Source organism: Tripterygium wilfordii, chromosome 20, assembly GCF_013401445.1.
Source record: "Tripterygium wilfordii isolate XIE 37 chromosome 20, ASM1340144v1, whole genome shotgun sequence".
NCBI lineage: Eukaryota > Viridiplantae > Streptophyta > Magnoliopsida > Celastrales > Celastraceae > Tripterygium > Tripterygium wilfordii.
The window spans coordinates 2,716,468-2,822,534 of NC_052251.1; the positions used below are offsets into that span (position 1 = coordinate 2,716,468).

The 106,067-nt window shown below is 36.8% G+C and overlaps 8 protein-coding genes, 1 long non-coding RNA gene, 1 other non-coding gene and 3 pseudogenes across 11 annotated transcripts; 5 read left to right on the forward strand and 8 right to left on the reverse strand.

Moving 5' to 3' along the window:
• Positions 1-15,476: 15,476 nt before the first annotated feature.
• Positions 15,477-16,859, forward strand: LOC119986834 (stemmadenine O-acetyltransferase-like). The gene has a single exon (XM_038831529.1). It carries the CDS (start codon positions 15,477-15,479, stop codon positions 16,857-16,859), a length of 1,383 nt encoding a protein of 460 aa, XP_038687457.1.
• A 10,837-nt stretch (positions 16,860-27,696) lies between these two features.
• On the forward strand, positions 27,697-27,803 carry LOC119987578. The gene has a single exon (XR_005465472.1). It is a non-coding gene; the product is annotated as a small nucleolar RNA R71 (small nucleolar RNA).
• Positions 27,804-43,182: 15,379 nt separating this feature from the next.
• LOC119987140 (protein DETOXIFICATION 49-like) lies at positions 43,183-45,029 on the forward strand. Its single transcript, XM_038831933.1, has one exon. The coding sequence runs from the start codon at positions 43,264-43,266 to the stop codon at positions 44,797-44,799; it is 1,536 nt and encodes a 511-aa protein (XP_038687861.1). The 5' UTR covers positions 43,183-43,263; the 3' UTR covers positions 44,800-45,029.
• A 3,120-nt stretch (positions 45,030-48,149) lies between these two features.
• LOC119987144 (ribosomal RNA processing protein 36 homolog) lies at positions 48,150-53,661 on the forward strand. Its single transcript, XM_038831937.1, has 10 exons — positions 48,150-48,446; positions 49,488-49,597; positions 49,696-49,826; positions 49,940-50,006; positions 50,396-50,448; positions 51,171-51,225; positions 51,320-51,424; positions 51,599-51,716; positions 53,194-53,240; positions 53,349-53,661. Exons 2-10 carry the CDS (start codon positions 49,499-49,501, stop codon positions 53,448-53,450), a joined length of 777 nt encoding a protein of 258 aa, XP_038687865.1. The 5' UTR covers positions 48,150-48,446; positions 49,488-49,498; the 3' UTR covers positions 53,451-53,661.
• A 6,331-nt stretch (positions 53,662-59,992) lies between these two features.
• On the reverse strand, positions 59,993-63,121 carry LOC119987142 ((S)-N-methylcoclaurine 3'-hydroxylase isozyme 1-like). Its single transcript, XM_038831935.1, has 2 exons — positions 61,304-63,121; positions 59,993-61,230 (listed from the first exon to the last, which is right to left on the reverse strand). The coding sequence occupies exons 1-2, from the start codon at positions 62,192-62,194 to the stop codon at positions 60,619-60,621; spliced, it is 1,503 nt and encodes a 500-aa protein (XP_038687863.1). The 5' UTR covers positions 62,195-63,121; the 3' UTR covers positions 59,993-60,618.
• On the forward strand, positions 60,932-71,636 carry LOC119987148. The gene is made up of 6 exons (XR_005465381.1): positions 60,932-61,068; positions 63,120-63,648; positions 63,787-63,903; positions 68,917-69,071; positions 69,210-69,326; positions 70,948-71,636. It is a non-coding gene; the product is annotated as an uncharacterized LOC119987148 (long non-coding RNA).
• Positions 63,410-65,044, reverse strand: LOC119987147 (annotated as a pseudogene).
• Positions 63,920-67,689, reverse strand: LOC119987141 (probable (S)-N-methylcoclaurine 3'-hydroxylase isozyme 2). The gene is made up of 2 exons (XM_038831934.1): positions 66,774-67,689; positions 63,920-66,699 (listed from the first exon to the last, which is right to left on the reverse strand). The coding sequence occupies exons 1-2, from the start codon at positions 67,665-67,667 to the stop codon at positions 66,088-66,090; spliced, it is 1,506 nt and encodes a 501-aa protein (XP_038687862.1). The 5' UTR covers positions 67,668-67,689; the 3' UTR covers positions 63,920-66,087.
• On the reverse strand, positions 68,824-70,948 carry LOC119987145 (annotated as a pseudogene).
• A 3,261-nt stretch (positions 71,637-74,897) lies between the features above and the next one.
• LOC119987143 (probable (S)-N-methylcoclaurine 3'-hydroxylase isozyme 2) lies at positions 74,898-76,974 on the reverse strand. Its single transcript, XM_038831936.1, has 2 exons — positions 75,800-76,974; positions 74,898-75,698 (listed from the first exon to the last, which is right to left on the reverse strand). The coding sequence occupies exons 1-2, from the start codon at positions 76,682-76,684 to the stop codon at positions 75,087-75,089; spliced, it is 1,497 nt and encodes a 498-aa protein (XP_038687864.1). The 5' UTR covers positions 76,685-76,974; the 3' UTR covers positions 74,898-75,086.
• A 4,987-nt stretch (positions 76,975-81,961) lies between these two features.
• LOC119986835 lies at positions 81,962-85,687 on the reverse strand. The gene is made up of 5 exons (XM_038831530.1): positions 85,465-85,687; positions 83,362-85,384; positions 82,976-83,290; positions 82,791-82,890; positions 81,962-82,702 (listed from the first exon to the last, which is right to left on the reverse strand). Exons 1-5 carry the CDS (start codon positions 85,685-85,687, stop codon positions 81,962-81,964), a joined length of 3,402 nt encoding a protein of 1,133 aa, XP_038687458.1.
• Positions 85,688-89,079: 3,392 nt separating this feature from the next.
• LOC119987227 lies at positions 89,080-92,596 on the reverse strand (annotated as a pseudogene).
• Positions 92,597-93,026: 430 nt separating this feature from the next.
• On the reverse strand, positions 93,027-99,425 carry LOC119987228 (plant UBX domain-containing protein 8-like). Of its 2 annotated transcripts, XM_038832082.1 has the most exons (11): positions 99,166-99,425; positions 96,971-97,032; positions 96,142-96,694; positions 95,963-96,043; positions 95,767-95,882; positions 95,423-95,630; positions 95,116-95,313; positions 94,871-95,035; positions 93,755-93,898; positions 93,625-93,681; positions 93,027-93,441 (listed from the first exon to the last, which is right to left on the reverse strand). In XM_038832082.1, the coding sequence occupies exons 1-11, from the start codon at positions 99,247-99,249 to the stop codon at positions 93,307-93,309; spliced, it is 1,803 nt and encodes a 600-aa protein (XP_038688010.1). In that variant the 5' UTR covers positions 99,250-99,425; the 3' UTR covers positions 93,027-93,306. The 2 variants fall into 2 exon arrangements, with proteins under 2 accessions (XP_038688010.1, XP_038688011.1); XM_038832083.1 differs by lacking the exon at positions 96,971-97,032.
• Positions 99,426-106,067: the final 6,642 nt, after the last annotated feature.

Consider the following 106,067-nt stretch of genomic DNA (forward strand, 5'->3'; position numbering starts at 1 on the left):
AGGAAGTAAAGAGGCGTGCAGGAGTGAAGGATTAAGAAGCAACAGCTGATGAAGTTAAATGAGGTAAGTGAAGAGTTTGAATTTTAAATGGATTTTATTTGATAGTAACTGATATTTGAGAAGGATTTTAAGAAGGGCCAAAAAATCAGCTTTAAATCCAACTTTGAACAGTTGAATTCAAGCTGCAGGGGCAATTGTTGGCACCAAAAATATGTTGGGCCTAATGAGCTTAGAACATGTGAAAGGCCCATGGTGCAATCTATTATGATTTGGAATGGTGAAGCCTATAAGCCCATATTGGAGAGGAAGAGAAGCCCAATTGTTGGAAAAATGGCCCAAGAAGAAGTGTGCTGGAAGTGGTCCACGTAAAATGGAAGAAGTTGTGGCAGTTAGAACAAGGAGGTCCACGTGACAGCTTATGAGAGAAGTGAGGGAAGTTGTTGTAAGAAGGTGGTATTAACTTCCAACTGACAGAAAATGGCACAAATGAGGGGATAACTGCAGTAGAATCATGGTTTATGGGGTTAGAATTTCATGCAAGACAGGAAGTATAAAAGCTAGTAGACAGACAGATCGAAAGACACACACAATCAGTTAAACAGACAATAAAAACTCAAGCCCAAAGACACTTTCAAACTTCCGAGCATCCTAGCATTCCAATTACTTTCAAATCCTTGTCAATTTCAAGCAAATATCATGTCGTTCATTCCAAATTCTCTTGTATTTATTTCTTGTCAAGTTTCAATGCCAACCATCGTTGTGTAAATTATTCTTGGTGTCTATCTATTTTTCTTCATTTCAATCTCAACAAACCACTTCAGTGGAGTTGGGGAACCTAGAACTATTGAGGTCCCAAGATAGTTCGTTCAATTGTCTAGATAGAAGTCTTATTTACATTTGGTGCATTACATTCAAATTAGTGTAGGAAACTATAAGCCTTGGCACACCTGCAAATCATCACCACCTTGGGCCACTTTGTGGTGACAACAATAATGCACTGTATATAAATTTATTTTATCTACACTTTATATGATTTATCTACACTCCATACAATTTATCTATGGAACTTCTTCACATACCAAAGTTCTTACATCAAACTGATAAAATTAGTGGTTATTACTTTGGAACAACATGTCAACACCACCAAAATATCACAATGTCAAAATCATAACACAGGAGTAAATATTCATTTTGATCACCGAAAGATATGACTATTTTTAAATCGGTCACCTAATTTTTAAAATTTTCAACTTTGTCACTCACTGTTCTTTTTTTTCTCACGGCGGGTCACTCAATCATTGAAAAGTGACGCGTGACAGCCTGTGTATCAAGTAGCATCGACAGAGCTCCATGTGACAATTTGTACCCAGTTAGTAGCTTTTTTTATTTTTAAAAAAAATAAAATTCTCTCTCTCTCAAATTCAATTATTTAAGATACGTCCCTCCTCCGCGTTAAAAGTCAAGTCTTCATTCGGCTGATTTAGAATCAACACCATTTATTTTGGTCACGACATTCCTATTTCCACTATTATTTTTACTTTTCTCACCCCCTTGTCAGACGTGACAGCCTTTCATGTTTGTTGTGTTGTCTTTTCAAGTCTAGTGTATGCATTACTTTTAGGTTGGGTTATGTTATTCACACTTGTAAATAGGAACGTCGTTTTAGGTTTCTAGTGTGTCATGTCTACTATGCTATCCTTTCATGTCTAGTGTATGCATTGGCACTTTAATTCTCAAATATTTTTAATAATATAAATTAAATGTTGATATTATTGAAACTATTTAAATTTTCTTAATTGCTTTAAAATTTCTTCTTTTTCAGGGCAACAACAGTACTATGCAAATGGATCATCATATTTTCTTTGAATACTTTTGTAATTCCGGGTGGATTTTCTAATTCAAAATATTTATCCCCAATTAACTCGATTATCCCAAAACAATTAGCTTGAAATGTAATATTTGTGACAGAGAAACATTTACACCTCATGAAAAATCATATAATATGATTAGATTCTTCTAAAATTATTACCAAAAAATAAAATAATTAAATAATTTGACACAGGTCAACTCGATAACTCATTTTTCAAACGTCTATAGCTAGATAAACAAAATTTCTTTCAATTTTCCCTTTAATTAAGCTTATTGTTCCCTTTAATTAAACTTACTTACAGGAAGGTTTGCACCAGATGTGTGTGTAGAGCAATTTCTAAAAAATTTTGTTGTCAAAAGGAAAACTAACATTGTGGTTTATTAATACTGGTGAGATAGATATGTGTTTCAAGGAAATTTATGAGGTGATTAATGAGACGAGCGCGCAACTCCAGATTGATTCAAATTTGTATGATGAGGGAGTTTGTTGAATGTGGGTGGGTGACGGATGAAATACTCGTTTTTGGCAAAAAAATCTCATCGAGAGAGGCGTCACATAGACTCGCATAATATTAATATGGAGTAGGAAAGACAGAGACAATAATAATGTCAAAAGTACAATGAAGTAATAGTAATTTGATAAGTCTCTAAAATGGACTCTCATTACAATTTGACACGTACGTATGAAAATAATGCATGCTTCTTTGATGTTTTTAAAAAGTGAGAAATGAATGACAAATAATTTGATTGAGGGAGTTTATAAAGTAAAAAAAGGAGTGTGAATAGCATAACCCATTCACTATTAAGTAATAACTACTCACACACCAACAAGAACTTAACGTGGGCCCCCACTTCTTATCTATTATAATTCCTAGCTCTCTGATCAATCCAAAGATATTCAATGTGGGTCCCTCCCAAGGCCAATGTGGGCGCGTGTGTATGGGTGAGTGGAATTTTTGACCAGCCCGTGTGATGTTATTGTTCTTGGAAAGCCAATAAGAAGAAAAGAGAGAGGGTGTGTGTGATGGGTGGTCCAGATTCCTTGATACAGTGATATGATAATGATCCTGATAGGTAAGTAAGTATGTTCGCAGTAATAAAAATAAAAATTAATTTAAATTGACATAAAATAAAAATAAAAATGAAATGAAAATAAAAATAAAAATTTATTTGTATATTGAAACATTTTTATGCTTGTGGTAATAAAAATAAAATAAAAATCTTAATTAAATGAAATTACATATATATGTATATATGTGTATATACCCTAAAATGGAATCCATCAAAACATTCATATGTCACATGAAATGATTTAACATGATGTGGGGGTGTAAGAAGCAACAGACCAAGGCAGTATCGGCACAGATATCAACAAAATTTTGGGTGTATTTACTAAATATTAGGGTGCCAATTAAAAATACACCTTAAATATAATCTCATATGAAACAAAAGGTAATGATAAAAATTTAATATAATTTTTAAATTTGATATTTATAATCTCATATGAAATAAAATGTAATGATAAAAAATTTATTATAATTTTTAAATTTGATATTATATTTATTAACCCCCTCTATTATTTCTCTAAATGTTCCTTGCAAAAGCTTATCTGTAATTGGGACAAATTGGTCCACATTCATTACAATGATGGAGTTTTATCTGAATAGGGAACTATTTTTATGTTATCTCTCGTCATACATTGTGTGTGCTTATAAGTTGGGTTTAGTGCATATAGGTCACTGAAAGATACCCTGTTGACAATTAGGTCATCCAAAAAAAAATTAAATTAGATAACTCGATGTTATAATTTTAAGCAATTAGGTCATGAGGCTTCAATTCCGGTCAATTGTTCATCGAAACTTACTGACATATCCGATTTTGTCCTATGTGGACCAAAATGACGTGTAATTTTGTGATGACGTGGCTAAAAAACTCATTTTCAAAAAAAAAATTAATGAAGAAGACGCAGGTTAAGAAAAGATCCAGAGGACTGCTTTGTCATCGTCATAATGCTCAAGGAAGCTCCTTTGCTTGAGCATCAAAAGACCCAAAAGGGCAAAAGAAAAGTTGCAGAAAGCAGAAACTACCCTTACCTTCTCTACAAAAGAACCAGAGGACAAGGTTAAGAAGGCTTTGCTTTCTCTACACAAGAACCAGAGGACGATGCACACCACAGAAAGATCTCTACCTTTCCATCCACGACCATTAGTTTTTGAATCTTGCGATTTAACTCATCAAGAATCGTCCGAGTTGATCGGGCACTAACTTGGATTTGTTGTTGTGCTAGGTTCTGGAGCAACAGGAGGGAGGAATGGCCGAGGATGGTGCCGCAGTGATGCGGGAATCCCACATCGGAAGTGAAGGGGTTCAATGTCTAGTTTATAAGTTGGGCAAACCTAACATTAGTCAACCGGTTTTCTAATGGATAGTTAGGCTCAATCTTGTGAGCTGGGCTTGGGCCTGGGGATTTGCCCCCTGTCCATGTGGGCTTGTATGTTCTGTTAGTGGTGTACCCACCTTCCTTTGGGCGTGTGTGGGCCTCGCTGCATCAGTGTGGTATCGAAGCCCGGGTTCGGGAGTGTGCCTGTGTCTGTGTGACGGGCTGGCGTTGGTCTATGTGGCCCGCCAGTGGGTCAGGCTAGACGTGCACCTTCTAAGTGGGAGGGAATGATGCGGGAATCCCACATCAGAAGTGAAGGGGTTCAATGTTTGGTTTATAAGTTGGACAAACCTAACATTAGTCAACCGATTTTCTAATGGATAGTTAGGTCCAATCTTGTGAGCTGGGCTTCGGCCTGGGGATTTGCCCCCTGTCCATGTAGGCTTGTGTGTTCTGTTAGTGGTGTACCCACCTTCCCTTGGGCGTGTGCGGGCCTTGCTGCATCACACGCAGAGATCGACGATATCAAATGTGTTTGGATCGAGAACGTTCGAACGGTACAGACCAAATCTGACTCTCCTAGAATCGATTCAATGTTTGGTTTATAAGTTGGACAAACCTAACATTAGTCAACCGATTTTCTAATGGATAGTTAGGTCCAATCTTGTGAGCTGGGCTTGGGCCTGGGGATTTGCCCCCTGTCCATGTAGGCTTGTGTGTTCTGTTAGTGGTGTACCCACCTTCCCTTGGGCGTGTGCGGGCCTTGCTGCATCACACGCAGAGATCGACGATATCAAATGTGTTTGGATCGAGAACGTTCGAACGGTACAGACCAAATCTGACTCTCCTAGAATCGAAGGCTAGGAACGATGAGGAGAATTCCTTCGCTAGGTTGCCGAAGCAGGCGAGTGCTGCCTTGTTGAATTCGTATGCAAGAAAAGGATTTTCTTGAAATTGAGTTCTTTTATCCACATCATTTTGGTCAACATAGGATAAAATTGAACTGTCAACAAGTTCTGGTGACTAATTGGCAGGAATGGAAGCCTCATGACCTAATTGTTTAAAATTGAAAGGTTGAGTGACTTAATTTGAAATTTTTTCTTTGGGTGATCTAATTGCAAACGGGGTATCTTTCAGTGACTTATATGCACTAAACCCCATATAAGTTATAACTACACACCAAATTGCATAGATTAGGATGAGGTCGTATGTGGACTATATGTGTGTATGTATAAACTATGTATGTAGACTACATATATGTATAGGACAAACATTCATAACTGGGGGACTCAGATAGTCAGACCTTTTGCATTAAATGGAACAACAATTCCTCTTATGGTTTTTGGTCTTTTGAAAATTTTTTACACAAACATTGAATGACCAAAGAATAAACAATATTTTTATACTCTTTTTATCATATATGGATTCCAAATACAACCAAAGTAGAACATAAATACCGTGTGTGTACTACATAAATAAATGCTTTTTTAAGGCTGTCATGGTGAAAGAAAAAACAGGGAAAAAAAAGTTTTAAAAAAATGTTAAATGTGACAGTTGTGGGCCCAATAGATTGGGTTGCGATTAGACACCCATCGTTTCAATAAAATTGACAATCTGATAAAAGGGGTGAGAAGTAAAAAGTAGGGGTGTGAAAAGTAACGTCATAATCTTTTTCTAGAAATCTGATTTTAAAATGTCCCTACCTTTGAATTGACATCAATTATGTTCTTGAACGTCCTTTTCAAGGATAGCCCCCACTGCAATTTCATAATAGGACAGAATTGTTTAAAAATTTTTGAAAAATTATATTTATATTTTAATCGGTTTTATATTTTTCATTCAAAATAAAAATCAAATTTAACATGAAAGTGTATGAAAATTCTGAAGTATTGAATATAAATGAAAAAAATTGTATATATTTTTTCATGTTAAATTTGATTTTTCTATTAGACAAAAAATTTATCGTTAGATTGATAAACCTGATTAAAATATAAATATAGTTTTTAAAAATTAAAAAAAATTGAGTCCTCATAATGATTTTACAGCGGCCTGGCACTCCCTTTTCAATATGCAAGTATTTTTCTAGAGATTTGATTCTAAAATGATCGCTATCCATGATTTAACATTAATTATTATAATACCTTTTCTAGAGATTTGATTGATTGTATAAATATTTTTTATTTGGCTAAATCAGGTTTAACTAAGACACAATCAACGTGATTGAAGGTGTTTGAAATTTGATGCCGACCAGTTAAAGCTGAACAGTTTATTCGTTGGGTGCCACCTGATAGCTCTTGGACTAAACTTAACACGGATGGAGCATTGTGTTCTAGTGAAGGCTGGACCACAGTTGGTGGTGTTACTAGAGATTTTGCTGGGAAGTGGCTAAGTGGGTTCTCAGTTAATATCGGGAGTTGTTCGGTTCTGCATGCGAGGCTATGAGGAGTTCTAGTTGGCCTGCAAAAAGCGTGGGAGCTTGGGTTCCATAAGGTCATGTTGAAGGTGGATTCTCAAGTAGTGATTAATCTTTTAAATAAAGAGATTGTCACTATAAATGCTCACTCTCATTTGCTTATGCGTATTAAACGTCTTATTTGTCAAGATTGGGTCATTCATGTGAGCACGTTTATCGTGAGGCTAATTTCTGTGAGGATAGTATAGGCAACCTTGGGTTCGACTTGGTCCAGGGAGTTCATTCATTTTCTTATCCTCCTACTGTAACTATTCTCTTTTTACAAGATGATATTTTAAGGGTATTCCACCCCAGATTTTGCCCAATTTAAAAAAAAAGAAGAAGAAGTTGTTTTTATTTCATTTATAAATTTTCAGGATATTTCGTCTTGGAGGTTTTTTTGTATGATGCCCATACCAATCTTCTTCAATGCGGTTATATCCTTCACATGAATGAAAATTAATGCAAAGTGTTGGTTTGTGACTAGCTTGTTTTCTGAAATTAAGTTCTAAGTTAAAATATGTTACATATAGCACATTTTTCAGGAAAATTATTCTTCAACTTCACTTCTCCTATATGACAAACTTCACGCTTTGTACCATCAAGAAACGTGACAAAAGAATTGTGTATTTTATGTGATGTACGAAAGTACTCAACCATGCACACAATATGAACAGAAGCACCTGTATCAAGTATCCAATTTAAATTCAAGAAATTGTAACCTCCCAATTCAGAAACAGAAGCTGTATGATTTGATGTGTTTACAGCTCTAATGTTTGCTCTCAGATAGGCTAGGAGTTGTTGGCATTGATCACCAGGTAGCAGCATTGACGGCCCTTGGTGGTTTTGCATAGTCGACTCCTCTTGCCTTTGCCTTTGCCTTTGCCTTTGCCTTTGCCTTTTAGCTGGATTTTTAGAATCTGTAGGATACCCTACTAATTTAAAGCATTTGTCCACACTGACTTTGTTTTCTAGCAATATTTGCAAAATAACTTCCCCTTTTCTGTGTTACTCCGTTTTTCCATTCTTGAAGTCTTTTCCATCATTTTATGGATTTCTTCCAGATGTCTGTGCAGCAACCTGCATAGCCATTGAATCCTGTTGATTTGTATCCTTTTGAGTTACGATGTGTTTCTTATAAACTGTTAGTGTTCTTACAACTTGACCAATTTGAGCAAGTGATTTGTGACATGTTCATAGAAGTCATCCAAACCCATAAGGAATTGTGGCCCGCGCGCCTCCTCATGTCACTATGTGTGTAAGGGGCTGTTTGGCTTCAACTCTATTGACCAGAAAAGTCAACTCACGTGCCTAGTCGGAGAGTGGGATTCACCCGCCACTTTCCTCCAACTTTCATACCAGAAAAAACAGTTTTCGAGTCAACTTCCGGACCCCGTATCTCATTCGATTCTTGTCCAAAAATTATGTATCACATACTGTTCGAAATCTTGCATTACATACTATCTAAATACGTAATCATCACAACAGCATTAATACTAGAAAAAAAAATTACAGAAAATAGAACAACAGGGTATAACATGATTTGAAGAATTTTCCAGAAATTTTCAAAAGTTTCAAACCCGAATTATTCAATCCTAACTCATTTCATACTATTTAGAACACATGTAGAGACCATAATACATAATTAACCCGCTCCCATACCAATGATGGGCGGCAACACATTATCATGAAAAACGAATTTTCATGAGCAAGATCATAGTATTTGGTCTAAATCATACTATAAAAACATACCTTCTTGATTTTCACGAGTTGAATGTGATTCTTGAGAGTGAGAGAGCAAAATCCAAAGAGAACCTTTCGCTAATCCAATTGTGTACGTCAAGACATATATACTGGTGAGGCCTCAACTACAAGGACAACCAGGGGCGGATCTATGCTTAGCCTGCCCACCCTCACATTTTAAAAAAAAATACCATATATACTACTAAATAACCAAATTTCAAATTATATCCACTTATTTAAATTTTTCTAATAGTTTTACAATATGTATGGTTAATTACTAATTAATAATTATTGATTGATATGCACTCGTACTCATACAAGTGAACAAATATTGATTGCTACACACTCATACATGATGATAGATGATTTCAACTCAATGAAAAATTATTTAGCGTAGCTTAAATGATTATTTATTCCGGTCACTTTTTAGGATGTAGATTTTGATGTCTAATTTAAGTACTATATAGATATTTACTTAATTTAAAGATTATATAGATATTTACTTATTCTCGATCACTTTTCATTAAATGCCCTAAAAAATACAACACATGAGTTGTGGACAGATTTGAGAAATAAAGTACTCTTTCGCTAATCCAACTAGAGATTTTAAACTGACAAGATTTATTTTATCAAGCAAGGAGCCCAACTGTAACAGAATATTATGCAAGAATGAAAACTCTTTGGATGAGTTATGCCAATATAAGGTGCTTCCCACATGAAAGCGTGGGAAGTGCACCTGTGGAGTTAATAGGCAAAATTATTTTGACTGCACTTCTAATAAAATTTATAGCTCCTGTTTTATATCAAACTAGACACAAAGCTCTAGCTAGCAAGAGTTATGCCAAAATATCATTTACTTGTAAAATATGAAATAGATATTCCTTCTTTATAAGTTCTTAATGTCTTCAATTTTGTAAGAGATTCTTTTCTCACATCCAAATTCAACCAATGTTTCGACAGCTGAGACTTTGATTATTGAGAACACAATAGGAATGGTTGTATTGATTTATTTTAATTTTTAACAAGCATGTTGCTCTGCTTTCCGATAATTTAAAAAGTCAATTAAATAGGTCTGTTTACTTTAACAGAAGCTGCCATGAAAGTGATATTATAAATAAAACAGGACGATTATCTTAATGCCCACACCTATTGTCTCCCTTTCTTTCTGTCTCTCACGCCTACCGAGTCCCCCACACCACACCCACTGCATTTTCTCCTATTCTTAGGCAGACAGGCAGGCAGGAAATTAGGGGAATAAAATATGCATGCATGTTGCAGCGCATCCATGTGAATTTCAACATCCATTATACAACAACCATTTTCCTTTATAAATGACAAGTGAACATGGATTCATTCATTCGAGCTAGACTGGCCTGCAAAGAAATATTAGTGCTTGAAAACTTTTGTTTGCTAAATAAAATATGGTGGCATTTAAAGTTCACGCCACTTCACCAGAAATCATCAAACCATCTTCTCCAACACCTTATCCCCTTATATCTTTCAAACTCAGTGGTCTCGACCTGATAGTAGACGGCACAGCATATACTTTTACCCCTCCTCAGGAGACGATCACCAAATGTCCATGCCTCCCACCGCCTTGGATCACGATTTCTGACTGGTCTCTTTTTCCTTGCGCCCTCGTCCCCAAAAAGGGTTAGTGAAGACTTCGTCAGATTCGGCGTCATTTGCCTCCTGCAGATTCTGTGGTGGGTTTGTTGGTGGAGATGCAGCGCGACCTCTAGCCGTTGCGGAAACAACTCAAACTTTCTCATAAATCGACCTTTCAACTACGCGAAGCTTTGATCCAGTTCTGCATCCTCCCTTGCATACATCTTCGCCAAAGTCGCGTGCTTTCTGACAACTTTTCTCCTTGGCGGCATGACTAGGAACGCGCAAAGCTCCGATACCAACTGATGCAGCGTGGTGTGGTGGAAAAAACATCTACTTAGACCTATTGATTCGACACACAAATACCTGAAACAAATCTACTTAAATCTATTGATTCGACACACGAATACCAGATTTAATGCTTCAATACTTTATTAATTCTGGCGAATACCAAAGAATTAGAAAAGACCCTAGTCTCTTAATTTTTATTCAACTCAAATAGTAAACTAAATGAAACCCTAGTCAAACCCTAAACACTTCTAACAGGAACACAAATACTTAAAATGATACTAGACTCCTTAAAAATAATACTAATTGATTTACAAACAATTGATTTCCTAAAATACCAAAATAAAATATTTACCGCCCCAAGCCTTGTGAGCCAAGGTCACATAGCTAGCCTTGCCAAGTCCAGTGGATCTAGGGTTTCCCCAGTTACATTTTAAAGGCCTTTTTTCTCGCTTTTTTTTACGGTCTTTCTTTCTCTTTTCCAGTCCACCCACAATGGACATGGCCCACTATCTATTAACCCAACTCCACAAAGGAATGTGATCTGGAGTAGACCCGCCTACCATTTTACATATGGCCCACTTACCGCCCCAAGCCTTGTGAGCCAAGGTCACATAGCTAGCCTTGCCAAGTCTAGTGGATCTAAGGTTTCCCCAGTTATTTTTTAACGGCATTTTTTCTCTCTTTTTTTTTATGGTCTTTTTTCTCTTTTCCAACCCACCCACAAATGGACATGGCCCACTATCAATTAACCCAACTCCACAAAGGAATGTGATCTGGAGTAGACCCGCCTACGATAGTGCCAGCCCACGAATCTACATGCAAGCAAGTGGCTCTTAATGAAAGCACCAATGATAAATACCCGCCACATGGGATATATGAGGGCCCAAGTCTAGCATCACAAGTTTTGACCTAACTCTTTATGGAAAACTCAAGTTGATAATAGGAGGTTTGTCCTCTCTTATAAACTAGACTCCAAATCCATCATCTTCTGATGTGAGATTCTCATCATATCATTTGGACACCAACATGGCCCGGACTCTTGTCGGACATGTGCATGTGTCAGGGCGTTCTCTTATTTTTTAAATTTTTTTAAATGGACAAGACTCAGACATTTGTGGACACATTTTTAGGTTAAAAAAAGAAAACAAATAATTGCAGAGATGGAGAAATGAAAGAATTAGAGGTAGGAGAAGAAATTGGGAGAAGGAAGAGGAAGAATAATTTTCATAGATGATTCAAAAAAATGAACATATTATTATGAAACCAATTCGACTTGATGTACCCATGAGATGTCCACGTGAAACAACAACGGTCACACACACAAAGAAACGGGGCTCGCGCTGTCGATTTATAGCATGAAGGTAGAGGTGAAGCTCGCGGAGGAACTTCAACACTTGCAAAGATGAAGCTTATCAGCTTTGGTTTCGGATGTGTTAATAGGGACGTAGTTTTCTATTAAGTAAACCAACGAACAAATCTCTCGTCCGGGTCGATCTCCGGCACGGTTTTTATAACACTGCTCACGGACGTACGTGCATGCACACCAACGCTACCCTTTTATATCATATATAACCAGACCTTGTCCATGAGAGATAGATCTTGTCGCTGGAAGTCCCACACATGGAATAGGCAATTTTTCCCAAGGATACAAGATTGCCTTGATCCATAGATCTCAAAGCGAATCCGGTAATGTCTATATTGATTAGTTCTATCTAGTTTAATATTTACGCAATCTTTCCTCTGCCTTCCGTTTACTTTAGTAGAAGAAGCTGCGGAGAAAGTGATATTAAAGAAGAAGAAGATGATCCACTGATTGTCCATTAAATATGCACGGGGCAGTTTTTTTTTTCTTTTTAAAAAAGAAAAGGGCTTAGCCCGGAATTTTATTAATCAAGGAAGAGAAAAAGTCTCTCTTCGATGGTTTACAAGAAACGAGGGGGGCATGAACCTGACCTCAACAACAAGAAGAAAAAAACACAACAAAAGCACAACCAACCACATAACAACAAGCAGAAAACCCACAAGACGCCTATTTTCTAATACGAAAAGCTGGGATCTCCAACCTATCCATTTGGAGCAGACCTTTAATAGTAGGAAGGAGACTACATTAACTGTCATAGGCTATAGAAACTTTACTATTGGAAGCTTTGGAAGCTAGGAAATCTGCAGCACCATTGAGCTCCTTGTATACATGTTTGAAGTTGATGTCCAGTGACATACAATTTTTGGCTATAGCTCTCTTCAAGCAGATCAGATTCCAAGGGCAACTCATACTCAGAAAGAATGTCAATAACAATTAATGAATCAGATTCAACAAGCAGGTTTAAGAGCCCTAAGGAAGCAGCAAGATTAATACCTTCATATATAGCCATCATCTCAGCAAAGGTAATGGAATTAGAGCCATAAAAATTAGAGAAAGCAGCCACAAAAATGTCAGAGCTACTTCTAATAACACTTCCACCCCCTGAATCTCCAGGATTATTCAAGGCACTGCCATCACAATTAATTATAGTAACATCGTGAGGAGGAGGGTTCCATAGGAATACGGAAGAGCTGACTAACATTTGAATATGTGAGTTCCATATTCGAAGTCTTGGCTTTGCACTGGAAATGCACTCTGATTTGATGGATAATTTCCTCAATAATTTGCCCACCAATAAGCTGAGTTTGTTCAAACCTGCATTTATTGTGAGCATACCACAAATTCCAACAAATAAAAGCAGGAATCATGCATGCCAAAGCCCCAATGACTGACGTCTTGTTTTTTGTGCTGCCACTAAGTTGTAAGTCTCAATAAAAGAGCATTGCTACAAAAATTGAGACCAAAAAAATTACAGAAGAAGGACCATACTTGACAAGCATGCATGGGCCGGGCAGCTCATCCATGTGAATTTCAACGTCTTTTTCCTACGTCAATGAAGATTTTAAACTTGTTTATATGTAATATAATTTCACCAAATTATTTTATCCTCGTTTGTCATAAAGTTTAGCAGACATCACGTGACATTGCTTCTTCTTCTTTTTTAAGTGTTAAGTGACAGTTTTTTTTTGGGAAGTCACATGACAGCTTGTTTTGGAAAGTATTACCTGATATTGCAAAAAACACTTTTTTTTTGGCAAGTATTACGAGTGAGAGCAAAAACACTTGGGAAGAGAAATTGGGAGATTTCTGTCATAAAAAAAACAACATTATATATATATATATATTGAAATTCTCCTATGAATTATAAAATGAGGTTCTAACTTTTAGGATTCAAAATATTTTTAAAAAAAATTTTGATAAAATATATTTGTATTTTGATCAATCTTATGAACCCAACGATATTTTTTAGTTGAAACAAAAATAAAATTTAACATAAAAAATGCATGATAATTCTGAATTATTAGATATAAAACAAAAAATATTTCATACACTTTTGATTTTTGTTTGGAATTTAAAATATATCATTGGGTTCATAAAACCTATTAAAATATAAATATATTTTTTTAAATTTTTAAAAAATATTTTGAACCCTAAAAATTAGAACCTCATTTTTTAAGACGTCATTTTAGAACCTTATTGAAGAATTCATCATATTAGATATTTAAAGATTCCCATGCATGATATTGGTCAAAAGAGGAAAATACCGCTGCTTTGTTTGAACAATTAAAGAAGTCAGATTTAGTTAATTTGGTGATGAACCTAGCTCCTTAATAATCAGACCGTTTCCATTTCTGTTAAATGATCTGTTAACTGTTAAGTGGGATAGGTTTGTTATATTAATTTTCTGGAATATTATGGAAATGATCAAGAGAATTCCTCCTTGTATTGATCACCATCTCCTTTGTGTTTTCTCTTTAAATTTCTTCGTCTGTCTTCCTTGTGCTAAGGTTGAGGTTCGAACGAGGCTAATTTATGGGATCTTTCCTCGATCTGCCTTCCTTTTAGTATTTTAACAGAAGCTGCGTGGACTCGTCGGAAGTGATATTATATAATAAAGAAGAAGATTATCTTAATGCCCATAATTATTGCATGTAGCAGCTCATCCATGTGAATATCGAGATCTTCTTCGTGCATCAATGAAGATTTTAATATATATATAAAGTCCATAATTATTGCCTCTCTCACACCCAGCGAGGCACACACCCCACACTGCATTTAAAAGCTCTGATTCCAAAGGCAGTCATGAAATTGTGGGGAATAAAATATGCATGTGGCAGCTCATCCACGTGAATTTCAACATCTTCTTACATGAATGAAGATTTTAAACTTATTTATATAATAATTTTTGAATTGGGTGTATCTATTCGATTCACATAACTATTATATAATACACAAACTTCGAGTCTCGATTTGATTTCTAACACGTTTGAATTCCCAAAAATATATTTGAAACAATTCTATATATAAGTCTTAAAGTTTTATTTCGAACGCCAGAACTAAAACTAATAAGTTATGGCTATATTTTTTTCTAATGCAAAAATAACATTCCTTTTTTCAGGAAAATCTGCATGACAATATTCTTCTCTTACCTCACCTTCCAATTCAAGATAGGCTTTCACCTCCATCAAACCCCTCTCTGAAGCTAAATTTAACTTAAAACTAAATTTAATGATAAAAATAAACAAAATTTACCAAAAAATAAAACAATATATTAACAATTCTCATACTTTTGTGTACTTTTTATTCTATTTTTTAAAATTGAATGTAATAGACTTTTTCTCACTGTATAAAATAGCTTCAAGTTGTTAAATCACAAATTGGTTCTATATACATTATTTTTTCTGGTTTTATTTGTGATTTGTATCATAAAAGAGAAATATATATATATATATATTTTGTGGGGCCCAACCAATGCGTCCCACGCCTAAATTAGACTTCTTTGACAAAAACAAGGACGCCGCGTCCAAATCTGAGCACCACGTTATATAATATATATTCTTTTTTTTTTTCTCTCTTCGTTGTATATAGTAAAAATAAAAAAAGGCCCACTAGCTGTGCTTGCACAGTTACACATAGGTTAGATGATACTACCAGTACGACCCTTAGCTTCCAAGTCGACTATAAATTAGAAGTGAAGTTGGATTCATTCATTCATTCAAGCCAGACTAGCCTGCAAAGAAATATTAAAACTTTTGTTTTCTAAAGAAACTATGGTGTCATTTGAAGTTTACGCCACTTCACCAGAAATCATCAAACCATCTTCGCCAACACCCGACCACCTTAGATCCTTCAAACTCAGTGCTCTCGAACAGCTAGTAGACGGCAATGTATATTCTCCAGTATGGAACTTTTACCCCTCCTCCAAAGATGATCGCCATATGTCAATGTCCATGGAGGCCCGCTTGGTTACCCTCAAAAATTCGTTATCAAAAACCCTAACTCGCTTTTACCCTCTGGCGGGGAGGATCAGTAGTGATTCTACCACCGTTGATTGTAATGATGAAGGAGCTCTATTTAGACAAGCCAAAGTAAGTTGTGATATGGATGATTTTCTTCAACAAGTCTCTTGGGAATTTGAGTTATTAGACAAGTTGCTTCCGTGCCAAATTACTAGTCCAGAGAGTGCGGAAAAGGTGGCGCAAGTAGCCATCCAAGCCAACATATTCGCATGCGGTGGTATGGCTTTAGGGGTGTGTCTCACGTACAAACTCGTGGATGGAACCATTGGTGGTGCTTTCATCAGAGCATGGGCGGAGATTGCTCGTACAAATGAATTTCATCAAGAACAAGTGTATGGTATTTCTTCATTGTTTCCGCCAAATGAATTTTCGTCGGCTCGTTTAGCGGACTTGCTAGCAGTAGAGTCACCAGGAGATGGTGAAGCCAAAAGAAATATTAGCATAAAAAGGTTTGTCTTTGATGCAAGTTCCATATCCTCTCTCAAGTACAAGGCAAGGAGTAAAAATATCCCTTACCCAACACGTATCGAAGCAATCTGTGCACTCTTCTGGAAATGCCTGGCTAGTACTGCTTCCACATCTGTGTTTATCAACTATGTTAATCTACGGTCAAGGTTAGATCCTCCATTACCCACTCTCACTCTGGGAAATATTTATTGGCTAGCGGTTGCGATAGATGATCAAATTACAAATGAGAATGGCAAAAGGGGAGAGAATAAGAAGGAACTACCTTACTTTGTCCCTCTTCTGAGAAAATCCTTCAAGAGAATTGATTCCGACTATTTGAAGAATTTCCAAGGTGAACAAGGGTTCGAGCGAATTTGTAAATTCCACGAAGACGCAAAAGAATTGTATTCCAAGTCAGGAATCGCAATTGAGACTTCTGCTTTAAATATGATGGGGTGGTATGACGCAGATTTTGGGTGGGGAGCGCCTTCGTGGGTGACAACCGCACCAATATGTATAAATGAAATGCTTCTCATTGGAACCAAATCTGGCGACGGCATTGAAGCATTGGTGATGTTGGATGACAATCAAGTGGCAATATTAGAACATGATCCTGAATTCCTTGCACACACTAGGCCAGGTCAGGCAGTTGAACCTCTTGAGAGGCAATTAATTTCTAATTTGTGAAACAAATGGAGAAGCTCTCTGTCTGTTGTATTTCTATTCAGCTTATTTTGAAGTTGTGTTTGTGTTTGTGCCGGATATGCATTTTGAATTTCAGTTTGTAAGAGTTTGCCTGTGGAACTATGAAGGCAGTTGATGTTTTCAACGAGAATTTAATTGCAATTTAAATTTCCGTTTGTAACAGCTTGCCTATTTATGTCGGTGAATGTTTTCAATGAGAATTTAATTGCAATTTATAAGTTCAAAGAAAAACCTCTTTTCTGGTGCATAAATCAGAAATTATTTCGTCTGTCACACCGCCCATATACTGTATGTTTTATTTTCTTAAACTCGTTGGGGCTGCAATTCCAAATAGATGGAATTAGCTGTAATTTCTCCTCAAAATCATGTTAAATCAACGTATCTTTTCATAAAAAATGACATATGATTGATAAGAACATGTTGTATTAACAACATATGGTGCATCAAAAAAAACAACATATAGATTATAGAAATATGTTTTACTAACAATTATTAAGGTTATCCTTACATAAAACCATAAAATTTAAACAATTCGTGGACAATCTGGGATATTGTCGTTACACACATGTGAATTACATTATTTGAATTCGTCTACTATTTTTTTTAATAAAAATGACAATTGACTAAAAATTTAATCGATCCTGGACAGCAGCCAAACATGGCTCTTTCCCTATTTTAGGGAACAATTTTAAGAAACGAGTCAATAATATGTCTACTTCAGATTACTTAAACGTTCTCTATTTTAAATAATTTGAATGGTGATTCCTTAAATCTAGGTAACCATTATTCACATTTCTAAAAATAAAAAGAATTATTTTTTCTCTCTTATCAACTCTCTCTGTCACGTGACTCATGTCAGCTCTGTTTCCTCTCTCTCATATTTCCTTCTCAACCAATATTTGTGAACATCGAGCTCCGACCCCGGAGATGCACTTGTGCTACTCGTCTGCACGGGAATACGTTAGCTCTTGCCCCTCCGCCGGCGCCTTAATTTGGATCACGCCTTTGAATTTGAGCATCGAATGAGACGACCACGAGGCTGGTAGCTCAAATCTTCGACACTTGGCGACAAGAGTGAACATATAAGAGTGTCTTCGGTGGATAAATTGGAGAAGCACTGCCGTGATCTGTGCTTTGTCGCTGGTCTGTACATCACGGCTTCACAGCTGTTGTTCATAGATATCTAAATTAGCATTCATTTGAGAAAATGATGAATTTATTTTAAAATAGCATTAATCTGTAATCTATTAATTGTAATCCATTAATTTTTCAAAAAAAAAAATGTAATCTATTAATTGTAAATAGCATTAATCTATTATTTTAAATAGCATTAATTTATGTTAATAAAATAATAAAGGTAAGAGAAATGAGTATGATAGTTAATCTAATGCAGTGTTGATTGGATAGAAAATCTATAAAATAGGAAACAGTGGCATTTTGTACATATTTTAGAGAATTTGTTAAGGAAAACTGTCGCGGATGCTCAAATATTATGAATACTCAAAATATTCATTAACACATTTTAAACCATAAATGTAAAATGGTTCTGGGTGGAATTGCTGCCCCCATAGGCCCTTACCCGCCTTAAGCCACCTGATCAATGAATAATTTCTATTTCTATTTCTATTAAAATTGATCATAAAGAATGATCAATGTATTGAATTAGGATCATGTTCGGAAGCTATTTTCAAGACAAGGGGAGGAGGACGGCAACGAGTCTCCTGCCTTTTCTCATCCTCCCTTGGCATAAATCTATCATTCTCTTGTATGATTTGTTATTTTCTTTCTGTTTTTATGTTGAATAAAGAATGTTTCAGAGTTACTTCACCACATCGTCTCTTATTTAGATGAAATATGTGTTAAACAAGTCAACGTAATATTCTCTTATTATATGACTGATTTCCATTGATTTCCAATATGTATAAGTTTCCTTATCAAAAGGTAATTGATACCCGTAAATCACTGATTGGTGATTAATTGTAACTTATATATTGCCTCCTTGAGAGAGAATAAACACACTTTCAATCAAACCTTTAACATGGTATCGAAGCCTTCCTTTGACCCTTGCCGTCCACTTCGTCTCCTTCATTCTTCTTAACCCAAACCACAACAGTCTGTAGTGTCTCAAGACAAGAGACATGACAGATGATAGTGGAGTACTTCCACTAACCATTCCAACTACCACGATGAGTGGTTCTAGTGAAACAATGAATAGTTCAAACGGGCCTCTCGAATCCACCAACATGACTGCGTTCGGCTTCAAATTAGGTGATACAAACTTCAAAATTTGGTCGAGGATGATGGAGGTACATGCAGCAAGCCAAAATAAGCTTGGGTATCTCACTAGTCATACAAAACCGGTTGATGAGAATGACCCTGGTTATTTGCGATGGCGAACAGAGGATGCCCTTGTACATGGATGGTTATTGAGGACCATGGAACAACACATACTTGGGTTGTTTATTGAACTTCCAACAGCAAAAGAGATATGGGATAGCGTCTCTCAGACGTTCTATGATGGTGAGGATGAATCTCAATACTATGAACTACGTTGTAAAGCAACAAGGACACGGTAAGCGGGCCGCCAGGTAAATCTCTATTTTGCAGAATTAAAGGGAATCTGGCAGGAAATTGATAAGAGACGTCCCAACAAGATGGTGTGTGCCGCCAACATAAAAACCCGAAAAGAAGAGATTCAACAAGAACGAGTATATGATTTCCTTGCAGGACTAGATGATGGCTTTGACTTAATCCGGAGTGATCTTCTCCGGATGAAGCCAATCCCGAAGATCGAGGAGTGCTTCAATACAGTCCGACGCGAAGCACAAAGACAGATAACTATGCTCGGAGGTAAAGAAAGTAATTCATCCGTGGCCATGGTTACCAAGTCTTTTCCTAAAGACACCTCTCGGACTTTACGTGACTCAGAAGAAGCCGAGAAGGACAAGCTTAAATGTAGTCACTGCCATGGAACTCGACATACTAAAGAAACCTGCTTTGAAATTCATGGGTACCCAGATTTTGAAATTCATGGGTACCCAGATTGGTTCCTCGAACGAAGAAAGCAAAATCGAGGGAAGGGCAACAAGCGAACAAATCCAGCAAAAAATAGCTCAGGAGTGGCAGCCATAGCAACCGGCCACTCAAATTCAACAGCTGCCGAGATAGATGGTCTCAATTCTGAATTATCTCTTCTCAGCATGATTTCCGAAGGAGATGACAACCGTTACTCTTTCTCTACACAATTGCTTACTTGTACCCGCATTATCCAGTAATTTGTTATCCGTAGGACAAGTAACTACTCAGTTAAATTGTGTTGTACTGATGTTTCCTACGTTTTGCTTACTCCGAGATATTCGGACTCAGGAGATCATTGGGCGTGGTACTAAACGGAGGCGGTTGTATTACGTGGAGGATATTACTTCAGGGCGTACTTATCAAGTCCAAGGTAGTGATAATGTCGGTGTCAAAACCATCCAGCTCTGGCATAGAAGTTTGGGTCATGCATCCTTTGGATATTTACGTAAATTATTACCTAAGTTATTTCAGAATATTTCAGAGTCTTCTTTAGATTGTAATGTCTGCAAGTTGGCCAAGAGTCATCGTACTCATTATCCTATCAGTTTTAATAAACGAGTTATTCCTTTTGAATTAATTCACTCTGATGTGTGGGGACCGTCACCGGTGACTACTTTGTCTGGAATTCGTTGGTTTATCACCTTTGTGGATGACTGCACTAGGTTGACTTGGATCCATACGATGAAAAATAAGAGTGATGTCAGTGGCATATTCAAAGCTTTCTATTGCGTGGTTCAAAGCCAATATTCACTCCCCATCAAGGTACTTCGTTCCGATAATGGTGGTGAGTATATAAATTGTGACCTTGTTAATTTTTTCCAGGACAAAGGCATACTTCATGAGACTACATGCCCTCAAACCCCACAGCAAAACAGGATTGCTGAACGGAAAAATCGACATATCCTTGAAACCACACGAGCACTGTTGATTGGTGCAAGTGTTCCCCAAACATATTGGAATTATGCCGTCACCTACGCAGTCTACCTGATGAATCGGATGCCTTCAAAAGTTCTAGATTTTCGAACTCTTTTGGCAACATTGGCTGATCATGTCTCTATTTGCTCTTCTTTAACTTTAGAACCTCGAGTTTTCGGTTGCGTTGCTTACGTGCACTTACCCAAGAATCAACGAAGTAAACTAGATCCGCGTGCAGTGCGGTGCGTATTTCTTGGATTTAGTCCCCAACAGAGAGGGTACCGATGCTATCATCCTTCCTCTCGTCACATGTATGTCTCAATGGATGTTACGTTCTCCGAGGATTCATTATTTTTTCCTCCTATCCGAACCAACCATGATCCTCAAGGGGAGCCTCAATGTAATGATGAGGGTTATGGTCAGTTCGGTACAGTGTTAGAAGAACCTACAACTGATATTGAAGCTGTGACTATGCATGAAGCAGTGCATGAAGCTGAGACTGTAACACCAGGGACTCTGCATGCAGTGTCGTGTACAGCAGATGAAGAAAAAAAATTCCCTCCTCCAGTATCACCTCCAAGATCTGCTGGTCCTACCAATATCCCGGAGGTAAGTATCTCTGACCCTGAAACTTGTTGCAATTGTGGTCCTGTAGAAAGTACAAGTACATATGTGTTACCCCCTAGAAAAAATCGTGGGAAACCACCTGAGAGGTATTCTCCGGAGGAGAAAGGAAAGTATTCCATTACAAACTATGTATCTACTCACCGGTTACCACCATCGTATTGTGCTTTAGTTCACCAGATTGATGCAATAAAAATTCCTACAAGAGTGGAAGAAGCTTTACAAGACCCACGGTGGACTGCAGCAATGAGAGTAGAGATGGAGACCTTAATGAAGAATGGAACTTGGAGTGTAGTTTCTCTTCCTTCGAGTAAGAAAACTGTAGGTTGCAAATGGGTGTTCACAGTTAAACACAAAGCAAATGGGTCAGTTGATCGGTTCAAAGCCAGACTGGTAGCTAAGGGCTACACACAGACTTTCAGAGTCGATTATCAAGAAACTTTTACTCCTGTTGCAAAAATGAATACCATTCGAGTCTTATTGTCTTTGGCTGCTAATTTTGATTGGCCTCTTAAACAGTTTGATGTAAAAAAATGCCTTCCTACATGGAGACCTACAAGAAGAAGTGTACATAGATTTTCCACCAGGATTCGGTGTTCCTGATTCAAAAGGAAAAGCTTGCAGGCTCCATAAGGCGTTATATGGCCTCAAACAATCACCCAGAGCGTGGTTTGGGAGGTTTACACAAGCTATGAAGAAATATGGCTATCGACAAGGAAACTCAGACCATACACTATTCATCAAACATAATGGTAAGAAAGTAACCTTGCTTATTGTTGGGTCTAAATTAACCTTACTAGCAAGTGTACTAGTCGGCGACTACAGCACAATGATAAGCAAGGGTCGAATCCACAGGGACGGTGTTATATCTAATCCAAATTTATACTTGTATTTACGTATGGACAATGCAAACAAAAGTAAAGTTCAACTCAAGATTGTTTGGTTGGATAATTAAACTAAAACAAGCAAATAGTAAAGTATTTTTGGTATTTTCTTTGAATAAGGATGTAACTAATGCAAATGAGATAAACACCAAGGCTTTGGAATCCCCCTTGGGAAATAACTTGCGATGACACAAATTCACACACACATTTGCTAATTCGGGCATAATGAATCCGTACCTAAGTCGGTTTTAGCGCACCTAAGCCAAATCTCCCTAAAATCGATTACTAGCTATCTTATTGGTCTAGGTCGGATATTCCTAAATACATTCTAGCCATCTTATTGGTCTAAACATGCATAGGAATTCATGGATTTCTATGGAGATTAGGATTCATACAAATTGTCACCTAATTAAAGGGAGACACATTCATAATCAAGTGTTTCAAGAAGCATAATCTACTTGACATATTATTGTCTAAGCAAATTCTCCAAACAATTTCATCCAAAAACCTAAAGTGTTGGCCAAACACCACAAGCATGAAGAAATTGCAATCAAACATAGAAACACAAGATTTATACCCAAATCAACTCATATGTATGTAAATCAAGTCATAAACAAAGTCATCAAACCCAAGGCTTCATCCTAGCCTTGGCACTAGAGGTTTAGTTACACATAATGAGAGAAAAACACAAAAGGAGAGATGAGAAAATCATGAATAAACCCAATTAGTTGAGTAGATCCAAGTTGAGCTGAAGAATCTCTCCTCCTAGCTCCAAGAGTCGCCTCCCCCTCTGCTTTCGCTCCCCAGAAATTCTATTCTAGGTCTCCAAACTCCCGCAGCTCGGACAAATCGCGACTTAAAACATCCCAGAAAATTGCTTTTTGCGCCTAGGCGCGTTGTTTTCACGCCTAGGCGCACCACGCTAGGCACACGCCTAGGCGCAATCCTAGGCGTGCACAACTTCAAATTTAAGTCCAACTCTCTGGACTGGGCGTGTAGGAGTGATCCTGGGCGTGCACAAATTGTGCGCCTAGGCGTGGCACGCCTAGGCGCACGCCTAGGCGCGTTACCCCTAGGCACATGATTAAAATGACCATAACTTCTCCATATGACCTCAGATTTGCATGATTTTAGATTCTACGGAAAGCTTGAGATGTCTAGTTTCCAATGCCTTTTGTTGCGCTCGATTCCAATAACGTGACAGAAAGTTATGACTATTTGAACACACGAAGGTCGGTGGACATTTTCTTCAATTCAGCCCTTTTTCCGTCGCTTTTCATCCAAACCGCAATCAACCTATCAAAATACAAATCAACACATAAATACACTCATTATTTATCAAAAGAAAGCTTAAGAGGGGGATATTTCTACCAAAAACAATAGGTATTATCATACCTATCAAACACCCCACACTTAAACCTTACTTGTCCTCAAGTAAAACTAAACAAAGTACATCTACCAACTAACATCCTAACTCACTAACGCAGGAATCGCGATTGCATTTAGCATATGCAACAAGCCGTTAAACCCCTAGGTGTCCCTAGTGGAGGAGTTTTGTCTCCTGAGGGCTTACAAGAACGACACCCACAAACGTTTCAAGATAACTCAAATCAAACATATGTGAGGGAAATTGCTAGAATCGAAACAATATACATCAATGCCATGCAATCAAAAAGATGTGGAGACCCCACACTTCATCCAAACATATACTCAGTGAAGATTATCCGTCTACTCAATCACTTCATCTAAATTAAGTGCATGCAAAGAAGAAATGTATAAATATTTGGCTTCCAAAAGTTCATAGGCGCCAAACATAGTCACATTCCAAGAATTCCAAGAACAGTCAAGTAGTAATACCAAGGCACTTTTATTTATGTACATACTTCTCTTCTTCTTCTTCTTCTCTTTTTTTTTATTTTTTATTTTTTTTTATTTTTTTATTTTTTTATTTTCATCTTACTAGGCCCGTGCAATGCTCACTCCTTTAAGCTTTCTAGTCAACCCATGTAACAAGTTCTCAACCAATGACTCCCAACCAGTTGGTTTAGGGCATTATGTGATAAAGCACACCTCGGATCAATCACTCGAGTTGAAAAGGCTTCGAAGTTAAGCTAGCCTAGTATGTTCATCAAGATTGTCTTACCTTTTTACGCGAAACTCGAGTTGGTTAGACAAGAGCCCCGGTTACTCAGCAAGATCACAAGAGCGGAACATGCTTTTATTCATCATCAATTTTTTTTTTTTTTTTTTTAACATGCATGTAATTAACTAGTGCCAAGAATATCACTAACACGGTGTTCTAGATCATCTTAAAGAAAGTCCACATTCAACATCTATTCACCCAAGTCATACCCCACAAGCATACATTCTTGTGCAAGTGAATTCAAGTGATTATCCAATAGAGTAGACGTCAAGCATATAGAAGGATAAGATGGGTTCCACAAACCAAGATCAGCTGCATTTCAATATAGCACTCAATTCAACAGAAAATTCCCATAAATATGCAAGATTCAAGCACTGAATTTTTTTTATTTTTTTAAATTCAGCTACAACAAAAATCATGTGAAATTTGGCACAAGATAATCCATATGCAGTCCACCACCCCACACTTTAAAGAATGCATTGTCCTCAATGCAAAACATAACAATGTAATAATGCACTAAAAAGAGGACAAGTTGAAACAATACAACCTGGGGGTTGGAGTCATGCATCGAGTGGATTGGGGTACTGGCCTAGCCACAATTCTTCAATGTCTTCATGAACCCTTTCTTGCATATGACCTTTTTTTTTTTTCTTTTTTTTTTTTTTTTTTTTTTTTTTTTTTGTTGTTGTAAACACACACGCCTAGGCGTGTATAAGGTGCGCCTAGGCGTGCACAATACGCGCCTAGGCGTGGTCTGGCTGTAAACATAATGCCCAGAAATTTAAACTTTCCTACAACCAGATTCCAACACATTCAAACTAACATCCACACAAGATTTTGTCAATAAAAATGGAATAATGAAGAACAAAAGGATACACAAAAGGATATACTTCATTGGGTTGCCTCCCAAGTAGCGCTAAGTTTAATGTCTTCAGCCAGACGTAGTTGTACCTACAAAATCAACCATGTATGCATCAACACTTAATAATTTAAGCAAACTCTCACCCCAAACTTTAAGAACATGCATGGTCATCAATGCAAATAAATAAAGGGAGGGAGAAAGCTTAAACACAACACTTGTTTTAGATAAGGAGAGAGACAACCTGATTTGGAGAAATCACCACAAGCCTCAACACCTTCACAACAATTCTTGGGAAACAAATCAAGGAGGATGGTGCACAGGATACTTTCCATTCAGAATCCCCGAAACATTTGGCCCACAGAATTGAAATTGACGAGCCACAAATTTCCACCCTTTTTCTATCTTAGAATTCGTTATCGTGAAAGTACCATGGATAGACAATTTCAATGTCTCAAAAGGAGCACACACTTTACCTCTCAACATTGTTTTGGATCGTGCCTTTTTCAACTTCCTTGCTCTTGTCCGCATGCCTTTCAAAGTTGGAGATAGCTTGCTAGTAACAAGGGAAGTAGCCATGAGCTCGTTGGATATTGGTGATGATGGGGTCTTTTTGCCTTCATTGCTATCACCATCCACATATTCAACAACCTCATCACTTGAAGCCGTTTTTGTCAATAAATTCACTCTCTCATGGCCTACCATATCAACATGAAGGCATTCTCTAATGACATCCGGACTCTTCATAGCCTTAAAAATTTTGAACTCAATGGTCTTGTCAAAGACTGTCATTGTGAGCATGCCCTTTTCCACATCTATAATGGTCTTTGTGGTAGCCATAAAACCACGGCCTAGAATGAGTGGTACATCTCTTGTCGGATTAGGTTCACCCTCCATATCAAGCACCAGAAAATCCACCGGAATAACAAAATCACCCACCTTTACTAAAACATCTTCAACTAACCCAAAAGGATGCACTAAAGAGCGATCAGCTAGTTGGAGAGTGACTGAAGTTGGTTTCAACTCACCTATCTTCAAAGTAGTGTAAACAGAATAAGGCATGATATTTACACTTGCACCAAGATCCATCAAGGCCTTTTCAATTTCTTTCTCTCCAATAATACAAGGAATGGTAAAGCTACCCGGATCTTTTAATTTGGGCGGGAGCTTCTTTTGTAAAATAGCACTCGTTTCTTCGGAGAGAAATACTTCTTCATGATCACCTATCTTCCTTTTGTTAGTGCACAACTCCTTCAAAAATTTTGCATATGCGGGAATAGACTTAATTGCTTCAATGAGTGGAATATTAATCTCCACTTTCTTCAAAACTTCAAAAATATCCCGATTATACTTGCTTTTCTTAGCTGGGGCAAAATGAGATGGAAAAGGCACTTTTGGAACATACTCTTCTACTTCCGGCTTTTCCTTCTCAACATGAGGTATTTTGGAAACACTTGGCTCCACCGCTATAGGTTCATCATGATTCTCACCTTCAAGCTTTTTATACTCAATCATGTTATCCACTTTTTCCCACTTCGCAAAACAGTAATAGCATTAGCATCTTCATACTGCTTAGGATTTACCTCAGGTTGACTCGGCAGCTTTCCTGGCTGTCTTTCACTCAAGGCATGAGCAAGTTGTCCTACTTGCATTTCAAGCTTTGCGATAGATTGAGTATTACTGGAAACAGTTTGTTGCAACTGAGTCATTGACTTGCTCATCTCTGCTTGTGAATGTTGCATTGAGACCTGTGATTGAGCAAGTTGGGAAATAAGGTCCTCCATAGTAGACTTCCTTGCATCTTGAGAAGGTGGCTCGTGTCGTGGAGCTTGCCAAGGTCTAGGCCCTTGATTGAAATTCTGGGGTGAAGCATAGGAGAAATTGGGGTGATTCTTCCATCCTGGGTTATATGTGTGAGAAAACGGATCATTCTGCTGCCTATGAAAAGGTTGAATAGCATTAACTTCAGCTTCAGGAAATGTCCCACTTCTAGAACATACATGAGTAGGATGATCGGTGCCTCCACAAATGCCGCAAGGATCCAAATTTCTGCTCAGCAAAGTCACTACCGCATCCAATTTCCTAGCCACAGATGCCATCTCTGTATTTGAACCACTAGCCTCATAAACCATGTGTCTAGGAGCATCAAGATCACGATTATCCCATTGTGAGGAATTTGCCACCACAGTCTCAATAATTTCATTGGCTTCAGTTGGTTCCTTAGCCATAATATTTCCTCCAGCAGCTGCATCTAACCTATGGCGGCATTCATCAGCCAGATGTTGGTAAAAGTATGATATAATCTGCCATGGCAAGAATTGATGATGTGGGCAACCAATCAATAAAGTTTTATATCGCTCCCAAGCCTTAAAAAGTGGTTCTCCCTTGTTCTGCCTGAAATGGAAAATCTGATCCCTAAGCCTCTGTGTCCTTGACTGAGTATAGAACTTCTGAATAAACTTAGCAGAAAGTTGTTCCCAAGAGGTGATAGAATTTGGTGGCAGAGTCTTGAACCAGATCTTAGCACTTTCCTTAAGAGAAAAAGGAAATAGCTTCAACCGTATGAACTCTTCAGATATGCCTTGAATTTTTTGAGTGCCACAAATCTCCAGAAAATTATCAATGTGATCACTAGCATCTTGATTTTCCGCTCCTGAGAATGATGGGAGCATGTTAATCACATGACATTTAAGCTCATAAGATAGATTTGGCGGAATGGTTGGTAATATGATGCAAGATTGTCTAGTAGAGAATTGTGGCATAGAGTAGTCCATGATGGTAACAGGAGCATTTGCATTGTTGCCAACTTCTTCACGATTTTCAGCCATGCTTGCTTGTTCAGAATGTTCTCCCAAAATTTTGTCACTAGACGAACTAGAGCTGGATGTAGGAGAGATAGACCGAGTAGAAGATTGCTCCTCAAGAAGGTCCTTGTCTCTCTTGTTCCTTCGTGTACGTTCCAAGTCTAGATCAACAGGAAGAATTTCAGTATCTTGAGAACGCCTTCCTTGCATGAACTACAAACAAGAAAAAAATAGTATAAGGATCACTAATTGTCAAGTAAGTAAAAACTAAACTAAGTATGTAAGTATCTATGTATATAAACAAGAATGGATCAAATATAAGCAACCGTCCCCGGCAACGGCGCCATAAACTTGTTGGGTCTAAATTAACCTTACTAGCAAGTGTACTAGTCGGCGACTACAGCACAATGATAAGCAAGGGTCGAATCCACAGGGACGGTGTTATATCTAATCCAAATTTATACTTGTATTTACGTATGGACAATGCAAACAAAAGTAAAGTTCAACTCAAGATTGTTTGGTTGGATAATTAAACTAAAACAAGCAAATAGTAAAGTATTTTTGGTATTTTCTTTGAATAAGGATGTAACTAATGCAAATGAGATAAACACCAAGGCTTTGGAATCCCCCTTGGGAAATAACTTGCGATGACACAAATTCACACACACATTTGCTAATTCGGGCATAACGAATCCGTACCTAAGTCGGTTTTAGCGCACCTAAGCCAAATCTCCCTAAAATCGATTACTAGCCATCTTATTGGTCTAGGTCGGATATTCCTAAATACATTCTAGCCATCTTATTGGTCTAAACATGCATAGGAATTCATGGATTTCTATGGAGATTAGGATTCATACAAATTGTCACCTAATTAAAGGGAGACACATTCATAATCAAGTGTTTCAAGAAGCATAATCTACTTGACATATTATTGTCTAAGCAAATTCTCCAAACAATTTCATCCAAAAACCTAAAGTGTTGGCCAAACACCACAAGCATGAAGAAATTGCAATCAAACATAGAAACACAAGATTTATACCCAAATCAACTCATATGTATGTAAATCAAGTCATAAACAAAGTCATCAAACCCAAGGCTTCATCCTAGCCTTGGCACTAGAGGTTTAGTTACACATAATGAGAGAAAAACACAAAAGGAGAGATGAGAAAATCATGAATAAACCCAATTAGTTGAGTAGATCCAAGTTGAGCTGAAGAATCTCTCCTCCTAGCTCCAAGAGTCGCCTCCCCCTCTGCTTTCGCTCCCCAGAAATTCTATTCTAGGTCTCCAAACTCCCGCAGCTCGGACAAATCGCGACTTAAAACATCCCAGAAAATTGCTTTTTGCGCCTAGGCGCGTTGTTTTCACGCCTAGGCGCACCACGCTAGGCACACGCCTAGGCGCACGCCTAGGCGCAATCCTAGGCGTGCACAACTTCAAATTTAAGTCCAACTCTCTGGACTGGGCGTGTAGGAGTGATCCTGGGCGTGCACAAATTGTGCGCCTAGGCTTGCCACGCCTAGGCGCGTTACCCCTAGGCACATGATTAAAATGACCATAACTTCTCCATATGACCTCAGATTTGCATGATTTTAGATTCTACGGAAAGCTTGAGATGTCTAGTTTCCAATGCCTTTTGTTGCGCTAAATTCCAATAACGTGACAGAAAGTTATGACTATTTGAACACACGAAGGTCGGTGGACATTTTCTTCAATTCAGCCCTTTTTCCGTCGCTTTTCATCCAAACCGCAATCAACCTATCAAAATACAAATCAACACATAAATACACTCATTATTTATCAAAAGAAAGCTTAAGAGGGGGATATTTCTACCAAAAACAATAGGTATTATCATACCTATCACTTATCATAGATGTTGATGATATGATTGTCACAGGAGATGATGTACAAGAAATTGAGAGATTGCAAAAGCACCTTTCATCAGAGTTTGAGATGAAAGACCTAGGAGGACTTAAGTACTTCTTGGGTATTGAAGTTGCACGCTCTCCAAAGGGAATTTGTCTATCACAACGAAAGTATGTTTTGGACCTTCTGTCCGAAACTGGTATGCTTGCATGCAAGCCGGCTGATACTCCAATTGTGCAAAATATCATCTGGGTATTTACGAGGATCAAATTCCTACAAACAAAGAAAGATATCAGAAGTTGGTAGGAAAGTTGATCTATTTATCATTGACGAGACCCGATATTGCATATGCGGTAAGTGTTGTCAGTCAATTCATGCATGCACCAAGCGAAGATCACATGGAAGCAATTACTCGTATTTTGAGTTATTTGAAGGGAAGCCCGGGCAAAGGATTATGTTTCCGAAAACATGGTCATATGAAAGTAGAAGGGTACACTGATGCAGATTGGAGTTTCCGAAAGCATGGTCATGTGAAAGTAGAAGGGTACACGGATGCAGACTGGGCTGGTAACATTGTTAATCGGCGGTCTACGTCTGGTTACTTTACATTCGTGGTAGGCAACCTGGTGACATGGAGAAGCAAGAAACAGAATGTAGTGGCTCGATCCTCTGCAGAAGCCGAGTATAGGGGGATGGCGCAAGGGATTTGTGAACTTTTGTGGATTAGGATTTTGCTCACTGAAATTGGATTCAAGCCAAAAGAACCAATGCACCTATATTGTGACAATCAAGCAGCGAGGGAGATAGCAGATAATCCAGTACAACATGACCGTACTAAACATGTTGAGGTAGATCGGCACTTCATCAAGGAGAAGCTAGAAGATAAGTTGGTGGAGGTTCCATTCGTAAAATCAGATCAACAATTAGCAGATGTTTTAACTCACGCCGTATCTACAAGGGTTTTTCATGACTCGTTGGACAAGTTGGGCTTAGTAGATATCTACGCACCAACTTGAGAGGGGGTGTTAAACAAGTCAACGTAATATTCTCTTATTATATGATTGATTTCCATTGATTTCCAATATGTATAAGTTTCCTTATCAAAGGGTAATTGATACCCGTGAATCACTGATTGGTGATTAATTGTAACTTATATATTGCCTCCTTGAGAGAGAATAAACACACTTTCAATCAAACCTTTAACAATATGAATCTTCTCATCCATTTGTCGTGGATTCTTCACCACATCGGTTCTTCTAGTGTGTTTCAAAGACACATATATGATTTATAGTGTGTGGCCTCCTTGATTTGGTGGAGATCAATCTTTTTTTGATGAAGGGGAGGTCAACCTAGATCCAATCCGTGTGTGTTGTGTCTGAGTAGGATTCTTAAATCTTAGTTTGTAAATGACAAGTGCATCCTCACTCTCATTTGATTCAATTATGTCTTCAGGGAAGTAACCTTGAAGTTTGTTAATCTCAATGAATCGGATTTTATCTACTTGTTTGATTATTTTAGACAACTCTATTGGATTGCTTTATCTATTATTTAATGTGTAAATGTGGATAAGATTTTTTTGAGAAGTGTGTAATTCGTGTAGATATAGGTTCTATTTTGTGTAAATGTTTTTCATATATAGTGAATTGTTTCAAGGTTAGTCGCTTTATAAACTATATGTTTTCCCCCTCTTGGTTTACTTGTAAAAATTGTAGAGTTGCTTTACTTTTATCATTCCGTAAATTTTGTCTAACTGTTGATTAACGAACTAGTGTGTGTAACTTTACTTTCATGGAATGAATTGTTAAGACTTATACACCTTTTCAAAAAAAAAAGTATTGAATTAGGAAAACCAATTACTATACGAAAATAATAAGTCATTGTACTGATGGAATTATAATTCTAATTGATCGAAATTATTTATTTTTGTTTTAACCAATTGATTAATTCAAAAAAAAGAAGGGAGCTCTGTTTTTTTCAATGTCACAACCAGGGGCGAAGCTACCCTTACCCAAGGGGGGTAGCTGACCCCCCTCAAATTTTTTTAATACCCCTAGTTATATACTAATTTACATAAAAGACACCCTTGAATATTCAATTTTGACCCCCTAGTTATAAAAAATCATTCTCATGGTTGAAACAAGAAAACATGTGACAATTATTTTGTATTTTCGAATGTATAATTAATAGATAATGTAGTATGAGTGGGAAGGAGAATGTAGTATGTCACACAATGGTAATTTTGTTGGCCATACTTTTCACCAATGTTTTAAAGACCGGATTTCGGATCGTGCCGGTAGGCCACCGAAAACCGGTTTAACCAGTTCAACAGGTTTGATCGACAGGTTTTATTTGATTAATTAAAATTTTTAATAATTAATAAAAAATTATAAAAAATCTGTAAAAATACTAAAAATAATATAAATTAAAATTCATCCAAATAAAGTAATAACCACAATAATAACACTCTGAATCTCAAATTAAACATAATATTACCAAATGTAATTTTCAATTAACAAATATTCTTATAAGAAAGTACAACATAACTGTATAAATTATAAAATTTCAAGTCCAACACAACCATTTAAATCTCTATTAGGTTAAACTTTTATTCTTTTTAAAAAACAATTTACTTCTTTTTTTTCTTTTCTTTTTTATCAAAAAGTTCTCAATTTTGAATTTTTTCAAATCGTACAACCAGATTTATACCGAAAACCGGCCGATTGAACCGGGATTTGATAAAATCGGTATTTTATCAATATTTTATTAAATTGTATCGGTGACCTCTCAGGTTTTCGATTCAACCAATATTTTAAAACACTGCTTTTCACATTTTTGACACAAAATATTCAACATTAAATGTGCACCATTCGAATTTAGGGATTGTGGGTCCCAACAAATGAACAAGAAGGCCCAATATAGAGGAATGACAACCTCTCTTCTTTACAAGTTGGCCCAACAAAATTGAGCAATTACAATGGTACCATTTTATATGAGTGATGTATTCATATAATCACTCTTGAACAAGTTACTCAATTATGTACAAATGGTTTGCTCATATACACAAATCATCAAACGGTAACAAAAAAAAAAGTAAATAAGAAAACTAATTTTGATGTCAAAGACACATATACTTTCCAATTTTCTTCCTTGATATTTTGTAAGGTTTGATTTGTCTCCAACGGTACTCTCCCTTAGTTGAGATTTGTCTCCAATGATACTTGATTTTCTTCCTTGATAGTTTGCCTATGGTAATCTCCCTCCCTTAATTGAAATCTGTCTCCAACGTTACTATGAGATTTTCTTACTTGATAGTTGCCCTTTGTAACCCTTTAGCTATTGTCTTACATAGAATAAGGTTTCTCTCCTATGGTCCGAGAGATATTTTCTGTTGTACACACTCTGATTCCTCAATCATGCTTTGATGTTGGGGTTGATTTGTGTGACTATTATCACCCTTACTCAAGCTAGTGAGTGGAATGAAATGGACTCCCAGCTTGACCTTAAATTTTGAAAACGTCAGCTTCGAAAGTGTTTTAGTGAAGATATCTGCTATTTGAAGAGTAGAGGGAATATGACGTGTAATGAGAGCGCCAACAACCACTTTTCACGAACAAAGTGAATCAATTTCAATATGTTTTGTACGAGAATGGAATACAAAATTGATTGTCATATGTAGAGCACCAAGATTATTGCTAAACAACTGAGGTGGGCGGTGTAGGAGTAAGTCAATATCTCAAAGTAAATATGTAATCCAAGTAAGCTCAGCTGCAGTAGAGGCTAGTACGCAATAATCGGCTTTGGCGCTAGAGCGGGAGATGGTTGACTGTTTCTTGGAAGACCATGAGATATAGTTTGCACCAAGGTATACACAACAACCGGAGGTACTTCATCGAATGAGAGAAAAACCTGCCCAATCTGCATCATAGAATGCATTTAGAGTTAGCTTACTTTGAGGTATAAATTGAATACATTGATCAATGCGGCATTTTAGGTAATGAAGTATCCTTTTAGGAAGTGATTGTGCATCCACCTAAGCGGATCAAGAAGACCGAGTAAATGTCGTAGACATTGTAGATGCTCAATGATTTTTTATTGCTATTAAGTTAGGGGCTCTGATATCTTTGGTCTCTAATATTCGACCTTTCATTTTTAATATAGAGTATGGGTTATTATGTCCCTTATTATTTGTTTTCTCGCTAAATTTTGTCATCAACTTTAGGAATTATCAGTATCATGTTGTATTTGATTGGACTCTCGTAGAGTTCGTTTATTGTGTTCCTAGTTTTTCATCCTGTCATGGCATGTAAGGGTTCTTTGTTTATTTGTTCTTCATTTATGTGATGTAAATTTCTTGCGTGTCAAGTGCTCGCTTATTTGTACGTTGAATCGCTTCGTGGTCCTATTCATGGATTCATAGTTCTATGATCGTGATTAAACTCCTTTCGATATGTAGTTAGGCATACACTACTTCGAATATTGGGTTGGTGAAAAAATTTTAAAATAAAACTTAATTTGTTTAAAATTTATTTTAAGTTTGCAAAATTTATTTTGCACCCCTTTAAATAAAATAAATATTTTTAAGGGTTTTAAATCAAAGAAAAGTGTTTGATTTAATTGGAACTCTTGGTAGAACCTTGCATAATAATTCTAGAATATAAAAAAAATGTCTAAACTAGTTTTGAATCGTCTTCGGTGCATATGAAATTTATAAAAAAATTTATGCATCATGATATATGGTTGACTGTTGTAATTGAGGAGTTGGATAGGTTGTTATGTTGGATAGGTTGCTGTGATAGCTTTGATGTTATTGTCTGACTTTTGCGGTGATTGTGCTTACTACACACCACCGTAAGACGTGATCACTATATGAGATTTTATCGCCTTACTATTACTCGCATGATGATACAACGTATTTAAACGCCATGGCCTCAGATAGTGGTTCCAGACTGCTGTGCACACTGGTTGTGTTTTGTGCGACTGCTTATACATATATATGCATAGTTGATTGTGATTATGGCATGATCATATGCATTATCTTCTGCCCAAATTTATTGTGGTTCTATTGATAGTTTGCTCTTTTATTCATGTATATTTAATCGACTCTATATCTTACCAATTTGTTTCGGTATTTGTTTAACGTTGTTTGTTTTTCCGATTGATATTTATTCACTCGGATATCTGTCACATAGGTATATATAGGTATATGTATTTAGTGTCGGTTGGTTAGTGGTTTGCTAGAATTTACTATTTGGACTTCTGCATCTTTATTTTCATGAAGATGCATTTAATTCTGTCTTTTTTAAGTTCGGATTTATTTGGGTTTGAAACAAATACTCGTCCCGTAGAACAAAACAAAGCTAAAATCATATTATTATTTTTCTCTTTCTTGTAAGAAGTTCATGTCTCATTACTAGGACATAATTACTCTACTCTCTCTGTATTTGTATAATTTCCTCTCTCTACTCTCTCGTCACTAGAACAAAAACTAGCTTATTATTGTCTCATCGTATGTCCCCGTGCATACATAAACAGTTTTTGACAGACGACGGTGAAGACAAAGTCCAATCCAATACATTTTGGCCGGGACCATACCACATTTTCCAATTATATTAAGACAATTTTAGGGTCTAACCCTAAAACAAAATCTAGCATGAGGAGGAAAATGATAGATTTTTATGGTGTGATTATCTCGTGACTCAATTATGAATGGTTGCTGAAAAAAAAAATTGTCACCTAACTGAAAATACATATATTATTAGTTTAGAAATTGAGCCAATGACGGTGTTGGCCTGACGGTAAAGTACATGCTAGTTATGCTATCTCACGTGGGTTTAATCATCTCCGGATCACATGAGCTCACACATAAATTTTTCATAAACTTGCCTGACATGCGTAGTTTGTGGGTTAGCATGCAGCGCAAAAGAGTTTAGCCAGTGCGTTGCGCACCCAAAAGTTATCCGCATTTTAAGTCCATACGTTGTGCACCCAAAAGTTGTCGGTATAGGAGAATTTTCATATATATACAGAATGAATGCTATTTTAACAAGTTGAAATAAGGTCGAGTTTTGTTGGCATATAAATGCTGGACCTCGTGAAGTTACAAGAATCTAAATCAAATCAAATGTACCCTACTTCAGAAAATGAATCCTAAAAAGGTGTAAGAATCAACAAAGACAGCCAAAAACCCTGCCGGTCGTTACACGTCTATATATATATATATATATATATATGCCTTCATCACGGGAACAAATTTTCATTAGACTTTTAACTTTTTTGTTAATACCACAAATTAAACCCATAAGATTCAGTTGCACGTGTACTTTTCTTCATGTTTCTAGATACAATAATTGATAACAATTACTCATGATCTTTGTGAATCGATATATGTTGACATGCATGATCTTTGTGAAAAGGTTCATTGAATTGCCATTAACCCAATCAAATCAAATTGTAGGTTTTGAATGAGTTGGGAGTTCATGGTTGAGTCAAGCAAGAAATGGCATTGGTGATACATACTTTTCCATCTAGAATTTTCTCTGGCCCTATATCTATATATATATGACGTATATAAGACCCAATACCGAACAAGTTGTGTTACTTTGGGATTTTGAATCCATTTTTATTGGTTTGCTTTTCAACTCTTGGATATGTAGGGTTTTGGAAAAATATTGCACAAAATGTGGACGTATTTGGCTCTTTGTCATGCATGATTCGTGTTTGGCATCAAAGGAACATCCATATTCATGCACGTATAGATCAATTATTTGTTTTTAGTGCAATTTGAGTCAAATTTGAAATTGGACCATATCGATTGTACGAGAAAAGTATAAATTCTAACATGTGCTCGTGATCGTCATGTTCGCAGTGTACGTACTAATCGTACTTCTGTTGATAGTTGGAAAGTCCTAGGTTACACTATTATCATGTGATGATTTTGGGTGACAGGGTACTGTTGTAATGTTTCTGCAGTGGATCCCGCTATAATTAAGATTTGTGGTATCAAAAGTTTTTATTTTTTTTAAATCATAAATATTTTTTTGATTGTTTTACGAGTTCAATCATTTTTTTTCCAAACAAAAATTAAATTGAACGTAAAAAAATATAAAATTTTTAGATCGTTAAATATAAACCCGAAACATTCTTTGTCTTATTTAATTATTTGTTTTGAGAAAGAAATATGATTAGACTTATAAACCCAATTTAAACACATCGTTGTTTTCAAAAAAAAAAACTTTTGTTTTCTAGACATTGCAGCAGTGTCTGCTGTAATTTTTTTTATAGCAGACCCCGGCATCCGAGAATTTTCGGTGTGAAACTAAAAGATTCATGCATATGTATATCCATAGCTAAAAGACAATAAAGGATAATAATTAATGCCTAGAATTCACATTTCTTTCTTTGTTCATATTAAATCTAATTCATTCATGCCCTTGACTTTTACGGTTACTTCATTGATTTGCAGGTGTATGTAGCTAGTCTTGTTTCTGGATGTGTCGGTGCCTGGTTGTCAGAAACTAAGAATAAATTAATTGTATCCATTTTGGGAGTTTCTAACAAGTGGCCATTTGGGCCATAAAAAACAAATTAGGGCATGTATAGCAAAAGATGAGACAAGACAGGTAATATAATTTTTGGTCACTGAAAAATATGATTCAGTTTAATTTGATCATTGCATTTTCAAACGTTCCAACTTGGAAATTCGAAGTTGAAAAACATTCCAATATAAACATACGTGTAGATTTCTCACTGCTTGAGTAGATTTCATAATTTGATTTTTATGCCATATCGACGAGTTTACTGTTCAAATAATGAAAAATCTATCCATATGTGTAATTAAAATAGTTTTCAACTTTTGATTCCCAGTTAGAACATTTTTGAAAATTCAGTCGGAAAGTTCAATTGGATCATATTTTTCCATCACCAAAAGTCACATTATCCCAGAAAATATACATAGTGCACCGTTTCCACCCAAAACCCTATTCGTCATGATGCATTTAATGGGATTTGACTAAAAAAAATAGAGTTTGACAATACAAACCGTGTAAACAATGTCCATGACGACCGACATGCATCATAAAAAGAACCTTGGAACATATCCAATGAATAAGGCCGACGCAAATACTAATCCCTAGAAGAAAAGAAAGCTAAAATCATACTAGTATTTTTCTCTTGACATGCAAAAGGTTCATGTCTCATTACTAGGGCATAGTTACTCTCTACTCACTCTATATATGTGTAATTTATGTGGCATATATGGGATATGTGAGTCCTCTCTCTAGTGCACTAGAACAAAAACTAGCTTATTATTGCATTATAGTGTGTCCGAGTCCATATGCACAGTTTTTGGACAGATGACGGTGAAGACAAAGTCGAATCCAATACATTTTTGCCGGGACCATACTACATTTTCCAAATATATTAAGACAAATTTAGGGTCTAATCCTAAAACAATAGCTAGACAATTTTAGGGTCTAACCCTAAGATAGGGTAGCATTTATTGAAGATAAGTTACGATAAAATTGTTTAAAATTGTATGGACATGTCCAACGTAGATATAGCGGTGCGTCATTGAGGAGGAATGAGAGAGTAGGAGGCAGTGAGATAGACCTAAAAAGACATGGCTTGAAGTAATAAGAAATAATATGAATTTAATAGATGTGGATGAATGTATAATTCATTATAGAAATGAATGGAGAAAACAAATACATGTGGTGGATTTCCAATGACGTTCTCATAGACTTGTTTAACCAACCCTAAACTTTTGGGATAAAGGCTCGAATGATGATGATGATGATGAGAGATAAAGTTCTTCAAACTTTGTATGAGCCGGAATTAAAGTGTGATCATAGCCTGACTCATGCAATATAAGTTGTTAGAGTGTCCTTAAATGAGTATCTTTGTGGCCACGTGTTAGATTTTGACCCAAATTACTCTGTTGTCAGTTGTGAAATTTATGGGTGCGTGAGCTTGACTGTCCAAGTTTAGGCTTATATCAGATATACGTCCAAAGGTTTCAGAAACCTTGTATGTTGTTGCTATTGGTAAAAAAAAAAAAAGTATCAAAACTACTGAGTTTATACTTTTCTATGTAGAATTTTCTCGGCCACTATACCACCGTAACACCCAATAGTACACAAGAAGTTGTGTTGCTATCGAATTTTGAGTCGATGTGAAAAACCCAATTAATTTGATTTTCGTTTTAAGTCTTGGATATGTATGCAGGGATTTGAAAAATTTTGCACTCGCTCTTGTCACGCCATGATTTGTGTTTGCCTTAATTGCTTTTAGTGCAATTTTAGTCAAATTTCAAATTTGACCATATTGAGTGGTCACTAGAAAAGTAGAAATTAATATATGTTCACACGATGAGTAAGTACTAATTGTATGCAGTTGGAACGCCCGAGGTTATAACATTCTCATGTTAGAATTTTGAGTTCCCATTTACATTTTTGGAATAAGACATCTCTTTGTAGTATGAAACTGGTAGATATATGTATTTCCATAGGAAGTACTAATCGTGAACATGTTGCCCCACATCGCTTGATTAAGTCCAAGTAATAGTGGTTTATAAGTAAAGACTCACACCTTCTCACACAACCAAGAACTTTTCTTTGGGTCTAAGTATCATTAAGTGAGACAACCCATAACGAACAAAGTCGTGTGAGCCCGATGCATCCACTGGAACCGAATATCCCAAAGCGGACAATATTGATTGGTAGTGAGTGGGGTGAGATTTATGACATGATAACAGAGCAGTTTCTTGGTCCAATTAAACAGGCCTCTATCTGTACACTTGTTGGGTCTGACATAACCCAGTCTATAAGTGCAAGGGAGTGTTGTCGTTCCACATCGCTTGGATAAGTCAAAGTGATGTGATTTATATGTAAAGACCCACACCTTCTCACACAACCAATGTCATTTTATTGGGCCTAAGTAGCATTAAATGAAATGGTCCAAGAATAAAAAGCCGTGTGGGCCCAATGTGTCTACAAAAATCGAATAATCCAAAGTGGACAATATTGATTCGGAAAATGACATATTATTGCTCACTTTATGAAAGTTGGACGCTTAGGTCAAAAAAAAACACTTAGCCATCTAAGTACATTTTTTTTCATGTAAGTACCTATTTAAAAATTAATAATTACATAATCTCACATCTGTCCTTCTTCTTCACTAGGCATGGATCTAAAAATACCTAGATCTAAGACACTTACTCTCCATCTCCACCATTGCCACGTTTGCCTCCATCTGCATCTCCACCATTGTCACTGTCCACCTCCATCTCCACCATTGCCGCCGCCACCTTCGCTCTCCACCACCATTGTACCTCTACAATCATCTTTTTCATTTTCTTATTCTTATTCTTATTCATTTTATTTTTATTAGTGTTAGTGTTCATCTTCATCTTGTTAGATCTGAGATGTATCTGAGTTCAGATCTGAGATCATGCAGATCTAAGATCGTATGCTACTTGTTTCAATATTACTACAAATCTGAGATCGTATGTTATTGTTTGAAACAAAACATTACGTGAGCAAAAGTCCAAAAGTCTTCTTAGGATAATGCTTTAGACTTTGAAAAAATGATCCCAAAAACCCCTCATTTAATGTGGAGTGTTGAATGTGAAGTGGATCTTACATGTGTATTTTTAATTAATGGTTACTTTAATACCACATAGATTTGGGAGTCTTTTGGGGTTAGAAAATGAGGGGATTTAGCATAGAATTTTCCCATATTGGTTTGTGATGATTGGGGTGGGATTTATGACAGAACAAGTAGAGATGTGCGAAGGTTAGTGCATACAGCACAAATATGTGCAGAGTGCATGGATTGGGGTTAATACAATTTTTGATCATTGAAAGATTTTGGATTTTTCATCTTGGTTACTGAATGTTCAAATGTTTCAACATGGTCACCAAAAATTGTAATATGTTTCAATATGATCATTATTCTAGTGTTTAACTGTTTCAACATGGTCACCAAAAGTGACTATAGAATGAAACATATTATTATTTTTAATGATCATGTTGAAACATTTGAACATTCAATCATCAAAATAAAAAATCTAAAATCTTTTTGTAACCAAAAATTATATTAGCCTGCATGGATTGCATGCTAAGGCGAAGACAAAAGTTAGGTCAACTCATGGTTCCGGGACCATACAAACCACGGCGTTTCTTTCGGTGCGTTTTCATGCCACATTTATCCAAATATTAGGAAAAATTTAGGGTCTAACTACACCCATACCTACATCCCACATTTTAAATTTTAATGTAAATCCATTAATGCGTGCTTTTGCCGGTGTTTGTTTACTTTAATTCGATTAGTTGCGGCGGCATGAGAAGAGACATGCAATAAAATTTTTCTGGTGTACTCTACATGCGTTTAGATTGTCCTTAAATCAATATATTTGACATCACCTAACAAGTTAACTTATTGAGTTGTTTTATATTCTGTATTATAGCGTGACTCATGCAATATACACTACTAGAATGTATTTAAATGAATAGATTTGTGGTCGTTGAGTAAGTTAGGTAACTTATTGAGTTTAAAGACAATTAAATATGGTATGAGAACTAGGGCTTGCTTAGATTGAAAACTGAAGAGTGGAGTAGAGCTAATGGAGGGAAAGTTACGTGAGGGAAGTTATGGGAAGGGAACTACTTTGACTCGCCCTTACTTTGATAGCACGTAGAGTGAATGGGAGTTAATGAGAGGCGAGAGATGTGAGTTAAGGGGATGATTTAGGAAATACTAACAATTTTTCCTCTTATCTCACAAACCCCCCAATTTGAGGGGTAACAAAATGTTACGTTGGAGAGTTAAGGGCTTGCTTGGATTAAAATTTTAGAGAGTTAAGTGAAGAGGGTTAAGGCGGAGGAGTAACTTCACCTTATTTGGATTGAAGAAGAGAGAGTTAAGTGGAGTGAAATAGAGGGGATGTTCCCCCCTCACTTAACTCTCTAACTCAACATTTTATGACCCCTCAATTTGAGGATTTGTGAGATAAGAGAAAATTTTGTTTATTATTTGCTAAATCATCTATCACTCAACTCACATCTCTAATTTTACTTTCAATCCAAGCAAGGGTGAGTGAAAATAGTCCCCCTCTCATAACTCTCACTCCTTAACTCTACTTAACTCTTTATTTTTCAATCCAAACAATGCCTAAGTGAGTAGAAACTTCCGCCTTCTTCACCTCACTTAACTGTCTCTCCTAAAATCCAAGTAAAATGAAAGTTACTCCTCCCTTTTCCCTTTTTAATCCTTTTCATTTAACTCCGCAAAACATCAATCAAAACAAGCTCTAACTCTGCACTCACTCCCAATACTTGTTGTGTCATGCGAGTTTTGTGCATATAGCTAGATGAGAAAGTGTGGTGAAGATCATGTGTATATATAGATAACCTAATTGATAGTACGATATTGCATACGCATGTCTACATTTCTACATTTTAGTACATTTCTAGAAATGATGCCTAAAATGGTAGTGGTCTAACAAATTAATTGTAGGATCAATAGTACAATACATAAGTCAAGCCATCATATGATCATATCCACAAATGGGTCCAACACTACAACCGTCCATACTCAGTCTATTTTGTCTCCGTTTACAAGCACACATATTGTATATCGTCGCCCAGGAAAAAAAATAAATACTAATTAATTTTATTAATAAATAATTAACCCCCAAAAAAAGCCATAATTAAAATTCATAAATCATGGAAAACAAGAAATTTAAGTTTGAATTAAGGTTTGCAATAAATATCGACTCTTTATATGAAACCGTTACTCTTTATAGCTATTTCTCTCTCCAAAAGTGATAAGGATATAAGTCATCCAACTGATTGACATGTCACTCTCTAATTCAATTATCAGGCTTTATACGCTACTAAACTTATATTAATTAAGAGACGAGATGAATAACTTAATCTTATTTATCGGGATCCCTGACATTTTTGTCCTCTCTCTATTCATTGTATGAATGTACGACTTTCTCTTGCAGACAACAACAGTAACAACATTGTCAGTCAAATAGGACGCCTGTGGAGAATTGGCTTTAAAGAATTCATATCTTTAGAAAACTAAATTCCATTTATATCCCAACAATTTATAACTCCTAGAAGGACCACCCACAATCTCAGAGTCTTTAAAATCTCATTCTCTCTACATTCCTTCAAACTCCTCTGTTTTTTGTAGTAGTTTTCTCACCATGTGCAAGTCTTCATCTGATGATGATCTTCAAAACCCATTAACCAATCCATGGATCTACAAAAACCCAGATTCAATTCATCAACAAAGTTCAGAAAGAACCCAACTTTCGCTTGTGATCAAAGAAGCAAAACGCATTGCCAATATTGCTCTGCCTATGATACTTACAGGTCTATTGTTGTACTCTCGCTCAATGATTTCAATGCTCTTTCTTGGCCGTCTTGGGGATCTCGCGTTGGCCGGTGGATCGCTGGCTATTGGATTCGGTAACATCACCGGATACTCCATCCTCTCCGGCCTTGCTATGGGGATGGAACCAATTTGCGGTCAAGCTTTTGGTGCTAAAAGATTCAAACTTTTAGGCCTCACGATGCAAAGAACAGTGCTTTTGCTTCTCTTGACTTCAATCCCTATTGCATGTTTATGGCTCAACATGAAAAAGATTCTCATTCTTTGTAACCAAGAAGTTTATATAGCAACAGAGGCTCAATCTTATCTCCTCTATTCGTTACCGGATCTTCTCGCGCTGTCGATTTTGCATCCTCTGCGGATATATCTCAGGACACAATCAATTACTCTGCCTCTAACATATTGTGCTACATTAGCAATCTTCCTTCACATTCCGATTAATTACTTTCTAGTTTCTTGGCTCAATCTTGGCGCCAGAGGAGTTGCATTGAGCGCGGTTTGGACTAATTTCAATCTAGTCGGATCATTGATTGTATACATTACAATCTCTGGAGTTTACAAGAAAACCTGGTGTGGATTCTCCAAGGAATGCTTCAAAGGGTGGAAATGTTTGCTGAATCTAGCGATTCCGAGCTGCATTTCGGTTTGCCTCGAGTGGTGGTGGTATGAAATCATGATTCTGTTATGTGGGTTGTTGTTGAATCCGCAAGCCACGGTCGCTTCAATGGGAGTATTGATTCAGACAACATCACTGATATACATTTTTCCTTCTTCGTTGAGTTTTGGCGTGTCAACTAGGGTTGGAAATGAATTAGGTGCTAACAATCCCAACAAGGCAAAACTTGCTGCAATCGTTGGTCTCTCCACAAGCTTCATATTGGGATTCACAGCATTGTTGTTTGCAGTCATGGTTAGAAAAACTTGGGCTTGTATGTTCACAAAAGACGCAGAGATTATCAAGTTAACAACCATGGTTTTACCAATCATTGGACTATGTGAGCTTGGGAATTGTCCACAAACAACAGGTTGTGGAGTCTTGAGAGGTACTGCCAGGCCTAAAATGGGAGCAAACATTAATTTGGGTTGTTTTTACTTGGTTGGTATGCCAGTTGCGATTTGGTTAAGTTTCTTTTGTGGGTTTGATTTTAGAGGACTCTGGCTCGGCCTCTTAGCCGCCCAGGGCTCGTGTGTGCTAACCATGCTGTTAATCCTGGCTCGAACCGATTGGGAATGGCAAGCTGTGAGAGCTAAAGATCTCACAAGAAGCATTGACATTGTTGATGATGATGATTTTGAAGTTACATTGAAGGATGATGAAGCAAAGCAAGATACTTGTTCCCCTGTTTGAACCGTCAGCGCAAGGGTTTATTGTTTCTAACCATTCAAATTAACACCAACATAACTGAAAATTGATAGCCTTACTAATTAATGTAATTGAACTAAGTGAAAGATAGAGAGTTAATGGATATTTTTTTTTTGTTTTGTTATTTTGAAAACAGAAGTCCCGTCGTCCCATCCCAATTCCTGAGATGTATAGACAACATTTAATGTGTATGTGGAGTCCATCACATGCACTTTAATTTTGGTCCATACACCTCAACAATTGAAACCCTAATTTGTTGTTTTGAAACATGTTTAAAACCCATAAATTATACTCTCATTTAAAATGAGGGTCATAAATTCAGGGTAATACACAACCCAACGTAATCGATACATTCATGCTCGAGATAAGTCACAAGTGTATTACTTAGGTGAGATTCCAACTTAAAAAACTTACAAATTAATATAGTCAAAGATAGTAAATTGGAGATTTTGTTTTGTTGATTGTTTTGATTTAATTGGAAAGATACATACTGTGATTGAATGAAAGGGGTTGTTATGTTTTTCTTTTGTCTGCACCGTCTTGTTTTGGGAAATGTGCAATGTATCCACCTGGGAAAAGAATTTAGAAGATTTTCTTGTGTATTTATTTTCGGCCTGAGTTTCACGAGCGGAAAACGAGTGGACCAGAGGTGGGCTTACGAGATTGGCCCTTTATGTAATCTTTCAAATTCAACGAAAAATTAAAGTCTCAACTCTCATCTCTCAAATAGGAGAGAAGATAAGCACAAGTGATAGAGATCCAGTAAACGAGATTATAGTAATCTCAATAGTAAATGTGTCACTTCACTCTCTGATTTAATCATAAAATTTTATGGACCTCTACAGAAATGATTGGGATCCATAACATTTTTGGAAGGTAAATAGCATTTAATGGTAAATGACAACTATTGAGTTGTTGTGAATTTGGATATGGATGCAACTCTCGGGTGCATGGAAGTAAGCAAATAATAGAAGATCTAGACAAAAATAGTTGCTGCCTGTTTGGTGCAACAAAACTGCTTTCAATTCCGCTAATGGCACCGCTTTCGGTTCGCTAATGACACCAATGTGCTGTTTCGCTGCACCAAACGGTGCAGCGGTTGCAGTGGAACCACTGCACATTTTGCAGCGGTTCCGTTGCAATATGAGAAGCTCCGCGTAGGAGTTTCTCTAGGAGGATTCGCCTAGTATTTTAAAACTTTTTAATTGTGGGGCTCATGTAATGATTGTATTTTTAAATTTTATAAATAATTAATGTGGGCCCCACAATTTTAATAATATATATACAGTTTTCTACTTAATATTATAATATTATATATTTTTCGACTTAGTAAAATTAATTTCAGTTTTGACATAAAAAAATTTCTAATATACTTAATTTTCTTTTAATAATAAATTATATTTATTAAATTAAATTTAATAATAAAATTATAAATTATTGTTGCAAAAAAATTTTTAATACAAATTTTATTTATTAGATTAAGTATTAAAATCATAAAATCTAATATTATAATACTTTAATTCAATCGTTTTTCTGCTAGCGTCAGTTTTTACTTCACCAAACACCTCACAACATATTTGACAGCTTTAAGTTCACCAAACACCTACCAAGCGGACCCTTGGTGTTCCTTTTGAGATTTCTTGAGGCTAACCATTCAAGCGTAGGTGTACCGGTTATGAAGATAACGAAGAATTGTATCTCCTTGAAAAGAGCGATATACCAATGTTTGATTCTTAGTCCACTACGGTCAAGTTTTTTATTGTAATTTTTATTATTATTTTATGCACTCCTTCAAAATAACAATTTAAAACAATTTTTTTTTTTTTGGATAATTCTAAGGCATTGTGATTTGTGAATATATATTTAAGGATGTGGATGAGTGAAATGACCAATGTACCCACTTTTTTGAGTCTCTCATATTTCAAATCAATGATAAAAATATATATGCGCATTTGAAATGTGCAATTTAGATGTTTATATGAGAATTCAGACTTTTGAGGTCTCAAACATGGTCTCCTTCTCTGAATTGAATTAAATAAACCAATTAAAATGAACCATATTGGGCGGGAGTCAATTTCGCAGCCTCATGACCCACACCCTCTACGTATACCTTTCTATCTTAATATTATGTATCAACGTTGATCAGTTCCTTAATCCAGACCAGCTGGCAGCTGCCATGCAATTGTCTTATATATTGACCACCTCAATAATAATGAATAATATCAGTATAAAGAAACGTGAATGGTGTGGGATGACTAATTATAATTATAAGAAGAAGAATATATGGTTCTCTATAGACGCAGCTAGGATTGTTGAAGCTAAGAACCTCGAAGCCATAATTGATATGCTTCTGAATTCTAATGCACTGTTTGTTGGATGCACATGATTCAAATGAATTCTGAGCTCTACATGTCCGTGTGATTCACATGAAATTATATGCGTATAATTCATTAATTGAGATAATTCGGATACCAGTTGCTGAAATCCCTATCATAACTGATTAGTTTAAGTTATAAAAAGTAATTGATATGCTTCTGAATTCAAATACTGAGATGGACGCACATAATTTCATATGAATCATATGGGACATGTGAGACCCACGATTTTACATGACTCATTAGTTTAGAATCTTAGATGGTGATATTGTGCTTTCAAGTTCATAGGTTCAAGTTTGCGATTCCGATTTTACACTCCTCTGATTCCGATCCGATCTTACGTTTTCACTACCATGAATATACATGACTACAAACATAAAGAAAAAGTCAAAAATCCTGAAAGTAGAGGGCATACTGGCAAAAATTCAGTATTTGTTATCGAATAGTCTTGATATATATATATATATATATATCCATAATCTACAATTTCAGTTGGAACATAAAGTAAGATAAAAAGCATATCGTGAAAGATAATCAAAATTCATAAGCCAAGAGTATAACTGTATAAGCATAGAGTGAGACTGATAATATTTATGGTTGGAATACACGGGTGCTTCATCCATGGATTTTGAACAATCAGTTTAACACAAAAAAAGATCAGCCATAAACCAATGTGTGAACTTATAATCGTCCACGGGCTGAAAAAAAATCCTAAAGCAAAAAACCTTTGACTTCGAGAAGTAAGCCAGCGACATTTTCTCTTCTAAAAGGCCAATGTTACAAAAATCGGTCTAGTCGAGGCTTGCCGGCTGCCTCTTTGATTAGAGGGTAATCGGGTCACTTAATCAGTGACCCGATTAAATACCGATTAGTCAGGGCTAGTCGGCCTAGTCTCTTTTTTTGGGCATGGGCCTTTTTTTACTTTTGGCCCAGTTTCTCGTCCAAGTCATAACAGCCCAAAAACTCCCTCTTCTAGTCTTCTACGCGACGCGACTTCACCTTTCAATTGCAGATAGCTTGAAACCCTACAATTTGCATATGTATGTTTGCTTGTTGCTGCAACCGATTGCTTTGGGGAGTACAAAACGACTGAGGCGCTGGTGATTTCGACTCGGTTCTTTGCTATTCTCTGCTATTCGCTTGTTCTATTCTTTGCTGTAGCTTGTTCTAGTCTCTGCTGGAGCTATTCTGTATTCTCTTCATTGGTTCTAGAGGTGTTCCTGTTCGTCGCTTGTTCTAGTCTTCTGGTCGACTCAGGTTCTATATTCTATCTGCTACTCTTGTACCCTCTCGTGTTCTGTACTCTATCTGCTAGTCTCTGCTGTTGTGTTCTTCGATTCAAGCTGTTGTGTTCTGTACCCTCTCTGCTGTTCTGTACCCTCTATGCTGTTGTGTTCTGTATTGAAAGGAGGAATGCCCACAGTCAGTTCAAATAAGATGACACCGACAGACCACCAATCTGCCGTTGTGCCTGAGGAAGATAGAATATAATAGTTAATTTCTAGACATCTGTACGTGAGCAACTGTTGTAACATGTCATGGTATTGAAAATTATGCTTATTTTTACATAGTATGTAAAATCTTACAAACATGTGCCCCCATTACAGAGTACAGACATGCTCTGTCTTCAACTATATTTTTTTTATCAATTAATGGCTTTATGCCTTTATGTTTCACACTGGAGTGTTTAATTTTAATTTGTGTTTGACTCTGTTAGTATTAAATTTGGTTTGGTATTGCATATGATGATTGCTTAATTTACTTTGAATTTTTTTTTGTGATGAATTATTTGTTCTGGTTGATAATTTGCCATTAATCTGTATGTGTTCAAGGTTTTATTTTCATTTATATTGTGTTTTTACACATATATATATGATATGTATTGCATATATATATATATATTAATTAAAAAAACTCAAGACGATTAATCCGATTAATCCCCGATTAATTCAATTAATCCCTAGTCCCCGCGAACCACCTAGCAGCCGACTAGCGATTTTTGCAACCATGCTAAAGGCTATACGCCTTCAAGCCCAATCGGAGCTGTTTCTTGCTTGCAAAAACATTTAGTTGGACACTTGGACCGCTAGTTTTAGGGGCAAAATAAGTTTCAATTGCACACTTTGCTTTAATCTTGCGATTTTTTTTTCTCTTCTATTGTTTCTGGTTTCTTTCACTTCTTGAGGTTATTGGTTGTTCGGTCAATTTTTTTGAAGATATTAAAGATGCTTGTATAAGTTTATTGATTTTCGCTTGTTTTTTGTGTGTGTGTGTTTTTTTTTTTTCCTCATTCCCAAGTATAAGTCCCAATGAGGATAACCAATGATGCAATTGCAAGTTCAAGCAAAACCCAGTTGGAGAAAGGCCAAGAAAAAGAACATGAATTTTCGTCATCTTCAGAAGAAGAGGTAACATATAGGATTTTTTTCAACAAACCTGAAATTTAGAATATTTAAGTCAATTCAGTTTGTATGTTTATTTCTTTGTTGTGTTCTTTGCAATTAAGGAGGATGAGATAGAGCGTGAGCTGGCTGATGTCACCTTTGAAGAGCTCCAAAAAGCACGCTCGAATGGGTCACATACTATTTTCCGTAAACCTGAGCAGGATAAGAAGGCTGGAAGGGCAAATAAAAATAGGTAATAGTGTTTTGGTGAATGGCTGTTGTATTTTAATGATGAAATTTAGATGCTATTTCTTTGTGTTGCATTATAATAATTTATGGGAGTTGGTGAATGTTGAATGTGTTTAGGCCAATGGAGGTTAGCTGCAAAAAGCCTGTGAGTCGATTTAAGGAGGTTGTTCAGGCTCCTAAAAGGGTAAGGTTATCTTTTACTCGGCAGTTTTGCATGATAAAATAATCTTGAAGGTTGGATAGTAATAGAGAACTAAAATTGATTCCTTTTTGATTTAGTTATTTTTGGAATGGAGGAGTATATTGGCTCAAATAAACAGTTGCAGATGTATTGTTCTTGGTGATTTAGCTCTGTTCTTAGATTCCCAGTTTATGTTTGATTATTCTCATCCACAGAGGAGTAAATTGTACACCGCTTGCTGTTGTTTTGTCTATGCTAGAAGATCATGTTGTATTTGAGAGAGAATCGTGATGATTTTTTTTCCTTACGTAACACTGGATTAGTTCTATAATTCTATTTTATATATCAGAACATGGACAATTTGTTGATTCGAGATTGATGCTTTTGCCCAGGTTGTGCGTGATCCTCGTTTTGAATCACTGTGCGGTGCACTTGATGAAGAGGGGTACATCTCTTCCTGACTTTCTCTTTTCTTGTTTTAAAGAAGCAATAAGATTTTATTTGTCCATGTGGTTTGTGTTCAACATTGGCATTACTACAATTTGGTTTTACTTGAGGAAGTTAGTTGGTAAAATGCCCGTAGTTACCTTAGTTTCATCAAAGCATTGGCATTCACCTAAAATGGGTTGCTGATGAACCAATGCATAAAGATTGTACAACCATTTGTCCTAATAACATGAATAAGTGTTTGCAAACCCTTAAAAAAGATTATTTTCTCTCTCTCTTTCCACATGATCCAGAAGATGATCGAGGGATTAGAGGGTATGGTGGTCTTATTCCTTTTTAGGCTTCTGCCACAATCCCGAGCTCTTAACTCAGCTCCCACACATTTGGCGTAATTCCAAATGGTTAGTGTAGTTCAATGTTCACTTAAACTCAAACGCTTTATCTTTTAAAATTTTCAGATTCAAAAGTTTATGGAGAAAGTGAATAGTTGCTAAGTTTTTTGTGCTTACCCAATGTGTTAATGTTATTTTTAATCACCTTATTTGGTCATTTTCATCCAGCACAAAATTTATGAAGCAAGATACTGAAGTAGATTTTATATTCTCTCTCCCCTATACTCCTATAAATGGTTATTTTCAATTCACTCTCTAATATTAGTTTCAAGGATTATTTTCCATTAAAAAGATTAATTCAAAGGATAGTTATTCTTGGATTTTGTAGGTTTAGGAAGAGATACAGTTTTCTGTATGAGGAAAACCTTCCTGCTGAGAAAGAGGTAGTATTCTTCAATTCTTTAATATGGAAATGTGTAATCAATTTCTTGTGACAGTACATTGATTTTTTTTTTCCGGTTAATTTATGTATAACAGGAACTAGAGAAGCAAGTAAAGAAGTTGGAAAAAAAGGAAAAGAAACTAAAGAAAACGCCTGACTTAGAACTCAAGGAAGAGTTGAAGAACCACATATCTTTGATTGTAAGTGATTTGCCTTGTAGGTGATTTACTCTAAACTTTCTTAAGCACTACATGCATAGGTGTATCTTATCGTGTTCTTGTAATTTTTGTTGTTCCTGTTGATGCTCTAATAAAGTTTTTCACCACTTAGAAAAGAAAAGATATGTGAACAATGATCCTTTTATATCTTTCCAGGACAAACAGCTGAAATCTGAGCCAACCAAAACTAGGGATGCAGCAATACTGGCTAAGCATAAGAAGGAGGAAAGAGAAGCGGCAAAGAAAGGGAAACAACCCTTTTATCTTAAGAAATGTAATGTGACTAATCTCTCTCTCTATAAGCAAATTGTTGTGACTATTACTATTTCTTATGCTACATATGATAATTTCCCACAGAGCATGCTGCATGCACATAGCAATTATTCTGTCTGCATCTTAACACATTGAGACAATATTGCATTAACTGCTTGGAACCATGAACTAAAAACCCAGAATGTGGATTTTCAACCACTTTTACTAGTTCTTGACAACATGTGGGAGCTATATTCATTGAATAGTAAAATGATACAAGATTCAATAAAAAAATTTTAAAAATAATACTAAGAATACTGTATCGAGTCACTTTAGCCGTATTGTTTCCATGGTTATTGTAGCAGCGTGAGTTTAAGTTTCTGATGTTTTTGGTTATTTCATTTGTGGTTAGACTAAATCTAGTCAAGGACCATCAATCAGTGGTGTTAAGAGTCCTTTTCATTCATACATACGGGGCATTGTAGATAACATGGCTAAAATTTAGTTACTGAAAATGTCAGTCTTGTACATTTCAAAGTCAAACAGATGTAGTGTTTGCTTGAGCTAGCTCAGAAAAAGAAAGTTTCTCTTTGTTATGCCTATAAGAATTCTAGGTTTTGACTGAACATTGAGGTTTCTCGAAGTCGAGGGCTTTGGTGAAGTCAGTTGATGATGAACTGAAGTTATGGACAGCTCCATGCATCATCAAGTCACAGTAGAAGACATGTATGATTCCTTTGGTCACCTGCTGGACAACCTGTGTAAGTAGGTGTGGGATTCATGGGGACGTGAGCCCTTATGGGGGGAGATTGTCACACACACAGCCCGAATGGGCGCTAAAGGTGGGCAGTGCTCTAAATCCCACATCGCCCAAGGGAGGATGTGAAGTTCAACATATAACAAGGCCAAACATCCTAACCTAGTGAATGCATTTTCTGGGCCAAAGGGTCCAGGAGAACAAAGGGACCAAAGTAGACAATATTCACTAGGCCTAAGGGGAGGCAGGCTGTTACAACCTGGTTTGTTAGAAATAAAAGGGTCTTGGAAGGCATCGAGACTGTGAAGGGGAATGCTTTGGACGGTTTTAACTCTTTAAGGTTGTGGTTTTCGATCTTGTGACAATGAATTCAGCGTCCAACTTATTAGTGGTGTTTGATAGGACTAAAAATTGTAAACAGTTAAGTTATTTTGTTTTTGTTTTCCTCTCTGCCTCTTTGGGTGGCACTCCCTTGCTGCTTGCAATGACATTGTTTTTCCATTAGAAGAAAGGCTCAATAGTAATAGAAGGGATCAGAGTCGATCTACGGAATCACCAATTATATAGCTTTCCTTATTAGCAATGTTACTCTCAGGCTTGGATTTGAGGACAAACTTTAGATGATAGACTGCCAGTTGATCAATTTGTCTGTACTGTTTTTGCTTTTGTGTGTGATTCCTGATATGAATACACTAGCATATCAGATACAACATTAATGCTAACCTGGTTATGTTTATTTCAGCCGAAATACGGAAGCAAAGGCTTGTTGAGAAGTTCAACAAACTGAAGGTAATTTATTCTTAATTTAATTTTCAGAAGACTTGAAGTCGTGACAAATTAACAGTTCTCAGTGACTACTTGGTTTTAGCTAAATAATATATCTTGTAATATGACTAGGCTTCTGGCAAACTTGAGTCCTTCATTGAGAAACGGAGGAAGAGAAATGCTTCGAAGGACCACAGATACATGCCATATCGTAGGTCAGAAAGCAAAGAGTAACAAAGTTGATACTTCCTTAAGATTTCAGTTGTATTTATGTTTTAATTTTTAAAACAGCTAACATGTTTTGGATGCTTTAAGTGCTGAGAATTTTGATATTTGTAGTTGATTTCTACATAACATGCTTGAATGATAATTTCCATTGGCTGTTTTCTCTCATTATTGGGGAATTTTTCCACCTTTTGGATTTAGGTTTGGCTCATCTTCTTTATTGGCCGCTCTGGTTTATGATGGTCCATTTTATTTCCTATAATTGTAAGAGTTGAGTAAATGGTTTGAATCTAGAAAGATTACTTGTTTTTATGAGCTAGAGTTTTTAGGAAGGATGACTTTTGTTCATTCTGCTTGTGAACACACGTTAGTGCAATCAAGAATTCAAGAATAGCTGTTTTTCAGTCACTATATATATATATATATCCTTTTGCAGGGGCCATTTATGTAACTCGGTCTCGTCGAATACGATAAATAAATGGTCTAATTGATCATTACACAGAAACTGAGAGTAAAAATCTGGATAAACTGGCACTGCTCAACGTCTCTTCAGATTCGTTCAATTGAGACTATCTAAAGGAAGCTGAGGGTATGGGGTTAGGCTTTTCTGGAGTTCAGTTTTGGGAGGAAACTTATACTTCCACCCAAGTTAAAAATACAGTTACGTTGACATTTCCATGACAGATGCCCGGATTATGAGGAATCTATTTAGTGACTAGATTAAATGATTTGAACGTTTGAATTTGCAGTGATCGAGAATTTTTTAATGACCACGAGTTTAATAACTCGAATTTGTTATTACATATATGATTGTTGGAAGAATTGAATGAGAGATCTAGCAACCACAACATGTCATATACACTAGTTGCAAGCTCGCGCTTCGCGCGGTACATAATTAATTTAAAAAATAAAGATTTTTGATAATTTTTTGATACTTTGTTACCATGATGAATAACAGAGCTTGAATTATAGAAAATGAAGATAATTGTGAGATGAACAAATAACTACAATACTTTTTTCTCAATATGCTACGAAATAATTTTCTAAGAGGGAGCGAAAAATTTAATGCATAAGGAAAAAATATGCTAAGAGTTCAACAATTATTGTTTGTGTTGGTTTTTTGAACAAAGTTGTAAAATAACTAAAAAACATCTCATAAATTCTAAATTCTATAAAAAAATATAGCACACCTCATTTGTCTCCTAGTTTTTACATCTCATTTATTATTGCTTCTTATGTCAGCAAGTCACAATTTTTCATACTATGTCAATAAGCATATATAATATATAATTTGTTGTACTCTATATCTCACATTTGATCAAATTCCTCATTTGTACGATCATCCACTAAGGGATTATCTTATACGGGATCATCCTTTATGAAATCTCCTAAGAATGCATCCTAAACTGGATCTTTTTCATCATCAGAGTTTATTGAATTGTATAATTTGATTGTTGTTTGACAACTAATTCCATAATTCGTAGGATCATATCGTTAGGAATTTTGTTGAAATTGTTCATTTTTCCCATGAAGTTTTTGTAGTATCTCTTAGAACTTTATTGTGATATTGTATATTTTTGTGTGTTATTTTATACCTATATTGTGAATATGTTTCATTTAAGTTTTTATCTTTTTGTTTTTCTATGCAATTAATAGGTGATAATTGATATGACTATTTGTTGTACTGAGTTAATTATACATTTCGTCACCGAAAGATAAGTGTCGTTCAATTTTAGCACCGAAAGAATTTTTGTTACAAAGTCGTCACTCATTGATTCAAAATGAGACATTTAAGGGATTCGGTCAGAATTACTACAGTAACGGGCAGGGTCAACGCTTAGACGGCAAATAGTCAACACTTGTAAAATTGGATATGCTTATATGGCAATTTGACATGGGACTTAGAAATTCCACCTAGGTTTTTTGAAAAAATAATAATAATACGTGTCATTAAAAAATAAGAATAAAAACCTTTACTTTCTCTTGTTTGTCCTCTCTATCTCCTTATCTGCAACAGAGCAGCCTGAGTCTGAAATCGGAGCCATGGTCGGCGTCGGAATCTTCGTCACCACTGGCAATGCCAGTCTAAACTGCAGGTCTCCAATGCTTATCGATGAATCAATCGATTTACTTGTCTCCAACACAACACCTTATTACATCTCCGAGCTACCCCACGAGTGTTTGCCCTAATTTGCAAGATTGTTTCTTATTGTAGTCAATCTTATCGATTAACCGATCTAGTGAGTTACACGGGTATCACTACTTAATTACCCATTCATTGAAGCTCTACTTGGTCCCTTTGATGGCGGGTATTGAACCCAATCTGTTACCAACAAATTTGCAAGGATTGGTATTGAACCCAATCTGTTTGCAAGAATATGTTATTTGCAAGAATTAAATGCTGTGTTGCAGGTTTGTTAGTGGATGAATAGCAAATTTTGGATTACTTGGCAATGACAACGGTAAGAGAGAGGAGAGGTAAGAGAGAGAAAGTAGAGTTTTAGAGAGAGATGAGACAGAGGGAGACCAGACAATATACACCAGTTAATCGGTAGAAGAAGAAGAATGCGGCGGTGGTACTGTTTGAGCTACAGTGAGAGAGAAATTTAGGGGAGAGAGATATTCAGTTGAAAAGGCAATGAAGATGACAATTGGGGAGGAGTATATTGGGAATTTCAGATACTTATGTGGCAATATGTAAATATTTTTATTTTTATTTTTTTCCACGTAAACATACATTAACCAATGACCTTTTAATTTAATGCCACGTCAGTGGACTCCTGACCGAACTTAATGCCACATCAGCGAAACTCTGCCCGAGTACCTTTAAAGTCTCATTTTAGAACTTTGGATGATGACATTGTAACAAAAAATCTTTGGGTGCTAAAAGTGAACAATCGTTATCTTTCGATGATGAAAAGTATAATTAACCCTTGTTGTTGTTGTACTATTAAATATGATTTTAAAATTATTTGTATATTATTAACTGTATGTGCTTGTGGGTCTTAAAGTTATTCAATATATTTAACTTTTTCTTTTGTCTGTTACTTTTTTTTTTTGTCTAGATTTTTTTTAGAGGCATCCACGTGACACCAAGGAGAATTTAAGCTTTTATCTTTTTGTTTTTCTATGCAATTAATAGGTGATAATTGATATGACTATTTATTGTATTATTAAATATGATTTTAAAATTATTTGTATATTATTAACTGTATGTGCTTGTGGGTCTTAAAATTATTCAATATATTTAACTTTTTCTTTTGTCGGTTACTTTTTGTTTTTTGTGTAGATTTTTTTTAAAGACATCCATGTGACACCAAGGAGAAGCCTTTTGGATCCTCCATTATATATATATAGATTGATGATATATAGTTGCATGTCATGTTTTCGAATAAATAATTTCGTTTGGTGTTTTTTTCTATTTTGTTGGGTTAATTATATTTTTCAGTACTAAAAAATAAGAGTTGTTACGAATTAATTATTGTAGGGCTATTTGTTATAGCGGCATCACCTAATATTTCAAAATGAGACAAAATAGTCACCCATGCAGATTTCATACAATCTCAGTCAGGTTTCTTTTTGATGTAACAAGTGAGATATATATTTAAGGACTTGTGTGAAGGGAAGTGTTGGAGCACACACCCTAGACAAAGTCAGATATTGAAAAATAAAAAGAGTTGTGAAGGGTTTATAAGTGTTGGGATGGACTTAGATTCTTAAGTTATGGTTTTTGAGTATTGAATTTTCATCCAATGCTAATAGAGTTATGTTAGGCCCATGTAATATGGGTTCACCCCCTGTCTATATTGTTAGCAGACACAAATATCAAGTTATCTGTTATGACACTTTAGATGATCCTTTACAATATAGGAGATTGATAGAGAGACTTATTGACACCTACCAGAACTAGACCAGACATTACCTATACAGTAAACACATTGAGTCAATACATAATGAGACCAACAAATCATAACAGGGTACTCAAATAATTAAAGGGACTGTTGGTCATATTATTTTATTTTTATTCACAAAAAAAATTGTAAGTTGAATCCTTTTGTTCTACTGATTGGGTTTCATGCTTAGACACTAGAAGGTTTGTCATTGGTTACAACATCAAATTAGGAGAAACCCTAGTTTTCTAAAAATCCAAGAAACATTAGACAATATTGTTGGAAATGTTAGGAAAAGTCATGGTTGAATGGCTCCCAAAGACAAGTGTGTGTTCAAAAATACCATATTGAAAACTTGGCACTTGGAATGCTGACATAAGTGGGAGTGTTGGACTTCTCATTCGGGCCAAAGGGCACCCAAGGTTTTGTGGTGTAGAGACTATTCACACCATGGGTCATTGGGTCAAACCATAGAAATGACATGAGTTGGAATTTTGAGGAATGAAAGAATCATTAGAAGGAAATATAACTACCTCCGATACCATGTGAAGAATAAGAATAGCTAAACCATAGAAATGACATGAGTTAGAATTTTGAGGAATGAAAGAATCACTAGAAGGAAATTATAACTACCTTCGATACCATGTGAAGAATGAGAATGGTCAAACCATAGAAATGACATGAGTTGGAATTTTGAGGAATGAAAGAATCACTAGAAGAAAAAGATAATTACCTCCGATACCATGCGAAGAATGAGAATTGCTTAATATTGATGTAAAACTTTACAAGATATATATGTGTACATGTATGTGTGAATGGTTAGGATTACATACCTAATATAGACCTGTACAATTGATTGTGTTGACAATCACGTAAGAAAGATTTGTGCCAACAATCATGGGGAGAGATCATGATGTAGTCATCGACTCTTGTGAAGAGATTGTAAGAGTAATTGGTGCCAGCAATCATAAAGTCATTAATTCATCATTAATATTTATTTCAAGTGCTTGGTTCCCTCACACCCCTATTGAGTACCAATGTCAAGCACACCAAATTCATTCAACTATCAATTACCAACTACCAACCTCGAAAAGATTGGAGAGAGAGAAAAGAATGGAGGAAAAGGGAGAAGAAAAACAAGTGAGTGTGTCCCGCTTGTGCACTATTCCTTTCTAAAGAGTGCTCCTTAATTAGAGTGTGGCTTAGTTTTCTAGCATTTTTCAAGTGTCAAATTAACCCATTATGGGACTCCGTACTGGACTTCTCCATAAAGTGCAATTTCAAGTTCTTGATATAGCTCCCATAAGCAAATAAAAAGATAGTTGATGCTTTGGCTACACTAAGTAGATTGAGGTCTTTTGATTCGAATCATGTCTACGTGATGGGGATTCCCTGTCTATTGCCTCTTTAGTTCTAACTGCTTGTAATTATGCTACTTCCAAAAAAAAAAATACCTCTTCAACAACTCGTTCCAAAAAAACAACATATAAACATATTATTGTCATGACCAATTATTAATTTATTTGTGAGTCAATCTAATTCAAATATCGAGTGGTTTTGTTGTTCATATGCATGCTATGATTGCTTTATGTTCTGATTATTTATCTTTTACTCATTTAAGGATTGTTCTTTGATAAAAAGATAAGGTTTTTTATTTAGCCTTGTTTTTTGGACGGAGTTCTTTGATCATATAGAAACGACTTATCAACTTTTACATTTTCACTTGTTATATTTTCTATGAGATACGATATACATGAATGTCATCTACTTGTGATTCTCAAGGAACATTGCTTTTGCTAATAAGGATGATATAAAATTGGTCTATTTCAAGCATCATATTGGATAGTTGGCGCATACATCCTAGTTAAAAAGCTCTGGCTTTGTATCAAGGTCACGTTCAATATCATCACTATCATCAATAAAAACACTTTTAGGCTTGTTATTGGAAACTTGTTCGAAAATATAGGAGAAATTTCACAGAAACATGTCTTTTTTCCCAAGGATTTAAAATGGCTATTTAGGCTTGTTATTGGAAACTTGTTCGAAAATATAGGAAAATTTTTACAGAAACATGTCTTTTTTCCCAAGGATTTGAAATGGCTACTTGGGCTGTTCAAAATTACTAATTATAATTGAACCGACAAATAACAGAACGGTTTGATCGATTATTTTCTAAGAAAATTTAAATATTTCTTTAACAAACTGATGGAAAAATCGACCATAACTGACTAATTGATTGATTAAATTTATGTCAAAAAATTTTAAAAAATCAATCAGTAACAAACCGTGGACAACCCTAATTGACTATAGGCTATTTTAAGCTATTAACGACCCATCAAGCAATGAATGGGCCTTTCAAGTTTGTCAAGATTGGGTCATAGCTACAGCTTGCAAAATGAACTAAGCCCAACAAAATAAACAAATTTAATGCAAGATTTCAAAGGGCAAACACCATTTGGCTATTTGAATTTTGAGTGAATTTCATCTATAAAATGACCCATCAAACAATAAATGAGCCTTACAGTTTGTTGAGATTGGGTCACAACTTCCAAAATTGACTGAGCCCAACAACTTAAATAAATTGACGAACTCTAGTTGCCTTCGACCTTTTGGAAGGAATTTACACCCAAATATATCTAAATTCCTCAAATTTTAAACTATTTCTAATCACACCAAAAGTAACCAAAATCCAAGACACTTTTGAAATACACCCCAAAACCCTTTAGCTAAATTCCTAACACCCAAATGAGAATAATCACCAAAGAATCCAAAAAAGAAGAGCTGAAACCAAATCGAAAACTAGAGCACCTAAATGATAGACAACAAAACTTCATCTCTAATTTCCCTTCCCTCAAGCTCGCTGGAACCCAAACGAAGCCACAAAATTGGAAACCTTATATAGAGTATATTCGAGGTTGATAATGATAGAGATGGCTTGATGTTATTGGAGTTTTAAACAATACCCCAAGCTAGCGAGTCTGTGTGTCAACTTCTAAATCTCTGTCAACCAATCGAGCGCACAACAGCCCACTCGCATAAGACACTTGGAAGACAATTTAAAAACAGAGTCGGATTTCAGAGGAAACCCCACAATCAGATCCCACAAGGATCAAAAGTCTGAACAATTACAGGTAAGCAATCAAACGCTTGGAACGCAATGAACAAACACGTTCGGGTTTCAGAGGAAACACCACAGTCAGAGCCCACAAGGTTCAACAATCTGAACAATTACTGCCGTAGTTGAAAGACAGAACAACTATAAGAAGCAAAGGTAGCGGGCACTCGGTTTATTTTCCAACCCTAGGACTGGGAACTAGAAACAGAGACTTGTCTTTCTGCAATGTTATGCCAAGCTTCTCGCTCATATCTAACGTTTTGGGATCATCTCCTTGTGGAAGGGACCAGTTAAAGAAGTGGATGAGCGAAGCAAGGACAAACGGCACTTGCTTTGCGGCCATTGGTAGTCCAGGGCAGATCCTTCTCCCTGCACCAAATGGTAGAAATTCGAAATCAGTACCTTTGAATTCCAATGTTGAGCCGAGAAACCGTTCTGGCTTGAATGTCAGTGGATCTTCCCAGTACAGAGGGTCTCGTGCAATCGCCCAAATGTTTACAAGTACTTGAGAGTCTTTTGGAACTGAATAGTTCATCACTTGACACGATTCGTGTGCGCGGTGAGGAAGGAGAAGTGGCGCTGGAGGATGCAGCCTTAATGTTTCTTTTACACATGCTTGTAGGTAAGTTAGTTGAGGTAGTTGGGATTCCTTCACCACATCTTGTTTAATTTCTCTTTCCAGTTCTTGTATGACTTTCTTCATTGATTCTGGATTCTTTATTAATTCTGCCATTGCCCATTCAATTGTTGAGCTAGTTGTGTCTGTTCCAGCACCGAACAACTCCTGTGAACAAAGCATGATGATATATCAACTATTTATGTATGTGTAAACTAAATTACAAAACAATTTTAAGTACCTGAAGAAGGCTATTGATACCAACGTCACTGAAATTATTTTCAATCAAAGCATCAAGAAAATCTCTGCCATCTCTTGAAGAAGAATTTTCTTTTGCTTCTTTTCTTTCTTTGATGATGGCAGCCCAGTAAGCATTAATCTGCTCCCCCACTTTCTTACTCTTCCTCCTTATTCCCTGAAGATCTAATCCACTCAAAATCGGATAGAAATCCGATATATTTGGAGATATAGCTGTCTCCATGACTGTCCTTACAAGTGCTTTCATTTCTTCTCCTTCACAACTATCATTCTCAAAGCTGAAAATGTTTTTTGACAAAATCACATTACTCAACATGTTGTACACACAAGTAAATGCTATCTCTCCAATATTCACTGCCTTGCCTTCCCTTCTATCTAGAAATTTAACCATCTCCATCACTTTTTCCTCCCTTAAACATGCTTGAGACTCTATAGCTTTGCTTGAAAACAACTCACTTCGACAAATGGTTCGCAAATACTTCCATCCTTCACCACATTCAAATGACCATCCGAGTGATATGTTGTTCAGTTCTGATCTCTCAAGTGGCATCACTTGAGGAACATATCGAGCTGACAAAACACGATCGTGGGTCTTAAGAATTTCTGTGGCGGCAGCGGGTGATGAAGCAATAACCATGGTTTGTGTACCTAGCTTTAGAGAGATGAGAGGGCCATAGGTTTTGGCAAAGTTTGATAGAGTAACATGAGGCATCTTTCCCATGTGAAAGAGATTGCCTACTAAAGGCCATGGATTTGGACCTGGAGGAAGTGGAAGAGACTTTGCTGATGAAGTTTTGAAATGTTTGAGAATTAATATGAGGATAAGGAGAGGCAGGACTAAAGCAAGAGGAATGAAAAGATTGGAGCCTGCCATTACGTTAAGCTAATTCCTGCAAGTAGCTAGTTTGGAGTTAGTGGTGGAAACCACAATCAACACTCTTACCATTTAATTGTGCAATGAAATCATTGACATAGCTATTCAATATATTTCTATATGTGAAGTCCCCCACATGTTGAAATATAATAAGTGATAAAAGGAAAATATATAGTTAGTGGTTGCCTGAGGTATCTACGTCGTCTTAGCCATTACGTTAAGCTAATTCCTGCAAGTAGCTAGTTTGGAGTTAGTGGTGGAAACGACAATCAACACTCTTACCATTTAATTGTGCAATGCAATCATTGACATATCTATTCAATATATTTCTATATGTGAAGTCCCCCACATGTTGAAATATAATAAGTGATAAAAGGAAAATACATAGTTAGTGGTTGCCTGAGGTATCTACGTTGTCATCAACCATTACACTATATATTTTTAATGTTCGTTAAGCAAGATGTCATATCCATATCATATTTGTCTCACTATGTTAGTTTTGTATGTCTCGGCCAAGCCATTAAAGTCTTTGTATTGTATGTAGGAAGGGTTAGTATTCTTCCATTCTATGAAAAAAATATAGTGTCATACCAAACTTTAACGCCTTTTGCAGGCCAGTCCATTGACTTGAGATTAAATTTATATTTATTCTTTGCAGCTCTGTCATTTCATTTGCATTTGTGTTGAAATCTCATTGCTTGCTTAGTTTTAGACTTTTAGTTCATGTTTTGAGAAGTGTTTCTATGGGATATTATGAATACATGCTGTTGTATGCTTGACCCTATGGATTTTGAAGTAATTTTGCGCCTTTGAAATGATGGAGACTTTGTCTGACTGAGTGTTTGTTTACTATTGTTGATTAATCATGAGTACTGCTGTATATAATTCTGATAGCTCATGCGGATTACTTCCTTTTATTACTCAGAAGCAAGAAATTCGAAGTCAGCACCAATTCTGATTCAGAGTAAGAGCAGAGTGAAACAGTGTATTTAACGAGAAATATTTTGACTGAAGTTGCAAGCTTCAGTAAATGTTCTTAGTTTCAGTTTGAGCAAGAAAGCAAATAATTTCACGTTACAGTTTACACACCAACCAAACAACAATGTATCTTTACTTTGTTACAGGACAATTGTTTATTTAGCATAGTTTGTGAGAAACAATTTCACATGCACATTACAGCCACCAAATGACAAATTATGTTTTCATGTGCAAAGATTTTGGATATGAAATGAGTTGAGAGTTGTAGTTTGTCTATTTTACGACTCTGGAAGTAGGAATGAGAAGCAGAGGTTGTTCCTTCTGCAGTGTCACACCAAACTTGTCGCTCATATCTAGTTCCTTGGGTTTGGCTCCATTTGACATGTCAAAGAAATGGAGCATTGAAGCAAGAACCAAGGGTACTTGCTTCGCAGCCATCGAAAGTCCAGGGAAAATTCCTCTTCCACCCCCAAAAGGTAGGAATTCAAAGTCATTACCTTTGAAATCCAATTGCGAGTTCTGAAACCGCTCTGGCTTGAAGGCCAGTGGATCTTTTCAGTGCATGGAATCTCATCCGAGTGCCCACACATTTACTAATACTTTAGAGTTTTCAGGTATTGAGTACCTCATCACTTCACAAGTTTGAGACGCTCGGTGATGAAGGAGAAGTGGTGCTGGAGGATGCAGCCTCAAGGTTTCTTTGACACAGGCTTGTAGGTAAATTAGTTGAGGTAAATGCAATTCCTTCACCGCATCTTGTTTGACTTCCCTTTAATGTTCTTCTAAAACTTTTTTTCATGAATTATGGATTCTTTATTAGTTCTGCCATGGCCCATTCAATTGTTGAGGTACTGGTATCTGTTCCAGCTGTGAACAGTACCTGTCAAAATAACTATGAAGCATGAGACTTGTTTTCTGTTCAGGAACAATTTATTGGTTTTCAAAATGTTTGTGTATGTGTGCGAGAGAGAAAGAAAGAGATCAGACCAATAGTAGTTGATTGGTTAAGTCATCTGCAAAATTGTTTTCAATCATTCAGTCCAGGAAATCTCGATCTCTTGAAAACACTTCTTTAATTTCTCTTCTTTCCTTGATGATGAAAGTCCAGGAAGCATGGATCTTTTCACTTGCTCTGTTGGCTTTCTTTCTTAGACCCTGAAGATCTAATCTACGTTGGATCGCATAGTAATCTGATACGTTTGGGGAAGCAACTCTCTATGAAGGTTCTCATAACCATTTTCAACCCTCCATCCCCTCCATTGTTGTCCTCAAAGCTGATAATGTCTTTGGAATTGCTCAACATGTTGTACACAGCAGTAAATGCTATGTCTCCAATATTCACCACCTGATCTTCCCTTCCACCTATAAACTTAAGCATCTCCATCATTTTTTTCTCTCGCAAACATGCTTGAGACTCTATAGCCTTTCCTAAGAACAGCTCAGTATGAAAAATTGTTCACAAATACTTCCATCCTTCACCACATTCAAGATTCCATCCAAGAGTATGTCATTGAGTTTTGATGTCTCGATCGGCATGGCCTGAGAGACATGTCTTGCGCAAAAAAAAAAAAAAAAAAAAAAAAACACGATCGTGGGTCTTAAGAATTTCTGCGGCAGTAGCAGGTGATGAAGCTAAAACCAAAATTTGTGTACCTAGCTGAGAGCGATGAGATGGCAATACGTTTTGGCAAAGTTTGATAGAGTAACATGAGGCATCTTTCTCATGGGAAAGAGATTGCTTACTAATTTGATAATTTGAATAATGAATAGAGGAGAGAGGTTGGACCCAACAACACTTGAGGTATTGACGTATTGTCCCACATTGAGCCAAAGACTCATGTGGGTTTTGTCCCTAAAAAACCCTTGAGTGTTTGAGGGTTTTGTCCCTAAAGACTCCTCTCTCTTTAGATCTTTTTTTTTCACAATTTAATGGTTAAAAGGGTTTAGATCTATTGTTTCTATTCTTCCTTCTTTCATCCAGGTGTAGATGTGAGTACATGATTTTCGTTCAGGATTTTGTTGAGTTTATGAGTGTTGGATGTGAAACAATTTGCCAAGTTCTACCAAATCATTCAGACATATTCATGTTACTGTTTTAAACAGTAACATAATAAACAAAATCCTTGTCATATTCTTATTGGAGCAAATGACCTTAAAAAAACACAATACATGAGGCATCTTTCTCTTGTGAAAGAGATTGCCTTCTAAAGGCCATGGATTTGGACCTAGAGGAAGTGGGAGGGACTTTGATGATGAAGCTTTGAAATGCTTGAGAATGAATAGGAGGATGAGAAGAGGAGGATTAAAGCGACAAGCTTTAACCAACAAATTTGGATATTTTCTTTTGGAATCATGGTTCTCTGGGCTTGTCTCACTTCCGAACTCCTACCCACATAGGCTTTGGCTAGTCTTACCCATCGCCAACATGGTGCAGAATGTTCTGATGGGCCGAGATTTACGCCCACGCAACTATCCGAAGGGCATGCTGTGCTGGGTGGTTCATCAATTATCAAAAAATAGCCTCAGCTTCCAAAATGGACTAAGCCTGACAAAGCAAACAATTTAATGCAAGATTCCAAAGTACACTTGATCTATGAAACGCCCATCACGCAATGAATAGGCCTTTCAGTTTGTCGAGATTGGGTCATACCGACAGGTTCCAAAATGAACTAAACCCAACAAAGTAAACAATTCAATGCAAGATTCCAAACATTTTCACAAACATAATTTTCAGCCACTTGACCGGTAATACAGTTCGAGTGGCAAACCGTCAAACACATGGAAGACAATGAACAAACACAGTCAGACTTCAGAGAAAACACCACAATCATACACAAGGTTCAAGAAACTGAACAATCATTGCTGTAGTTGAAAGACAGAACAATAATAAGAAGCAGAGGTAGTGTGCACTCGATTTATTTTCCAACCCTAGGACTAGAAACTAGAAGCAGAGGCTTGTCTTTCTGTAATGCTATGCCAAACTTCTCGCTCATATCTAGCGTCTTGGGATCTTCACCATGTGGAAGGGACCAGTTAAAGAAGTGGATGAGCGAAGCAAGGACATAAGGCACCTGCTTTATGGCCATTGGTAGTCCGGGGCAGATCCTCCTCCCTGCACCAAATGGTAGAAATTCAAAATCAGCACCTTTGAATTCCAATGTTGAGCTGAGAAACCGTTCTGGCTTGAATGTTAGTGGATCTTCCCAGTACAGAGGGTCTCGCGCAATCGCCCACACATTTACAAGTACTTGAGAGTCTTTTGGAACTGAATAGTTCATCACTTGACACGATTCGTTTGCACGGTGAGGTACGAGAAGTGGTACTGGAGGATGCAGCCTTAATGTTTCTTTTACGCATGCTTGTAGGTAAGTTAGTTGAGGGAGTTGAGATTCCTTCACCACATCTTGTTTGATTTCCCTTTCCAGTTCGTGTTCGACTTTCTTCATTGATTCTGGATTCTTTATTAGTTCTGCCATTGCCCATTCAATTGTTGAGCTAGTTGTGTCTGTTCCAGCAGTGAACAACTCCTGTGAACAAAGCATTACATCAACTCTTTATGTGTAAACTTAATTACAAAATAATTATATGCTTCTAGGAGTACCTGAAGAAGGCTATTGGTGCGAACGTCACTGAAATTATTTTCAATCAAAGCATCAAGAAAATCTCTGCCATCTCTTGAAGAAGAATTTTCTTTTGCTTCTTTTCTTTCTCTGATGATGGCAGTCCAGTAAGCATTAATCTGCTCCCCCAATTCCTTACCCTTCCTCTTTATTCCCTGAAGATCTAATCCGCTCAAAATCGGATAGAAATCCGATATATTTGGAGACATAGCTATCTCCATGATTGTCCTTACAAGTGCTTTCAGTTCTTTTCCCTCACAACCATCATTCTCAAAGCTGAAAATGTTTTTTGACAAAAGCAAATTACTCAACGTGTTGTACACACAAGTAAATGTTATCTCTCCAATATTCACTACCTTGCCTTCCTTTCCATCTATAAATTTAACCATCTCCATCACTTTTTCCTCCCTTAAACATGCTTGAGACTCTATAGCTTTGCTTGAAAACAACTCAGTTCGACAAATGGTTCGCAAATACTTCCATCCTTCACCACATTCAAGTGACCATCCAAGCGATATGTTGTTGAGTTCCGATCTCTTGAGTGGCATCACTTGAGGAACATATCGAGCTGACAAAACACGATCGTGGGTCTTAAGAATTTCTGTGGCAGCAGCAGGTGATGAAGCAACAACCATGATTTGTGTACCTAGCTTTAGAGAGATGAGAGGGCCATAGGTTTTGGCAAAGTTTGATAGAGTAACATGAGGCATCTTTCCCATGTGAAAGAGATTGCCTACTAAAGGCCATGGATTTGGACCTGGAGGAAGTGGAAGGGACTTTGATGATGAAGTTTTGAAATGCTTGAGAATGAATATGAGGATAAGAAGAGGGAGGAGGACTAAAGCAAGAGGAATGAAAAGATTGGAGCCTGCCATCACATTAAGCTATATTCCTGCAAGTAGCTAGTGTGTATATAATGGTGGAAACTGGAAACCACAATCACGATTCCTCTCAAACCACTCTTACCATTTAATTATGCAGTGAAATCATTGACATATCTATTCAATATATTTCTATACCTTGAGGAGTGCCTCACATGTGGAAATATAATAAGTGGCTCCTCAGAGTTGACTAAGATGGATATCCAAACACCTTGGAATCATAGAGAGCAAGAATTATAAGGGATCGCAATCTGGTTGATGATCCATGGTAGGTAGTGAAGACCTGGGTTATCTATGTTGTCAGCAACCACTACACTATATATTTTACTTGTTGGGTGATCTAATTCAATAACTTAATACGTAGATATGTAAAATCCCTATCATATTTGTCTCACTATATTAGTTTCGTAAGTTCTTGGACAGTTTTAGTTTTGTATGTCTCAGCTAAGCCATTAAAGTCTTTGTATTGTAGGTAGAATGAGTGTCAATACTCTTTCATTCTCCTGTTGCATGAATAAAATATATAGTTTCATGCCAAACTTTGATGCCTTTTGCAGGCCTGTCCATTGACTTGAGACTAAGTTTATAATTATTCTTTGGTGTCACTGTCTCGCCTATAACATGTCAAGTTAGCTTTTGTTTTACCTTCTGCTTGCATTTGACTTTGATTCATTGTGCTGTTGAGTTGAGATCTAATTGCTTGCTTAGTTTAGTTCATGTTACGAGAAGTGTTTGTTTACTATTATTGATTCACGATGAGTATTGGTGTAATTAATTCTGATAGCTCGTGCAGATTACGTCCTTTTATTGCTTGAAAGAAAGAAATTCTAAGTCAGCACCAATTCTGATTCAGAATAAGAGCAGAGTGAAACAGTGTTTTTAACAAGAAACATTTTGGTTGAATTAATGGGCAAAGATGTATAATATTCTTCCAAGTTGAAGTTCCAAGATTAACTAAATGTTTTTAGTTTCTGTTTCAGCAAGAAAGCAAACAATTTCACATGAACTTTAGACAGCAACCAAACAACAATGTATCTTTACTTTGTTACAGGACATTGATATTCCAGTAAAAGATGCACATTACAGCAAGATAGCCTTAGAAACAATTTCACATGCACATTATGTTTTCTAATTATGTTTTCATGTACAAAGATTTTGGATATGAAATGAGGTGAGAATTGTAGTTTGTTTATTTTACCACTCTAGAACTAGGAATGAGAAGCAGAGGTTGTTCCTTCTGCAGAGTCACACCAAACTTCTCGCTCATATCTAATTCATTGGGATTGGCTCCATTTGGAAGTGACCAGTCAAAGAAATGGAGCGGTGAAGCAAGAACCAAGGGTACTTGCTTCGCAGCCATTGGAAGTCCAGGGCAGATTCTTCTTCCACCGCCAAAAGGTAGGAACTCAAAGTCATTACCTTTGATATCCAAGTGCGAGTTCAGAAACTGATCTGGCTTGAAGGCCAGTGGGTCTTTCCAGTGCATGGAGTCTCGACCGAGTGCCCACACATTTACTAATACTTGTGAGTTTTCAGGTATTGAGTACCTCATCACTTCACAAGTTTCAGATGCTCGGTGAGGAAGGAGAAGTGGTGCTGGAGGATGTAGCCTCAAGGTTTCTTTGACACAGGCTTGCAGGTAAGTTAATTGAGGTAAATGGGATTCCTTCACCACTTCTTGTTTGACTTCCCTTTCAAGTTCTAAAACTTTTTTCATGAATTCCGGATTCTTTATTAGTTCTGTCATGGCCCATTCAATGGTTGAGGTACTGGTATCTGTTCCAGCTGTGAACAGTTCCTGTCAAAAAAATGATGAAACATGAAACTTGTTTTCTTTTCAGGAACAATTTATTGGTTTTTCAAAATGTTTGTGTGTGTGTGTGTTTGTGGGCGAGAGAGAGAAAGAGATCAGACCAGTAGTACTTGATTGGTTAAGTCATCTGCAAAATTGGTTTCGATCATACAGTCCAGGAAATCTCGATCTCTTGAAAACTCTTCTTTAATTTGTCTTCTTTCCTTGATGATGGAAGTCCAGGAAGCATGGATCTTTTCACTTGCTCTTTTGGCCTTCTTCCTTAGACCCTGAAGATCAAATCCACTTAGGATCGGATACCAATCTGATATGTTTGGGGAAGCAACTGCCTCTATGAAGGTTCTCACAACCATTTTCATCCCTCCATCCCCTCCATTGTTGTCTTCCAAGCTGAAAATGTCTTTGGATAATAGAACGTTGCTCAACATGTTGTACACAACAATAAATATTACGTCTCCAATATTCAGCCCCTGACCTTCCCTTCCACCTATAAACTTGACCATCTCCATCACTTTTTTCTCGCGCAAACATGCTTGAGACTCTATAGCCTTCCTTGATAACAGCTCAGTACGAAAAATTGTTCGCAAATACTTCCATCCTTCACCACATTCAAGATTCCATCCAAGTGATAGATGGTTGAGTTTTGCTCTCTCGATCGGTATGACCCAAGGAACATGTCTTGCAGAAAAAACACGATTGTGGGTCTAAAGAATTTCTATGGCAGCAGCAGGTGATGAAGCAACAACCATAATTTGTGTACCTAGTCTCAGAGAGATGAGAGGGCCATATGTTTTGGCAAAGTTTGATAGAGTAACATGAAGCATCTTTCCCATGTGAAAGAGATTGCCTACTAAAGGCCATGGATTTGGACCTGGAGGAATTGGGAGGGACTTTGATGATGAAGCTTTGTAGTGCTTGAGAATGAATAGGAGGACGACAAGAGGTAGGACAAAAGCAAGAGGAAAGAAAAGATTGGAGCCTTCCATGACATTAAGCTAATTCCTGAGAGTAGTGACGATGGTGGAAACCACAGTCAAGATTCCTCCCAAACCATTCTCTAGGATTGGAAACACAAGCAGCTTTCATAGGACCACATTATTTTAGTCTATAGTACGTGTTTTAGTGGAATTGAAATTTGATGCCTTGTGGGGCAGTCCATTTTGCCTTGAGATTAGGTTGATATTTATTCTAAGATCGTCATGCAGATGAAATTCTTTGCAGCCCTGTACTGTTGAAGTTTAGTGTTTATTACAATCATATACCTTTGGTTGTTGATGTGATCATATTTGTGCATATTTTCGTCCCTTTTATTTGGTCAATTTAGTTAGTCTTACGTCTGATGAGGTTGGTTTGTGATGATATTATATGTCTATGACCTCAATGGGACAATGCTAATAAACTGTGCTTAAAAGTGGGAATTCCAGTATTGTTATACTTGAGACCTTCTTGGATGTTTTGCAGGTAACTAAGCAGAAGAAGCTGTCGGAATGAGATGCGGTCTTCAACAAACTTTTCGAGACCATTTCAAGCTTTTCGGAAAGTGCTGATTCACACAAATCCGAGTCCGCTTGGGCCTCTGAATGCTACTCCGAAGTCAGGTCTGGAAATCCTATGAAAGCACGATTCCTGTCTGTGGATTAAGCCCATAACTTGAGCATATGATGTCCAAATCGAGTAATTCAAAAGCTCAGAGTTATCTACACATACGGAGCTACAACTTTGATGAGGAGTTTCAGTTCAGAATATGCTTCGTTTGGCTCAGAATTCGGTTGCGAGTTTGTGGAAAGACTTTGTTTTCTAAACAGTTAAGGAAGCTGAGTTGTTTTGGAGGTCTCGAGTTAGGGACTCCTAAGGGATATGGGATGTAACTAATTCTATATAAGGGGACGGCAAGGATTAAGGATGGACACACAAAGGTCCCACGTATTCACATAGAACGTAGGTTTACTTCACACTATGAGCGGCTAATTTATTTCTTTGGGTAAAGGGATTGGACTCCAGTTCATGTAATTTTGAGACTCGTCGGTTCATCGTAATTTATCATCATTCTTAACTCGAATATCTGTAGTTCTCTATTATTCTTGTCAATGATTGCATGGAATGATCGATTGAGATGCATGTTGATTGATAGTTCGTGCGATTAAATGCTATACAGAGTGCATGATATGTAATTGTTGTGTTGCTTGGTTAAAGTGGCAATTTGGCAGTGTGATTATGATCCAAGTTTTCTTTGTATGCCTAAGGGAATTGCAAGGTGAATTGAATAGTTTTCGCTTGCTAAAAGCTATTGTTCAGTTTTAGTTTCTTCCTAGAATTTAATGTTGTCATTGACAGGAAGAGGATTGATTAATACCAATTTGGTTGATAACAAGGAATTAATTTGGGTGTTGAGCTCACGTTAATAACCAGGGGAAGGTTAGGATCTATCTGCCTTGCAGATAGATTTGGCTAAGTGTTCGACAAAGAATGTGTATTTGAGAGTCTGATAAATCTATGAATTGGTTGTTTAACTTCCCTTGATCTGAAGATTGTGACTTCTTGTTCTCCATAATTTTTGCTCGAGTTTACATTCTAATTTAGTGAAACTGAAATCAAAACCCCTCCCATCTTAATAGCACGTTAAGAACTGAGAATTTTTCACTTGGTCTCTGAGGATCGACCTTTATTCAATCGCTTTTACAAGTGAGGCTGTGAGGGTGAGGTAATTGGGCGCTCTCGATACGCATCAGTTGTAGAAGAAATGATTCAATCGAGAGAACCATCCTAAACAAAACCACAACCCTTAATTCCTTCGAGTATCTTTGATGATGACAGTGTTTCAGTTGGTTCTCCAACAATAAAAAAAAACCTCTAAAGCAAGAGGAAAGAAAAGATTGGAGCCTGCCATTACGTTAAGCTAATTTTCCTGCAAGTAGCTAGTGTGGAATTAATGGTGGAAACCACAATCAAGATTCCTCTCAAACTACTCTTATTATTTAATTGTGTACTGAAACATTGACATGTCTATTCAAATATATTTCTATATGTGAAGAAGTGCTCCACATGGGAAATATGATAAGTGGATCCTCGGAGTTTGACTAAGATGTGATCAAGCTATTGTAGAATTGTTGATTCAAATTCACTTATGTTCTCCTACAATGATACACGGTTTTAATAGCCCTTCTACAAAATTTGTTCCTAAAGACTAGGAGATAAACATGGTATATCACATAATTACAGGGATCAATTCTATCAATATATTTACTACTAATTAGGAGATAATTGTGGTAATCTTCAATACTCCCCCTCAAGTTGATGCATAGATGTTGTGCATGCCCAACTTGTCCAAAATTTCGTGGAAGGCTTGACTTGATACTGCCTTAGTGAGAATGTTAGCAAGTTGATCTTGAGATCGAACATGAGGAACTTCAATAATCTTCGCTTCCAGTTTCTCCTTAATAAAATGTCTGTCAATCTCTACATGTTTTGTTCGATCGTGTTGAACAGGATTATGAGTTATGTCACATGCTGCCTTGTTATCACAATAGAGTTTCATAGGAGATGCTAGTGAAATCTTGAGTTCCTGCAACAGATTTTTAATCCATAATAGCTCACACACACCCTTAGTCATACCTCTATATTCAGCTTCTGCACTAGATCTAGCCACAACTCCTTTTTTTTGCTTCGCCATGTTCCCAACAAACGTTAAGTATCCCGCAGTTGAACGCCTATCATTAGTTGAGCCAGCCCAATCTGCATTAGTATAGCCTTCAACAGATAAAGTGTCTCCCTTAGTGAACATAATTCCTTTTCCCGAAGAAGACTTCAAATATCGTAGGATTCATATTGCGGCATCCATATGATCTTCACTAGGAGAGTGCATGAATTAACTAACAACACTAAGAGAATATGCTAGGTCGGGCCGAGTATGTGCAAGATACATCAACCGTCCTACAAGCCTTTGATATCGTTCTTTATTTGTGGGAATCTGGTATGAAAATGTACCCAATTTGATGTTCTCAGCAGCAGGTGTGTCACTCGGTTTGCAACCTAACATGCCAACTTCATTTAGTAAATCTAGAGTATATTTCCGTTGCGACAAGAACATACTTCGTTAGACCTTAGCACCTCGATTCCCAGAAAATACTTCAATGGTCCAAGATCCTTCATTTCAAATTCACAAGAAAGATAAGTCTGCAAGGCTTTCCTATCAGAAGCATCATTTCCTATTACAATCATATCATCGACATATATAATGAGCACAATTCCTGTCGATATCCAAATGCCTTCATTGAACTTGTAAATCTGCCGAACCAAGCCCTTGGTGATTGCTTTAAACCATACAATGATTTTCGCAATCTACACACTTGTGTGCTTCCTTCAATCTGAAAACTGCACCCTGGAGGCAACTGCATGTATACTTCCTCTTGGAGATTCCCATGTAGGAAAGCATTCTTTACATCAAATTAATGTAGTGTCCAATCGAGATTCACAACTAATGATGAGAGTATACGTAATGTATTTATTTTGGCCCCTGGTGGGAAGGTTTCTCCATAATCAATCCCATATGTTTGACTGTATCCCTTAGCTACAAGTCGAGCTTTAAATCTCTCAATGTCACCATCAACTTTGTATTTAATTGTAAAAATTTCCAGCTGGTAAATCAACCACCTCCCATGTTGCATTTTTTTGAAGAGACTTCATCTCTTCGGTTATTGCTTCTTTCCACTTGGAGTTTTTCAAGGCCTCCTGCACACTATTAGGTACATGTACAGTAGATAATTGATTCACAAATGATTCACATGTCTTTGATAACCTATGATAAGACACATAATTGTTCAGTGGGTACTTAGGAGTAGAATTAAAAACAGGTGGTTCATAACTAACTCTAGGAACTCCTCTTGTGATACCATCAAGTAAATCCTATTTAAGGTAAATCCTATTTAGCCGTCTGACTAGGTTAGCTGGAGCACATCTTTCTTTTAGTGTAGCATATGTTTTAGTTAAGATCTCAAAGAATAACTTCAGCCTTATGAAATTTACATACATAGATATGTCATATCCATATCATATTTGTCTCACTACATTAATTTTATACGTTCTTGGACAGTTTTAGTTTTTTTATGTCTCAGCCAAGCCATTAAAGTCTTTGTGTTCTTTCATTCTCCTGTTGCATGAACAAAATATATAGTTTCATACCAAAATTTGATTCCTTTTGCAGGCCAGTCCATTGTCTTGAGATTAAGCTCATAGATCGTCTCAGGCATGATGAATTTCTTTGCAGCCCTGTCATTTCATTTGTTACATGGACATTGATATGCCAGTGACACAAATGCAATGTTTGTTTAGGATAGTTTGGGACAGACTTTAGAAAGTTTTACCTAGTTTAGTCAGGGCTAAACCTGTAATACTCTTGTAAGAAAAAAAAACCAGAAAAAAAGGGAAAAAGCAAAGATGTATAATCTTCTTCCCAGCTTACATATATATTTTGTTTTAGCATGATATCCTTACAAACAATTTCACATGCACATTAGACAGCAACTAAATGACTAATTACCTTTGCGTTGTGACCGGAGGTACAAATATTTTGGACATGAAATGAGTGGAGAGTTCTGGTTTGTTTATTTCGCCATTCTAGAAGTAGGAATGAGAAGCAGAGGTTGTTCCTTCTGCAGTGTCACACCAAACTTCTCGTTCATATCTAGTTCCCTGGGATTGGCTCCATTTGGAAGTGACCAGTCAAAGAAATGGAGCAGTGAAGCAAGAACCAAGGGTACGAGCTTCGCAGCCATCGGAAGTCCTGGGCAGATTCTTCGTCCACCCCCAAAAGGTAAGAACTCAAAGTCATTACCTTTGAAATTCAATGGCGAGTCCAGAAACCGCTCTGGCTTGAAGGCCAGTGGATCTTTCCAGTGCATGGAGTCTCGTCCGAGTGCCCACACATTTACTATTACTTGAGAGTTTTCAGGTATTGAGTACCCCATCACTTCACAAGTTTCAGGTGCTCGATGAGGAAGGAGAAGTGGTGCTGGAGGATGCAGCCTCAAGGTTTCTTTGACACAGGCTTGTAGGTATGTTAATTGAGGTAAATGGGATTCCTTCACCTCATTTTCTTTGACTTCCCTTTCAAGTTCTTCCAAAGCTTTTTTCATGAATTCTGGATTCTTTATTAGTTCTGCCATCGCCCATCCAATGGTTGAGGTATTGGTATCTGTTCCAGCTGTGAACAGTTCCTGTCAAAAAATTGATGAAACATGAAACTTGTTCTATTCAGGAATAATTTATTGGTTTTCAAAATGTTTGTGTGTGCGAGAGAGAAAGAAAGAGATCATACCAGTAGTAGTTGATTGGTTAAGTCATCTGCAAAATTGTTTTCGATCATACAGTCCAGGAAATCTCGATCTCTTGAAAACTCTTGTTTAATTTCTCTCCTTTCCTTGATGATGGAAGTCCAGGAAGCATGGATCTTTTCACCTGTTCTTTTGGCCTTCTTTGTTAGACCCTGAAGATCTAATCCACTTAGGATCGGATAGTAATCTGACATGTTTGGGGAACTAAGTGTCTCAATGAAGGTTCTTACAACCATTTTCATCGTTCCATCCCCTCCATTGTTGTCCTCAAAGCTGAAAATGTCTTTGGATAAAAGAATGTTACTCAACATGTTGTACACAACAGTAAATACTACGTCTCCAATATTCACCACCTGACCATCCCTTGCACCTATAAACCTCATCATCTCCATAACTTTTTTCTCTCGCAAACGGGCTTGAAACTCTATAGCCTTTCCCGAGAACAGCTCAGTACGAACAATTGTTCGCAAATACTTCCATCCTTCACCACATTCAAGACTCCATCCAAGTGATACATGGTTGAGTTTTGATCTCTCGACCGGTACGGCCTGAGGAACATGTCTTGCAGAAAAAACACGATCGTGGGTCTTAAGAATTTCTATGGCTGCAGCAGGTGATGAAGCAACAACCATAATTTGTGTACCTAGTCTCAGAGAGATGAGAGGGCCATATGTTTTGGCAAAGTTTGACAGAGTAACATGAGGCATATTTCCCATGTGAAAGAGATTGCCTACTAAAGGCCATGGATTTGGACCTGGAGGAAGTGGGAGGGACTTTGATGATGAAGCTTTGAAGTGCTTGAGAATGAATAGGAGGATGAGAAGAGGTAGGACAAAAGCAAGAGGAAAGAAAAGACTGGAGCCTTCCATTACATTAAGCTAATTCCTGAGAGTAGTGAGGATGGTGGAAACCACAGTCAAGATTCCTCCCAAACCATTCTCCAGGATTATTTTAGTCTATAGTACATGTTCTAGTGGTATTGAAATTTGATGCCTCGCGGGCCAGTCCATTTTGACTTGAGATTAAGTTGATATTTATTCTAAGATCGTCATGCATGATGAAATTCTTTGCAGCCCTCTACTCTTAAAGTTAGAGTTTATTACAATCATATATACCTTTGGTTGTAGAAGAAATGATTCCATCGAGAGAAATTTTATTTTGCACCACCATCAAACTACTAGGTTTACACCATTTAGAGCACTTGCAATGGTAATTTTTTGTTGGGGACATGTGTTTTACTGATGTGATCAGGTATTTTGTTGATATGGCTGGACCAATAAAATGTATTGGTTCCACGATGTAAATTTCCTGGTTATATTTTTTGTGTAATAGATGTGGGGTCAAATATTGACTTTGATGCATATGTGAGTGTGTTAGAGGTGGGACCCAAATGGTGAGCAAACATGGGGCATGACTAACTTTCATTCCTTTCATGTTAGTCCCAACAAATTTTGGCTTTCATTTCTCCATGTTAGTCCTGCAAATTTGGGGCAACAAAAGTGCACCATTGTGGTGCACTTTGAACCAGTTGGGTTAGCAAAAGTGTTCAATGGGCTAATAAAAATGCACCATTGCAAGTGTTTTTATTTCAACATTATAAGTTTACACTCAAAATTTAATGAATAGACCACCAAAATACATTTTACTTGTAAAATATTAGATAGCACTACAAGAAACAAGACATTTTGCGACGGAAAATTCCGTTACAAAACGAAGAAATTCCGTCGCTAAATTCATTAGCGATGGAATTGGCGGCGGAAATTATGTCGTTGCTAAATTGCTCGTCGCAAAATTTTAACAACGGAATTTAGTGACGGAAATTTATCGACGGAATTCGTGACGGAGTAGCGACGGAATATTAGCGACGGAATAATTTTGCGACGACATATAGCGGCGGATTAGTCATTGCCAAATTAGCGACGAACTATATTTCGTCGCTAATTGGCATCGCCTTTATCGACGGATATTCTGTCGCTAATCAATTAATAATTTTTTTCCTTATATTTAATATTATTACGATATAATTTTAGCGACGGACATTCCGTCGCTAAGTAATTAAATAATGTTTCTTTTATTATTTTTAATAATAATATAATATTACTTCAACGACGGAATTGTAACAAAATTCCGACGCAAAACTATAAATTTGATTTTCTGAAAAAGTGTATTTATTGAAAATTGAAAAATAGAATCAATTTTGTGACAAAATATTTCTGTCGTTAATATTTTTAATTATTTTACAATATTTAGTTTCTATATTTTAATATTTTCTAAATTATTATCGATAATATAATTAATATTATTAAATTAAGATACTTATATTAAAATGACAAAAAAAATTTAAAATAAGTAAAAATTATATAAAAATATCTCCATAACAGATTGTCAATTATCTTAAATTAAAACAGGTATAACAAAATAAATTCAACCAACCAGGTTGAACAAAAACAAAACAAATTCAACCACTTAGGCTGAACATAACAAATTCAACTACCCGAGAATCTCATTCTCATCCTCATCTTCATCTTCATCTTCATCTTCATCGTCATCATCCTCAGCATCATCCTCGTCATCATCCACAGCATCATCATTATTATCGCGGTCATCGACGGGGCCAACACCAGGGGTTTGCATAGCAAACTGAGCACATATATTCTGCATCATCTGACTTTGTGCAAGCATCTTTTTTTCTTGTTCAATCATCCTCTGGTCTTGTGACTCTAACCGTTGCTCCAGGGTAACAATCGTATGTCGCTGATCTAAAAGTTGTTCATGTAACTCGACGTTCATCCGAGCCACGCGCTCCTCCATCTCCTGCTGGCTATACTGAGACTGTGATCCGAAGGAGGGAGATGATGAGTAGCGCAAACGACGCGACTCTGATCCAAGACCGTAAACACGACCTTTCTTGTTGTACCCCCCAACCGCCTCTATGAATATTGAAGTCTCACCGCTGGCTGAAAAGCTGCCTCGCTACCAGCATCAGAGCTCAATGATCGAGAAGCCATCAACCTATTGTAGTCATCCTATATTAAAAGTAAAAAATTAATATAATATTTAATTCATGATAAGGGATCGATAACAGTGTGTGAAATATACAATATCTGGTGAAAAAAGTTACTAGCATAGCTTATGCTCAAAGATCATCACAAAGTAAATATTATATTATATATATTCAAATTGTATATCTATCTTATATATAAGTTGAGAATGAAGGTACTGTAAATTAAAAGAAATCAAATAACAGAATTTTACATAAAATAACGTGAGTCTACAATAGAAACAAAGATCAGTAGAAAATCATGTAATAAAGTAATGTGAGTCTAAGTTTATAATCAAGTAATAAAGTAACGGGTTGTTTTTTTCTTTTGAAAGCGTTAAACCTTGAAGTTCAATGCACAAATAGTATAGTGAACACAAACTACTCACCACTACTCACATCTCCACATACAGTATAATATTTTTATACAAACAAACTCCCTTGCAACATAGCAGACAACTCTAATGGATCAGACAAAGAAAAAAAAATGCATGCTAACATTATAATGCACCTGCCAGAGAGACTCAAAGCTAATGTTGGGCTTCTTTGTGACCATTAATCGGTGCAAACAGAACATAAAACACATATCATGCTGCAACAAATATAAAGTGCATTGATTTTTATTTATGACAGCAACTGATGATAAAATATATATTACTTACCACAGCTTTTGTTGCTCGTGTATCGACGAGATCTTGCGTACCCTTTTTCTGATGGGTACGAAGAAAGAGCTCAATACTGGTGGGTTCCCGACCTAATTCTTCTAGCTGCAATGCAAGTTAAAAGGTAAGTCAAATTTTATTTTATATTAGACTCATCATTGAAATATAAACTTTATTAAAAATTTATAATTTTTACCAATCTCTTATAATGCTCTGAGTGTGAAATAGAGCCGCCAGTATGAGTGGTCCCACCAGCGCTAGAGGAGCGGTTCATCTTTCCCTTCTCCCTTTTCTTCACATACTCTGGATCCGCCCAAATCTCGCGAAGTTGACCTCTAATGCTCTCAGGAATCCATTCACCAATGTCATCCCCCTTCCGAACCTTCTCCATCATTCCCCGGAATAACCCCGCATTCTTCCTATTCCATACTTTTATTACTTCACACTCATTTGCAGGATCCCATCTAAAATTTTTCTGCAAAATATAAAAATTCAGTGAACATAAATTATCATATATTAATTAAAGGAAAAAATTTTGTAAGATATTTATACTTACTGTGAACTCCTCAAAATATATATCCTTTTGCTCTTGAGGAACACTCTTCCATGTGTTGCAAAGATGCTCGTACTTGCTCTTCAAAATCTTAGTCATCCTTCTATGAATGGAAGAAGGCTCAAAACTAAAAATTAAAAAGAATAACATATGAGTAGCGTCAATATTTATGTAATTGAGGTATAAAAAATAAGCTAGGTAATGAAAAATGTACTTACGCAGAGTCGGTATATGGTCGTATCCAGATTTTATGATCCATATCTGTCGCCCTAGCCTGCTGGGATGAGGCACCAGCTGCTTGCGTGTCTGTTGGCGGGATATTGGTGGTGGGTGTAGGTGGGGTAGGGGGCATGTTTTGAGGGAAGAAGGGCGATGATGGATGCTGCGTCCACATCTCAGAGGTGTATAAATGGGGAGGTGATATCCTGTGTGGATAGGATGCGATATGCGGGTGAAGTGAATTGACAGAGGAGGGAGATGCGGATGTGCTGTGAGGCGAAGTATGATCCACTGACAATCTATTGGATCCAGGTTGATGATGATAACGACCTCGACCTCGACTAGATGGAAGATGACTACGATCGCTGGTCTGCTCCCTAGACATCTACAGTTAAACAACACCAAAATTTAAAACATGGTAAGAAAAGATGCCGCTACTTGGAGTGCAATGGCTACTGTATATAAAAATAACAAAATGCATCAGAGAATTGTTGGCATGACTTTTGAATCATATTACCAAGTGTTTTTTTTTACACAAAATTATGCTTCTTTGTAACGCATTTGCAAACAAATATTGGATTCTAAAGTCAAAGCCCTTTTCATAAATTGTTGACATGACTTTTGAAGACTCAATTCCAGCCATTACAAAAGCTAGAATCCAAACTTCAAAACAACAGCAAAAGGGCCCAAGGAAGGAGGCGCTGTAATATAAGGAAGGCACAATAAGAATCCAACGAAAAAGTCATACAATATGAATTAGATCGAAAGAAATAATTTATCAGTGAAAAAGGCACAATAAGAGATTAGATCTAAAAATCCCTAAATATGACATCTAGGAACCCTAGCATAAAGAAACTCCAGATATGATATTGTAGAAAGAAATTGGACCAATTAGATTCAAATGGTCTATAATCTCAATTAATTAGTGCATAGGATCATGAAAGCAAGAACATCGAACTTCACTTACCTCAACCAACAAAAGTAACACAATAATTACCGTTCGTTCTCTGGTTGTACACGGTCGGTGGTGGATGGTGATCTCAGTCGTGGGTGGTGGCTTCAGTGGTTAACCGTTGCTGCAGTGGTGAATGGCTGTGGGTAGTGGTGGGAGGTGAGAACAGAGAGAGAAAAGAAAGAACAAGGACAACTTCGTGCGAAATAGCTTATTTTTATTGCCTCTGACCTTTTTTTTGCTTAATAATAGCAACACAAAATAGTTCGTCGCCATTCAAATTTCATTCGTGACGGAAATTGATAGTCCGTCGCTATTCGAATTTCATTAGTGACGAAACTTTTGTCCGTCTCTATTCAAATAACATTAGCGACAAAAATTGATTCCGTCACTAAATTAACAAGAGTATAATATTTTTCTTCTAAATAAGATTTGTTGTTGTATAATGATTTTAAAATTTTTTGAATTTGTATAAAATAAATTAAATTATAAGTAAAGAATTTTTTTAACTTCTAAATTTTCATTTTTTATTATATAATGATTTTTTAATAATTTTCTCTTTATCTATAAGAAATTAAATAATAAGTAACATACAGTAACCTCTTTGTTTTTACTTCTAAATTCATAAGATAATTATATAATGATTTTTTTAATTTTTTTCTTTGTCTACAAGCATTTAAATAATAAGTAAAGTATTGAAAAATAAGCAAATACACATTATTAATCATCTTCATAACATTCTTCACAATTTTCTGACTCTTCCTCTATCTCCGAATCATACGATTGCAATTCTTCATCATCTTCATCATTCTCTTCCTCAATCATTAATTGTCTTGTAGAGTATTCGTCCAGAACTTCCTCGGGTTCAGCTTCATTGTCTACTAGAGAATCCAATTGGTCAGTGTCTAGTCTAACTGGCTCAACTGGAACTTCATCATCTTGAAAGGCATCATCGACTTGATTTGATTGTCCAGTAATTGTGTGCCTGGCTTTTGTCTTAATCACGGCCAACCAATCTTGTCGATCACGTATCCCTTCTGGATAAGGAGCAAAGTAAACTTGCTCTGCTTGTTGTGCAATTATAAATGGATCAAACTTGTTGTACCTTCCTCTATGTTTAACCTCGACAAGACCATTATGTTTATGGATTCGCACACCTCGATTAGGAGTTGGGTCGAACCACTCACAATTAAAAAGAACAATTTTCTTTATCGGTAGTCCTGTTAATTCCAATTGAACAATCTCTTTCAGTACTCCATAGTAGTCATTTTCTGATTGTCCATAATCGGTCCCCCGTATGCATACACCGCTATTGATTGTTGACTTGCCTTCGCTCCTCGCATCGGTGTCGAATTTGTATCCATTGACATAACACATATGCCAAATCTCAACACTCCTCAATGGTCCTCTTGCCACACTTCGTACTATGTCATCGGTTATCCCATTCTGTGGCTCATGAACCTTAAACATGAAAAATACAGGTTAATCAGCATATATTATTTTATTTTATTAAAACTATGTCATGTTATTATAATAAGCTAATACTTACGTATTGTCTGAACCATGATGCAAAACCTATCTCAATTTGATAGTCGATTGCATCGTCATTCAATGCTGGCGCTGATGCTCGCACGAAATTCGTGTACATGCTACAACAAATTAAAAATATCATTTAGAAATTCAGTTAGAGTATGATTACTCAACAAATTTTTTTAACAATTTATAATAACTTACTTGATAAAAGGTTGGACAATGTCACAATTCAGAAATAAGTATAATGTTGCTGCACTGTATTCTCTGTCAGTGAGGTAGCGCCTACCAGCTGGTCCAACAAGACGACCAGGTTGATTGAAGATTGAAATTCTAGGATACTCCTGATTGAATGTACCCCAATCTTCATTTCGAGGAACTCTGGATCGTCGAGAGATCACATTTGGTTCAAAATAATATGAACCAAACATCGATGTCTCTTCGACGATATATGCTTCACAAATGGATCCTTCCACATGAGCTTTATTTTTAACCTTCTTCTTTAAGAAATGAAGGTACCTAGTGTAAAATTTAATTGAACGTGTCATTAAATAATTGATACAGTAATAGCAATACGAAGTAAATAATACCTTTCAAAAGGATACATCCATCTATATTGTACTGGCCCACCCATCCTTGATTCGAACGGTAGATGTACAAGGACATGTTCCATAGAGTCAAAGAAAGATGGGGGAAATATACGTTCCAATTTGCAAAGGATCACAGGAATGTTGTCCTCCATGATGTGCAATTGATTCTCCCGCAGCGTGGTCGAACATATATCTCTAAAAAAGTGACTCAGCTCAGTAAGGACAGTCCAAATGGGCTCGGGCAATGCCCGAAATGCAACTGGAAGTAGGCGCTGCATGAACACATGACAATCGTGACTTTTCATCCCAAATAACTTTCCCTCCCTCATGTCTACGCATCGACCAAGGTTGGATGCATAACCGTCAGGCCACTTCAAACTCGAGACCCAAGCACAAACAGCTCTTTTCTGGTCCATGTTGAGACAAAATTGTGCTTTCGGTTTGAATGATTTACCGTTGCCATGCTCCACCAACTCTAAAGCTCTGCGTTTACAATAATTCGAAAGATCCATCCGGGACTTAACATTATCCTTGGATTTCCCCTTAACGTCCATACAAGTGTTGAAAACGTTATCAAACACATTCTTCTCAATATGCATGACATCAAGATTATGTCGTAGCAGATTGTTACACCAATAAGGCAGATCCCAGAAGATGCTCTTCTTTGTCCAATTATGTTCTTGGCCATATCCCGGTAATGATAATGGCCCAGTTTCAGTAATCTTTGGATAGTTCCAAACTCGTGCAAGCAGTTCTTCACCAGAAAAACGTGGAGGAGGTTCTGATTTCTCCACTCGATTCTTGAAAAATGCATCCTTGTTTCGTCTAAGCGGATGCTTCATAGGTAAAAACTGTCTGTGACAATCAAACCAAGAATTTTTCCTTCCATTTTTCAAGGTAAACGCCTTTGAACGCTTCATGCAGCAAGGGCATGCTAACTTCCCCTGTGTCATCCATCCAGACAGCATACCATAGGCTGGAAAGTCATTGACAGTCCACATCAACGCAGCTCTCATGATAAAGTTTTCTTTCATGGCCACATCGTAGGTTATTACACCCTCGCACCACAACAGTTTCAGCTCGTCTATCAACGGTTGGAGATAAACATCGATTCTGCTCTTCGGATTTTGGGGACCTGGAATGATTACTGTCAGGAACATAAACTCCCTTTTCATGCACATCCCAGGCGGTAAATTATAAGGAGTCAAAATGACTGGCCAACATGAGTAGTTCTTTCCAGATTGTCCAAAAGGAGTGAAACCATCTGCACATAAACCTAATCTTATGTTCCGCGGTTCTGAAGCAAAATCTTGATATGTTTGATCAAAGTGCTTCCATGTTTCTCCATCAGAAGGATGACACAACATGTCGGCCTCACTTTGATGCTCATAATGCCACCTCATCTCTTTTGCTGTCACTGTTGAACTAAAAAGTCGCTGAAGCCAGGGAATTAGTGGCAGGTACCACATACGTTTAATCGGAATCTCCTTGAAATTTCCACGTCCAGTTCTCCGAGGTTTGTAACGGTCTGCCTCGCAAAATTTGCACCGCTTCTCATTTGCGTCGTCTTTATAGAATATCATACAACCATTTGTACAACAATCGATTCGTTGATACCCAAGTCCGAGCTTAGACACCGACTTCTTGGTTTGATAGAAATTTGCAGGCATCCTATTATCTGTAGGCATCGTCTCTTTCATAAGGTGGACGACATCATCGAAACAACCCTGCGGCATATTGTAATCAGCTTTAATGCTTAAAAGCCTCATCGCAGCAGACAACTCTGAGTGCGACTTGCATCCATCCCACAATGGAGCTTGGGCAGCAGACAACATGTCAAAGAAACCTTGCGCATCGGGATTAGGAGGTTCCGGCACAAACTGTTGGTTGTAATTATCTCTTTGTAATAACTCATCCCTAACCGATGGTCCAGCAGCATCCATTACCATCTGCTCGTATGGATTGAAATTAGCTTGATCACCATCTTGCCAGTAATAATTTGCAGCATCTTCTGGCACATCAACTGATCAACAGCCGCTACATGGGGTATGTTCGACATTTCTTCACCATGAGAAGTCCAATAATAATATCCGGGCTTAAAACCTTTTTTGTATAAGTGCATCCTTATATCATCCAAACTCCGAAATCGTATGCATTTGCACTTCATACATGGACACCTTATCTTTCCTGTATTTTCAAATTCTGAATTTTTTTTACTTGCATAATCAATGAACTCCTCCACCCCACTCAAGAACTCATCAGTAATTCCCACCCGACCGGGTCCAACTCTATTGTACATCCACGTCCGATACTCAGGCACTTCCATAATAAATAAAAAACAAAATGTGAAAGGAAGAATAAGAAAGAGGGGTAGCAAGGAAGATGAATGAGATGGAGAGATTAAAAAATGAGAGAGAATGGAGCTAAGAAAATGCAAACATGAGAGAAGGGTGCAACTGGCAATGAAGACATAAAGAAAGATTTTCTGTATAAAAAATTAAAGACGAAATTTAGGGGTAGCAAAGAAGAAGAATGGGATGGAGAGATTAAAAAATGAGAGAGAATGGAGTTAAGAGAATGCAAACATGAAAGAATGGTGCAACTGACAATGAAGACCTAAAGAAAGTTTTCTGTATAAAAAAATTAGTGACGGAATTTCAATTCCGTTGCTAATTATGCAAGAAAAAAAATCTTCTGAATATTGTCAGAATAATCAATGCTGAAGAATCAATTTTTATGTCCTTACGTCCGTATAAAGCAAAATTTTATGTCCTAGATGTCAGTATAAAGCAAATTGATTTCTTTAGATAAAGCTGATTTAGCGACGGAATCTAGTTTCCATCGCTAACGTTAGTGACGGAAAGTACAATCCGTCACTAATTCAACCAAATATGCCAAAAAAACTTTTTGGCAGAAGTCAGTGTACGAAGCTTTAGCAACGGAAATTATATTCCGTCGCTAATGTTGGCGACGACAATTGTATTCCGTCGTTAACTTCGTAAAATTGAATGATATTTTTAATTCAATTGTCAGTGCACGGAATATTTACGATGGACAGAATAGTCCGTCGCTAAATTTAGCGACGACAAATAAGTTCCGTCGCTAAAATTGTGACAGAAATCCAATTTCGTCGCAAGTATTAGCGACGAAACATATTTTCCGCCCCTAATTTTACAATGTTTTCAATTTAGCGACGGAATAATATTTCCGTCACCATATTTAGCGACGAAAGAAAATATCCGTCACTAATATCCGTTGCCAACTAACGCGGTCCGAATTTGTGAGGGATTTGGCGACGAAATATATTAGCGGCGGAATTTTCCGTCATTAATTCCATCACTAAAATGCCATTGCTTTTTTTGACTTTAGCGACAGCAAGTCAATGATTTTCTGTCGCTAATTACTAATTTAGCGACGGAATAATTTCCGTCACTATTTTCCGTCACTAAATCTGTGTTTTCTTGTAGTGTAGGAAGTTGTTAAGTTTACACTTGTTATAAACAAAACCACAACCCTTAATTCTTTGGAGCATCTTAGATGATGATAGTGTTTTAGTTAGACCACGGGATCACATTCAACTATGGTGGAGAAGCACTACTGGCAGAACTAGTGGTAGAGATCCTAGTAAAAAACATTTCAATTATTCTAGTTGTGGATGTCATTCTCTGGTTCAATCATCAGGTTTTGTGGATTCCTACACTTACATCAATCAAGGGACAAGATTCACTATTAGGATGACTGACTAAGATATTTTTTATTAGGATCCTTAATATTGAGAGCCAAGGTCGGCCCGGACCCGGCCTGAAGCCCGATCCTCAAAGTAGGGCCCGGGCCTCAAAGTAGGGCCAGGGCCTGAGTGAGTTACTAAGTGACGAGGGGGCATGGTGCTCTAAATCCCACATCCCACAATTGTAGAAGTAAAGTGCAGAATATAATAAATCAAACTTTCTAATTAGTAACAAACGTTTTTCCAAAGCACAAACTTGTACAAGCTAGTGATAAGGTCTATAGAGACAAAATCGTGCGGCGAATATGGACCAACCCAAAGCATAAAAAGTATTTCTAGTGCAGAGCTGTCTTTGGTTTTATAAGTCTTATCTGTAACTTCGGTTAGTTGGTCAAAGAAAGAGAGCTTATCTTCATTTTGGTGTGGCTGTCCTTGGTTTTATAAGTCTTATCTGTAACTTCAGTTACCACCTGTTTGGCAAGGCATCGACGAGGGCGTCTCCGCTAAGCAGACCGTTGGCGTTGACCACCTTGCCAAACAGCATAGCAGACGCAGTGGAATCGCTGTCTTCCGTTGTAGGAAAATAAGCTCCCAGTATAGCGGATGTGTTGTATATTTTTTTTTTATTTTTTAAAATTATGGGGCCCACACAATTATTAAAGTTCTTTTGTCTTTTCTTAAAAACTATCAAGCGGGCATCATAATTATGGGGCCCACACAGTTTTTTCGTTAGTATTGAAAATCAATCCAATTTTTTTATTAGCATTGAAAATTAGTCCAATCACTCTACCAAACGGACCCTTAGTTGATCAAAGAAAGAGAGCTTGAGCTTATCTTCAGCTGCTGAGTTTTCAAGTTCTGTTTTCTGTGTTACTATCAAGAATTCAAGACTTTATAGGATTAGCCATATCTGGTAGGTCCAAACCCACAGCCTTTAGTAGGCAATCTCTTTGATATGAGAGAGATGCGTCATATCATGACTTTACAAGGATTAGCCATATCTAGTGGGTCCAAATCCACGGCCTTTAGTAGGCAATCTGTTTCATATGAGAGAGAGGTGTCATGTAACTCTGTGTAGACTTTGCCAAAACATATGGCCCTCTCATCTCTCTAAAACTAGGTTCACAAATCATAGTAGGAAAACTTTAGTCACACCCCAATTTGAGTTGACCATCCCTTGTAAAACTGAGTTGACGGGATGTCTTTAGTGAAAAGTGGGGTGTGACTAAAGTTTTCCATCATGGTAAGACATTTTCAGCCCATATATTGGGAATTTGGACCGGGGAGTTAGCCCAAATCTTAAGCCATTGGGTTAGACCTCCTGATACCTTATAAACCACTATTCTCCTTTCTATTTTTCCAATGCGGGACTTGAACTGCAAGCTCTTTCTCCTTCCTAACGGTGCACCTGAAAACTCCCAAGTAATAGTAAAATGTGTGGTGTGGGCTATCGGACGAGACTCCATGTAAAGGGAAGATCCACTGACATTTAAGCCAGAGCGGTTTCTCAACTCGCCATTGGATTTTCAAAGGTAATGATTTTGAGTTCATACCTTTTGGCATTGGAAGAAGAATATGCCCTGGACTACCGATGGCTGTGACGCAGGTACCCTTGTTTCTTGCTTCATTGCTCAATTTCTTTGAATGATCCCTTGCTAATGGAGCCAATTCCAGGACACTAGATATGACCGAGAAGTATGGCCTGACTTTGCAGAAGGAACAACCTCTGCTGCATATTCCCACTCCTAGAGTCGGAAAGTAAACAAAGTACAACTCCAATCCTTTGGTTTAGTCTACATGAGGTATCAGAATTATATACACCAGCATACATTTTAGGCAGTTCAGGCATCTCTAATAGAAAATAAGAACAGCTTATGGAACAAAAAAAAGGGAAATAAAATGACATTGGACCTCAATTGCTAGAATGAACTTTGCTTGTGGCAAATAATCAGATATTAAACCTTAAAATGCCCAAATAAGGACACCATGAATAAAAACACAAATCAAATGAATCATTCTTATATAATGACTTAAACAAAGGTACAAGATTTTAATTAACCTCCCACAGGGGAAAAAAATGAACAGATTGAAATAACAATGATACAAAGAATTTCATCGTATATAAAGAATCAAAGAATGAATATGAACTGACCCCAAAACCTATGTGTGTTGTGGCCTTTTCAGACTTCACTTCTGTATGAAGCTACTGTATGTATTCATACCATATCAGACTTACATATATTTTCTGCATGAAAAGAATGAAAGAATACTGGTATGTCTTCCTACCTACAAAGAATATAATGTCTTTCCTGGAAGCACAGATGGAATGATAAATGGTAAAGGAAACCAGCAGCGGACTAACTTGGTTGAGAGAAAGAGGACGAGCTGCCTGCTATGTCGATGGGTGCCCATGCTGAGACTGTGTAGAGAGGCTGATCTAGCCAACCTAGAGTCAGTGCTGCTCCATCCTGCCCTTGTTTCTTTACTCGATATTCCTCAAAAGAGTACATTTTCAACAGCATTTGGCTCTGAAGCATTTCCCTCTCACTGATTCCTGTGCATCGGAACCCTCCTTGTTCCATCAACTTTCTCCACATCACGAAACTCTCGTGTCTTTCAAACCTGTCACTACCTTCGCAAGCAACTATATTCCTAATTTCCTGAGCAAACAACTCCTCTATCTTCATCCGCATAGGACTGTCTAATGAAAGGTTAGTAGCATCAATAGAGTCAAATATGGCAGAGTAATATTTCAATGAACTGCACAATCTAGTTTCCAAGTGAGCAGAATTGTGCTCCGCTTCTTGCTCAGCCATAACTACGATGCTGGGGTTTGTGCTTCGGATAAGGCCCAAAAAATCCCCGAGTACATTCACATCGTAAAGCGTCTTGTGCAGCTGGAAAATACAATTCACAGCTACACTTTCTCTTTCCTTCACATGAAGCATCCACAGCCTAACATCTTCCAATCTGTCCACAACCGGATGAAATTCAAAAGACAGATTCAATGCCTCAGCAAATCCTGCAAGCCTATCTCCTGTTTCATTCAAATCCTGCTTGGACTCACCTATGCCAGTGATTCTAACATGGGTAGGAGGATTAGTCCTAGAGGCCAAACCCTGAAAGAAACTAGGCCATTGAAGCCCCTGCTTAATATCAAAATCTATAATGTGAACTCTTTCCTTCCCCTCAAAAGCCCTTAACAATATCTCATTCACAGTAAAATGAATGAACTTCGGAATCGGGGTTACCTGATTCAGAAACCTCAATGCTGTACCAGATTCATCATCTAGCCTGTCAAGCACTCGAGGAGGAGTTATATGAAAGATATGAGGCCAAAGCCTACTGACACGCAGAGCTAAAGCTTCAGTATAGTAGGCACTTAGACGACTAATAGGGCTTCCCTTGGGAGAAGCAACATCCCCCAATTTAGCCATGAGATGATTGAGTAATCCAACGTTCTTCAATCCTATTGCTTCTACACAAGCTGCAAGCAAGCTAACCAGCTCAAACCCTTGATTATCCTCCTGACTGGCCTCTACACCATTGCCTTCTTGTGGATAAGGCTTCCTAGAGTGATTACCAACTTCAACTTCCGATGTGCTCTCATTTAGCCAAAGGCCTAAACCATGGCTTTCTGATGATGTGCTTGAACCAGAGTCTTCCTTCCCTGGCCTGTGGCTAGTACCTGCATCTTTCTCACCATGGTCAGTGATCTCAGTTAACACTGAATCAACCCAAGGATTGTTAGACAACAGAGTGGGCGAAATCACTTCACTAGGAGCAAAGCAGACCTTCTCTTCATCGCCACCTGAATACGTCACAGGGAAAGGAACTTGATGATGATCAAGACCTGCGATGTTGGCCACTGACCATGGCAACTGAAAACTGGATTGCAACCAAAATTCCCCACTACCCAATTTGCCTAAACTCAAGCAATCTCCCCCTTCTTGATTGTCAGAAAATTCACAATTATCACTACCCTTTTTTCTCTTAGCTCTGGTAATGCAGGACTTATCAACTGCGCCCTGTTCAGCAAATCTCTTTAAACTCTTCCCCTTCTCCCAAGACTCTTCTTTGACAGTCTGTGCACTCGTAGCTAATGGCGGCACTCGACGGAGAGGCCAACATGCCTAATGGGCTGTGGCCGTGAGGTTTCTTTCCGAGAGAAAGTACAAGGCAGGTCCAGCCTCCGTGTGCTCATTGAATGGAAATGACAAGCTTGAAACTCCCCAGATGCTTCGTTCCTCAATCTATGCCTAGGTGACAGCAATGTAGAACTAGAACACCCAGCCAACATCCTCTATGAACTATTTTTTTCCTCTCTTTTTTCTGTCTGTGCACAATCCACTCACCCTATTTTGCTTCTATTCAAATCTCTATCTCTCTTTGTTTCTATGAACCCTTCTATTTAAGCTGTGAAATGTATGTGATTTTGTGTATAGATACTGATCCTATATTTTCTAGAGTCCTAAGAAATTTTTTGTATGTGTTCTTAAAATGAGAAATCAAGAGAAATATGCCATGCGAGTGTCTGATTTTTCAAACAAAACCAACAAAGAATAGGAATCCGATGAATAAAACAAAAAATCAAACAAAAGGGTTTCTTTTATAAACTTGAGTGTGTTCCTACATCAATTTGTGAGTATGCACTAATTTGTAACAAAATAGGAAAATCTATAACCCGAGCCCCCGAAAGAATGAAAGAATTCAAGACTAATTGGATTTACCTACCAGAAAAGAATCATCGGATTCCAAAACAATCAAAGATAGTTCATTGCAGAAAGCCCTGATTTCTCTTCACGCCATGAATGGAAAAGAAGAGACATACTTGCTCAAATCTGCGGATGCAATGAAGGCAAACCTTGAAACCCATATCAACATTCGAATGCAGAAACATGGCCATGGCAGCCAAAACAGAATGGCAAGAAAAACCCAGAAATCCCAGCTCTAATCTACAAGCTCCTTAAACATGCATGCATCACAAGTTCAACTACCCAATGAAACCATACACCATTGAAAGGTTGCGTTTTTTTATGTACCAAGGGACTCTGTATTTTTTTGTTTCAGTCTCTCCCTCTCCCTCTCACTCTCAGTATTCTACTACCACACCCACACTACACTACCACTACAACTACTACAAACTTCCATGGCTGTCCCTATCTTCGCTTTTTCTAAAGCCTGCGATTGATAAAAGGCCACAAAAGGGCGTTCGAGAAGTCTTGGGAAGCAATGTCCTGAGCCGTTGGATCTTGATCCGACGGTGGTCAATGAGAAGCAATATTACCGTTGTAAGATGTCGGTGTAATATGACCGTTGGGGGAAGTTGGTGCACGGGACGGAGTATGGCTTGATGATGTGGATTTTTTTTTTTTTGTGTCGTGTCGTGGTATTGGATTCAGGTGCCATGCACGTGTCTACCCGTTCACTTTACCGTTGGCTGACATCACATCATCCGTATGGTCTTTAAATGCTGCAGAGTACAGACTGAGATTCGCATCATTTCATCTTTTTGTGTTCCTTACTTTGTCGCCTAATATAAAAAAAACCAAGACACGTGGCGCCCCACAAATCCAAATTATTTTAATTGATGACGTGTGGACTAGCAACTGAGATTTCGTCTTTCTTTGACTCTCTTTCCATTAAATAAGGATATTCTAGTCATTTCCTGGTGAGCATAGCTTCTAAAGGCCCGACAACAGTGTTACATCAGGCCCATTGGTCCACACTCAGATTGTTAAGGTTTTTTTTTCACAATTGGCCCACATACGGTTACATCAGGCCCAATGGCCCACATCAGCTTCATCGCCATAACCAAGCAACCAAGCTTTATGAAAAATGCAATTTCGCAAAGTCACAAGAGAATCCAGTAGGGGCAGTCATTCATTCCCTGAACAGCTTTATGAAAAAGCTGTTCATGAAAAATGCAATTTCGCAAAGTCACAAGAGAATCCAGTAGAGGCAGTCATTCATTCCCTGAACATGACCAAGAAACTTGAAGTTCTATCATTTTTTCTCTCCATATCATGAATAAATATAAATATACACAAGAACTCCCCAGCAGCGCCAATAACTATTCCACCCTTTCATGCCAGGTTGAATTTGTTCATCTACCCTAAATTTCATGCGCACCGTCCAAACCTTAAACCCAAGTGAAATCCCAGATTTCCTCCATCACTTCATATCATACCAAACTCAAATGATAAATACGTGATTTTCTACAATTGTGAAGCACTTAGGCATTCCCAAATCAATTCCAGAAACAAGGCTTCTTGTTTACTAGTCAGGCCAAGTTCGTTCAACGTCAAAGCGCTATCGCCAACACTAAAAGCACGCCTTGGATACGGCCTCACCTGTTCCAGGTAATAAACATGTTTTCAGAGGCGCATATAAAAAAAAAAACAAAAAAAAAAAAAACAACTTATCTCAATATTCTATTTAGACCATCTTCAGGCATGCATACATCTGCACGCTGCATTCCTAATACAGCAAACTGACGACAAGTTCTACTAAGGGGAGGACAGCTAAGGAATTACCAGTCTGTAAGTGCCAGGCTTGACTCCTCTACCAATATCTATGAAGTCAAAGAGAGACTGCAAAAACAAGTAGATTGAGAGAGTGCACAGCAAAAACTAACCAATTCACTACACTTTCAAGACATATTACCTGTAGCTTGTCAGACTTCAGAAAACGCCTGCCACGTCTGCTTCCGTCAGGCATTCGTACCAAAAGGGTTATAGCATTCTCATCCTCCAGTGACGGTTCCTGAGGCAGCGAAGCTTCTTTTGCTTCTAGTAGCCTTTCAAGTTCCTGCTAGGACATACAAGGCAACAATGAAGATACATAGGAGCAGTATTTAGTACATAGAATGGTTGCATCTTTTCCAGTAGGAAACATGCAATTACAGTATACTCAATTGGCCATGAAGGGGGCATGCAATCCCTTTCCAAACAGATAATTGGCACCAGTACACTTGTCAAGCAATGAACATATCTATTTCCTTATCCTACTTGTCTCTAAATAGCAACTCCTATTAGACGAAATTAAAAATGTGATTTTCACCAAACAGCAGCAGTGTGAAAAAGTCATCAATACTATTTCACGGTAAGTACTCTTTCTTTTATTTTTTTTGGGATATAATTCTCATTTTAACATTCTTCAATTTAGCCATTTAATAATCTTAGAAAAAAATTTAGGGTAATTACTTTTTTAGAAAAACTTAACATAAATCTATGATGATAACAATTATATAAGATTTTATCATCTTTATTAGAAACTTTCATGTTGTGGGCCTTATGGCATTAATGTTTCAGAATTGGCATTTTTCAGAATGTGCCTACTCTATCTTCTAAGCATGTACTTCAGATGTGTGGTATGATCGTCTTTACTCTTTACAAAGAAAGTAAATAAAATCAGCAGCAACAAATGTTGTTTAGATTTCTACCTTACGGTCCTTACAAGCTTTAGATTAAAAAAGATACATATATAAGAAGGTATTTCATGGTTATTTTACTTCTCACAAGACAGTTAAAACATAAAATTATTGAGATAATATAAATTAAGCATCTTAAATATATAGGGCCACGTTTCTAGAAATGCATCTCAAGAAATGCTTATCCCCAGTGAAAGTTTGACAGGAAAAAAAACTTCTACAAAAACAAATCAGGCCCTCACTGCACCACAAAAATTTTAAGGTAAACAACACCCAGTGTAAAATGCTTCAGCTTAGTAAAAAGTTCCATGTAGTCTTGCATTATCAATTATATATAATATAAGCAGTACCTGCTGTTCCTCCAACTTCCTACGAGATTCTTCCTCTTTTTGTTTCTCTTCTTCAAGAGCTGCTTTTCTAGTCACATCTTCTTGTAGACGACGTGCTTCAGCTTCTTCCATGGTCTTCAACTCTTTCTCTCGGTCAGCTTGCAATGATGCTAAATACTCATCATCCTGCAAGTGTTGAAAATCAGCCAAATTTTCAAGGACCAGATTGTAGCAACTGAATTTCCAATTTGTACGTGGAAATCAACCTGTTGTTCTCGTATCAAACGCGCTTCCAAAGGGGGTGATGGTGGACGAGGAACTGGCCGAGGATAAGGGCGAGATGCTTGCATGGTCTGATGTGGTGCATATGGAAAATTATACCCAGTCCCTTCAGGTATTCCGCCAAACATTGCAGCCTCAAGCATGACTGCTTCGTCATGCTCCACGGAAGAGAGGCCTCCCCACTTCAATTCACCAGACAGAAAATATATAAAGTATTAGCTCACTGAAGGAAAAATAATTTTATCAATTAAGAACATAAGAGTTTTAATATCCTAATATGGCCTTACATACCTCATCAGAAGGGAAGGCATCTCCATTGCGCTGTGGATGGTCATCAGTATCAAGCAGTCCAGGGCTTGATGGTGGACTATCCTCAACAACTCCTACTCTAGCAAATTCCACAAGGCCAGAAGGCATTCTTCGAGGCCTGTGCCTAATAAGAGGCTGCTCATCCACATCTTCCATTTCATCTGGGACATATGAACTCCCTGCCTCCATCCTACATAATTACATACATCCTCTCATATTGACCAGCAATAGAGCAGAGTATATACATGCATGCTTACACCCTTACAGGAACAAACCTATGCCGATCATTAGTTCATATACAATAATAGGAATAAGGAAAAGAATACCTTCCATTTGACACAGCTATTTTGTCAAGTTCCACCTCAGCCGGATTAGAGGTTCCCAATTCTTCAGCTCCAGCTTTTCCTCCCAGCTCATGCAATGATTTCTCCTGCTCTGTTGTCTATATCCATTTCATACTGAGTTCAACGAAAATAGACACGGCCAAATAATTGTAAGAATCAAAAATCGAAAGGAATAAACCTTCAATGACAATGAGACTGCATGCTCAAGGTCTGAATCTAAGTGAGATTGCCTTTGTGGAGACCCAAAATCACCCAAATCCTGCACATAGTAAAGTATGTTGTCATACAAGGCAGAGATAGTCATATAGATCCTAGTTTGTACCCAAGCTGTAAACTACAGCAGTCCATCTGAACTACCTGTTTCGAAGCCTCAATAGCTGCTCGAATCATTTCTTCTTCTATGTCATTTCTATGGTCTGGATATCTATCAAACAGTGGAGCACTTGGCCTAATATGAGTATTATCAGAACTATCATCTCTTGATTCATTTTGCGGATCTACCTTTGGGGTTGGCACAGCTGGAGTATTCTCGTCATCTTCATCACCAATGATAACAGTCCCACGAACATCTTCATCATGTGTATGATCAGTGTCAGCTACATCTTCAATGACAGGGGCATGGCCAGCGCGCCTTGATGACTCATTACCATCCTTAACCTCTATAGGAATCTCCCTAACCTCCCTTGGGTGAGTAACAAATGGCTCACTGTTCATAAGATCAGAACCAGGGTCAAATAAACTTCTACCGAAGCTTGGATCCAGAAGTGAAAATGGATTCACAGCTCCTGCCACAGATGGAAGTGGCAAAGAGGGTCTTGTAGGTTCAGTTGGAAGCAGATCATCTGTTTCCATGAGATCATCTGTTTCCACGATATCATCTTGAGGAGCAACAAAAGATGCTTCACGCCCACTGGACATCAAAGAGAAAAAGGGGTAAGATAGAATGAAAAAAAAGAAGCATAAGATACTGATGTAGGATGAGTTTAGTAGTTTTATAATAATTAAACTAAGTCTCTCTCCTAATTATTATAAAACTACTAAACTCGTGTCCTACATTAGATACTGTAGACATTAAAAACTGCAGAGTGCACGGTGCGAGAGAATAATTTTAATGCACATACTTGTGTGAACAAAAAATGTAAATAGTAATGAAAGATGGAAGATTAAAGTAGCATAATTCACAGACATGTTTCGATCTCGTTCATTGAAATGTGCATTAACAGCTGCATTGAGATCACCTCCATGACCCTGATTGCAAGAAGAATAATAGAAACTTAAATATAACAGCCAACTTAAGTTTCAGAATATATCTCAGAAGTCAGATGATAACAATGAGTCAACAAGTAACTAGAAGTCAAGCTGAAAGGGAGAGAGACAGAGACACAGAGAGAGAGAGGGAGAGAGAGTCACCTGAACCTTAAACTGGCTAAATATATAACAAAAAACAATTACTACAGAATCTCTGGAAAATGCATATAAATTTATATAAAGCACCAGATGTAGTGGTTATGCTATTATTATTGAGACTCACATGAAAGAGATCTCTCAACTACCCTAGGATAACTAACAGGGGCAATCATTTTTGGATATCGTAAGGAGAAACTAACTCAATGTGAAAAGTAACCTATGGATTCATATCAGGAAAGGATGGCGTTCTTGGTATCAACATGTTTCTTTTAAAGTGGGGGCAGGTACTGGAATTAGTTTCTGGCAGGATAAGTGGATCAACAATATCCCTTTGAAGTCCCAATTCCCTATTCTCTTTGGGCTGGCTAGTAGGAAAGAGGCTTTGGTCAGTGACCTCTCTGATGGTGTTTCCTGGACAGTTGTTTTCATTAGGGAAGCTCAAGATTGGGAGCTGGACCTTTTTTTGTCTTCCCGGAAGACCCTTTACGATCACTTGCCTAGCTGTTACAATGAAGAAGATAAGATGTGCTGGCTTCTCTCCTCAGACTCAACTTTCTCGGTTAAATCGTTCTATTCTCATCTCCTGTTGGCCAACCGAAGGGTTGAGTCTCCGAGCAAGTTTTGGAATTGCATGTGGCACTCCCCTTGTCCTCCTAAAGTCTCTTTCTTCTTTTGGGAGGCGCTTTGGGATAGGATCCTTCAATTGATAATCTAAAAAGAAGGGGTTTCTTATGGCCTAGAAGATGTGTTCTTTGCAAATCTGAAGAAGAAACTATCTCTCATCTCCTGTTGCATTGTACTTGGGTGGCAAAGGTTTGGGGCGCGATCTGGAACTTGATGCGTGTCATTTGGGTGCCTTCTAAGAATCTAAACTCTGAATTGGAGGCTTGGCATTTCTGTCTGTGATTTCACTCTCTCCCCAAATAGATATTAACCTAATTAAGTGGGCAGGTGACACCAAAGTCGTATTCACATGTATTTCAGGAAACAAAGAAGAATAAGCATGCGCCATCCTGACATTGCAACTCTAGATATCCAATTTTACTCTACCATCAGCCATTTTAAAGGGAGCATAATCTGTGGAAGCTAGTTGATCACTAAATCATGTTGGTACGCCCACAACTGTATTACTATAATCTAAATATCTATCCTCAACAACCATAACGCCCGCTGCTGCCATTAAAACTACGTATTATCTCATATTGTTTTTCTATCATCCTGCATATACCGAACAAAACCTAGCATCAGGAACTTCTTAAAGACTATATTTACATTCCTACAGAAGTGAATTACATACAGAATCTTTATTCCAATTAACTGCACAATGACAAAACCTATCAAATAAAAAAAAGTGAAGTTAAATTACAACTTATAATGCATTCAAAACAAAAAGAAAGCAATATCTTATAACAATCCAATTCCAACACGTAAAAAGTAGACCTCCGTAGATAATAAGATAATTCACATGTAATTATTTGAAACTAGTCCTCCGGAAAGAAAAGAATAAAATACAGTAAAAATTTAGGCACACATTCATCACTACCAAAAAATAAGCAACAACGTCCACACACAAGAAATAAGTCCTAAAGTAAAAGCCCCAATATTTCCCGTCCTCCATATTCAAACAACCAACAGATATAACTCACTTCTCAGACAACTGAATTTTGAGTATCTACAAACACTGAAAATTCGATCTTCAACTTCTAAAAGACATAAAGGTCTAATTACTATTCCGACTGTTGAAATCCAAGCGATTAACCTCAGTCAATAAACCGAAATATAAAATAGATGTAAATAAACCAACAATGTGTCCCCCAATTGAAACCCTAATTACAAGCCGATTACACCATCCAACAATCCCCAAAAAAACTTGTAGAACCGATCAGCACAGATTAATTGATTGATTGCAAACAGAATTCCTCAGAAAAAGCCAATCAATCAAATATACAAATTAGCGAGAACACACATGATTACCTCAAGCCTTTGTACAGCGACAGCTTCAGGTAGACCAGTGATGCTCATGAACGTCTCGATTGCTTCTTGATTAGGTCTCGCCATTCCGTCAGAATTTTGAGCTATTTTTCTCCCTTTACACTATTTGTGTTGTAGTTTAGTTTCTTTTGTGGGAAGAAAAAGATATGGCGTTTATGTTTGTTTGGATCGACGGTTTTGGAGGTAGGGAAGAACAGTGAAAAGGAAAGAAGAGAAGGGAAGAGAATGGATTTGAGAATACGTCTCCTCTCTCAGGAATGATTTAATTTATTAGTTTATCTTTTTATCATTTATATTTAAGTATTATATGTGAGGATAAAATAGGTTTTTAATTTATATAAGTATTATGTGTGAGGACAAAATAGATTTTTAATTTATAAATAATTTAATTAGTCACATTTTCCTTCAAATGACTCTATTTTGAAGATGAATAATTTTGAAAAAAATTTAATAAAATATTTTTTTAATTTTTTATAAACTATTTAAATAAAAAAATTGAACCCTTCCCCCTCTACAAATCCCTCAATCCAAACACCCTAAACTCTTTTAGGGGTAACCCAAGCCGAGACTTACATATATTTCTCCAATGTTCCACGTTTCCTCTGGTTGTGCCGCCCGCTTGGTTGGCAAGGTGTTTTTGGTCATTTAACACTTTCAAGGCTGCGTTTGTTTACTTCTCTAAGAGTGTGTATGGATTGAGAGATTTGGGGGGAAGGGAAGAGAAGGGAAAGGGAAGGAAGAGAAGGGAAGAGAATGGAAGGGAAAATACATTTCCCTTTCTCATGTTTGGATAGATAAAAAAAGAAAAGGAAAGAAAAGTAGTTTAATTTACTAGTTTATCCTTATTATTTATGTTTAAGTGTTATGTCTAAGGGTAAAATAGGTTTTAAACTTATAAGTAACTTAATTAGTAATCTCTTCCCTCCAAATTACTCCATTTTGGGAGGAAAGAATTTTGACAAAAATTTAAAGAAATATTCCTCCCAAATCCCCTCAAATCCCTCCCCTCAATTTTTTATAAACTATCCAAACAAGGGAATTGGAAGGAAACTCTATTTCCCTTCTCTTCCCTCCCCTCCAAATCCCTCAATCCAAACACACTCTAAATGTTGTTGGTTGTGAGAAATGACTATTGTGCCATTGCTAAAAAAATCCAAGTCCATAATGTTTGGGGTCGTGAATTGTAATTTCACTTGCTATACAAGTCTCTTCATAATTTGTAGGTTTTTTACCCAAAAAAAATTACATAAGAATTTGATAATGAATCGAATTCCCAAGTTGGTATATTGCTTTACCCTTATAGTTCATTAAAATGGACATCCAACACATTTTTAAAACTGTGAAGTGTTGTGAAGTGTTGTGTGGTGATGTGAGGTGAATTGGAATCAGAAGTTGTTTGGCGCGTCACTTTTAAAACTGTTGTGCTGTGCTGTGAGGTGCGTTTGACGTATCTAAATTACGGTTACATTAGATGACTAATAATATTAATATAAAATCACTTAACATTTACATTGTACATTAATCTAAAATAAAATAGTTGACCTAATTTGATTACGTGAGACAATTCAACATATATTGTAAGCGTTTGAGGGTGCGGTGAGGTGAGGTGAGGTGTTGCGAGGTAAAAAGCCGTGGTGCTCTAAGATGAGTTTTGTTGTAAAAGCGATTGACGTGTCACAAAAAACTGTGGTGCTGTGAGGTGAGGTGCACCTGAACGCAGTGCAAACACATTGCCGAACACATACATAGTATTAAGAGTGTGAAAGTTTTGACGTAGTTTTTTGTGCAAATAAAAAACCAAAAAGTATTCCAAAACAACTTGAGTTTAGGTGGCAATGAAATGTCAACATGACATGAACTAAAATAAAAGGCAATCCCTCTTTTAAGTCATTACATATAATGTTTTATGGGGGCATTTGTTGCCGCAAAAGAGTTCATTGTTGCCGCTAAAATCATTAAGCGACGACAAATACATATGGCGAAGTGACATTGTTGTCGTAAAATAATAGTATTTTGAGAAGGAGGAGTTATGATGGCAAAAAAAAGTATTTTAACTGAACTAAAAACAAGATGGTTGTCTAACCATAAAAAAAAAAGAACCCTAGCAGCCCCTTTCTCAAAATTCTCTCAATTGCAGAAGATATTTTTTCAAGACTAGAGGGAGAAGGCGACGAGCCTCCCACCTTTCCTCCGCCTCCCCTGGAATAAATATGTTGTTTTCTTTCTATTTTTATGCTGAATAAAGATTGTTTCGAGGTTTCTTCACCATATCGTCTATCATGGAGGTGAAATATAAATCTTCTCATCCATCTATCGTGGATTCTTCATCACACTAGTTCTTCTGGTATGTTTCAGAGATACATATCTTATGTACAGTGATGAGGCTCCTAGATCTGATTGAGATCAATCTTTTTTTGATAAAGAGGAAGTCAAAAACCTAGATCCAATCCATATGTGTTATATCTATTTTATGTTTGTTGTTTAGTTTGTTCGGGTACATCTCGGGACATTGTTATTTTAGTTTGTCCGGTTTCATCCCGGGACACTATTGTCATCTCAATGTTGTCCGGTATTTGTTTGTTTTTTGTTATTCTTGAATCATAGTGCCTACTTTCTTTAATTTTAGTTTGTAATTTCCTAGGCTAACACGGTACTAGGTGTAACTTTGCTTTTATGGAATGAATTGTTGGGTTTATACTCTTTTAAAAATAAACAAGATAGTAGTTAATGTACACAAAAGGCCCATACACGCATACTATGGGCCTTTTGTGTACAATAATAATTGTAAATTATTATTGAATAATCTTTTTTTTCTTTAGGAGGAAAATTCATTAAAAAAAATTATTATTGAATAATCTTGTTATTACACCTAGGTTGGATTTCTAATTATGTTAAATCTCAATCGGACTATACTTATATAGTTATATATGAGAGATGCTCAAATACGTACACCCATAAGTTTAAAACTTTACGGACGTGTTTATTTTTTTCTCACAGAAATGGGGCTCCACAGAAAAATTATTGCCAAAATTTTTTTAAAGCCAAAACCAGTGGACGTCCGCAAGTTTAAAAGACATCCGCATGTGAGATTTTTTCTATATCCTTATAACATTTGTATCAAAAATAAAAACAATTCATAAAACTTAATGAATTGATTGGCATGAGAGTTTGGAATTGTTGGAGAGGGCGGGGGAGGAGATTGGAAAAGTTGGGAAGAAGAAGAAGATTCGAATTTCAAAATTTTACTTGAGGGGAGGGTTTATATACATGGAGGTGTTGGTATATATCGTGTCAGTTTGGCAGAGCGGCTCCGCGGTGCCAAACAGGCCAGCCGCTGCCTTCTTTTTTTTTTTTTCATTTTTCTGTTGTGGGACCCACCCCCATCATGATATTTTTTCACTTTTTACATAATTTAATGTGGGTCCCACAACTTAATCATATATATTTAATATATTATTTAGTTTTATAAATATTTTTGCCAATAAATTTAATATTTATAATTAATATTATAAAAATTAATTTAATATTTATAAAATAAATAAAATACACATTAATGATCTTCATATAAAAACTTATTATTTTATTTATTTGACTAATTAAAATTTTCAATTTTGATAAAAAAAAATTCTAATATAGTTAAATTAATTTCAATAATAAATTATATTTATTAAATTAACTTTAATAACAAAATGATTAACAAATGATTATTAAATTCAAAATAATACTTTTAGTCAACAGTTTTTCCGCTAGCGTCAGTTTTTAATTCACCAAACACCTCACAGCATATTTCACAGCTTTAAGCTCAGCATATTTTTCACAGCATTTCCGCTAGCATTGAAAATCAATTTTTCCGCTGTGTCAAACTGAGCCATCGTCTTATTGGTACAGTAGAATAGAAGCGTAGAGAATTTCAACATTTAAATTTTCACTTTATAAATCCATATTCTATACACTTCAACCCTAGTATATATATTTCTACAGATACATGGGAAAGAGTGATGTAGAACATCTTGAGGACATTTTATGAAGCAATTGGACCACTATAAGAAGAATAAGAGGGCCCGGTAGTTTTGTTTGTTTTTTCTAGTATTTCTAAGTTTCCATGATTGTTTAGGAGTCATAAGTCTTAGCTATTTCTGATTAGTATCATCTGATTTTAGGAGTAATAATACTAGTTAATTTCTTATTTTAGGAGCCCTATAAAAGGGCCGCCTAATGTAACGTTTTATGCATGCTTTTATTCTAAAATTTTCTTCAGTAAAAACTGATTCACGTCTGCAGCTCTCTGTTAGGGACTTTGCTTGATTTTTTTTGGGTTTTGATGTGATCAAATCCCTTCTTACTAACTTCCGTTCTGCGTCAGAGAGAAAGAACAACGTATGACTATAGCTAGGGCTGTTTGGAAGGTGAACTAATTCAATCAATGAAGACCAAAGTTTCCCTTTTTAAATTGGGCTTAAAGACCATTATTATTAATGCTAGTCACTTTGATAACTACAAATGGTTTCTGTAGGCTCTCTCTATTGCTTTTTCGATCACTTTGCCAGATTCTCTTCTTTTCCAAGTAAAGAAAGTAAAGATTTTTTTTTTTTGAAAAACCAGAAAAAGTAAGAAAAACTTTCAAGTTTCTAGCCAACAAGGTTTAGAGATTTCATAATTTCACATTCTAACGTCAAAAAGACAAAAACAATGAATTTACATCATTCGATTCTCTTCTTCAAGAAAATAAAGGTCCCATATGCATAAAGGTTATGAAAATAAACAAAGTCAAGATAGATAACTTACTGAAACATTTTTGATAGTCATGGAAAACGAACGATGTGAGGAAGTGATGTAACTTATCAAAGGAAAATAGAGTTATACCCGCAAGTTTTTATAAATTTTGTCCTTGACACTATCCTTTATCAGTGAAAACTTTTTCAAATTTAGTGGAGCATACTGATCATGAATTAATAACTTAGTTCCGAAGAGAACTTTGCTGCAGGTTCATCAATTGATACTCCGACATCCTCTGATGTAAACCATTTCTTGTCGTTCTATAAATCGCGGTAAAAATGATAATCCGCTTCTAGCTGGATGAGCTAGGCATCCATCCGTGCCAAATCTAGGCAAAGACTAGGTCAATCCTTTAACAAGGAATACAATTACAGAAATTAAGAGGAGGAAAACTCCCACTTTTTCTTGTGATAGGCCATCTGCCTCGAGTAGAAATGGTATTCAATCTCGTTTTGATTCCTTGAAAGAGACAGCGTAACTGTCTTGTGGTCCTGATAGGAGTGGGTGGCTACATAAAATTCATGATAGGAGTGGATTAAGGTTAAGGTTCCTTGACAGAGTCTAGGGATTTTAGAAACTTGCTTTATTTGTCTTCTTATATCAAGTTTTATTCCATTGTTTTAAAGTAGTATATCATGTTATTACATTGTTTTTGATATAATTATATCAACTGTAATTCCATTGTATTTGCATGTAATTCTAAAATGATATGTAATTCCAATATTGTTTTTGAGATTTAGACAATAAATCCATTGCCTTTTGTATTCCAAACAATAATTTCATTGTTTTTTTTATATAATTACATTATTTTCAATATTTTTAAATAAAATAATGAGATTGTTCATGTTATACCTGTAATTAAATAGTTTTCAAGAACATTGGGATTATAAAAAGAACACGTATGACTCAAGGATTATGCAATACAATTGGTCAATTCTAATTATTTGTCAATAAATATATGTTAAACTATCAAATTTCAATTAATTATTTTAAATTAACAATGATTTCTCATGCTATACATGTAATTTCATTGTTTTAAAAAATAGAATTTCAATAAGAAGATAGAAAATAAAAATTTATACTTCTTTGGAATTTCATTTTTTTAAGGCATGATTTCAATGTTTTAGTAAACTTCACTTGAGTGGTTGTTGTCTTATTTTTATTTTATTTGTTTTGTCAAAGGTACTCAATAACAATTACGTTCATACTCTTCAGCATGATCGAACGAGAGCATGTTACACCGGACTTCGTCGAATTAAACAGACAAACATGAAAAAACAATATGAACAAAGTAGATCTGACTCTTTGAGAACTCCTCCGAACATATTTGAAAGTATATCAAGATCTATATTCAAATCCAACTTCACCGAAATAATGACTATATATCCATACTTGATCTTGGAGTTTGAAACTCAGAGCGTGCTAAAGATTTTCTGATTATACATTGTTCTGAAAGCAAAATCATATCCCAAACGGAATTCTGGTGAGAAAACCATGATCTGTCTCTAGTCCTTATTCGCAACAAACTAAAAGAAAAACAAAAAAAAGAAAAAAGAAGGAGAATGGAGGAGGAGAGGAAGATGGAGGCCTTCGCTAATTAAATGCCTTTTACTGTATATATAAGGTATACAGTGTTAATTGACCTGAAAAAAGTAATTGTGGGCCCCGTATATACATTGAGCCAACAATATATTTACATGCATGTGATGTGGCTCTGCAAGTCTTTATAATTTTGGGAAAATAACATCTAACGTAGCCTTGTGAGTTGTGAACATTTTATGATACATCATGCTATTAGCCGATTAGGGCATCTTAGTGAACCAAACAAAACTAGTGCTATCAACATTTCATTTTGCTGCTTTACATTGTCCATTAACTTAGGCTTAAATTAATGTCAACCGACTGACCAGCAAGCAATTAATATATTTTAGCAGGTTAGTAAATAAAGTGTAGCTAATTGACCTAGCTAATAAGACCCTGCCAAATACTTTGCCTCATATTTCCTAATGTTCACTGACTTCCTTGGCAGATCATTTTGGTACGTAATAAAAGGAAAGACTTGCTTAATTTTATTGAATTATGGGACCATTTGCTTAACTTAGTTTTCC

Bases quoted from the DNA above. Each gene is read 5' to 3' on its own strand.
- LOC119987228 (XM_038832082.1), bottom strand. From the start codon at position 99,249: ATGGCGAGACCTAATCAAGAAGCAATCGAGACGTTCATGAGCATCACT. The intron at 95,314-95,422 runs GTATGTAAGGCC...GGTGAATTGAAG, and splicing joins ATGCCTTCCCTTCTGATGAG to TGGGGAGGCCTCTCTTCCGT. The intron at 93,899-94,870 runs GTACTGCTTATA...ATGTCCTAGCAG, and splicing joins GGAAGTTGGAGGAACAGCAG to GAACTTGAAAGGCTACTAGA.
- LOC119987144 (XM_038831937.1), top strand. From the start codon at position 49,499: ATGAGGATAACCAATGATGCAATTGCAAGTTCAAGCAAAACCCAGTTG. The intron at 50,007-50,395 runs GTAAGGTTATCT...GCTTTTGCCCAG, and splicing joins TTGTTCAGGCTCCTAAAAGG to GTTGTGCGTGATCCTCGTTT. The intron at 50,449-51,170 runs GTACATCTCTTC...TGGATTTTGTAG, and splicing joins GGTGCACTTGATGAAGAGGG to GTTTAGGAAGAGATACAGTT.
- LOC119986834 (XM_038831529.1), top strand. From the start codon at position 15,477: ATGGTGTCATTTGAAGTTTACGCCACTTCACCAGAAATCATCAAACCA.
- LOC119987140 (XM_038831933.1), top strand. From the start codon at position 43,264: ATGTGCAAGTCTTCATCTGATGATGATCTTCAAAACCCATTAACCAAT.
- LOC119987141 (XM_038831934.1), bottom strand. From the start codon at position 67,667: ATGGCAGGCTCCAATCTTTTCATTCCTCTTGCTTTAGTCCTCCTCCCT. The intron at 66,700-66,773 runs GTACTCCTAGAA...CTTTGTTCACAG, and splicing joins GCACCAATAGCCTTCTTCAG to GAGTTGTTCACTGCTGGAAC.
- LOC119986835 (XM_038831530.1), bottom strand. From the start codon at position 85,687: ATGGAAGTGCCTGAGTATCGGACGTGGATGTACAATAGAGTTGGACCC. The intron at 85,385-85,464 runs GTTTTAAGCCCG...GCTGTTGATCAG, and splicing joins GATGCACTTATACAAAAAAG to TTGATGTGCCAGAAGATGCT. The intron at 82,891-82,975 runs GTAAGTTATTAT...AATTTGTTGTAG, and splicing joins ATTGTCCAACCTTTTATCAA to CATGTACACGAATTTCGTGC.
- LOC119987143 (XM_038831936.1), bottom strand. From the start codon at position 76,684: ATGGAAGGCTCCAGTCTTTTCTTTCCTCTTGCTTTTGTCCTACCTCTT. The intron at 75,699-75,799 runs GTATGATCTCTT...ATTTTTTGACAG, and splicing joins TAACCAATCAACTACTACTG to GAACTGTTCACAGCTGGAAC.
- LOC119987142 (XM_038831935.1), bottom strand. From the start codon at position 62,194: ATGGCAGGCTCCAATCTTTTCATTCCTCTTGCTTTAGTCCTGCCTCTC. The intron at 61,231-61,303 runs GTACTTAAAATT...CTTTGTTCACAG, and splicing joins GTATCAATAGCCTTCTTCAG to GAGTTGTTCGGTGCTGGAAC.